The sequence below is a fragment of the Oreochromis niloticus genome, linkage group LG12 (genome assembly GCF_001858045.2).
Source record: "Oreochromis niloticus isolate F11D_XX linkage group LG12, O_niloticus_UMD_NMBU, whole genome shotgun sequence".
In the NCBI taxonomy this organism is placed as follows: Eukaryota; Metazoa; Chordata; class Actinopteri; order Cichliformes; family Cichlidae; genus Oreochromis; species Oreochromis niloticus.
Genome location: NC_031977.2, coordinates 1151036 through 1259355, shown reverse-complemented (window position 1 = coordinate 1259355; position 108320 = coordinate 1151036). Strand labels below are relative to the sequence as shown.

The 108320-nt window shown below is 39.7% G+C and overlaps 3 protein-coding genes and 1 long non-coding RNA gene across 6 annotated transcripts; 3 read left to right on the top strand and 1 right to left on the bottom strand.

The window, feature by feature from the left end:
- The first annotated feature begins 37592 nt into the window (after positions 1 to 37592).
- LOC100694634 (ectonucleoside triphosphate diphosphohydrolase 2) lies at positions 37593 to 60851 on the top strand. Of its 3 annotated transcripts, none has more exons than XM_019365991.2 (9): positions 37593 to 37703; positions 43062 to 43179; positions 44846 to 44996; positions 45108 to 45267; positions 58429 to 58656; positions 59154 to 59426; positions 59809 to 59928; positions 60201 to 60335; positions 60432 to 60851. In XM_019365991.2, the coding sequence occupies exons 2-9, from the start codon at positions 43101 to 43103 to the stop codon at positions 60636 to 60638; spliced, it is 1353 nt and encodes a 450-aa protein (XP_019221536.1). In that variant the 5' UTR covers positions 37593 to 37703; positions 43062 to 43100; the 3' UTR covers positions 60639 to 60851. The 3 variants fall into 3 exon arrangements, with proteins under 3 accessions (XP_019221536.1, XP_005472942.1, XP_003455096.1); XM_005472885.4 differs by lacking the exon at positions 37593 to 37703 and adding an exon at positions 38860 to 39115 and having other exon boundaries at positions 60270 to 60335; XM_003455048.5 differs by lacking the exon at positions 37593 to 37703 and adding an exon at positions 38866 to 39115.
- Positions 60178 to 62592, bottom strand: LOC112841831 (uncharacterized). The gene is made up of 3 exons (XR_003213222.1): positions 62103 to 62592; positions 60412 to 60601; positions 60178 to 60321 (listed from the first exon to the last, which is right to left on the bottom strand). It is a non-coding gene; the product is annotated as an uncharacterized LOC112841831 (long non-coding RNA).
- On the top strand, positions 62141 to 88626 carry nelfb (negative elongation factor complex member B). The gene is made up of 13 exons (XM_003455032.5): positions 62141 to 62280; positions 65943 to 66103; positions 66217 to 66316; positions 67262 to 67492; positions 74299 to 74484; positions 74593 to 74705; positions 74792 to 74894; positions 76437 to 76532; positions 81588 to 81730; positions 83086 to 83192; positions 84822 to 84963; positions 85866 to 85974; positions 88196 to 88626. Exons 1-13 carry the CDS (start codon positions 62179 to 62181, stop codon positions 88352 to 88354), a joined length of 1752 nt encoding a protein of 583 aa, XP_003455080.1. The 5' UTR covers positions 62141 to 62178; the 3' UTR covers positions 88355 to 88626.
- Positions 88627 to 93846: 5220 nt separating this feature from the next.
- On the top strand, positions 93847 to 97977 carry LOC100694895 (P2Y purinoceptor 2). The gene is made up of 2 exons (XM_003455049.4): positions 93847 to 93956; positions 96944 to 97977. Exon 2 carries the CDS (start codon positions 96961 to 96963, stop codon positions 97954 to 97956), a length of 996 nt encoding a protein of 331 aa, XP_003455097.1. The 5' UTR covers positions 93847 to 93956; positions 96944 to 96960; the 3' UTR covers positions 97957 to 97977.
- Positions 97978 to 108320: the final 10343 nt, after the last annotated feature.

Here is a 108320-nt window from a genome sequence, read left to right as displayed (position 1 = left end):
GACATGTTCTCTGGAGTGATTAATCACGTTTCTCCATCTGGCAATCTGACGGATGTGTCTGATGTGGGGTTGTTTTTCAGGAGTTGGGGTCAGCACCTTAACTCCAGTGAAAGAAACTGTTAATGCTTCAGCATACCAAGAAAATCTGGACCATTTCATATTCCCAACTTTGTGGGAACAGTTTTGGCATGGACTTTCCTGCTCCACTAGTGCACCAGTGCACAAAGCAAGGGCCATAAAGACATGGATGAGCGAGTTTGGTGTAAAAGAACTAGACTGGCCTACACAGAGTCCTGAGCTCAATCAGATGGAATACTTTTGGGGTGAATTAGTATCATCACTATCTGTCTTTAGCTGACCTGGAAATTTCTGTCCAGGTACCCTCTCCTCCAACAAAATGGGAAACCCTGAGCAAACCTTAATTCTACGTTGCCTGATTTAGAGCAGTAAAATGTTACCTGCACGCAAAATGTTCAAAAACAATAAACAACAAGAAGAAAACTGAATAGAAAACAGAAATGAAAAAAGAAGAGATGAGAAAAAAGGAAAGGGAAAATAAAGGAAGGTAAAAAAAAAAAAGAGAAGCCAGAAAAGAGAAGGAAAAGAAATATGTTGGGGAGAATTAGAATAGGGGAAATATGAAAAGTGAATGAAGAGAAAGAAGAGAAAAGGCAAGTGGAGTCAACAGAAAAACTGAAGAGGGGAATAGGAATGAGAGAAAAAGGTAGAGAAGAAAACATGATCAAAGAAGATCTGAGAAGACAGCAGAGGCGGTTGATGGGCGTGTATTTTGTTAGCTGCTGGGTCCAGATGAAGTGTATTTTGTGAACAACAGTGTAACATGACGCTTCAAGTGCCTTCACGTCTTGGCCTTCTCATGTTCTCTTGACCTCACTACTATAGTCATCCCCACTGAGGGCAGTAAACCAGTAAAATGCAGCAGTTAGGCATCTCTGACATGTTGATCTGCTTTTAACTGCTTGATGGGAGTCACTGTTACTGACTGCTGATGTCACCTCTTACTGTAAGCCCATCAACTCATCCATCAGTTCTCCTCTAGTGGAACAACAATTAGTATTGTCTTAGTAAGAAAACACACACTTAGTAATGTGAGTGATGATTTAACAGCATGATGCAGGCTGCAGTGTGTTTTTGTTTGCCTGGGGAAATAACTTGGCTCGTGCTAGCATATAACGCTGGAGTGACAGGCTCCACATCATCCATGTGATGAGAACACTCTGTCCGATTCATTGTAAACTGTCTGAAAGAAAAAATAAACTGACAACAAAATTCTTACAAACAGCATAAATTCAGTGACTGAGTGAATGATTTGTTCATGTGATAAATGAAATGATAAAACCTTCATTTCAGACAGTAAGAAAACTAAGACTAGGAAAATTATATTAGAAATTATATGATTAGAAATAATTAAAAATAACTAAACTTAAAAAATAAATACAAATATATGTTTATTATTAACTGTGAAAGACATACTTTGATCAAACTGGAAACACCACTGCTTGCTGTGGAACTGCTGAACATTGGAGCAAATTTGTCAGAAGAAAATTCATTAGTGTGTATCTGTGTAGCATTCTCTGTTTCTCAGGGGCATCTGTGGTGAAATGAGTTTGAAATGATTATTTTTTTCAAAATAATTTCTATTTTAAAAAAGAACTGAAAAGAACTTGGGGGGAATAGAAGAACGTGGATCGGAACACCATCCCTACAGTTTACTTTGGAAACTGTGCATGCCAAGGGCACTGGTCTACACTATAACTTAAATAAGTGCTCCAAGCTTTGTGCTCCAAATCAATGTGTTGAAATTGTGCCTTAGCACCCTGAGAATACTGTAGCAATCATGGTTGTTAGGTTGAGGATGTAAGATAAATGCCTGACCCCTAATCTTTTCCTTAAGCTGAATCTATCATAGAATTGCATCTTATCTAAAATCTATATACGGAGTTCTGGTAGTGAATGGTGCACTTTCATTTTACTTTAGTTTTTGGGTTTTTTTTTATAATTTGGTTGAGTTTAGTGATAAAAAAATGTGGTTAGATTTCTTCAATAAAACTTCTTAAACAGGTTTAGATGTCAAAATTTCATGGCTGGGTTTGGATTAAAAAAAAACCTAGTTCTAGTCTTGTTCTAGCCCTGATGAACAATCAATATGTAACATGAGAACAGGTTGGGCATTACCATTGTGTTGACCATTGCATACTTGCATTACTGGATTCTTACTCATCCCAAATACTTTGTATTTCCCAGAAATATAACACTATTCCCAAATATTACACATTCATAAAGATATTCTGTCAGTAGTTCTGCAGATTGCATTACTACTGGTTAAGCTGCTTTATTCCTCCTCAGGATATGTTATGGAACTGATTTTAAGACTTTTGCTCCCAGTTAAATTAATGATCTATTGGTACCACACAAAGCAGTAATAGTGCTTTAGATCCTCAGACAGATGTCATACAATTGATTTTTCCAAAAATCACAACAGAATTAGGGAAAAAGGCTTTTAAATGCACTGCCTCTGCTTCCTGGAATAATCTGCAGAAAGAACTGAAATTATCAGAATTGGTTACCTTGGGGGAGTTTAAGTCCATCTTAAAGGAACGAGAGAATAACTCTTTTACTCAGTGTGATTGTTTTTAATGTCACTCTTAATTTGATCTGTTATTGTAAAATTTTTACATGTTCGTACGGGATATTATATTTGTTTTAAATGGTATATACTTATGTGGTACATGTATTTTGACTTTTGTTGTCATGATGCCAGGTCCCTCTTGGAAAGGAGATTTTTAATCTCAATGAGATTTTTTACCTGGATAAAAAAAAAGATGTCTTTTCTGAGGCCCATGAGTATTTTGATTAACATACCTTTTTCTAGGCATTTTTGCCTTTCTTCCTCACGTAAATGAATTTATGTAATTGAAAATGTAGCTTTTAAAAAATAAATCCAGAGTGAAGATTTTCAAAAACTCAGTTTTCATGTTTATGTGTGGACAAGTCTTTATCTCCTTTTCTGACATCAGACTGTGTGCCAGCTGTTCCTTTGATTTGCCTTGATTGTGCCTGACATTGTTTTTTACATTGGGAATGGAGATCATTTTTCAAAACAGTTCTAGTGTGGATGACATTTTCTTTTGACAAGTGTATTGGAAAATCAAATTTTAAAACTATATACATGTATGTGTGGACGAAGCCTGATTCAAGATAGGGTATAGAGTGTTGGCAGTCAGGGCCACTAAAGAATTTACCAGGAGAAAACCAGGCAGTCCAAGTCAATGATATATTTCACTCCCATCGTTTAAGACTGTCTCTTCATTCATAGTATTTCAAAGACTCTTAAGCACTGTGCTGCACTTTGCAAAGCACTTTTTGTTTCAATGTCAGTATTTCTTTTGCTCCTGACATAAGCTGACACAAATTGAACTTACTTTATAAGTCACATTAACAATTCACCTCTTAGGTAGCATTTTGCAAGCTTAAGAAACATGACCTGCAGTTGCACAAGCTAGCAGGAATTATTCTTTACTTGATGTATGATTGGCTATTGCAGGACGTGCTGTCATCACTTTGGAACTCACTGTTCTCTCTGTTGTCTTGCTCTGTTGTCAGCAAGATGTTTATGTAATGGGATACAGAATGAAGATTCAGAGGACATGAGACCTCATGAACTGGAGCTTGCCCTGCTCCTCTACATCGTCAACTTCCTATACATATATCAAACGCATTACTGCAGGTGCAGAAGATACAGAAAATATTTAATGCCACATGCAAAAACTCTGTATAATACACCTGCAAGGCCCATTATAATTCTGCTTAAATTCTGTTTGTTTTATCTGAGAGTTATATCTTATTATTAGTAGTAGCAGACAAGTACTGTGACAAAGGAATATTCCAAATCTGGGGTAAATAAAATATTTAATATCTTTATCTTTACCCCCAAACAGTTGATTCTGTTCATCTGGACGTTTTCAGTTGGAGAAATGTTTGGTCACTCATCCAAGTGACTTTGGTGTCACCTGGACCTGGTGCACCTAAATGTACAATGAGGGTATGCTGTGAATCCCTAGTAAAGGCTGTGGTCCACAAGATCTTCAACTCTCACCTCCGGAAGAGCTTCAACAGCATTCCGAAGGAGAAGGATCATTTTCAGCACTTCCACTGCTGAGGCTGCTGCACTGAGCGGTGGCTGCAAGGTGGTTGGTGCCTGTCATGGTTATAACCCTGGAACCAGCTGGTGGACACCAGAGGCTGAAGCAAAAACTTGGATCTGGGGGGAGTTAAGTGAGGCTGTGGAAAAAGAATTTCAGACTGCCTTGAAGTGATTCTGGTAAACCCTCAGGGAACACACGAGGGGAAAGCAGTGTTTTACTGACACAGTGTACAGTGTGGATAGAGTGCTGCTGATTTCAATCAAGGACTGAGGCCGGTGGAAGGAATACTTCAAGGACCACCTTAATCCATAGAGGAGGCGACTCAGGCATCACCAGGGCTGAGGTTCTCACCTTCAAGAAGGGAGACTGGTGAAAGTGCTCCAACTACAGGGAAATGACACTCCTCGGCCTCCCCATGAAAGTCCATGCCAGGGTGCTGGAAAGGAGAGTCCATTGGTTTTTCGAACCTCAGATACAGTAGGAGCAATGCGTGTTTCGCTCTGGTCGCAGGACACTGGACCAGCTCTTTATCCTCTCGAGGATATTTGAGGTTGCATGTGAGTTCATTCAACCAGTCTACATGTATTTTGTAGACTTGGAGAAGGCATTTGAATGTGTCCCTTGGAGTATTATGTGGGAGGTGCATCAAGGGAGTGATGGATTGCCAAGGTTACAATTTTTCACAGCTTCCTGGGCACCTCTTGGGTGAGGTGTTTCAGCCAAATCCTATCGGGAGGAGGCCCTGGGGCAAACCCTGGAGAGATTATATATCTCGACTGGTCTGGGAATGCCTTAGTGTTCCCCTGGACAAGCTGGAGGAGATGGCTGGAGAGAGGGAGTTCTGGGCTTTTTTGCTTATATAGAAAAGAAATAAAGAGAAAATTGATGAATAGATGGATGGATGGATGGATGCATCTTCATCTTTAAATCCAGCACCATATTGTACACTTTACTGTCTGTACTATCCATTTGGTAGCTGTTTAACTGAAAGTTAGTTTGACTTTACCTATAAGTTACAGAAAATTTTAAAAAGTTTGGAAATTTCTGTGAATTCAATAATGTATGATTTGTACTCACCCTCACTTTAACCCCCATTTGTACTGTTTTGCTGGACACACTGCTTAGAGGCGTTTCCCCCTTGAAACTCCCCCCAAAACGGTGTTGTCGTGTCAGTGAAACCATGGGGGGACAAATGTCTCCAGGTCCTATTTTTATGAAAAAAACAAGAGATCATGGACCAGGGGTCCTCTTGTGTCGACCTGTTTGTCCTCCTTGGTTTTCCCTCTCTCTCTCCTATCAGTGTGCATGTGGGCTCTTTATTTGTTTCATAGGCAGGGTTCCTCGAGGGTTTTTTACTATGAAGCTTGTTTAACATATCCAGGTATCTTTCTGTTATCTGAATTCACTTATACTAACAATGGCGATCAGGATAAACGTCACACGAAACTGGCTATCAGCTCATTAAGTTAACCCAGAGTTTCCTCTGCACATTCACATTAAAGGGAGAATCTGCTCTCTACATGGATCATATGACTTTTCTTGGTGCCTGCTCCAGAGATGTTATCAAATGGTGATTACAAATCTGCAAAGGACATAAAAATACAACAGTTAACTAGAACACAAGAGGACACGCAATTAATGCTGCAGAAAATGATTAATATGGTGATTTAGTGCACAGAGCAGTAAAGTAAACATTTTAACTCACGTTAATTATTTTATCATGATGGCTACACATTAGAGTTCTGAAACAATTGGCTGCAATTACACATTAAAGCTTACCAACCTACAGCCTAATAAAGCAGAAAATAGTTCAGTTTATCACAAAACAAAGTGAAATTAATTTCACTAATTGAACAGTTCTTTTAGTATGTGCTCTGTTATCTATTAGCTGGCATGCCAAGTTAATTTGTTAATTTAAAAAATGTACATTATTTGGGCACCAGTCTTTTCAACTGAACCATATTTGTATAAAAATCAATATTTGTTTAGGAAATTTAATGACATATGAATACAAATAACAGCCTGCAAGTTTTGGTTTTATCAGACTTTTTTCTTTTGCAAACTTCAAAACAGTGAAGCTAATTTCCCACACAACTTAGGCCTTTCTCAGGGCTACTGTAGCTCCAGTGACAAACCAAAGGGGAACTGGTGGTCTCCAAACAGCTCTGACCACATCGTAAAAATCTCAGCCATAAAGAGCAACTGGCAACTCTTTCTGACCCTGCAAAAATAGAGGCAAAGGTTCAGAAAGTGGGTGGTCCCCTTATGAATGATCAAAAGAAGAGAAAAATTTAAAAAGAAAAGAATGGAGGATTCACTTGGGCGAGCAGTGGGGGTCTTCTTGTCCTTCACAATCAGATCAATCTTCACTGCTCCCAGTCAACTGATTCTGCATCCTAGGAATGTTCTATTCAGAATGTGTGTCATTAGTTTTTATTTTGATGAAGGCTCGGAGGCAGAGAGAGATGAAAATGTACAACTTTGTGCTTATTACAAAGGCTGCTGACCCTTAGGTATTGCCCTGCCATTTGGAAGCTGACCATTTGAGCTTGCCAAATTTGACACAGCTGACGCAGGCAATAAATTTGAACTAGTTTCCCCACCCCCTATATCTATAATGAGTATTCCCCTTCAAGGCCTTTGTACACACATGTATTCAAGCAAACATAATGGAAATCCTAATGTGATAATCATGGGATAAAAGTTGCCTTCATAAAGAACAATGTCAGCACTGCAGAGTTATGAACCTGCACATGTGAAAACAATGTTTAAAATTTAGCATCTGCAAGGCAGAACAAGGTGTGTGAATAACTAAAGTGGATATGTAAGAGGTAATGGGTGACAGACAACATTGTCAGAGTGACCAGACTGTGCAAATCCCTCCGAGTCCTGGAGCGCTGCAATGTCTGACAGGTGAAACCCAAGTTGCTGATCCGTGATTAACACTTGCCAGTTGCAGACAGGCTCTGCCTGCAGATGAAGCAGTCAAAGAACTTAGGAACATGTCAGACTTCAAAACTAATAAAGTGACTCACACAACTGCAATTCTCAGGGCAACAGACACTGAGAGTATGGGAGGGTGAGGGGTTACAAGGGGTGGTGCTAATGAAAATAGCTGGACGCTGCCCAGCTACGCAGAGTCCACAGTGTCAAACAGGGCCCAGCATCTGTGTTATTTTTAAGGAGCAAAACGTCACTGAGCAATGAACATGCTCAAGGCGCATATCTAACAGGGTTAGATGCAAGGTCATACCCAAGCCAGATCGCTTTCTGAAGACAGACGCTGTCGCAAATAGTAGTGACACACGTACTGTTGTTTTGAAGCCCTAACCAAAGAGAGGGCTCCAGAGAAATTCATTGTTGCCTTTTAATTGATGGTATTGGCATATAGCTGCAGTTTCTTTAGTGTAGTTTAAGTATTAACGGATATATACCCACAGACCAGAGCACAGATTTACAGGTGGGACTCTTATAGCTGCTTCTAAAATCTTGACTAAGACTAAATGGATAAAAAAAAAGCCTGTGCCTTTCAATTCTAGAGAATCTCTTCATACTACTCAAATCTCTTTTAAAGCCTTATAATAATAATAATAATAATAATAATGGATTGGATTTATATAGCGCTTTTCAAGGCACCCAAAGCACTTTACAATGCCATTATTCATTCACGCTCACATTTATACAAAAATCATTACCCTTTTGTTCTCACTTTTGTTTTATATTTTTTTAAGTATAATTTTGATCCTATTTATCTGTATTTTATAATGCTTACAAGGAATTTTTTTGACCTTTTATTATCAAAATGTACCTATACAAAGCACTCAGCTGGTCAAGGTATCCTGACTCATACCATTACCATCATTAATTTAAATCTCATATTTTAAAAAAAAACTCTGCAGATGTCTTTTTATGAAATTAAAAAAAAATCCTGTCACTTGTGTGCTGTTATTTAAAAACAAATCCAAGTCAATTTCATTTTCACATGTACAAACAGGATTTATAATTGGTTTGCATACATCTGCTGGCCACCATACTACTGCATCTGACAAAACACTGAACACTTGGGGATTTCTGGGCTGACTGAATTGCAGGTTATCAGCTTACTCCATAATCAGGGTGGTGACCATCGGTTCATGTTCACGGCGGATGGTTTATTGCCTAGCGGAAGAGCCTCTAGTGTTTCAATGTTTCAAATCGTTCACATTTGTTAAAGTGCTTTTCATTCACTGTCAAAATCACTTTAGACTTTTGGCACAACTACTTATGGTTTCAGTCACCACTGATAATGAGAAGTATTTGTGAACTCATTTAATGACTCAATGAAAGAAATACATGTTGGCTTCTCATTTGGAATTGTCTTCATCCACAAGCAATTTCCCACTCATTTTTATTCCTCCTATTACAATCATACTGTAGCCTTATTTTTTACAGTTCATCCATCCAGAATGCATTGCACACACTATGTAATGGTGGCATAAGTTATGGGTAAAAATATATATTAAACATACTGACGGTCAAAACAAATTAATCATTTATTTAGTTTGTAATGGTGTGCTTTAGCAGGAAAGGGCATCATACTATATAGTGCATTATGGTCAACAAACTGAAAATACAGCAGTTCCTTTTACTGACTGTGTTTACAGCCAGTAAATACTTTTATTTACAACTTTTATATGGACTTTTTTTGGAAAAGAAAAAGTCAGAGCTACATGAACTGAAGACCAAAAAACTACATCTAGTCACATGGTTAAATCATCACAGTGTTTGTGGTGAAATAACTGGTTCTCTTTAAAGAAATGATATTGTCAATATTTAAAAGGTTTAGGTGAGTTTCTTTTAATTCATCATGGAACAATTCAAGTCAAAGTCGAGTCAAATTTTATTTATATAGCATGTTTTTAAACAACCTCCATTGACCAAAGTGCTGTACAGGTTATACAAAAACAATCACTAAATTAACAATGTAAAAGCAATAAGATGCTGAAGCAACTGTATAAAGAGCTGTCATTTCAGCATGTAGCTAATTTTAATTTTAAAATTTGATAACCTCACAAAACTACTGAGTAGAATCTGTCCAGAGAGGAAAAAAAGCATGCAAACAATGTGACCTCTGAACACCAGCAATGGGAAACTGGACATGTATTAGAAATTAGTTATGGATGGAGAAACATGTGACCTCTTGCTCCCGGAGGACACATCAGGCCATTCTATTTGGCTGGTTTGGGATTTCAAGGACTAATTGATGGCCATTTTCAAGATTTATTCTGTCATCAGTTGACGGCAAGGCTACAGACGTATGCCGCGGATGTCACTGGGCCTCGCAGTCAAAATACAACCCCCCCCCAAACACACACACGCACACACACATACACACACACACACCAGCTCCAAGGAATTCTTCAGAGTAATCCTTTGGAGCCAAAGACTTAGGTGTTCCTCATTGTAATCAAAGACAGAGGATCAACTTCAAAACATGAAGGTGATTCTCAATGCTTTACCTCAGTCATATATATATATGTATACATATATATATATATATATATATATATATATATCGCTCTTGCATATATATATAAATATATATATATATATATTTATATATATATATACACATATATATATATTAGGGGTGCAACAATACTCGTATCGATATTGAACCGTTGGATACAGTGCTTTCGGTTCGGTACGCATATGTATCGAACAATATAAAATTTTATATTTATTTTATCAACTTTTCTTCTGACGATGCTGTCTGTGTTGAGCGCTCAGTGGATCTGCGTTCGACTACCCCGCCTAGGCTGCACTGTCGAGTGCAGATCCACTGAGCGCAGCACAAGCTAGCAAGACAGAAGCTAAGCTCGTTGCAACATGGCAATTGAACCTCCCCCACCCTCATTCAGATCTGGCATTTGGAACTATCTTGGTTTTCATGTGAAGCATGACCCCGATGGTAAGTGCGTCATGGACAAAAGTAAAACAGTATGTCGGATGTGCCACGCAATGCTCAATTGGTGGGAACTAGTGTGTTAGTGCAGTTAGCTTGTTAACTGCACTAACCAGCCCCACGCACGGGGCGATCCGCGGTAACTCGTTAATGGAGATTTGCCGTGTTGTGGCGTTAATGTCATTTTAACGAGATTAATGCTGACAGCACTAGTGGGAACACAACGAATATGACTGCACATTTACGCCGACATCATCCTAGTGCAAAGACAAGTGGAAGCAGACAAAAACAACAAGCACGCATGCTACAAACTTTACCCGAGTCATTTAGACAGCCGTCAGCACATGATTCTCCTTATGGGGACCTGATATGTTTAATATGCTGCTGAGAATATAGCCCAGAAGAAGTGTATAGTATAGCTTTTATTTTGGAAAGAGCCATTTCTCTGTAATAAACTCTTTTTTTTTTTTATTTTGTTGTTTCATCAACATTAAATTTAACAACTGTACTTTTGAGTTAAAATATATACTTATAATTTTAATAAATGACAAATTAAAAAGGCATGAACATTTTTTTTTGTATCGAAAAAATATCGAACCGTGACACCAAAGTATCGAGCCGAACCAAACCGTGAATTTTGTGTATCGTTGCACCCCTAATATATATATATATATATATATATATATATATATACATATATGTATATAAATTCAATATTTATATATAAAACTCATCTTCTAGGAGCATACTCTCTCCACATAAGGCTGGCCATTGTCGTGCACCAGGAGGAACCCATAACCTACCTACTGCACCAGTGCAGAATGTGACAATGGGTCCAAGAATTTCATTCTTATACCTAATGTCAGTGAGGATGGTGTTGACTAGTCTGTAGAAGTCTGTGAGTTCCTCCATGGATATGCCTCACCAGACCATCACTTACCCACCACCAAAGTGGTAAGGCTGAACAATGCTACAGGCAGCATAATAATCGCCATGTACTCCAGATCCTTTCACATCTGTCACATGTGCTCAGGGTGAGCCCTCGAAAAGCACAGGGAAATCTGGCAATTCTGATATTCTATGGGGAATGCAAGTGAAGTACACTGCTTAAAGTTTATGCTTTGATGTTAATCAATTTAACAAAAGGAGCAACAACAAAAAACGTCCAAAACAGGAAAGATGGAGGCCACTGGCATTTTTCCCCCCTCATGTTTTCTGGGGTTTTTTTCACTACTTTTGCATTTATCCTAAGTCAGTTCACTACTGGTACCATGAGATCATACCTGGACCCCACAGAGGCTGCATAGTCACTCCTCTAGGATGGCACATCAATATGTGCCAATGGCAGAAAATTTGCTCTGTCTTCCAGCACAGTCTCAAGAGCATAGAAGAGATTCCAGAAGACAAACAATTATTCTTGGAGAGCTGGACAGGGCCGTAGAAGTTCCTTAGCGTATCAGCAGGACCCATATCTGCCCCTTTGTATTAGGAGAAACTGGTCAAGCACTGCCCTACCCTACAAAATGACCTCCAGCAGGCTACCGGTGTAAATGTCTCTGACCAAACGATGAGAAATTGACTTGATGAGGGTGAGGCCTGACGTCCTCTAGTGGGCCCTGTGCTCACTGCCTGGCACTTTGCAGCATGACTGCCATCTGCCATAGAATACAAAATTTTGAGGTCCACCACTGGCACCCTGTGCTGAGATCTTCACTCTTTGCAAGGTTGTTTTCACCCTTGTGCTGGTAATCAGGCTTTCTAACTTGGGACTTATTTTGTAGGTTCTTTCCTTTACCTGCCCTTGTTCTGTTGTGTCCCCTCCTAGTTTTTTCTGGTGTACATGCTTTGGTTGTATTCAAGCGTTGCTATGACAACAACCACGCACATTGGGTAGTACTGGATTGTAATGGAAAACCAGTCAATCCTAGTTGGTCCATGACGAGTCGATCTGAGTAGGTACTAATGGAAAAGATGTTTATACTGCTTGGACCCCTGTGCTGTAAATACCTCTGTTATACTTACTTGTATCCAGACAGTATTATTTTCTTATCTCAATAAAAGAGTTAAACTTGCATTGACCTCCTGGGTCTTGCCTTTGAGTCCACTTGTTCTTGTGATTATGACGTCACAAGGCTAAAACCCAGGGGACATGATACTGGCTCAAATCAGACACAAGTGGATCATATATGGGCCAGATGTCAGTTGAGTCATGACATTCTGGGTCACATCAGAAAAGATCACTGGTCCAAGTATGCTGCAAGTACTAAAAAATGGCCCACATTAAAACTAAATCTGCTACTTGTATTAAAATATCATTTTAATGATAGAGCCTTTTTAATCACACACAATTTAATAAAATCATTTCTATAATGTAAAAAAAATATCATTTATTAGACTAGCTGTTCAATTATTCATCTGTTTTGGAGTTTAATCGAGGCCAAAGATATATGATTGCATGAATGTTCCCAGGATACAAACTGTATGAAATATGTTCAAGTGGAGGAAAAACATGTAGTTCCCATCTGTGCACAGTTCTCCTCCTACCAGCAGCTTGGTCATTCTACTAGTGTGGTGAGAATGTGAGACCCTGGGCCCCAGTGCCAGTTGGTATGCTGCCGTGGAAGAGCTTTATGTAGAGCTGCAGCAGCTGTCTGCTCTCTCCCTCCTTCTCTGATCTCTGCTGTGCAATTCACACCTGATCAACGACTGCACTTCACACAGGAATTTTCCATTTTCTATTTTCTGTCACCCTATGAAGCCCACCCCCTCCCCCAACCCCATCAAACAACAGCCACAAGACCAATGGCAAGACAAGTACTCTTCCAAATTGGCGGCTGGTGACAGCAACACCCATACTAGCCACTGACACAATAGCACGCCTGGTATTTCCAGCCAGCTTCCATGACTCTGTTGCTGCCTGTCACTGATGAAAGAAAAGCAGCTAAAGGATACTGTTAAAGGTAATATGTTTAGCCATTTGTCATAACTGCATTATTGTCAAATTAATTCTGGAGATAAGGATACTTACCTTAAACAAATAGGCACATCTTAAAGTATATTGTTGTTTGCTTTGGGCCTACACCCCACAAAGAAGTGTCAAGTTAATTAAAATGGACATTATGATTTTTATCTGTTGGCATGAACTGTGATTAGCCTTGCAGTTAAAAAAAAAAAACACAGGACATCACAGACTTCAGAGTCTGTGGTTTACCCAGTTTGTGAGGCAAAGTAAACAAACCCTTATGAAGGAGACATCTAACCATAAAACTGCAATCTTCACAACAATGAAACCACAAAACACAACGCTAGAGTAAATCACAGTTTTTTTTTGTTTTTTTGTTTTTTTGTTTGTTTTTTTCCCCCTTTTTATTTATGCAAGTTTCAAAAAAACGTTTACACAGTCACAAACAGCGGGACAGAGGAACACAGACAATAAAGACAACAAAAAGAAAATCAAAACAAAAAACAGGACCAAAAAACAAAACAAAACAAAAAAAACCAGACCCAACAACAGGATACACGGCCAGCACTTATTAAGAACAGCAGAGAAGAAAAAAGCAAATGGTATAAATGTCAGACAACTCATAATCCAGTGAGTCCAATCCACATTGAAGATTGAACAACAGTTATGGGCAACAGCTCAGAATGATAATAGTTAAAACAACGTAGTCAGGACCCAGGGCGTGGACTGTCCTTCTTAATGTGATTTATAAAGGGACCCCATATCTTCCTGAACTTCTCCATGGAGTCAGATGTAGAAAATCGAATTTCTTCCAGGTATAAACAGGAGACCATCTCCTCGAGCCACCTCTTGAAGCAGGGAGGGGAGGCCGATTTCCACTCCTTTAGAATTAGACGTTTGGCAATAACCATACCAAACATGAGGGCCTGTTGCACAGCAAAGGGAAGTGCCAAGGAGTTGCTGGAGCAGCCCAGAATCACCATAAGACAGTCAGGATACAGTTGCCTATTGTAATCAATGCTATAGAAACTAAAAATACTAGTCCAAAAGGCTGTAAGCGTAGAACAGGACCAAAAAAAGGTGGCCAAGAGTACCGTCCACAAGTTTGCATTTATCACATTTGGGGGAAACGTTAGGAAAAATCTTGTTCAATTTGGTTTTGGAATAGTGCAGCCTATGGACTACCTTAAATTGAATTAACTGAAGCCGGGCGTTAACAGAGCATAGTTTTATCCGGCTTAACACTTTTGCCCATAAATCGTCAGAGATAACCAAACCAGTGTCCCTTGTCCAAACCTCTTTAATATGGAAAGAGGGGGCTGCTGAAGAAAAAAGATTAACAAGCCAAGAGATCAAGTGCTTTGAGGTGGGAGGTTCATTCATTATATTGTAAAAGACATGCTGTATGGGGATATTATCTAAATTAGAAATGCTTGCTTGACATAATTCCTAATTTGTAAGTACCAAAAAAAAAGACTTGTAGGGAGGTTGTACTTTGTCTGAAGTTGAGCAAAAGAGGCAAAATGATTGTCAATATAAAGATCCTTGATAGCAGTTAACCCTTTAACAGGCCATTGTTTGAAAGCAGCATCCATTGTACTTGGCTTAAAACTAGGATTGTGGCAGATCGGGACAAAAGTTGACATTTCCGGGAAGTTCAGAATTCTCTTGATTTGATTCAATATTTTTATAGAGTTGCAAAGAATAAAGTTATCACATAATGGTGTACTTTTAATAGCCGGTTTTGAAAATAAGATGGCTGGTAAGGATGCTCCAGTGTGCTCAATAGTGGTGCTAAGCTCCATTTCGAGCCATTTAGGGCTGGGCCCGCATTCCACAGCATCACCAACAATAGGCTGATTCCAGAAGACCCAGGCTCTGGCATTACAGGCCCAGTAATAGTGATTAAAAACTGGAAGGCCCAGACCATCCTCGTCCGTGGGCTTTTGCAAGTGAGACTTCGGGATGCCGGGGGGGGGGCTTGTAGGCCCAAACAAAAGGCATGATAATGGCATCCAGCCCTTTGAAAAAGGAAGACCTGAGAAAAACGGGAACGTTCTGGAATAGGTACGTGAATTTAGGGAGCACAACCATTTTGATTATATTGATACGGCCAATCATTGAAAGTGGGAGAAGTTTCCATTTATCTATCACACACTTGAGCTCATCAATTAGAACCGAATAATTAAGCCTGAAGAGGAGTTTTGAATTCCTAGGGATGTTAATTCCCAGGTATGAAAAATAATCATGGGAGACCTTAAAGGGCAAACTAGAGAGGAAATCGGGGCCCAGACCGGACGACAGCGGCATAAGAACAGACTTCTTCCAATTTATGGTGAACCCTGATAGGTGGCCAAAGCTGTCAATCAGTTTAAGAAGTGGTGGAAGGGAGATCTTTAAGTCTGAAAGAGCCAATATGATATCATCTGCATAAAGACCGATGGTGTACTCTGATGTGCCACAGTTTATACCAGAGATATGGGAATTGGCTCTGATGGCAATGGCCAACGGCTCAAGAGCTAAAGCAAAAAGCGTTGGAGAGAGGCAACAACCCTGCCTGGTCCCACGGTGTAAGAGGAACGGGAGCGACCTCTCATGGTTGGTAAGGACCGAGGAACGAGGGCAAGCGTAAAGCAATTTAACCATATTCAAAAATTTCGACCCAAATCCAAATTTGTCAAGAGTAGCAAACAAATAAGTCCATTCCACCTGGTCAAAAGCCTGCTGGGCATCAAGTGAAATCACCGCAGAATTGGGCAGTGTTGTTGAGTACATTGGATTTAAGAGACATCTAGTATTTGAGAAAGAAAATCTATTGGGGATAAAACCCGATTGATCAGGATGAATTAAAGAGCCTATATGCTTATTTAACTGGTTGGTTAGGACTTCAGCAATTATTTTTTGGTCTGAATTGAGAAGACTTAGGGGACAATAAGATGAAACATTAGTTTCGTCTCTGTCTTTTTTAAGGAGGACACATATATGGGCATCGTAAAAAGAGTGAGGGAATGTGCCATTTAACACTGCGCAATTTACCATCTGAAGTAGAAGGGGAGCGATAACGTCAATATGTGTCTTATAAAGCTCTATCCCAAAACCGTCCGGACCACAAGCTTTACCGTTAGGAAAGGAGCAGATTGCATTTCTAATTTCCTCCAGCGTAAAGTCTGCATCGAGTGAGCCCCGTGCAGCCTCAGAAAGAGTTGGGATGTCTAAAGCATTAAGAAAATTTGTGATATCGGTAACTGTGGCCGTGGTACTAGATGTGTATAACTGACTGTAAAAACTACGAAATCTGTCATTTATCTGTTTGTGATCAGACAGCAACTGGCCAGTCGAAGAGAAAATTCTGTGTATCGCCCTATCAGATTGAATGCCTTTCAGCTGTCTGGAAAGTGCCTTGTCAGCCTTTTCACCAAGCTCAAAATGCTTCTGTTTTAATCTACGAATACAATTCATGACCTGCTCCCCCAACATATGGTTGTAGTCATATTTCAGTTTCAGAATGGTATTAAGTGTGTCAACAGCCCCGGTATCGCGATACTTCTCCAACACAGCCAGTTCTGCCTCAATATTAGTACGCAGCCTGAGTTTGTCCCTTTTATGAGAAGCTTGATAAGCAATGATATGGCCTCTAATAATGACTTTAAAGGACTCCCACAAAGCCGAGTCTGAGACTGCACTGTTATCATTGAATTGTAAAAATTCTGCAATTTTAGTAGATAAGTAATCCGTAAAAGAGTCATTTAGATATAAAGAGGGGTTGAATTTCCAATTGTATTGGGGGGTGTATAGATTAAAGTCAATTACCGTTGAGAGAGGTGCGTGGTCCGAAACTAAAATACTGTGATAAGTGGAACTAATCACTTTCGAAATAAGCCTGGAATCAATAAGAAAATAGTCAATTCTACTGAAACTGCCATGGACAGGGGAGAAAAAAGAGAATTGCTTTTCTAACGGATGCTGGTGCCTCCAAATGTCAACCAAGTCCAAAGATTTAGTTAGAGTATTGAGTACAGAAACAGCTTTCAAAGTTGGGGCCAGGGACGCAGAGGACCTGTCCAACAATGGATCGAAATAACAATTAAAATCACCACCGATAATGATATTATGGTCATTGTATTGTGAGACGAGATTGAATATTTTACTAAAGAAGTCAGGATTGTCAAAATTAGGGGCATAGATGTTCAAGAGGACTACAGGGATGGAGTTGACCGTACCTGTAACAAGTATGAACCTCCCACCTGGATCACATGTCTGAGTTTTGAATATAAAAGGAATAGTCCTGCGAACAAGAATGGCAACCCCTCTCGACCTGGAAGAGAAGGTGGACTGGTACACCTGTGACACCCATACCGATCTTAATCGCCTCGGCTCTGAAGGATGAATATGGGTCTCCTGTAAAAAAATTATATCAGAAGACAGAGATTTTAAATGAGAAAATACTTTACCACCAGAGCTTTGCCCATACCCCGACAATTCCAGGTCGTAAAAGTGATGTGGCTCATCCCCAGTTTAAGTGAGTGGATGGCGTAAGACTATGTGGAAGGACAAAATGAAGGCTTTGACATTTGACAAATAAAGAACTGGCACTTACATTAAAAAACAAAAACGACACATAAATAGAAACATGTAGACCCCCCCCACAAACCGCAGAAAGAAGAAAGCGGAACACCCCCAATATCCAACAGGGAGGCAGCCAGGAACCAGGGCCAGCCTGACTGAACGCTAATACTCCAAAATACCGTAGAGCCCCGTGCGCCCCACATATAATCTATTTAACAAACATAAAAACAAAATTGTGCACAAAATACGAAAGATCCAACCCAGATATCTAGATGGACATAAAACTTTTGACCGGTGCAACAAAACTACAAATATGCAGAAATGAAACGGAGCATACAGAAACATGTGCATATTCCCAATATCACAACGTAACATAAATACTGTTGAAGCGAAACCCAATAGGCAAAATAAGCACTGTACACTGTTTCAGTGCGGGAAAGCCATGTACTCTACAGTATATAAATCACAGTATGCGCACCACCAAACCTTTATATTGCCCATTAATCAACTGAGGACAAAGATGTTGGATCAAAACATTCAACATAGCTGGGTAGAGAACATTACAACAGAAAATGCGCAAATATGTCATGAAATTAGTAAGTCACTTATGAATTATTATTCATTTGTAGAGCCCAAGGAGTCAGCAAACTGTGCCCCTTCCTCCGGCAACATAAAGGTCTTTGATGTGTTGTTATATTCGACTTGGAGCTTTGCGGGAAAGCGAAGAGAGCACTTAGCACCGGCGTCGGTCAGCCGCTTTCTCACACCAGCAAAGGCCTGTCGCTGCGCCAAGACCTCCGCAGTGTAGTCAGGGAAAATGGAAACTCTGTCTCCACGGTACAGCAAAGGAGACTTTTGCCTGCTGAGTCGTAATATGTCAAACACATCCCAGTCGTTGTGGACTTTAGCGATGATGACACGTGGCCGTTCATTGGGCTGTGGCTTCGGTCTCAGGCTACGGTGGGCTCGGTCTATTTTTATCGGCCTGCTGAAGTTCTCATGACCCAAAAGCTCTGGAAGTAGCTTAGCAACGACGTCGGTGGGGCTGCCTTTCTCATCCCCTTCTTTAACTCCCGCAATCCTCACGTTGAGTCTGCGAGAGTGCCCCTCCAGATCGTTGACTTTAGCTTTGAGGAGAGTGTTAGCCACCTGTAGCTCTTCGCACGATGCTTCAAGCGCTGCTAATTGACTATCGTTAGCAGACATAGCTTCATCAACGTCTTCAAACCGGCACTCAGATTCATGATATTTCTTCTGGAGTGAAGTTAGCATTGCATCAATTACATCTAGACGGCCCTCAACCGACTTCTTTAACCCGTCCACGAGCGAGGTTATTTTGGAAAGCTCAGCTCCATGGTTAGCAATAGCCGCTAATATGGCATCATTACCGGCCGCCGACTGGCTCGCCTTGGACGTATCCCTCTGGCTCTCATCTTTCTTCGGCATGATGACAAAAGATCGCCTCCGGCAGTCCGTGAAACAGTTTTTAAAACTACCCAGTTTGAAATAAACTTAAAGTGCAACTTTATGAGTGAGATGGCACGGAGAGCACAGAAAACACGTCTACTCCATAGCTGCACATGAGCGCCCCCCCAGAGTAAATCGCAGTTAACCATCATCATTGCCTAAGAAGAACAGCAAGCTGCCCATACCTGACGCCTTAGAAACTGGCATGCAAAGACTCATAGCCTTGGCCAGCCACTTGCAGAGGTATACCAAAGACCTAGAAAAGCAGGAAAATAAACTAGCTGATCTCCACTGAACCATCTGAGGTGTACTCTCAGTGGCAGGGGAACAGTCCCTCCAAGGCTGAAGATGAAGCAATATTAGAAGAGCACATGGGAAAAGGACGCAACAACAATTCTCAGTGTCTAGTGGAGTTACGTGCAGACCATAGCAACCTCCCTGAGCAGGATCCAGTAAGCATCACAGTGGCAGATAGAAAGAGCAAGAAAGAGTCTCCAATATGAAGAGTTGGACAGCACCAGGCCCTGATATGATTCACACCTACTGGCTAAAGAAGCTGACTGCACTCCATGAACTTCTGGCAGCATAAATGAACCAGCCGCCAATGCATGAGACATACCTGGAAAGGCTAACTTTAGGTCGAACAGTCCAGATCCCCAAGGATCCCCAGAATAGAGCAGTTTCATCTGACTCAGCCAATAACGTGCTTCAGCACCACATAGAAGCTCCTGTCAGGCATTATAATGGCTAAGATAACCAGGCAGATGGCTCCATACATTAGTGGGGCATAGAAAGGAATTGGCGGAAACACCAAAGGAGCAAAAAATCAGCTTTTTGTAGAGAGAGCAGTCGCTTGAGGCTGCAGCACCAGACTGACTAATTTGTGCACTGCCTGGACTGACTACAAGAAAGCCTATGACTCAGTGCCTTGGACATCGATCCTGGAATGACTAGAACTGTACAAGATCAACAGAACCCTAAGAGCCTTCATCAGGAATTAAATGCAGATGTGGCAGACAACACTAGAGACCAACCTCAAGCCAATAGCACAAGTTACCATCATGTGCAGGCTCTACCAAGGAGATGCTCAGTCCCTACAGCTGTTCTGCAGCTCATCTAGTGTTTTGGGAGGTTGGTGGTTCGATCCCTGGCTCCCCTAGTCTGCATCATAAAATTATCCTTGGGCAAGATACTAACACCAGGTTACTCATCCATCGGAGTATCAATGTGTGTGAATGTTAGCTAGAAAGCACTTTAAAAGCGTAGGAGGAAGTGCTTGTGTGAATGGCTGAATGTGGCATGTTGTATAAAGTGCTTTGAGTCCTCTGGGAGAGAATAAAAGCACTACATAAGAATCAGTCCATTTATCATTTGCACCTCAGCCATATAATTAACATGACTGGCTCCAGAATGTAAGATCAGTACCAAGGAGTTGACTACTTCTCTAGCTGAGGAGCTGAACACCTTCTATGCCCGCTTTGAGCACAGCAAGCCAGAGTTTCTGTCAGCGGCTTCAGTGTTTTTACTTTAAGAAAGTAAACTCACAGAAAGCTCCCAGACCAGATAACATCTCAGGTCATGCTCTCAAAGCATGCGCTAAAAAACTGGCAGATGTCTTTTTATCTGTAGTCCCCTGATGCTTTAAGAGGACTGCCATCATCCCTGTCCTGAAGAAACCTAATTGAGCTGCCTCAATGACTACCACCCACAAGTTAGCTCTGCACACTGTCCACTGTCCCCACCTGAACCACAAGAACGTGTATGTGCGGATGCTGTTTATTGACTATAGCTCCCCTTTCAACACCGTAATTCCATTCAGGCGTATCACTAAGCTTTGAAATCTGCTAATCAGTGTCTTCTTGTGCAACTGGATCCTGGACTTTCTGACGGACAGACAACAGGTGTCTGTGTCACGTCATCTACACTGACGCGCCACACTGGTGTCCCTCTGGGATGTGTGCTCAGCCCCCCTGTTGTACACCCTGTTCAGCTACAATTGTAAATGGCCTGTATTTGTATAGCGCTTTACTAGTCCCTAAGGACCCCAAAGCACTTTACACAACCAGTCATCCACCCATTCACACACACATTCACACACTGTGAGGCCACACACAGCTCCAAGACCACTGTTAAATTTGCAGACCCAGCATCATTAATTGTATTTCGGATGGAGAGGAGTCTGCTTACAGAGCAGAGGTGAGAGCCCTGGTGTTGGGACAACCTGCTGATCAAAATCAGCAAGCCCAAGGAGCTCATTGTGGACTACAGGAGACTGCAGGGTGGAGGGCACACCCCCGCTGACATTGAGGGGACAGAGGTTGAGATAGTCAGATGCTTCAGGTTTCTAGTAATTAACATCAGTGAGGATCTCAGCTGGTCACATCACATGGACTCACAAAAGGAGTAAAACAGTGGGTCTTTTCTCTGCGACAGTTGAGGATGTTTGGCATGGACTCGAGAATACTCACCAACTTCTATCGATGCATCATTGAGATTATTCTGTCTAGCTGCATCATGAACTGGCATGGCAGTTGTAACGTTCTGGTGCTCAGCTCTATAGAGGAAGGTCAAATCAGCAAAATATATAACCAGGTCTACACTGCCAGCCATCCAGAGCCTCAACAGACAGCACTGTATGAGATTGGCCCTCCGGATCCTCTCTGATCCCAGCCACCCCAGCAATACACTCTTCATGCTCCTGCCTGATGGCAGCAGGTATGATGGCATCCACACCCACAACAGCAGATTCAGGGACAGTTTCTACCCACAAGCCATCAGGGTACTGAACTGCTGAAATATCTGACAGTTTATTTTACTGTATCACTGTACATGTATATACAATTACCTCTGCACAACAGTCACTACAGTATTTTTTTGTAATCTGTATTTATTTATTCCACTCTTTTCTTTATTAATTTGTATTTTCTTTCTTTCTTTTTTTATCTCTTACTTTACGTGCAAATTTTGCTTTCTTGGTGAAATATTGAGTGGGCCCTGAGCCTGAGAATTACATTGCCGGTAGTCATGTGTCACTATCACCTGTATATTACAAATAAAACTTGAACTTGAACTACTTCAATTCTTCGTTCAGCTTCTGGTATGTCTCTGGTTCCTTTCTGATGTTGCTGTCTGGGACTGCCACATCTATCACAAGTATGGTCTTCTGTTTCTTGCTAACCTTGCTAAGTAGAAGTACAGGTATTTGTGTTAAAATACTCTGGTGAAAGTTGAAGTACTGATTCAATTTCCTTACTCTAATAAAAGTGAAAAAGTACAGGCTCTGAAGTGTGCTCAAAGTAAGAAAATAAAGAGTAAAAAAAAAAGGAGATTTTTTTGGACGTTTTACCAGCAATTTTTGTGCCAACCTAAATAAACCTTTTCTGCTTACATTTAAAGGGCAATTTTGCTTTTGGTTAGCACTGTTGCCTTACAGCAAGAAGGTCCTGAGTTCGACTCCACCATCTGTGTTGAGTTTGCATGTTTTACCCACGTTTGCATGGGTTCTCTTCACGTGGATTGTGGAATCCATCAGTCTCCAGCTACAGCTAATGTAGCAAGTCCTGAATGTAGACAGTCTCACTACTGCTTGGGCTCGTTCCTTGCTTTCTTTTACCTCTGGCTTGGTTGCTGGTCTCCTGTCAGTGGCTGTTTCCCCCAGAAGAAAACAAAGGACTTAAATACACGGGGAATGACGACGAAACAGGAAACACATGGGGAACACAGCAGGGGCTAACAACACACAATGAGACAGAGAATGCAGACACAGGTGCAAACATAACATATCGAAATCTCAAAAGTAACTGAAGCAAAACGACAACCAAAGTAAAACAGGAAGCAACAGGAACACACAGACCAAACCCAGACAGACACGACACAGACGACACCGGAAAATAACAGACATCAAATCATAACTGAGACAACGAGACACAAGCGAACAGGAAAGGCAACGTAACAAAACCAAAACTGAGTCAAAAGAACTCAGGTTGCCAGTCATGAGTCCAGAAAAATCAAAAGCCCAGCAGCAGGAGTCCAGAACAAAACAGAGGAGCTGGGTCAACCATGAGACAAAAGAGAAAGTATAAAGCAGTTCTGGGGGTCGAGCCGAGGATCGACAGCACCATAGTCCAAAAATGGAGCTGGTCCAGAAGCTGACTGTGTGGAAGATGGCGATGGCTGGAAAAAACTCCACAATGATAACATGAAAGCTAAACCAGAAACATGAAAACAAGCTATAACATCCATACTAGGAGCATGGAGGAAACACAAAGCACGGAGAGGGTACGACAGTGACAGTTTTAACCCTTGTGTGGTGTTCGTATTTTTGTTACTCAGCCAGTGTTCATGGGTCTGGTGGACCCGCTAGAGTTTTGGCTTTCCAATTAACACTATCAAACAATTTTATGTTAAATTACTCAACAGATGTTTACTGTTTCCCAATTACGAGCCATGTGAACAGCAAACATGGTTAATTTTTTCCTTTTACCTTTGTTCAATCACATTTATGAATTAATGTGCTTCTCGTTTTTTGTCAATAAAATGTTATAAAAAAAAAATAAAATCAGTTCTAATCAAGTGTACATATCCTTATACCATATTTTGCAGGTTTTGATGGTATATACTGCCTAAAGGGGCAACGGCCTCTAAATGGCATGGGTCTCACAGACCCGAACACCATACAAGGGTTAAAAATGTAAAGGGTAGAAAGTATGGATATTTGAGTGAAACTGTAGAGTAAAAGTAAAAAGCTTTCAGGAAAATAAATACTCAAGTAAAAAACAGATACCTGAAAACTTTACTTCAGTACAGTACTAAAGTATTGGTACTTTGTTACTTCCAGCCTCATTTAACAAATGTCTAGGACTGTCTTTGTCTACATATTTGTTATCTTTCTGTCTATATTGTCAATAAATATCTATGCATTCCTCCTGAGCTGCGCTACTGTAATCTGTAATTGTTTATCACTTGATTGTCCTAAAACCTCCTAAAAAAGCTCAGTCCCAACAGCCTTTGTCAAGATTCACTGTGTGGCGGGCTGAGAGAGGAGCCAAATGCAGGACTCCGGAGACTGACATGAACTTAGCAAAAACAGCTTTATTGCTGAACTTGACAGACTTGGAGTAAGCTAGAAAAAAAAGGCAAAGCTAGAACTAGGAATGAGGGATGAGGGAAAAAAAGAGCACACAGCATGAAGGAAAAGACAATGAGACGTAACAAAGAACAAAAGAAACGGAGGACTTAAATACACACATGAGGTAATTAGGGAGATGGTGCATAGCTGGGGGAAACAAGGCACAGGTGAACTAGGTCAGACTAACAACAGAGGAAGCAAAACTAAACATAACACACAACACAAGGGGCTGTCAAAGTAAAACAGGAAGTAACACGCATGCTGGGCCAGTGACAGCGGTCCAGAGCCTACAGCTATCAGCCTTCTCTCCTGTTTAGAATCAGTATTAATCAGTAATTAATACTGATTTAAACTGCAATTAATTGTGCCACATACTATGATTGAAAATGGCCTTTTTCAATTAATATAAAACAATTAGCATTATACATTTTTTAAATTTTACATTAACTGTTTAGGAATTGGAGCAGCTTTTATACATGATCGCCCAATTTCCAGAAGTTAATCAGTTAACTGGCAAACAGTTTCATGCTATAGCTGAACAACATGTGTGAATGATGATAAAACTGTTTCCACAGTTAAGAAAAGCAACTTCACCAAATTGGGTTAGGTTAGGCACCTACCATAACAGGAACACTAGTGTTTATTGATGATGTAATTGCTGACTGAGGTAGCAGAGTTAATACTAAAGTGTAAAGGCTTATACTCTCTGAAAACTGATCGAGCAAGGCTTTACAGTGCAAATGACCAAATGAGTGCAAAACAAAAGGTCCAGCACGCATACGGCACAGTTCTGCAGCACTATAAAGAATTAAACTGTCCAACAAATTATGGACACATTTGTTTATAGCTTGTACATTAAAACATATTTACGCTTGAGAAAATGGGAAAGTCTTAAGTTGTTTTCTATATCTTTTTCACACATTTAGGAATTACATTTCTTTTGCAGAAGAACTTGTAGGTCTGACAGAATTAAAAAGGAGAGATATCATAATATTTAACATCAGGGTAAACCAATCTAAACTATGCTCAGTGAAATGCCTGAAATGCTACTCAGTAAACCAGCTTAGTAACACCAGTAAGTATCAATAAGTATGCCATTATGCAGGAGGGGATACGGTCAGGTGGTCTTGGAGGGAGCTTTCTAAGAGAACAGCACTTAAACACTTCAAAAAACCTACACAAGTATGTCTTTTTTTCTTCTCCCCTGTGATGCGCTGGATCAAGCCCTGAGCAAGTCCCTACAGGATCTACCAGTGTGGCTGCAATTGTGAGCATTAACCTCCCATATCAGCTATTAATTGTCTCCATTAAGCCCTAACTGAGTGGCATTACTGCAATCAGAAGCTGGATCTCACTTGCTGATGGCCAAGTAGTCTTATTCAAAGGGTGCTCTGATAACAACGTTTGATCTTGTTTGGTTGAGTGGAAGGTAAACGACTGTGGGGGTCAAAGACGTTTGCAGTAATGCCATTAGCACATTCAGTTGGGTCAGGGGTGCATGACCTAATAGGATGATGGTAGTGAACCCTCAAATGGGAATTAGCATAGGATTATGAAAAAAATAACTGCTTTTTAATCACTTAATCACTAATAGAGCTCTGTTTTTTTAAGGTAATCATTAAATATTTCCACTTAAACAATTTAAACAATTTTTAAAATTTTCAGGAAGAAATATTACATTATCCAGATTTTTTAAATACTGAAAGCCCATTAACAGAAACTAAATCTACTTTTTTTTTCCAATCGAATTCTTTTTTTTCTTTTTTCTTTTTGTACTTAGGAACAGTGGTGCTCTCTAATGCCCAATTTGCCTCAGTGGGAAATCTATGTTGTAACCTGCAAGGTAATTGCAAACCCCTCTGAACACTACTTCATAGCATACAATGTAAGCTGATGTGTACCCCCTGAGGAATGTATTTCACATCAGGTCAATATAGCCCACAATTATTGCGGGCGGGCTATTCAGCCTCTCAGTTCTTCTTGTGTATTTTCAGCTACTTTTTTTTTGTTGGAGTTTTAAAAATTTAACAGTAACATAATATTAATCATCACCCCAGCATAGAGAATAATAATTAACATAAGACTCACGAATAGCAGGAGATTCCTGGAGGGACATTGCTGAAATTTTTGAAATGAACATAAGGGAATGTACAAAGTAGTGGAAAAACCTGAGGGACAAATACGTTTGCCTCTGAAAAATAAAAGAAAATGAAAAACAACTACCCACAACAAAAGCAGGGAAAAAAGGCCCCACCATTTTATTTATTTCTATCACTGGCACTGCATATGACACATCTGTCCACAACCACACAGTAATTCACACCTAAGCATAAAGCTACTTCTCCATAGTCAATGTACAGAACATGGACCTAAGAATATGTGACTTCATTGTTTAAAAGGGTTGGTTTGCACCCAAACAGAAATGTTAAACAGCAAAATTGTGAAATGGTAAACCAGCAATTTTTGTGTTCTACAATGCCAAAAGTTAAAGTTTTGATTTTTAAGTCAGTGGAGTCTGATGGCTTGGAAGAGAAAGAGTAATAGTTCCTTTGGCAAAAATCTGCCTGATTGAAAAGTTGCCTGCCTGACTGAAAGTTACAGGACTGAAAATGCTTCAAATACTGCATATCCTTTCTCCCATTTTAAGCAGACCATTTTGATTGTGCTGTTTTTATTTTATTTTATTTTGTTTAATAGAATTTTTATTACTAACTTCACTTGAAGCAATACATTGCTTACTTTCCAGTTACTCCTGTAGTTACGACTTGTTTCTCCAAAATGCAGACATACCAAATATCTACTGTAGGTAACGCACATTGGTAATATGTGGATAAAGAAACTATCAAGCAAGAATCTTTAACACCTTTATCATCTTAGTTACCATGCTAACATGTTCTAATTAGCTAATTAGCACTCAGCACTGCCACTTGGTCATAAATCAAACAAAAACAAATGTAAATGTTAACCTGATGGTAGTGGCAGATAAAATCCCAGATCATGATGATTAGAACATGAATGTCCTTAGCTAATTTCAACAGGTGTCAGGATTTTTGAGCTTGGATTGTCGAGTCAAACCACAAGGTAACTATGCTGCTCACAGTGACAAAAATGTTCAGTTGATTAAGTTACTCGAATAATTTTTCCTTTTCTTCTCCATTTCACCCTATCCTCAGCATCCTTTACCAGTCAGTCTGCCTGTCTGTTTCAGTCTGTTTCAATTCAATTCAATTCAATTCAATTTTATTTATACAACGCCAAATCAAAACAACAGTTACCTCAGGGTCACCTGATCCAGTCCTAACTATATGCTTTAACAAAAAGGAAAGTTTGAAGCCTAATCTTAAAAGTAGAGATGGGGTCTGTCTCCCAAATCCAAATTGGAAGCTGGTTCCACAGAAGAGTGGTGTGAAAGCTGAAGGCTCTGCCTCTCATTCTACTATGGGAGGCAGGAACCTCAATACTCTAGGAACCTCAAGTCCACAGAGCAGAGAGCTCTAATGGGGTGATATGGTACTATAAAGTCATTAAGATAAGATAAGAAGACAGTTTAACTAATTGGTGTGTGTTATCTTATATATGAGTGAACCTGTATGCTATGCCTTCTAATGATACAGAAAGCATGACAGCAGAATTGGTCCTAGCATGTTTCAGCCAACAGTAGCACAGTTTCCACCAGCATCCTGTTGCCTAAAAGCACCAGAGGTGGTTGGCAAACAGGTTAATATGGTTGTTAACCTGCGCCCCAACCAAAGCGGTACGGAAACACCATTCTTTATGACCTGGATGTTTTTTGGGCCAAGTTTTTATGCCTGATACTCTTCCTGATGCAAACCTCCCCATTTATCTTAGCTTGGGACCAGCACTAAGAGTACACTGGTTTACTCCTAGTGTGCTCCAACTGCACTAACCCCTCGTGGCTGGGTTAGGTATTTCTTCTTTTATATTATGGGAAAATTGTCTTTGGGTTTTGTATTGCAAGCATTCTTTGTTTTTGTCATTTATTAAATATATTTTAACAAGTCTAAATCCCACTTTAATGAGACTTCCAGTAAATACCCTTGACATACCTCTAAATATCTCCAGAGACAAAATAATGAAAACACAGGGATACTTACAAGTATTTATTCATCTAGTCCTGATCAAAACGTTCCTGGAGAGATGTAAGGAGGAAGGTCAGCTCCCATGCAAGGCTCTCAGGTTCACACAGGATACATCAGCATACTGAAGGAGCAGTCAACAGCAGAGCAAAGATAAAGTCTGAGATCTGACAGGGGATACGGTTACATGTCACTTCTGATAGCTCCCAGCATTCCTGAGAAAATGTCTGCCTATACCTTACTTCAGCACTCCAGTCCCCTCTCCCTCCTTCCCGTCTCTCAGGTTGACAGGCTGGGCAGCAGACACAGGGGTCCACAGCAGGGAGTGTGTGTCTGTGTGTGTATGTGTGGGGGGTATTGACGGACAAGCATCACCCTCCTACAGCTTCCCTCCCCCATAGCTCCCTGTATATTTCCAGTCACACTCCAATTAAAACAGAAGCAGCTCCCTGCTCTCAGGGCTGGTTAGGTGCAGACAGAAGGTCAGTCAAAGACAAAAAGAGTTAGACACCCACTCCTGACAATGTTTTTCTTTTACACCAAAGAAGAAGATGTGCAAGCACAACTTCTAATCTCTCATGGCTGTTGGGAAAGAGATGTTTCAAAATAGAGTGTAAGCTTTCTTTCTACTTGAAAGCATAGCAGTAAAATGTTCAAGAGATTTATTGCCTTTTATTGTTTGGATAAAGATGAGAAGCAGTACACGGGCCACACTTATTAAGTATAAGCCACTTACTTGAACGGAATATCTGCCTGTTTCCGTAAATCTATTGTTTCGTTTGGTATATTTTTTGTATTGGAAGCTGTGGCTCATCACTCCTACTTTGTGAAATATTTGCGTGATTATCAACTGATAAGATCAAAAAGATCTTTCTCTTGTGGTGCTTCTTTAAAAGTGAAAACATTGTGCAAATGCTTTAAATCTTCATGAGGTCTAATAGCCAGACGATTCTCTGGTAAAAAGAAGTTTCGTTGTGCAATTTCATTTAGTTTAATTTCATTTTTGTAGCACATTTTCACGTCTATGTGAGTGAATACACGCATGCAATAGTAACATTTAAACACATAGGGGAAATAAAAAGAAGGGAGTGAAGGAGAAGTTCCTGGTGCATCATGGGAAGTCGCCCGGTAACCTGAAGGCCTGAGCATCATTCTCCATTTGCAGTGTGAGGACAGACCATCGGGAACTACAGACAGTCCGTCTACCTGCAGAGAGTCTTCTGCTGTCAGATGGAGGCATTCTCCAAAGTACACATGGACTATGGCCTAATCTTGCTTGTTGTGTTGTTGGTCTTCTCAGCCAACTGTCGAGAACAGCAACGTTATAACATGCAAAGAGTTGAAATAAAAATGAGTGTTAAAAACAATGAAGCTACTATCTGCACTATTCATCTTTATTTCTTTATCTTTGATGTTTCTTTTATGCTTCTCCTCTTCCTTCTGAACTCCACTGTCCCTCCATTCTCTGTGCTAGCCCACTTGTCAACCATTCATCCATGTCGAGCGCTGCTTGCTACCAGGTAAAGCATACAGCTGCTTAGGGCCACAATGGGGGGCTGGGAGGTTCGACAAACTTTGAACTACAGCAGTGGCAGTGTGCTCTGTATAATCTGTGAATCTCTGATCTGAATAAAAACCAACATGATTGTACATTCCTGTCTTTAACCCAGCTTTGTAGACAACAGAGATGGAAGTAATGCGTTACTGTAATCCGATTAGTTTTTAATGAGTAAAGTAAGGGATTACGACTGCAAAAAAAGTAATTAGATTACTGTTAGTTTCTCGTAAGCATGCTGCGTTACTGTGTTACTAAACCATGATTTTGTTTGTGAGAGTGTCTCATGACAATGATTTATGAGCGTGCGACGTCCATGGCAGTAACACACGTGTGTAGATCAACAATGGATAATATGGAGTGCGGGAGAGAGTACGACCATGCAGCGTTTAAAGCTTGGAATATTGACACTACTTTGAGTTTGATTCTGTAAAAAGTGACAAAAACATTAGTGTCCACTGCACTCTGCAGAATCTCTACTGCCTCTGATGATACAGTAAAATAAAAGCAGCAACCCCCTTTTTAAATGCAGGGGGCTAAGGAGGGCTAATGTCTCCATAAGTGTCCAGCACGCATACAATAGACATACCATGTCTTTATAGGTAGCAAAAACTATGATTGTAACCACTGTGAGTGGATTTGAAAAATGTATTGTACAAAGTTTTTTGTAACTTTGCCTCTGTACACCATCACAGTATATTTTCAATCAATGATTAAAGTCAAGTCTTTCATCATAAATTTAAGTTATTTCACAAAAGTTAACGGTCTGCAGTTAAGTCAGATTTTGAGTGTTTGGTTTAAAGTCCTCTGCTTTTGTTCAATGCACACAGTAATACTTTGTATGTGGGTACAAGTTGGAGTTCAGTATCTTGCCCAAGACTAAAATCACTGGGGAGTGGAAGATGGACTGGTTCTTACATTGCACTTTACGACTCTGAGCACTCAACGCACTTTAAACTTGCCCCGTTCAAACAAGCACCTTTTTATTATACTGTTTCACACGCATTCATTGCAGACTGGGATCAAACTACCAACCTTCCAGTTAGTAGGTGACCTGCTCTTACCACTTGAGCTACCTATTGGTCATCTCAGGTGTAACTGGTAGATGTCCAGCTCTACCTCCTGGATCACTGTGTTGGCTTCATTTTTCAGCCTGCTGATTGCTGCTAGACACTAGCAGACAAATATTTGCAAGCATTTTTATCCTAACACAAAGCGACAGCATTATATGCGTGTGTTGGCTGCTGCCCCCAAGTGACTAAAATTCTCATTAGAAATCTGAATGTATTTCCAGTTCCAATAAATACCTTTTATGGTGTTTAACATTACATGCCATAGCAGCGGCTTTTGAGTGTAGCCTTAAAGCAGAAAACCCCAACACCTGTAAGAACAAAGCCAAAGTGAATGAAGCTGCTCTACGATTAGATCTAACAGCCACACTTTCAAAAGTAATGCATTTTGTGTCCTGATAGTCGTTTTAGCCCTCACTCTCAAAAAAATTGCAGAATAGAAGAAAAATGCGGGACGGCAATAAAATACCCTCATACATGCTCTCTTTTAAAGACATTCCGGAAGCCACCAATAATTGATATCCTGCAGGGTACTGTATCCATCAGACTAACCCACCCACTGCAAATTCTGACCATCTCAATGCTCAAGTGCACGTGAACCGTGAAAGGAGGGTAAAAATTAAGTCTATTTTGGGGCATTTAAAAAAGCCTGCGGCTTATGTCCCGGCTGGAGCATTGCCCTCCCCTATCTGACACACAAGGAGGCAGGGAAGCTGTCTTGAATGGGAAACAACATGACACTTTACAAAGGCATGTTAGAAACAATTAGCCCTGAGTGCCAGGGTTTTGATTTGACCGTCTAATTGCCGGTTCAGTATGTGAGGTGAGGCTGGGAAGGATGGGGAGCTGTGAGAGCCCTGGGGGAGAGCCAGTGTCACACAATAGCTGCCTTTATTTCACATCCAGCTTCTGCAAAGTGGGTATGCTCAAAAGATTTAATCCTACATTCAGTCCTGACAAGAGAAGTCATTCATATTGAAAAGGTGGGTACAACACTGTTTCAGGTGCCTCCAGTCTACCTCTTATCCCTACCTACCCTCAAAAGTCTAAGAACATGAAAAAATCAGTATTATAGTATGTTTTTTTCATCTTTGACTTTTTTTATCTTCAGGTGAACAAGGTAGGGAACCTGATCCTCAACAGACTCGCCTCTGAATCCTTCACTGGAGCTCTTCTCAATGCACTCGCTTTTTCACAGAGGCCAGATTGTCCAGGATACTATTCCTGACTGTAGTATTTGTGAGTGATGACTGACTAACACAAATAACAGTAGGCCATGCATGTGAAAGGATGGAGCTAAGCTATAGAATTACAGTGGTTTGAGCCTCATACTTTCACCTCCTAACATGGCTGAGATTTCACCCCTCCACCCCTCTTTTCCCTCTGTTTCAAGAAGTCCGTCCTCACATACCACATCCCCTCCCAAACCCCCACTCTTAAATATCACCTGCTTTCTGCTCTTTAATCACCTCAATAGGCATTCCTTCATGCAGTTTACAGCAGTCTGTCATGCACAGGTAAAAAGCGAAAAAATTTCTCAAAGCAAGAGTGAAGCAATCCATGCAAGCTATAACTACAACAAAGTCCTAGGAACGCTGCACAAGAAGAAAACACATGAGGAACATGCCTGTAAAAACCACTAATGTCTAAATGTGACAAAGAATTCCTACACACGCAAACACAAATTCAGGGTTCATACAATTTGTGCCCAATGTTTAATAATAATAACCAGTTAGCTGAACTGGGATTAGAGTATTTTTTTTGTAATTTTAGCAACAGTTATTGTAGTTCCAAACAGATCCCAGTAGGAATATCTTAGAGAGCATTATTTTGCTTCTATCACAGCACACACTTTAACGGGTAGACCAAGATTTCTGTTGGGTTTGGTCATTTAATGTCCACTGTTAAGACTGTATTCATTGCTTTTTCACAAAATGTTGGGACACTGTAAAAACAAACAAATGTAAGAAAGTAATGGATTTAAAGAAACAGAAAGCAAGGGTTTGCATTGGATCATTTAAACACTATGTTTGCATTTATATCGAAAAGGGTATAACACATCTGTGTCTTCTCATCTCATCTGTGAACAACACAGATCTTCACTGTTTTCAAAAGGTGATAAGCAGCAATACTGGTGGAATATGTGCTGAAGGTAACTTGGCTTTATCTTGGTGAAATGTTTTTTTTCCATAGTAGAGTCCATACTGTGTGCCTCGAGGTCTTGAAAATCACAACCATTTGTCATATTATTATAAAAATTTGATATGAGCTGATTTTTTTTTTAAATTTTTATCAGTTAAATGCAGACAATTGTATCCTATTTTTATTTTCATTTTTACTTCTGACATTTTGTCAATCAAGGTTATGCATGTACAAGAATGTTTTGTGTGGTGCACAACATTTTGAACTCATGATAGACTGGCTTGTCTCGAAGGACAGTCTCACTAATCCTAGTTTGTAGAGTGTTTTCCAACAAGCCATATAAACCCAAAGGTGTGTTCACACTGATTAGAGAAGACCCTAAATTTCTCCATCACCTAGGTTGACATAGAAGGTCACTTCAAGCAGACACCAAGTCATAGGGGCAATAGATCCTGGGACCAACAAATGCACAAGTTGTAAAACTTAACAAGGTGTGAATGCCCTTTGTGTGCCCTGGCTCTCCAGTATGCAGGACAGCCTACGGTAGTTCTCAGGACCTTTGATACACTGCAAAAGATGTTGAGTCTGAAGCTATGTAGTCTTTGGAGCTCAGCTGAATTACTTTTGACAAGATGCACAGAAAACATGTTCACCTATCTAACATAGTAATACTATAGATGCAGTCCATTTTCATCTGTAGAGTCACTTCCATCAAGCAAAGCTTCTGAAATGTATTATATTTAAGCTTGGACGGTAAATGATCAGTTGTCAGGAACTGTCAGTGGCTTGCATTAAATGATCAATTCACACTAATTAAACACTAGTTAAATATATTCTGAAGTGTTTTGTTAGCTTACAGGAGGGATTTGGGAAAGCTGCTAATAAAGATAATGAAAGGAAGTTGATTAAAGCTTATTAAAAGCAACTCTTTATTAATAGATACTGTCAGTGTTGTCATAGTTACAGTGCTGTGAAAACATATTTCACAATAACAGGGGTAAATACAAAATGCAGATTTTACCAGACCTGATGAATCAAGAAAGCATTTAAAGAAAACTTGTCTGACAAAGTGAAGTAGGCTAAATGATGAAGAAGCAACACTTCATGCTACGATCTGAAGAAATTTATGAATAGATGAGAAACAAAGTCAGTAACATCTGGTCCGGAAAGGGTTATGATGCTGTTTCTAAGACTTTTGGGACTCCAGCGAACCATTATGAAAGACATTATCCACAAATGGAGAAAACTTACTTCAAACGTGCGTCAATGACTCATCCAGGAGGCCGCAAAAGAACAAAATTTAAAGAACTGCAGGCCTTACTTACCTCAGTTAAAGTCAGTGTTCAACAGTAAGAAAAAGAGTGGGCAAAAGTAGCATCCATGGGAGAGTTCCAAGGTGAAAACCGCTGCGGACCAAAAAAAAAAAAGAAAACCCACAAAGGAGGCAATTACTTTTCCACATAGGAGGATGTAGGTATAAGTATGTATGACAAATATGGAAAAAACCTTGAATCGGGAAGGGGAAAAGTACTTCTTATTGGCACTGTAGACAATAAGACTAGTCTCTGTATTGGAGAAACAAAGAAGTCAAAGGTCATCACCTGTTTGTCTAGCTTCACTTCTGTTTATTTAGTAATTTATTTAAGTTAGTGTTCACAGTGTGGATGAACCAAACTGCTCATGTGAAACTTTGCTTCCAAACTGTCAGAGTTTTTCATATGTCCTATTTGCCTCAGGACCAAAGCAACAGAATGTATACAAACTTTGATGACTGTTAATTTACACACAGATGATGCAAACTGAACATAATGTAACATCACAGTTCTAGTGGGGTGATAAATAAGAAAAACAGAAGAATTGCTATTTGTAATAAATGTTTTTAAATTACATATAGATGTTAATAATTGCTGTATGTGTCGTGACGTCTGTGCAAAGATTTGATCTGGTTGACCCACCCTGGTTGACATAGGGTACATATTTGTATATGTATGCTTAAATATACTTTTAGTTACTATAGTGAACAAAAATAGTCTTTTCATTTATGTCAGTAAATGGTTTAACACTGTTTAAATGACACCAAAGCTGTAATTAGAGTATTTAGCAAACAAATTTTCTCTGAGACAGCTAAAATGTCCCTCGTAAGAACTGGCGATTTCATTCTTGAGAAGTTTGATGGATATTTGCAATGACCACCTCTATTGTCCTGCAGCAGTAGCGCAACAGCTGCAACTGTAGTTACAAGTAAGAGCTGCAGGTGAGCACTACTGAAAAAAAACCATATGATTAGCACAGGTCAGGAAATATACAACTAAACCACCAATAACAACAAAAGATAGCAGACGAAGATGCTTGCAGCACAATTAAGGCTTGTTTTTTGTTGTTGTTGTTTTTATGTGTGTGTGTGTGTGTGGGCGGGGGGGGGGGGGGGGGGGGGGGGGGGGTGTATTCCTGAATACTAGAAGAATTTCTTCTTCCACTGCTCTTGCATGTGGCAGTAACATGTGCAGCCTTGAAGCAGTACATTTTTTACAGTGTAGCAGCTCTGTTGGGGGAGGAGTGGGTGTTTGGAAAGGAAACATCAGGTGGCTGGTTGGACACCGTGCCTGGACACTTCTGATTTATCTGTGCATTTCAGAATTATGTTGCTGACCTCTTCACCTCATGGCCATTTGTGTCACCCCTTGAAGTTCTGTTCATGTAATCATACCCACCACTACCACACACACCCCTACCAACCACAGAGACCCCCCGAACAAACTGCCGTGTCATCTACAGTTCGGTACAGACACATACACATTTGGTAGATGTGACAGTCCAGCCTTAATTTGTTTAAATCTACTTCTTGACCTGCTGAGGAAAGGCTCCTTAAAGATATCTTAAATTCATTCTGAAAAACATTTTACAATTATAAAAGATGCCAAGGTGTTGTTGGAGCTATTTTCCCGGGAATGTTGACATATTATCAATTGTATTGTATGTTGTGTGCTGGTATTTTAAATGTTTATTGTTGTTGTTACTGTCAGTGAAACTAAATGTTGTCAGGTGACTCATGAAAAGGTCACCAACTTTCAATAAATGCACTATTGCATGTCATGCAACTACAAGTCATACTTAAGTATACATGTATTGTTTTTCTCCTATTACCATGAGCCCTTGAAACTAATTAACTAACGGAAGAGTTGAAATATTCTGCAATCTGTATCTAAAGAAATTCCTGCATATAAGTCAAGTAACACTAAGAAGTCTGTAACTCATCAAAGCTGCCTTTCAGGTATTAGACTGTGCCTCCCTCTAGTGGATGTCAAGAGTTAAGGTCTCCCTATTTATCTTCCAGTGGGCCTGATCAAATCACTTATACTTTTACATTACTTTACCTGACATTTAAGCCCGTCATGATCTTGGGTCTTTGATGAAACGTTTTTGCACTGCTTTTCCACAGAATGAACCTTTTGGGATTTCCTTACCTGCATAATTGAGGATGCATCAAGACTGTTTGAGCTTAGTTTTTCCCTCAGTTTAACTTTTCTCATGCTTTTGTGTCAATTCCTCTGTTTATTTCATTCTTTCCCCATTTGGCTATTGCTTTTCTATTTCATGAAGCTGTTGCAGAAGGAGGAACCATCAACCTGACCTGTATATATGATGGTCTTATCAACAACATCCAGTGGTACCGACAATACCAGAGATCCAGACCAGAGTTCCTGCTCTACATCATGGAGGGAGGATCAGTTCATCAAACTGTGTCGAGTTTCTCAGGTCACATTGACCAAACTAAGAAAAGGGTAGATCTGGAGATCTCCTCTGCTGCAGTGACAGACTCTGCTGTGTACTGCTGTGCTGTCAAGCCCACAGTGACAGGGAACACCAGAACTCTGTATAAAAACCTTTGGAGTCAAGGAAGCCATTTACGTGAAAAGGGAAAGACCATCTCTGAATCGAGGAGGGGGCCTAAGGGTACTTCTTTCGCCATCTTACAATGCTGTGATTGCAGCCATTCCCCAACTCTCTGTGAATGGGACTCATGGCCATTGATCAGTGGTCTTTGATCAGTGGGTTTTGGTCAGTGATTGTTGATTAATGGTCATGAGAATTTGCATAATTATGATTAAGGAACTGACCTCCCAGCCCATTGTTCCTTCAGTGGGCTGGTTTCAGTCATTATGCAAATGTACTGTTTATAAGACTGGGGAAACCTGCAGTCAGCTGAGACTGAAGAAGTCACTTGGATGAGTGATGAAACGTTTCTCCCACAAAACGCTACGTCCAGATGAACAGATTCAACTTTTGGAGATTTACTTTCCTGGATGATTGAGAATGCATCAAGACCTTTGGAGCAAAGACAACAAAATACTCCACAACATCCACCAGAGGGAGCCACACACCTTTGTTAGGATACAAACTAGAGTCATAACACACAACTCTGATGAGGAGCCTTAGGAGTGAAATTAATATGACGTGAGCTTCCTCCTCCTCCTGACTGCAGAAAACTGTTTGAGTCCAGCTGTGAACATCAGACCCCTCACAGCTAAGTCCCAGCGAACATCACATTTCTCCTCTGGAAACATGGAAAAATTGGCTGTGATTTGGATCTTTTCAGTTCTCGTAGGTACGTATGTTTCTGACAGGAACATCTGAAATTCAAAGACATTTTTACAGCGTTACAGATCCAGTCTGGATTTTTTTTAAACAGCACCATACTGTTTTCTGCCTAATCCACAGACAAGGTCATTTGTCATAACAATAGCAAATGTAATGCCACCAGTTTTTAGCTGCCATCCTCCTCTCCTCCTTGCAGGTCCTCACAGCGCAGGCTTGCCGCTGCTAAAACTAAACAGAGCTCCCTGAAAGGCACAGCCAATCACATTGCCCATATTTGTCACATAAGTTAGGACTTCAACGTAATTTAAATCTTTCTGCACTGATGGGTGAATGAGACGTTGACAGATCGTTTTTCTTTCTTTCTATCGGGTTTGTTTTTCTTTACTCGAAGAGATCAAATTATTGGTGGGGACAATTCAATAATCGCTGGATATTGGTGGGGACATGTCCCTTCCGTCCATGCCAAATCTACGCCCTTGATGTAAACTGAAAACAGGCTGCTGCTGCAGGTGACATCATTTGACCTGCTGCCACCTGGATCTGGAGCTGTACTGTAAACAAACACTGAATATACTTAACAAACTAAAATAATAAAGTACATCAGTTCCATGGCTGGAAACTCTCGATATCCGAGCAGACTAGTGGATCAGTAGGTTAAAGTTAGCTAATAATCTCTAGTGATTTAAGCTACATTGTCTAATGTTTTTGACGATATTTAGAGAACAAATAAAATAAGCACACACTATAAGTCACAGCAACGTTCCCGCATTATCAGAATAATTTGAACATGTGCTGTAGTTCAGTTAAAGTGTGTTTAAAACTGCATCACTGATTCGTGTCATCTCTGCATCTGTTCTCTGCTGCAGCAATAAAGTCTTATTATTGATAAGAAACCAGCCTGTGTGTGAGAGACTTTAACCTGATGACATCAACAACACTGGACATAACAGCTGTTTTCATTCTATCCCGTCAATAGAAAAGTTATAGAAATATTACATTTGAAGACAAATTCGGAAAATGATACTAAAATGCGCTATATGTGAAATTTGGGGGTGCTCGAGCGCCCGGGGAAAAGGCTGTAAACTCCCCTATGAAGCATTTGTCTTGTGCTTCCCATGAATGAAGCTCGTATTCTATACACAGTGTTTCAACCACGTCTGAGCCGCCGTGTGGGCATAAGTTAGAGGAAGCGGGACTCCGTAACATGCGCGTAAAACGTCAGGAGCTCACATGAAAGTTGCAGTTATTTAATGCGCCTTTAAGCGGAACTGTTTGCGGCAAACATAAGCAGCAGAGTTCAGCATGGGTCTCCGGTGCTCCCAAACGGTACCGGCGGTTGTGCTAATCGTCGTGGCAGTTGTGGGGATTCTGTTGCTGGTCCTTCCAGCTAAAGAGATGGCGCTGCCTCCAGATAACATGGTAAATATTATTATAGACGCTATATTTATACTGAATCCATATGAAATCATTATCATGATTATTACAAGCTATTCGAGTTCTTATGTATTACGGAAGTTAGTATCTTTTGTTCGAAATAAAAGATTTGGTTGAGATTAAAGGCCTTTAAGTTAAAATAATATAATAATAAGATACAGTATCTCACCAGACATACACATTTGAGATACAATTTCATACAGGCGCAGAACACCGTTCCAGATCTAGATCAGGATTTTGGTAATGTGTGCATTAGAAATGCACATTAGAAGTTCATCAAAATTTAAATTTGGGTACACAGCTAAGCCAGATTAGTTTGAAAATTGTCAGATTTTCATTTTAGAAGGCTCTGCGCAAAGGTGTGACTGAAAGTACAAGAAATCTAAACATGCACAGTTCATCCCATACTACGTTTTATGCTATCATCATATACCAGTCCAAGTAAGGAAATACAGAAGATCTTTCTTTTAATACTTTATGTAAGTTATACCACAAAGTTTACACTATGTGTAGAAAAAAATAGGATCCTAAAAGCCTGTCTCTGCTTTTGATACCTTTCAAAAATTTACTTTAGCTTGTATGTGTTGTCAACTGTAGTTCTTAGAGCAACAATTTTGCATGATAGGCCAAACTAGGCCAAAAGGTATTGAAACTGACAGATGTTTGTGGGATGTGTGTTGGTATACTGACAGGGAGAGAGTCTTTGCACAGTGAAAAATGAGCTGCCTCGTTTAAAGCTGCTCAGTGGTTGTCTACATCTGAGCTAAATGCTCGTATTTTAACATCCAGCTCTGGATGCATTTCCTGACAATGGTTTGCAAGAGGAAGTGACACAGAATACCATGAACGAGTCAAGACAAAGAGTATGAGATAAAAGAAGTGATTTGTTTTATTTGATAGTTATTCTGTGCTAATTGCCCGTGGGCTTTTCATTTTGTTCATCTCTCAGACAATTTAAAATCTTTTAAAGGGCACCACAAAATAGGTATTCAGAAATAAGTCTCATGAAACAAGTCTGCTTTGATTTGGTCACTTCAAAAGAGTACACATACATGAGACAAAACCTACAATGAATCGTTAGGGATGGGTATCGAAACCCGGTTCTTGTTGAGAACCGGTTCCCACTGTTTCAATTCCTTGGAATTGTTTGCCATTTTTGCAAACGATTCCCTTATCGATTCCAGTCGCCCCGAATGACGTTGCGGAGCATCATTTACCTGGCAGGAAACATGGCGCCTAAGCGGCTCAAACGCTCAAAAGTTTGGTTATACTTTACGAGAACGGATGACAACTGGGCAACTTGCAATACTTGCAAAGTAGATATTTCATTTAAAGGAGGAAACACTACGAATATGCAAAAGCATTTGCTCACAAAACACACGATGACCTTAAATGAATGTCGTGTTTTTAATTCCACTCCGGACTTGTGAATCTCAACCCAGCAGCAGCGGTAACGTTTGCACGTCCTCTCCCGTTAATACGGCAGGTAAATAATCAACTAACAGTGCATATTATGTTAGCACGATCTGCCTTATTACAAAACCTGCCATTACTGTGCGCTGCATTTAGGTGACCATGATGAGACAGACAGGCAGAGTCTGGCTGGCTCAGATGCTGGCAGTTCTCGCTGCAGTCTACCGGTAGCGTCTCCTTTCAGGCCAGGATAGACGAATGTCACCGAGCAGTGACTAAGTTTGTGGTCAAGGGCTTGCACCCATTTGCCACAGCAGATGCCCCCGATTTTCGGTAAGTGAATGTGTTTAATTGTAGGCGGGGACATTACTGGATATTCTTGTGTAATTGCTACAGAATAATTTATGTTATACTTTGTTATTGCGACAGAAGAATATTTATTTTATTATTTTACATTTACAATTTCTTTTCCTGGGGACCCCGTGACACCCCATTGGAGAGCCGTAGGCTGTGGATCTCTTAAGATCTCACTGTTGGGTTTGTAAGGCCATGTTACTCCTAAATTTCTATCTTGTTAAAAGAGAAGATATAAAACAAAGTTCTAAGCTAATCGACCTTAGTGTTCTCCTTTTTTAAAAAGAATCGATAAGAGAATCAATAAAGAATCGAATCATTAAACAGAATCGAAAATGGAATCGGAATCGTGAAAATCTTATCAATACCCATCCCTATGAATCATTATAAAAGAAGCAGTAAATCTGCACAAAAACAGCGACTGTTGCAAACTTGTCATGTTATATGTTTTAACCCTCTCAGGCTAAAATTAAGTTTTAGTTACAGGAAAAATCTGATGTTTGGGGAAAATTATCAAAAAAAAAAAACACTCATAAAATATGTATGTGGAGTAATCAGGTTGTTAGTGTTTTAACTGTTGCAAATCTGCAACGCCTGCCTTGAGAGGGTTAACCACATCCTGTAAAAACCTCACTTAAAGTTCAGTAAGTGGAAAATAACACCACCTTCGCACATTGGAGTGGTTGCAACTATCAAAATGAGTAGGTTAGTGTACAAAAAAGTTGCAATTTGCAGCTGTATCAACTCTATATCACGCAAAGCATGTAATAGACACACCAGTCCACTGTGTAAATGAGAAATGGACTGGTCCTTACTGCGCTTTTCTACTCTGAGCACTCAAAGCACTTAACACAACTTGCCTCATTCACCCATTCACACAAGCACCTGCTCTACCACATGAGCTACCACAATTCATGCTTTGCCTCTCCAAAGTGTGAAATGGCTATGCTTGCAGACGTTGACAGTACTGACCATACACGCATTAGGCCACTAATTCTTAAGCTACTACACAACTGAAAAATGAGATAGCTCAAGGAGAATTGCTCTTCATGAGACAACAATGTATTGTTTTCAATTACAAATGACCACAATTTTAAATAACATGTAATAAGTCATATTTATGTTGTTATATATCCACAAATAATGCTAATAAAAATGTAAACAAAACAAAAAACAACAACAAAAAAATGTCTGTAAAAAAACAAAGATAGTAATAAACTGTCTTGATGCTTGCTCAATCATCCAGGTAAGTAAATGGCAAAGGTTGATTCTGTTCATCTGGGTGTAGCATTTTCAATGGGAGAAATGTTTTGTTGCTCATCCAAGTCACATTGAAAATGCTATGTGCAGATGAACAGAATCAACCTTTGGGATAGTAATAAAGGTTTTTTTTAAATAATCATTAAAAATATATTTAATTGTACTAATCAAGTGTAACATTAAAATGTTACATTGTTTTGTATTTGTACTGTAATTGTTTTGTTCCTTTTTTCCTTTTCTGTTTATATTTTTCCTTCTATTTTTGTTTTTTCCCTTAATTGATTATTTACATATTCTGAAAAAAAAATAATTCTTGATTGTGTAATCCAATCACTGCACCACGGTTATTGACCACTAACAAACTAAAGTTGGGGGATATGAGAGGAGACACTTGTCTTCAGGGAAGAGTGTCTGTAGTTAAAAATTTACAAATTTATTCTGGGTGATCATGTTTATTATTTGATCAAATATTTTATCCTAATGGGATTCGTCTATTTTAGATGCTAAATCCTCCATTCCCAGGACACAAGGGCTTACTGAGTGATTTCATGAGGATATAAATAATGTGAATTATATGCTATTACCATCACAGTCACCAGACCTCAACCTGGCTTAACACACATTAGAGAATTAGGACGTATGCATTATGCAGTTTGCTGCGTAATATGTTCTATTAATGACAAACATCATGATCTAAAACTTTAGAGCATCATATATATATATATATACTTATGATATATGTATAATTGTGATATATCTGGGATTCATGTGTATATTGGAAGAGCAGATGGATGATTGTTAAGTCATTAGAGGGTCACAGAGATAGCTTACAAATACCTGATGAAGTTAGGAGGCTTACCTCTGCCTGTGGTCACCTACTATACTGTATATCTGTCTCTTTTAGTATGGAATTGTTCTGGATGCAGGCTCATCCCACACCTCCATGTATATCTACAAATGGCCGGCTGACAAGCAAAACAATACCGGCATCGTTACCCAGCACAATGAGTGTCATGTAGAAGGTGAGTCCATTTGCATTATTCAAGACAAAGTTAATCAAATGAGAACTCAATCATTACTTTAACTCATGGTTTGAGTCGTAGATGTCGGCAACAGCTTATACTCAGAATGAAATCTAACTTTTAGTTTCTAAAAGTATAATGAGAGGCAAGGCCTTCAGCTATCAGGCCTCTCTCATACGTACGGTTACAGTGTAACCTTGGTTCTCTGAGTGAGAAACTATCTCTCCACTCCGTTACATATTCCATATGTATGGGGTAACTCTTAAAGACACTCCGCAAGGAGACAGCGCAGCCGAAAACCCAGAGTGAAAGTGTACCAAAAGAACAATTTTCAAATGTACATATATACATGACACCCTGGTCAAGGCCACGCCAGACGCAAAGGCCGAGCCAGGGGGCGGAGGCTTCAGTCTGCCAGATGCAAGACTTACCTGAGCGAGTCCTGCAAGACGCAAGGACCGCAACTGAGTAGCCACTCATGGTCAGCCCTCAAGTTGCTAGGCTGACCAAGGAACAACGGCTACTGCTGATGGGCACCCAGCACCCAAAAGATGGGCTGGCTGCCACGTTCAAGTGATAAAACTGCATAAAGGTGGTAGCTGAGGATCACGTTGCCGCCACACATGACCCAAGAGGTGGCCACCTCATGGGTCAAGTGGGCCCGCACACCTGAGGGAAGGGGAGCTTCTGCCCCCTTCCCATCCGGCAATCACCTGCAACTGCCGGAGGTTTCTTCCTGTTAAAAGGGAGTTTTTCCTTCCCACTGTCGCCAAAGTGCTTGCTCATAGGGGGTCATATGATTGTTGGGTTTTTCTCTGTATTTATTATTGTGCTATCTACTGTACAATATAAAGCGCCTTGAGGCGACTTTTGTTGTGATTTGGCGCTACATAAATAAAATTGAATTGAATTGAATTGAATTGAACACTCACTGTGGACCGATAGTGCCTGGAGTTGACTAACTCTTCTGGCAGATTTTATGGCCAGAAGGAGGGAGGTTTTTAAGTGATAGCCACTTTAACTCAGCGTTCTCCAGAGGCTCAAAGGGAGGGTACTCAAAACTCAATCACCAGTTTCACATCTGCACACCTGTTTTATACTTAAGCTGCGGGGCGTGGCCGGGTTAGCCAGAGTGTCACCACAACATAGGGGGGGTCATAACCTTACATATGGAATATGTAACGGAGTGGAGATATGATAGAGAACCGTGCTTTAGGTGCTCAGAGTAGAAAGAAGCAGTACATTTACCAATGTTCAATTACAGATCACAAATATTTCTCAAATTATTGCTAAGTGATACCAAAACTATTTTTAGAAATGTTGCTGGTGTTAAGTGGAAAATGTTTGCAAGCCTCTTGAACTGACCATTTAACCCCAGAAGGTTCCACTGGTGAGGACACTCTCACTTTCACTTCCACAATTTCACCCTATAGAAAAATATCCAGTGCCGTTAAGAATATTCAAATTGTATGTGTTGTGTAAGACTTAAGTGGTCCACTTCCTCACCAGACATTCTTTGCTAACTTAGTAAGTACCAGCTGTTTCCCTTTTATTGACCTTGTTATCAGTGTTTCCTTAGAAACACCGGTGGATGACTTCAAGACAAGAAAGTGCAGCCTTAGATCAGGTTCTTAAATAATTAGAGTTACTTTTTCTTCTTGTCCAGGTGGTGGGATATCCAGCTATGCAGACAACCCTAGTGGTGCAGCAAAGAGTCTCGAGAAGTGCTTGGAACAAGCTTTGACATATATCCCCAAATTCAGACACCATCAAACTCCACTCTGTTTGGGAGCGACTGCAGGCATGAGGCTCCTGAGGTTAGTTGTAGTGGTTAATAATTCATCACAAACTTCACCAGTGATTAATATCTGTATTGAAATGAATTCCGAAAGTCTTACAATTGTTTCATTTAACCAATGTTTTGATAGCATCACCAATGCCACAAAGTCCCAGCGTGTAATGAAGGAAGTGGAAAACAAACTGCAGTCCTACCCTTTCAAATTCAAAGAGTCAATCATTCTGAGCGGGCAGGCAGAGGGGGTATTTGGCTGGGTCACTGTTAACTACTTACTGGAAAACTTTGTCAAGGTAAGTGCTGTCTCTTTGATGAATTTCTGCTTTTTCTGTTAACATGCAAGGCAGCTGAATAGCAGAGTGCACTGCCTCACAAACTCATGAAACGTATGAAAGTTTTTGGTTTTTTATACTCTGTGCAACAATTTTAGGATATGACTAGAACTGAATGGGTCAATGTCTCTAAACATAAACTTAAATAGTAGCTTCTGATTAAAAGATTAATTTATAATCACATAGATTTTTTTTTATTGTTATTGTTATTATTTGTTTTGGACATAGCCCATATTTATATATACATTGAACAAAAATATAAACGCAACACTTTTGTTTTTGCTCCCATTTTCCATGAGCTGAACTTAAAGATCTGAAACATTTTCTGCATATACAAATGACCCATTACTATCAAATATTGTTCACAAATCTGTCTAAATCTGTGTTAGTGAGAACCTTTCATTTGCCGAGATAATCCATCCCACCTCACAGGTGTGGCATGTCAAGGTGCTGATTAGACAGCATGAATATTGCACTTAGACTGCCCACAATAAAAGGCCACTCTGAAATACGTAGTTTGATCACACAGCACAATGCTACAGATGTCGCAGCTTTTGAGGGTGCGTGCAATTGGCATGCTGACTGCAGGAATGTCTACCAGAACTGTTGCCTGTGAAATGAATGTTCATTTCTCTGCCATAAGCCATCTTCAAAGGTGTTTCAGAGAATTTGGCAGTACATCCAACCGGCCTCACAACCGCAGACCACATGTAACCACACCAGCCTAGGACCTCCACGTCCTGCATGTTCACCTGCAGGATGGTCCACCAGGTGGAGACCAGCCACCCAGACAGCTGCAGCAACAATCAGTTTGCATAACCAAAGAATTTCTGCCAAAACTGTCAGAAACCATCTCAGGGAAGCTCATCTGCATGCTCCTGGTCCTCATCGGGGTCTGGACCTGACTGCAGTTTGTCACTGTAACCAACTTGGAGTGGGCAAATGCTTACATTCGATGGTGTCTGGCACGTTGGAGAGGTGTTCTGTTGACAGATGTTTTTAATGTTCAGGGCAGATGGCAGACAGCTTGTGTTGCATCATGTGGATGAACAGTTGACGTCAACATTGTGGATTGAGTGGCCCACGGTGGCGGTGGGGTTATGGACAATGAACACGAGTGCATTTTATTGTTGGCATTTTGAATGCACAGAGATAGCGTGTGAGTCTTGCTATTTATCCATGACCATAACCTCATGTTACAGCATGAAAATGCACGTCCCCATATTGCAAGGATCTGTACACAATACCTTGAAAGCTGAAAACATCCCAGTTCTTGCATGGCCAGCATACTCACCAGACATGTCACCCATTGAGCATGTTTGGGACGCTGGGCTCGGCGTATATGACAGCATGTTCCAGTTCCTGCCAAAATTCAGCAACTTTGTACAAGTATTGAAGAGGAGTGGACCAACATTCCACAGCCCACAATCAACAACCTGATCAACTCTATGCCCATTGTACACCATTTGCCTCACAAGGTGCAACATATCTCCATTAGATGTGTTGCACCGTGCGAGGCAAATGGTGGCCGCACCAGATACTGACTGGTTTTGCGACATCTGTAGCATTGTGCTGTTTGATCAAATTGCATATTTCAGAGTGGCCTTTTATTGTGGGCAGTGTAAGGCACACCTGTGCAATATTCATGCTGTCTAATCAGCATCTTGACATGCCACACCTGTGAGGTGGGATGGATTATCTCGGCAAACGAAAGGTTCTCACTAACACAGATTTAGACAGATTTGTGAACAATATTAGATAGTAATGGGTCCTTTGTGTATGTAGAAAATATTTCAGATCTTTAAGTTCAGCTCATGAAAAATGGGAGCAAAAACAAAAGTGTTGCGTTTATATTTTTGTTCAGTGTAAAACCAATGTCAGGTGTGGGGTGAGAATGTGAGGACCGAAGTGGAGGCAGGGTGCATTTAACAAAAGGCTTTCATCAAAATGACAAAAAAAAAGACAAATCACAAAAATAAATAGAAACTGAAACGTACTAAACAGAGAAGAAACATTCCAAATAGGAAATACTGTAGCAGGCTTACACAGGGAGATCAAAGAAGAGACACACTGACAGAGAACTGCAGCAAACAGACAATATATACAGACAAGGGTAATTGGGCAGGATAGAAACACCAGAGAACACAGCTGAAACTCATCGAGGAAATGACACTGGGGAAGGTAAACTGGACACTTTGCATGCAAGACAAAGATTGCCAATTGTCAAGAGATTTATTCTAAAGACACTTCTTCAGCTAAGAGTCTAAGGGTAGAAACACACACAGACGCTGTGTTTTTCACTTGTATACAAGGGCGGTCACAGAACGCTCACACCAGAGTGGGGGCCCTGTGATCAGCGCCCTGTTACCGCTCTGGTCTTTATTTATATACAAAGCAATACAACAGTGAATACGTCTATTCATAGGCAGAGGAATGTTAGTGCGTAGGGAGTGAAGATAAGAGTGGTTCAGGTGTATGTGTGTGTGTTGTGAGATTCAGAAGGAAGCAGCCCCTCTTCTTGTTAGAGAGCGCAGATAAAAGTGTCCAGCTCTCCTCTTCCTGCTTGTTCAGCTATTATCGCTGTGAGAAAGAATTTATAAAACAGTCGTGTAGTGGACAACAGTCTAAGTCATCAAAAGGTCAACATACAGTATTCTATCATATGCAAACTTATATCATTAAAAGCTTATACTGACTACTAAGTACAATTTTCCATTGACACCAATAAAACAAGAAATCACCAACACTGAAACAAGGACTCAACATGCGAACTTGACAGAGATAAAATGGTAAACCACCACAAAGACAAAACTGACTTAACATGGAAAACACTAAAGACCAAACACAGAGGTGAGACTAAGGACTGGATGGAAATGCTAAAGGAAACTAATAAACCTAAAGTCATTTATGACAACACTACAGACGTGAAATAATACAGGGGTCAGAAAACTAATAAGCACACTGAAACCAAAATATAATTCATAATTCAAAACCATATACCGTACTGTGCAAAAGTCTTAAACCACGGACAACTGCCCTTTCTTTTGAAGGCCTTTAAAGTTTTTAAGCCACTTAACACTGACCTATGAACCATTCAAGCATTAAATATATATAACTCACCAGTGTTGTGCCTACATAGACAGTTTTAAGCACTTCTTTAAGCATTTTGTTACTAGCAGCTTTTCACAAAAAACAAACTTTGTTCCTATTATTTGTTTAAAACTGGTATGGCAAATACCATAATAACACAGTTTGACATGCACAAAATGTTATTACTGCACCAGCAAAGTAATTCCCAAAGAACCTGGCATAAACCAATAAAATAATGCAATTTAATTCCGTTCCATTTATTTCTATAGCACCAAATCAAAACATTTGCCTCAATGCGTTGTAAAGTTGTAAGGTCAAGATGTGTTAGGAGTGTGTTGTTAACAATATCTGAGGATACTAAAGACTAAAGTAGTGGTATGCCTAAAAACCTATTTATATAGCAGATGAATAGTATCTGAAAGTGATGTACTTAAGAAATACAAAGAAACTGACCATAACTATAACAGAGAAGGAATGGGTTAGTATCTGTGAAATACAACACAGTACAACGAATTCGACGTTGTGGAGGGAATTTTGCTGGAAAAATTGGATGTGTTTTTTCATTACACCCAAAATTAAAAGTAAACAGATCTCAAGTCCACCGAAATGTTGGAGACTGTGTGGAGAAACAGAAGCCGATTACTCACATATATTTTGGAAGTGCATAAAAATAAAAAAGTATTGGGAAGACCTTAAAATGACCATGGATAATATTCTGGGTTATGCACTCCCAAACACCTGTCAAGTGATGTACCTTGGAAACATAAAGGAACTGGTATAAAAGGAGGACATGTGTCTAGTAAAAATAATCCTAGCTGCAACAAAGAAAGCAATCACAAAGAACTGGTTACACCCAGACCCTCCCACTCAACAAGATTGGATTAGGATTGTAGAAGGTATCTCAGAAATTACATTCAATATTAGACTGATGGGGTGTAAGTATGATAGACAATGGAGGAAGTGGAAAACATTTAAAAACACGACATAAACACGACATAAAAAGAGATTTGCATGTGATAGAAGGTGGAATAAGAAATGTAAACTCCAGACTGTTTGTTTGTTTGTAATTTTCTTTACTGTATTGTTAGGGTGGCTGTAGCTCAGGTGGCAGAGCAGGTCAGCCACTAATCAAAAGGTCGGTGGTTCGATCCCAGGCTGCATCCTGGCTGCATGCCAAATATCCTTGGGCAAGATACTAACCCCATGTTTGCCTACTGGTGGTGGTCAGAGGGCCCGGTGGCGCCTGTGTCCGGCAGCCTCGCCTCTGTCAGTGCACCCCAGGGCAGCTGTGGCTACAATGTAGCTTGCTATCGCCAGTGTGTGTGAATGACTGAATGTAGTGTAAAGCGCTTTGGGGTCCTATGGACCAGAAAAGCGCTATACAAATGCAGGCCATTTACCATTTTTAAGAAGCACCAAAAACACGACATAAAAAGAGATTTGCATGTGATAGAAGGTGGAAAAAGAAATGTAAACTCCAGACTGTTTGTTTGTTTGTAATTTTCTTTACTGTATTGTTTTCAATACTAACTAAAGCTAATAAAAATTAAAGTTGCAAAAAAGAAATACAAAGCAGTAGTAATATACCTGTAGCTTTTTTGCCCCCCACCCCACCCCTCACCCCCACCCCCACCCCACCACCCTGCGCGTCCATGTGAGTGCATGTACGCGTGTGTGTCCCCTGTAGCCTGCAGCTTTGCTCGTGCATGTGAGTTCAGGGGTCATATGAGTTTACATGTGTTTAATAGCGTTTTATTTAATGAAACCATTATGTGTTTTACTTAAACTGTTTTTAAGGATTGTATAGGTCTCAGCGCTCTGTTATTTAGACATAGATGATTTAATTTAGCTAGTTTAGAGGTATTTCACTTTTCTTTTGTGCTCTGAAACACAAACAGAGTGCCACAAATAACAGGTATCCCTTTAGAAATAAACTTTTCTTGTGATACTTCTAAAAAACACATATTCACACATAGCCACACTAGCACTGTATCACCCCCCAATGTTCCTTTAATGCAACTAGCCCTATAATTATCTACTAGTCACAAACACACTGCAACAGTAAGACTCAATGATTACACATAGATGATTTAACTGCTTTAGGAGCATTTTACTTTTCTTTAGCGCTCCGAAAAGACACAGAGGCTAATAGTTTTTTAAACAGAGTACCACAAACAACATGTATTCCGTTAGAAATAAACTTTTCTTGTGATACTTCTAAAAATACATATCCCCACACAGCATTTAATTTAACTGCTTTAGGGGTATTTCACTTTTCTTTAGCGCTCTGAAAGACACAGAGGCTAATAGTTTTTAAATAGAGCATCTGAAGCATCGTTAAAGTGTCACTTCAGTAACGTTGACTCATGTTTTTAATAGATGACTTTAAAACACCGTGCTAGCAGCGTCCAAGCGTTTTGTCGCCCCCCCCCTTTTCATACCGCGCCCCCCCTGCAATGGCTCTGCGCCCCCCCTAGGGGGCGGGCCCCACACTTTGGGAAGGTCTGGACTAAACCATTACACACAAAACTTCAAAAACCTAAAGAGTGTGTGAGACTGCTAGCTGTGTCGTTCAGCAATAAACTCATCTACAAATGTGTTAGTAAAGAGTGACTTGTACTTCTGTCCCATTAAACAATGGTTTAAGAAATTTCACTGCAAACTATAAAAGGAATCTGAATTTAAATAGAACATAGTAGTGATGGATTAAGTGCAGGAAACACTAGTATAAGGTGTCTATGGAACAAATCTCCTTCAACGTTCAAAATGACCAAAGTGAGGACTACAAGCGTTTCTCTCAGTTGGTTGTGTTTAGGGAAAAAGCAGCTAAATACACTGAGACTGCTCCACATTGTTAGCGAGTTAACTCTGGATATCTGTAGGTTTTGTCAAACTTGGTGTGAACAAAAGCAGAAAAACAGTAAAAGATGCAGACAGTGAAAGTCTGGTTTATTTCATGAACACAATGAAAGATTTTACAGTCCACAGAGCAAAGTAGCATATATGATAAATAGATGCACATAACACGACCTGTGAGAAGTAAAACTCATTGTCTTTGTCACGGCGAGTAGAGTGAGCCATGTAGAAATAGTAAGGAGGATCTAAACGCAGGCAGTCATGAAGGTGTGAAGGTGATTTATTGAATACGCGGCACAGGGAAGAAATGGCAAACGGAGACAAACTAACCTATACTGGGAACAACTAAACTTACAGAGCAGAAACCAGAACACGAACATGAAAGAGGGCGAGCAGTGGCAGACGACGGTTGATAGCAGGGATAACACACAGAAGGAGCACGGTGGATATACAGACGGACCAGCAACTACAATGACAGAAGACGCGACTTAAATACACACAGAGAAACACAGGGAGATTACACACAGGTGGGGGACACAGCTGGGAGTAATCAACAAGATGAGACACAGGTAAAACTGAACACACTCACATGAGACGCAGACCTTCACAATAAAACAGGAAACAAGAAACCACCACACAAAGACGCAGACTCGACACTGAGAGACAGACAAAAAATGACACATGGAACTAGACCTATACTAAGCAGACACGACCGAAGAACAAATCCTTAAACATGAACAAACAGAAACATGGAACTCTAATAATACTCTATCATTGATAGGTTTGTAGCTTAAACCTATTCGCTGGAACGTTGAAGACAATGTAATTACACAGCAAGCAAGACACGAGTAGGCAAGTTCTTTATGTTTCACGTGCACGGGAGAGAACTGGACAGGCGCCGTTCCTTCGCTTGACCCCAGTTGCTCTTGTCCGCTCTCCCGTAACACTGCTCTTTTATTGTGGTTACATGAATATGCATAGGTTCATTAACATATGACCTCTTTACATAGGTATACATGTGAACAAAGAATACCTTGTGTGTGTGTGTGTGTGTGTGTGTGTGTGTGTGTGTATGTGTGTGTGTGGGGTCAAACTGTGACCCCAGGAAGACTCCCCAGAGCCGTCCATCTAAACAAAAGGCTCTTAGACTCAAACAGATATACGTGTGTTTGCTATACCATATATCAGCAAGAGAAGATACGACCTCTCCTAGGAGGTGTGTGATCTATGCCAGAACACTCTGAAGAGGAGTGAACGCACTCCCCTCTTCATGCTACACAGAGTTGTTACAGACTTCCTAGGATGAGACATTCTTTCAATCTACAAATGATTATATACTTCTAAGCATATATGAGTAAATATTTCTAAGCATAAATGACAATCAACAATACAAATCTAACAATCATCATCATAATCATCACCACCACCACCAGTATACAGGAATAATCCATCATACAAAACCAAAACATAACAACTCCAAAATGCTGGGTCAAACCAACCCAAAACCGTGACAGTCTTACCACATGTTATATTCTGTAAACTTAAAATAAACCGCTGAAATTAGAGTTTAGTGTTTTAAAGTCATCTATTAAAAACATGAGTCAACGTTACTGAAGTGACACTTTAACGATGCTTCATATCACAGCGTTTATGATGATAAAACATGTTCTCTCATTAGTAGATGTCTGAGCTGTCACTTGTCATGAAAATGTCCAGAGCCAGGGTTCAAGCTTCCTCTTCAATTACCATTGATCATTAATAGGGCCCACAATAGATTTGTCACATCATCCCCATAAACAACATGCTTTTATAGAAGTCATTGTGACACAAATATTTGGATTCTTGTTTCACAATGTGCATGAACTCAAAATCTTTGGAGTTTCATACCTATAAAGTATCGCAAAGAATACATTTATACCATTGTATGAGCTACACTTCTTGTAAAAAAAAAAAAAACTGATTGGAAATGCGTTTGAGAAAAGCTCCCGCTGTGACCTTCCTTCTGTGAGGGCACCCACACACACACACACACACACACACACACACACACAGACACAGAGAGCGAGAGAGGGGGAGATCATTAATACAAAGGATTGGAGCCGTTTTTGGGGATTTTCACTTGTTGTTGGCTTTAATATGAACAGTCACATAAAATTCATTCCAATTTTTTGCCTTTGCTTGAATTAAGATGTTTCTTTAAATCTACAACACCTTCCTTTTCAAAAAGTTTACTGACATAGTAAAGAAGTAGCTAGGGAACTCAGTAAGTATGAGCAACAATAGCTTAAGGACACATTCTCCAATAAAGAGGATTTCATCATCTACAGTTCGTCAAAAAGTGCCGTATTAAAAACAATTCAGCAGACCCTCAGAGTGCGGATACAAACTGTTTTCAGCTATAGAGGTAGAGGTACGATTCATGTACTTATCAACATACAGTTCAGAGGCTTGCATTAGAGTGCATTGGTGGTTGGGTAGCTTTTATTTAGCATGGTTATACCATTGTGAAATTAGCTATATAAATGTGCTCAAGAGTCTATCATATGTTTGTCATGCAACTAAAAATTCGAAAATATATTTTTTTAAATCAGTAACTTTGCAAATTTAGAGTAATTGTTTTCGGACAACATATGTGTCACATTTTAAACAGGGTTTGAATGATCAGCAGTGACATACAGACATTTATGCGCTGGGTATAACAGACATGCTTACCGTGTGAAAGGCCCACTGATGTCTTGGAGCAGAGAAACACGCTGTATTGTTGCTTTTCTCTATTGTATAAGCAACACCCGACCGTCAGAAACGCTCTGTGCCGGTAGCAAAGTCGGCTCCAACGCACATCCAGGCATCTGTGTGAAAGAAAGGTGTCGCTGCGGCTAGGCTCTCAGGATAGTCAGGCTTTTATTTATATTTGCGGCATTCTGGTGCGTTAAAACTAGCAGCCTCTGTGTCCCGCTTGGATCATCATTCAGAAAATTCAGATATTTAAATAAAATGATGAATCGGCTAGTGATGTGAAGCCACTTAGATCCGTAAAATGAGGTTTGATTAAATTAACCTCTTATGAACAGTGATGAATTCTACCTCTCTGTTGATGTGTTCCAAACAAACAATGTTTTCTACATGTCCAAACTGTGTGCTAACTACCTCACACCGCTGTGTCTGGGAAAAATAAAAAGTTAAAACGATATACCTTGCGGCAGTTGTGAAGTGCTGAGGGAAAATACTGTGTGTCTGATGGGGTGTTTTTATATAGGTGGATTTGGTTTCAGTTGGCCTCTGAGATGCAGATATAAAGAGCAGGTTGTAAAGAAAAAAGGTGGAAAAACTATGGAGGTTCGGTTAGTTAGTAGGAGGTGTAATTATCAGATAAAGGAGCAGTTTGTAAAGAAAAAAGGTGGAAACTATGGAACTACAGTTAGGATGTATGTGCTGGGATGCTCTTGATAAGGAAGCCTCTTTTATCGTTTTATGACTTTTTTTGCTGACTGTTGGGACCCTACCTGTAACCCCCTCTGTCTAATCATCAAGTCTTACTGTTGCAGTGTGTGACTAGTAGATAATTATAGGGCTAGTTGCATTAAAGGAACATCGGGGGGTTGATACAGTGCTAGTGTGGCTAGGTGTGAATATGTGTTTTTTAGAAGTATCACAAGAAAAGTTTATTTCTAAAGGAATACATGTTGTTTGTGGTGCTCTATTTAAAAACTATTAGCCTCTGTGTCTTTTCGGAGCGCTAAAGAAATGTGAAATGCCCCTATACTAGTTAAATTAAATCATCTATGTCTAAATAACAGAGCGCTGAGACCTATACAATCCTTAAAAACAGTTTAATTAAAACACATAATGGTTTCATTAAATAAAACGCTATTAAACACATGTAAACTCATATGACCCCTGAACTCACATGCACGAGCAAAGCTGCAGGCTACAGGGGGACACGCACGCGTACATGCACTCACATGGACGCGCAGGGTGGTGGGGTGGGGGTGAGGGGTGTGGGGGCAAAAAACTACAGGTATATTACTACTCAAAGCCATTACAAGCCATTCTTAAAGAAGGGTAACGGGGAAAAAAGATGAGGTGTGTCACATTGCACAAGATCTGCAATGAAAAATAGGGGCAACAGGTCTGATGGAGTAATCAATCAAAATTTGAAATTTCTAGAAACGGACTAATAACAGCCATCACATAAAGAAGAGTTCTTATATTGTCCTTTTATTGTTTTATTCTCTATTGTCCTATTCCTGAAGACTACTTACAGAAATTACAAAAAAGCTATCCTAAGAGATTTCAGGCTGTACTGATGATTAAAGATCCTAGCAGTTAGCCTATATATGTTTCAGTAAATCGCTTCACCTATTTTCCAAGTTAGATATTTATTAGTTAAACTGACTTATTAACTAATAATTTTAGTTGTATTTAGCTGAGTAACTTGTTTGTGACTGTTAACTTACTTACAGTGAGTATTATTAACAACATAATGAAAACTGAGTTCAGGATCTAGTTAATATTTTTAATTAAGCACCATGTTAGAAATGTGATGGATTGACTGTTGTACATGAAGATGCCAAGTGCTGGAAGCGTCCCAGTTGAAAGTTACATGTAGGTATTTTATGACGCATGAGTTGCATGTTTAGGTGGGGATGTGGCCATCTTTTCCATTTACAAGTGAAGCCAAACAGCTATTTTAGATTGCAAGATGCATCCTTGTATGAGTGTTGAACTGGGATTCTCTACCTCCCTCCAACACTTAAGTTCAGTCAAGTTCAGTTAATTCAATTCATGCATTCATTATAAGAACTGCTTCTTTTGCAGTTACAAAAAAGGGGAATGCTTCCACTCACAACAGTCTGCCATTTCGGACACAAAATCAAGGAGTTTTTAATTGTTAAATTCAGCACAATTTGCAGGAAATGCATTTCATTTAAATATTCAAAAATGTTATGGTCTACAAGAGAAACTCCTACACATACATATAAAATTAGTACAGCCCCGGGTACACTATTCAGCTTGAACTGTGCCTCTTTAGTAAAAGACAGTACTTTACAGTACTTTTTCTTAATGACCAGAAGGATTATGGTCCATTAGTAAATCTACTCCCTAATGTTGGGTAAGAATAAGTGTACATCAAGTGTGAGATGAATACTGTAACTTTAACAGTTATTAAAGAACGGATACCATTACCACAAGGGTGGATACTGGAACAGTTTCTTGGTTTAGGACACAAACATTTACACACAAAATATACCCGAGGCTAATTGTAATGAGAAATTTTACACAGTGGTGACACTACATCAAATATTATGGGAATATTCTAGAAATATATTAGTGTCCATAATCTAGAAAAAATGAATTCCTATGCCACTTTAGCTCTATAGCACTATAGCTATTCCACTGGAATCCACTGGACTTACTGGTAGCTGCTGGGAGCATAGAAATACACTGGTAATTGACTAAGTGATGCTATTACTGCAACATGGTTGCATGACTAAATTTCTCTTACAGTTTTAGAGCATTCGAGTATGTTATTGGCAGTGATGGGAATAACGGCGTTACAAGTAACGGCGTTACTTTTTTCAGTAATGAGTCATCTAACTAATTACTATTCCTATCGTTACAACACCGTTACCGTTACTAACAAGAAAATGCGGTGCGGTCGCGTTACTATTTTTCAACAAACAGCCGGTTGAAGCTGTCTTCAGCTTACCGCATCTTATATCAGTTGCACGGAAGTAGCTGTCTACATAAGTAATCTGGGCGCTACAGCTTTAAGCAGCTGCGCGCGCTCCCGTGGATGGTAGTCACTTTCTGCCCGACGAACACTTTTTGGCACAACACCTGGAGCTAAGGGGACAAAACAATCGCATGAGTGCTGCTGTTTGACTGAGGAAGAATAAAGTAGTCGTGGTAAGCCAATCATATGACCACTTCAAGATGACAAAGCAACAAGGTGATATATACCAGTTTTTAAATTGTGTTGATAGGCCACGTAAAACCAGAGTCATGATAAACAATATATACGCGTGTTTTTTTTCCTGAATAGTTTCATCACGTTTACTGTCTAAGGACAGCGCTAGCAAGCACTCTCTGCTTATGAGCAAAAAACCAAAACAAAAAAACAAACAAAAAAAACCCCTGCCCTTTTGTGTTGGTGGAAAAATGTCGACCAATCAAAAAATGATATGGCAACATGACATTTGGTTGTTTAGGAAGAGTGGGAAGTTTTATGAGTGACGGCGAGAGAGAGAGAAAGAAAGACAGCAGAAAAAGAGAGAGAGCGAGTTTTGAGATGTGAGAGATTTGTGACGTTTGGCGTGTTTGGAGTGTGTAGTTAATGTGTTGTCTTGCGTAGTTAGTGTGTAGTGTTGTGGATAGTTTTGTGTTGTGTGTCAGAACAATCAGGTTACTGCTGTCTCCAGGTAGAGAACAGGAGTGATACACCTGCTGCTGTCAGACCTGCAGGAATCAGGCTGTGATGTTCTCCTTTATAGTGGACAGAAATATTTGGAGTGGCACAAATAATTTGTGTGGCCTCTTATTGAATGTAGAACAGCTGATTGTTCTGTAAATAGTTTGAAATGGTTATTTAAAAAAAGGGGTAAAAGGTAAATGGCTGCAAATAACTTTGTTGTTTGCAAAACTTGTGCATATGATTTTAAAATTGACAATTTATATTTGCATTTAAAGTTATGAAATATGATTCATTAAACATGTTTGTGGTTGTAAAAAAATATAACTTTTTTTCTACTCTGATTTTATGTTTTTTGTCTGATTTTAGATCAATTGTGTTAATACAGTATGTCAAAATGAAAACATAACTGTAAATTCAGACATGTGAGGTTGTGCTGAAAAGGATGATACCAAACAAGGCAAAGTAAATAGTTTTTAAAGGTGAAATGTAGAGGGAAAATCAAAAGTAGTGAAAAATGGCCAATTCTACCCTGGACCCCACAGGGTTAAACATTTTTTTAAAGTAACGCAATAGTTACTTTTCAAGTAATTAATTACTTTTAGAATCTTGTAACTCAGTTACTAACTCAGTTACTTTTTTGAAGAAGTAACTAGTAACTATAATTAATTACTTTTTCAAAGTAACTTGCCCAACACTGGTTATTGGTTGATTCTAAGTGATTCTAATTCCAATGTGGCGTCATGTCCTTTTTTATTACCCAGTATGGTTTTGTAGGTCACTGGATGAATCCAGGCAGAGAGACAATTGGAGCTTTGGATTTAGGAGGAGCATCTACCCAGATTACTTTTGAGACCTCTGAAAAGGTGGAGAATAAAAGTAACACAATGGAGTTGAAGCTTTTTGGAAAAACCTACAGACTATACACCCAGAGCTTCCTGTGTTACGGCCAAGACCAGTATTTAAGGAAACTGCTGGCTCATCTCATTAAGGTACTGTTCAACAAGTTAAAAGACTCTAACTGTTAATGGCAACCATTTCAATTGTAATCATCCCTGTTATAATGATTCTGTATCTTCTTAACAACTGAGAAGTTCAGATAGCAAGACCATATAAAACAGCATATGTAAACATGTTATTGTCTTGCTGCAGTCCTACTAAACAAAAAGGATGTTTGAAACACATCTCCATTAAACTTACTAAATAGATTAAGTTCACATTTGTTACATTTTGGGATCATATTGTTACATTCTTGCTAAGAGAGAGATGAAAGCTTGCCATAAAGATTGAACAGGAGAACTGCTAGCTTGTTAACCAAATTAAATTACCAGTCTTTACCAGTTTTAGGAAAATCAGAGTTGTTGCTACGAGGAACCTTAGAACAATGCAGTATCTGTGTTATGGATGGCTTTTATATGGTGAAATGATCTTTGTAAAAAAAATTATTAAAAAATGTTTTCTAATAAAATTTTAATCTTCTAACTTTAAGGATAACTATCAAAACAGCACAGTGTTCCACCCCTGCTATCCAAAGCAGTTCACCGAAAGTGTCATCCTGGGGAAGGACGTCTTTGATTCTCCGTGTACTGTGGACTCCAAACCAGACAAGATTGACCTGAAACTGAATGTAAAAGTTGTGGGCACAGGAGACTACCAAAACTGCTTAGAGAATGTAAAGAAGATGTTCTCCTTTGAGAATTGCAAATACTCCAAGTGCTCCTTTAATGGAGTCTTTCAGCCCAGCTTGAGAGGAAGATTCATGGTGAGAGGCTTTTAGATGTTGTCTAAAATATCCTATATTGAGGCAAAAAAGCATAGAAGCATAACGTAGACTCATTTGCTACGTTATGTATGCTCTTCACTGAATGAGCACTAATTTTTGCTTTCTGATATCCTTTCTTCTTTACACACACACACACACACACACACGCACCCACACACACTCCCACATACATTGATTGATTGATGATTGAAAATACTCCTAAACACTAAAAATGGAATGCATTACAGGCATTTGTATCAGGACCTAATGGATTGTACTAATGCTTCCTTCGTGGTTACAGGTCACATTTTTAATTCTGTCTTCAAAAACAGATGGGGGATACTTAACCTTCATCCATTGCACTATTCTTTCTTCTCCACAGGCATTCTCTGCTTTCTACTTCACTCACAAATACATCTCTACCCTCACCAACATGGATATGACGTCTCCTAATCAAACTGCAGAGGCTGTCCAGCGCGTCTGCAGCATGAGCATCTCTGAGGTACTGTCCATAAAGACTTTGAGACGTGTTGATCCTCACCATGTTACTCTAAGGCTCTAAAGTGACTGTTGACATATATCTACATATATTATCTATTATATATCTATCAATATCTCTGTTTCTGCACTTGTTTTTTATGAGTGCTTGATGTTTGTTGTATATTTCCGGCTTTGACAACTCAATTTCTCTCTGGGATTGATAAAATCTCTCTGATTCCGATGAGCTTTAAATAACATAATACAAAACCTCACACATTGTATTTTTACTTATAGATGACGAATAGGACAAAGCAGGATAAGAAATACATGAAGAATGTCTGTGCTGTCTCCAATTTCGTCCAGGTGCTCTTAACACAGGGCTACCATTTTGATGAGGTTTTCCTTCCTTCTATTTCTTTTGAAAAAAAGGTGAGAGGTGAAACGAAATGATTTGCTGGAATTTAGAAACTGATAGAATCCACAATATGATGTGATATCACTGCACCTCTTCTTGTGTTTCTGTAGGCCGGAGGAGCATCTGTAGGCTGGGCTTTGGGTTACATGCTAAACCTCACCAATCTAGTTCCAGCCGAAAATCCTGTAGTGATGAAGGCCCTGCCCATAGGGCCCTGGAAAGGCATCCTCTTCTTCTCCATCATCCTTATCTTCTTTGCACTGGGATACCTTCTCTTTGTCTACAGAAAAACAAAGGCTAATGAAGGAATGGTTTGAGAGCAAGGATAGCCAAGTTGAAGTAAATTTCTCTCAGGCAAAAAACCTTCAGTAAACACCTTTTTAATTTTGGCTTTTTATATTATGTAGCGAAAATCATTTTTAAAGTAAAGCTTACAAGTTTTGCTTTAGATTCACAAATTTCAGTAAATGTTCAGCTTACTCATGTCAGTGTGCACAAAATCCAAAATAAATGGGATTGTTTTTTAAATGTTCCAGACTCAATGTGCAATACAATACCACTTGTGATTAACTTGTCATTATTTAGCACTTTTCTAGTTTGAATGAGCACTGCAAGTAGCTTTTACTACAAGCTATAGTACATAACCCATTCACACACACATTCAGGCAGTCTATGAATGCATTTTCTATCACACACTCATACTATCTCTGAACAAATCAGGGACAACTTAAGGTTCAATATAGAACTGTGGCATACATACTCTAAGACACCACTAACAGCTAATGTGTCATTCAAAATAGCCATGTGCCTAACTGAAGGCTTTTGAAGACTGATGTGTTATCCATCCATCCATCCATTCGCTTCCGCTTATCCTTTTCAGGGTCGCGGGGGGCGCTGGAGCCTATCCCAGCTGTCATAGGGCGAGAGGCGGGGTACACCCTGGACAGGTCGCCAGTCTGTCCCACGGCCAACACACAGGGACAGACAATCATTCACACCTAGTGACAATTTCGATTATCCAATTAACCTATCCCCACAAGCTGCATGTCTTTGGACGGTGGGAGGAAGCCGGAGTGCCCGGAGGGAACCCACGCAAACACGGGGAGAACATGCAAACTCCACACAGAAAGACCCTGGCCTGATGGTGGAATTGAACTCAGGACCTTCTTGCTGTGCGGCAACAGTGCTAACCACCGTGCCACCGACTGATGTGTTATGTTTAAATTTAAAAAAAAAAAGTTGTTAGTTGTTTTGATGGAGTAAATCTTTTCGAATATGTTCAAACTTTTTTGTATGAGTCTGCAAACGTACTTTTTGATCTCTAGTTAAGCATTTTAAAATGGCTTTATATGAGACTTTAAATAAAACTTTAAATGTATTTTTCCGAGGTAATTATACTTCTACCACGATCTTTGCCACAATTGAATCCTCCCATGTATTTCAATTGAGAAGTTTGTGAGTACGGCGAATTTACGGTGGAGCAAAGGGAGTTTGAAATAGAGCAGACAGCGTCAGCTGAGTTCACCGCGAAAAAAAAACCACAGTATGAAAAGCAGAGACAGTAAAACACTTTTTTAACACTCGGTTTTACATCAGCTCTTTGTACGTTATGACTTCGCGCTTCTCCGCAGCTTGCAATCGAACCCCTTGATGCTCGCCCTTTTACCGCAGAGCACGCTGGAACGTTTCATCGCGGATGTTTCTGGCGGAGTGTTTACAAAGTTGCAACACAGGAAGCTCTCAAAAAGGCGAATGTGTTGTTTTCTGCAGAAGGAACTTACTTTTGTTGACTAAACTCCCGTCAGAAGACATCATTTGGACTTAGATCATTTAATTGATGCTTAAACTGAAAGCAAAATGTTCGCGGGGCTGCCTGAGCTTGGTATATCCAACGGAGAGGATCTTAAAGAAACTCTCACTAACTGCACAGAGCCACTGAAAGCCATCGATCAGTTTCAGGTAACACCCAACAGCTTAGTGCCTCGAGTGATAGAGTGTACATTTCGACTAACGGTAAATAAGCGTTCCCGGATTGATAAACAAACGATAACGTATGTTCTTAACCATCCAAAGCTAGTCACCGTTCTCCGTTGTTTCCTACTAAGCTATTTTCATCACTGTTGTAGCAATAAACAACAACAAAACAACACAGATTGCAAAAAGAGAAAGTGGGAGAAATGGTCAATGAAATTTGCTCTCCACTTCAAGTTCATATTTTTGAGCTAATATCCTGCGTTTAAAACTAATCAAAATGCAGGATATTCATCGCCTTCTCACCCTTTATTCCGATCTCTCCCGCTAGATCTGTGAAAGCAGGAGAGAGGATTGGAGATGGCAGACAATCTTTGAGCGTAATCTCACAATGCACAGAACGTGTGCCGTTCTGTTGTGGTGTTCGTTTGTGGTGTGTTTGGAGTGTTTGTTTTTTTTTTTTACCTCCAACTACCAACCTCTGTATATTTTATATATTTTATTTTATTGTTTACTCTATTTAATTTGTAAAATATGTATACACACACACACACACACGTAGAAAAACATATTTAGTATACACATCCAGTAATGCATATACTCTTATATATTGTACATATATTTATTACTTTCAGATTTAGCCATTCTTATATTTTGCTTGTTTTACGTTATTGTATTTTTGCACAACTCTGTTGCTTGTGAAGCTCGCACACAAGAATTTCATTCGCATGTACTGTACCAGTGTACCTGCACATGTGACGTGACAATAAAAGTGATTTGATTTGATTTGAGAGTAGGTGATATAAGTCGACGACAACTTAGAGCTTTAGAGAGTTTGAACTGCTATTTATTGTCTTAAATAGGTAATACAGTTTGAGGACAAAACCATAGACTGTATATGAAAAATGGGCATACTTTTGTCATGTGAAAATGTGAAAAGTGAAACCAGTAATCGTACTATTTGGCGTTTCGGTTTTATATCGGTGCTCAGGAGATAACCCAGACTGAATGGGCCCCATGGAGATGCAGCAAAAAACAGATTCCTGCCCCTGTCGTGATTTGTGCATTTTTTATTTTTGTTTTATTTATTTAGTTATTATTTTTGCATAGAAGAGGTTAAGAGGATTTAGTCCCATTTAAAAAAAAAAAAAAAAAAAAAAAAAAAAAGATATTTAAAAAGACTTGTAGTCAAGTCAATCTTCCTTAAGTATTAGGGATGTCACAGACACTCTTTATGGCAACAGTGGGAAGGAAAAACTTGTTTTTAACAGGAAGGAACATTGTATAGTGGGATTAAGAGTAATGGCTCTACCATATCTAAACCTGCATTCTTTTACATTGCCACCTTGGGGCAATACCTTTGGTTGTATAGACATGTATGGGAAAGCAACCATTAAACTTCTTTGATTTGTGGCCTCAATAGACACTTTACTGGGGGATTCATGGGCTCAGTATCTAGTTTCAGTTTTATTTAATACAGCCTGATATTCATGTTCCATTAGAGTAACTATGGAGGATAAAGCAGGATTTCTTTTACATGTGATTGACTAGTTGGTAAGATATGAGCATGCGGTGTCTCTCGATGGCACTAAACAGCGTGGTTCAGAACGTTGGATTGATAACTAACAGGTGATGTGGCTAACTCCATCTTTTGCACATTTCTGCCCCTGCTGATTTGTAAATTCCAGCTATGTCGCTTGTCCTTAAAATGGCACAGATGTAATAGTCTGGTGCAGTCAAAGAGATGAGCACTATCCATGCAGTGTCCACGAGAGTATGTAATCACTGTCTTATAAGGCCCGTTGCATGTGTAGTTTGTTTCATAGAAGAGTCTGTGTAGGTTCTCAGTCACCCAGGTCATGGTAATCTAGGAGCTTGGAAATAAAAGTTTCTTGAGGATCACCTTTCATCCAAGAAGCCTCTTCAGTTCAGGGAACTACTTCAGAAAACTGAAGAAGCTTTTTGGATGAAAGAATCATGAACAAAACATCTTCAAGAAACTTAAAGAAGTCCAGTGACTGTGAAACACACTGAACCAGTGATTGCCTGCAGTTTAAAACTGACTGGCAGGGATCCACCGAGCAGATCTCACTGATGTCCAGGTCATGAAGAGACTGGCTGTAGTAAAATAAGAAACACATTTTAATAAATGATTGTAAAAGTAGAAAAGTTAAAGTTTATCATCTTGTCCACATCTGCGGTGAATCTTTGAAATAAAATGCTCCAACATTTTTCCCTCCTGGGTCTCTTTTTTTTGTCCTCAGTTTTTTTTTTTTTTTTTTTTTTTTTTGGAGCAAACACATTTGTCCCTCAAGTTTTTCCACTTCTTTGTACATCCCCTCATGTTCCTTCCAATAGCTTCACCAGTCTTTGCTGCCTTGTAATGATGCTTTGTTTATTATTTCCTATATTGAGAAGATCATTGTTATTCTTTCACTGATAAATTAAAAGACTGCAGCCAAAAAGTAGCTAGAAATTTGGAGGAGGAATGAACAGTGCTGAAGTAAGTGTGATTTATAGGGCGGAGAATGTCAAGTTACAACATAGGTAATACCTTAGGTTTTCAGAGGTGTTACAATGTAAACTAAAATATAACATAATTAAAATAGAAATATCCTGTGTTTCTGTTTTTGTCAGTTTGACCAGATTTGCCAGTTCAACTTTCTGCATTAAACGGAGTCTATCTTATCAGAGCTTTAACAATCTTGAACATTTTCAGCTTGGGAACATGCCAAGGCAGTTTTATTATTTCCCCAGATACCAACCATTATGACAGAGCTACAGCAAATCAGTGATTTAATCAAATTCAGATTCACTTGCAACAAATTCAGTAACTGTTTATTTGAGTTTTTCAAGCACCAATCCCCAGCATTCACTGGTAATACTGAGTATTTGTGGCTTTGTCGGGTGTTTCTTTTTGTTTGTTTGTTTGTTTGTTTGGTTGGTTGGTTGGTTGTTTTTTTTTTTGGCATCATGCTAAGCTCAAAATAGTTAGGTTTTTGACTGGTCATCAGGGAAAAAAGGACATTTCCAAAGGCGATGGGAAAAACAAAACAGCCATCATCGAAATTACTTTGGTCAGTGATAACAATTTAAAAAATTTTTTAACAAAACATGACGTATTGATTGGATTTATTTTTTATAAGGGATTTCCCTAAACTTTATAATTCAGATGAATAATAAATGTATGGGGGAATATGAGAATAATTCTTCTACAGACATATATTCCTATTATGCATATAGTCTATGCCCATGTCGTGTAGCTATTTTGCACAGTTAAAGTTGATTTGTTATTCAGCTCTTAGTTCGGTTTCAAATCAAAATATTCAAAATGAAAACATGGTGTATTTCTTTTCCTGACGTGCTTAATTCTTTTTTCTGTTTACATTTTTAGGCAAAGAGTCAATAAACCTACTATGTTATAAGTTTATTCATTTATGCAATTTACATTTCATACTTAATTTAACTTACATTTAATACTTTGTGGACCATTGAAAGCCCATATTATATGAAACATATCATGGAGTATAAAATGTGGTTGGCCATGTTTTACCAGGTGTGTGCCCTTATGAGTAAGCTGACTTTGAATAGAGTAGCTGCACGGCTAGAACTAATTCTTGATGAGTCCTTGACATGTTACATTATTGCAGATGGAAAATGGAATCCTGCTGCCAACGCTTCAGTCTGCTCTTCCTTTTCTCGATCTCCATGGGACACCTCGGCTAGAGTTCCACCAGTCTGTCTTTGATGAGCTTCGAGAAAAGCTGATGGAGCGAGTCGTTGTCATAGCAGAGGGCAAGGAGGAGGACAGGTCTGTGATTGGTTGTTTTTTTTTTTTGTTTTTTTTATTTATTTGTATGCTCCCTGAGGGAACCAGTGTTTGTATGACTTTTTCTTTTTTTTGCTCTTTTCCTCTATCTATAGATACAGGAAGCTTGAAGAGCTGCTTGAAAAGAGCTTCCCACTTGTTAAAATGCCATCTATTCAGCCGGTGGTGATGCAGGTCCTGAAGCATCTACCTAAGGCAAGTATTTCAACCATTATCCGTTTTAGGAATTGATCCTTAGTTGAAAGGATTAATAATTTCATCCTTAATTAATCCTGCATTGAAAATACAAAGCATATGTGGCTAAGGGATTTATTTTAGTTTAAACTTGTAACCATCACCTGGTAGTTGGATCGGGCTCGGATCACTTTCACACCATAAACAAAGCACTCTGGAGTTCATTTGGAACCATACTCAGACCACATCCTCCAAAGAGCCTCGGTGGGAGGGAGGTGGGGGGTGAACCAGAGTTTGATTTAAAGGGATTAAATACCACAGGTGTGAGAATAACCTAAGACATCCTGCATTTGTTTCTTGGCCAACTCTCTTTAACTCCCAAAGAAAAACCACTGTGAGTGTCTACTATTGTCAGACACTAGTACAGCATAGAAATAATCAGCCATCGTGCGAACTGGTGAAGTTAACTAATTTCAGTCTCCAGCATTACCTGATGCTCGCAGTAAGGGGGGGGGGGGTGTTGTAAGCAGTACAGGGCGATCGTGGCTCAAGAGTTTGGAGTCCGCCTTGTAATCGGAAGGTTGCCGGTTCGAGCCCGGTTCGAGCCCAACGACCGAGACTGTCCGGCTCGGACAGTGTCCTTGGGCAAGACACTTCACCTACTGCCTACTGGTGTTGGCCAGAAGGGCCGATGGCGCGATATGGCAGCCTCGCTTCTGTCAGTCTGCCCCAGGGCAGCTGTAGCTACAATTGTAGCTTGCCTCCACCAGTGTGTGAATGTGTGTGTGAATGGGTGGATGACTGGGTATGTAAAGCGCTTTGGGGTCCTTAGGCGGGGCTAGTAAAAGCGCTATACAAATACAGGCCATTTACCATTTACATGAGAAAATATAGTTTTGACAAGAAGCCAAGGATCCATTTTAGGCAGACCTTTTCTTAAGCTTTATTGATTGCTTCTTCCTGCAGGTGCCAGAGAAGAAACTAAAGATGGTGATGGCTGACAAAGAGCTCTACAAGGTGTGTGCAGTAGAGGTAAAAAGGCAGATCTGGCAGGACAATCAGGCTCTGTTTGGGGATGAAGTCTCACCTCTCCTAAAACAGTACATTGTGGAGAAGGAAGCAGCTCTGTTCAGCAGCGACCTCTCCATCCTGCACAATTTCTTCAGCCCTTCTCCAAAAACACGACGCCAAGGCGAGGTGAGTTGCAGAACACAATAACACTGGCTTCAGATTTATTTTAGACTAAACAATGTAACACAATTTTTATTTCCTTAAGCTCCTTTAGCAGACATTACAATCTCGACTTTTCTTGTTTAACAAGAAGGATAGAATAGAATAGAATAGAATAGAATAGAATAGCTCTTTATTGTCATTGGACAGGTATAATAAAATTATGGCCAGCAGCACCTTCAGGTCCAGGTGGTTCTTCCTCAGGACATGGAGGAAGTGCAATTGCTGCTGGGCCTTCTTTACCAGAGCAATGGTGTTGTGGGTCCAGGTTAAATCAGCAGAGATGTGGGTCCCCAGAAACCTGAAGATGGAAACAGATTCCACCTGCTCTCCATTTATAATAAGAGGGTAGTGGACCTGTCTGTGCCTCCTGAAGTTATAAGTTCTTTTGTTTTAAGGACGTTTAACTTCAGGGTATTTTTAGAGCACTAGCAGAACAAGTTCTCTACCTCCGCCCTCTACGCTGTCTGATCTCCATCGGCATACTTGACGATGATGTTGGTTGCGTGGGTTGGTGTGCAGTCATAGGTGTACAGGGCGTACAGTAGAGGGCCGAGAATGCAGTCCTGAGAAAACAGTGGTGGTCCCAGCCAATGGTGGACTTCTTTTACACCATTCACAGACAGTAAAAGCCACTGTAGTGTTGTTTAGGTTGACAGGCTTCTATAGCTCTCGTCTCAGGCCATGTGCATTGTCTGTTTGGCCGTCCTTAGATCTGATTAGTCTCCCAGTCCCCACAGCTGTGAATCAGATTCATTTATTTAAAAGAAAAGAAGTTTGGTGCAACTTCTTTACTTGCATAGGTGTCATCCAAATAGACTTATCAATAAGCAAGCTCCAGTCAACATTCTGTTATTTTCGTTTTGCTTTGCATATAGCTTATGTTGACATACTGTGTGCAAGCTGTCATGGACCAAAATAGTTGATAGACATACAGAGGAGTTGCCTGTCCTGTTGTCCTATTATGTTGTATGTGCTTTTCATGTGTCTTGCACAACATGCAGCTAGCTGGCACCTTGCCACGGTGTTATCAATCTGTAGAAATCAAATGCTAGTTATGTTTGCATTGTGCCATTGTAACATGAGTTACAGATGACTAAAGTCAATAATGTTAGAATAAGTCAGTATTATGGATCGTGTTGTACCTGGTTGTAATTATTGGGTGCTAGCATTGTCACTGTTAACAAAATTATTTTGTTAACAGTTCTTAGAAATTCTGACAGTGGAAGTAGAAGAGAGGCATAGGCACTGAAAAGTAATGAAAGAAAAAATAATACGTCACCAAAGTTGCATAGGAAACTCTTAAATGTTCAATAGTGATGTGTCGGTCGCCAACGAAACAGATCTTATAGCCGGCTCTTTGAAGTGAACGATGCGAGCCGTGTTTTTTTTCTTTCTCTCACCCTCTCGCAGTTTTTTTCCGCTTCACTCCGCACGCGAACCTTGTGCTTGCGCTGAGCAGAGAGGGGAGGGGCGGTAGTTACACTCGCAGTAGCACAGGAACAGAGCGGGAAGGAATGAGAGAGAAAGAGAGCCAGGGAAAACAACATCACATTAGAAAGGTATAGGTGTAGATAAGGTATAGATTCAGTAAGTTTATTTATGCATTTAAATATTTAAAAGTTGAAATGTAAATAGTTGGTTTTTGTATTATATAATTTATTTATTACATTTTATGTGCAAAACAAAACACATGGAAATTCCAAAACATGTACAAACTCCGAAGCACGTACAAGCTCAAAACCATGCAAATTCCAAAACACGTACAAATTCCGAAGCTCGTACAAATTCGGAAGCACGTACAAACTCCAAAACATGTACAAACTCCGAAGCACGTACAAATTCCAAAACACGTGCAAATTCCAAAACACGTGCAAATTCCGAATAACGTACAAATTCCAAAGCACGTACAAATTCCAAAGCACGTGAAACCTCCAAAACGCGCACAAACTCCAAAACACAACGGAGGTGCTCCAGGATGCTATGGGCAGCGTTGAGCTTTTGTTACCTAGTGGCTACACAAGCCAGGAAGTACCAACGACCGGATTTGGTGTGTGGTAGTAACAGTAGGGTGACCAACCGTCCTCTTTTCCCCGGACATGTCCACTTTTCACGTTCTGTCCGGGGCGTCCGGGGGGATTTTCGAGATGGATGAAAATGTCCGGGTTTCCTATAGGCCTACAGAGGACCCATATGTGCAACGTCATCCCCGAACTGCTATGTTGTAAGTGGTTGTTCCATGCTCACAGACGGGACAGAGCGCGGAGCAGCGCGCCCAAAAGATGCCAAAAGATGCCAAAGCGCAAGTGCATCTTTTCAGACAAACTGCAAAAGAAATTTCCCTCGTACCATCCCGGTCGGAATAAATGGGAGGCGTAGCACATACGTTTGTGTGTCTAACAAAGGTGCCCGAGATCTTGTTGCTTACATGCACACGGAAAAACATAAAAAGGCTGTGCAAGGCGAAAATTCTAGTAAGTTGACTGAGTTCTTTGTTACATCTGGGAAAAACGAGGATGCTGTTGTATCTGGAGCAGAAGGTGCACTGGCATTTCATACTATGAAGCACCACAATAGCTACAGATCCATGGATTGCACTAGTGTAGGGATGGGTATCGAAAACCGGTTCTTGTTGAGAACCGGTTCCCACCGTTTCAATTCCTTGGAATCGTTTGCCATTTTTGCAAACGATTCCCTTATCGATTCCAGTCGCCCCGAATGACGTCACCACGTTGCGGAGCGTCGGAGCGTACCTGGCAGGAAACACGGCGCCTAAGCGGCTCAAACGCTTAAAAGTTTGTTTATACTTTACGAGAACGGATTGTCATCCGTTCAGGGCAACTTGCAATACTTGCAAAGTAGATATTTCATTAAGGGAGGAAACACTACGAATATGCAAAAGCATTTGCTCACAAAACACGCGATGAACTTAAATGAATGTCTTTAATTCCGCTCCGGACTCGTGAATCTCAACCCAGCAGCAGCAGCGGTAACGTTTGCACGTCATCTCCCGTTAATGCGGCAGGTAAATAATCAACTAACAGTGCATATTATGTTAGCGCGATCTGCTTTATTACAAAACCTGCCATTGTGCATTTAGGTGACCATGATGAGACAGACAGAGTCTGGCTGGCGCTCGCTGGCAGTTGTCGCTGCAGTCTACCGGTAGCGTCTCTTTTCAGGCCCGCATGTCACCGAGCAGTGACTAGTTTGTGGTCAAAACCTTGCAGCCATTTGCCACAGCAGATGGTAAGTGAATGTGTTTAATTGTAGGCAGGGACATTACTGGATATTCTTGTGTAATTGCTACAGAATAATTTATGTTATACTTTGTTATTGCTACAGAAGAATATTTATTTTATTATTTTACATTTACAATTTTCCCCGGGGACCCTGTGACACCCCATTGAAGAGCCATAGGCTGTGGATCTCTTAAGATCTCACTGTTGGGTTTGTAAGGCCATGTTACTCCTAAATTTCTGTCTTGTTGAAAGAGAAGATATAAAACAGTTCTAAGCTAATCGACCTTAGTGTTCTCCTTTTTAAAAACAAGAATCGATAAGAGAATCGATAAAGAATTGAATCGTTAAACAGAATCGAAAATGGAATCGGAATCGTTAAAATCTTATCAATACCCATCCCTACACTAGTGTGTTGCTAAAAAAAAGAAAAGAAAAAGAAAAAAAAGCATTTCCAGACTTTAACACAGCTGAAAAGTTCAGCAGTGCCCGCACCAAGACTGAAGCTATTGTCACTCTTGAAGCTAATGAAATCCAGTACTGTGGCATTTCTCAGACTTCAGTAACCATGGAACAGAGAAAATATTCCCAATCATACTTTGACTGGAAGAATGGTGGTGTGCAAACAAAATTAATTGAGGTTAGAAACGCCAAATGAAACAGCAGAAACCATTGCACAATACCTCACTGGTACCTCACTCTTATACAAATGAGGCATTTTTTCTGTAACATTATTTAATTCCAGAGGTTTTTAAGTTGTTTTTTTTTTTTTTCTTGCACTTGTTGACTTGTAAAAGCCTATATGACAGTTTTTATTTCACCATTCATTAACCGCACAGAGAAGGCATCTTTTAAATATGTTAAAAATTTCTTTAAACAAACAATATTATTAAAATTCTTCATGACTGGGCCAAGTGTCCTCTTATTTGGAAATCAAAATATGGTCCCCCTAAGTAACAGGTAAATGAATTTTTTTTTTAATTATTTGAATATATATGAGTGTTAGTGTATCAATACACAAACAATACACATATGCTTTCAATTGTGTAATTTAAGTGATCTAGGTAGCTCTGCTAGCATTAACGGAACTTCCAAAACAATGTGTTTTGCAGTTTGTACGTGCTTTGTCTCTAGGGGCCACCGTATATATTTATATATAAACATATATAAATAAAACCACGTTTTTTACATTAGTAATTCCTTTTGTACATAATTTTATATTGTTGTTGATAATAAATTAAAGCAACAAAACAACCCTAAGAGCTGGTTGGGAGCCAAAAGAGCCGGCTCTTTTTAGTGAGCCGAGCCAGTTCTCTAAAAAGAGCCAGAATTCCCATCACTAGCTCAGGGAAATATGGCCAAAAATATTTATCACGATATATATTTGAACATTTGCGATAATGATATAACTGACGATATAACTGATGCGAGACAAAATACTTTACAACTCCGCAACTTTATTAGTGCAAAAAAAAACAACAAAAAAAAAAACATCAATAGGGATGGGTATTGATAAGATTTTAACGATTCCGATTCCATTTTCGATTCTGTTTAACGATTCGATTCTTTATCGATTCTCTTATCGATTCTTGTTTTTAAAAAGGAGAACACTAAGGTCGATTAGCTTAGAACTGTTTTATATCTTCTCTTTCAACAAGACAGAAATTTTGGAGTAACATGGCCTTACAAACCCAACAGTGAGATCTTAAGAGATCCACAGCCTACAGCTCTTCAATGGGGTGTCACAGGGTCCCCGGGGAAAATTGTAAACGTAAAATAATAAAATAAATATTCTTCTGTAGCAATAACAAAGTATAACATAAATTATTCTGTAGCAATTACACAAGAATATCCAGTAATGTCCCTGCCTACAATTAAACACATTCACTTACCATCTGCTGTGGCAAATGGCTGCAAGGTTTTGACCACAAACTAGTCACTGCTCGGTGACATGCGGGCCTGAAAAGAGACGCTACCGGTAGACTGCAGCGACAACTGCCAGCGAGCGCCAGCCAGACTCTGTCTGTCTGTCTCATCATGGTCACCTAAATGCACAATGGCAGGTTTTGTAATAAAGCAGATCACGCTAACATAATATGCACTGTTAGTTGATTATTTACCTGCCGCATTAACGGGAGATGACGTGCAAACGTTACCGCTGCTGCTGCTGGGTTGAGATTCACGAGTCCGGAGCGGAATTAAAGACATTCATTTAAGTTCATCGCGTGTTTTGTGAGCAAATGCTTTTGCATATTCGTAGTGTTTCCTCCCTTAATGAAATATCTACTTTGCAAGTATTGCAAGTTGCCCTGAACGGATGACAATCCGTTCTCGTAAAGTATAAACAAACTTTTAAGCGTTTGAGCCGCTTAGGCGCCGTGTTTCCTGCCAGGTACGCTCCGACGCTCCGCAACGTGGTGACGTCATTCGGGGCGACTGGAATCGATAAGGGAATCGTTTGCAAAAATGGCAAACGATTCCAAGGAATTGAAACGGTGGGAACCGGTTCTCAACAAGAACCGGTTTTCGATACCCATCCCTAAACATCAATGTATTTTTACTTAAACAAGCAGCTGTTTTTTTTTTTTATGTGCATTAAAGCTACATAGAAATTTAACAGTGAAAATGCAAATTCCTTGCTGGCAGTTTAACCAAAAGGCATTTCCAGTGGAAATGGGCTGACATATCCTCAGCATAACCATGTATAATATCCACCAAACTTAAAAAGAGGTTATACACACACAATACGGTAATATTATGTTGAAGCACAGTGCGTATCACTCTGCGAGGTTCCCGACTACGGTAGCCGTAATGCTCCCACAATCCATCAAGCGGTACGGCTTCGTAGCTTAGCAAAGTCGTACTAAAACATTTTATTTTTTTTTTACAGATTTTTGAGCACCATGTACCACATAAAATCGGTTCGAGGTCAGTAAGCACAACCAGAATTCATACATAAGAATTATAAGGGGCGCTGTCAATTTTTTTTCAGAAAATCAAAGGATTTTAAGAGCAACTTATTTTCCGAAAAACACGGTAATAACAACGGCTCGCTTGCATGCTCTACCAAAAATTGTGCTTTGGTGTGTATCTGACGGACGAAAGCCAAACCAGTTCCACACCACTGAAGTTGCACCATTTTAACAAACCAATTCTGGTTCATCTGTTTCATTCAACGATCCGCTTTCGCCCTTCCCATTCTCTGTCGCCGCCATGCTTTTTCTGCCATGTGCGTATGAAAACAAAGGCACTGCGCATGCACGTTTTAACCCATATTCTATCGCGATATTTCATTTTTTTATCGTTAGCTAACAATATACAGGTATTACCATGAATGGTATGATATGGCCCAGCCCTACCTATCACTAATGTTCAAAACAGCAGGTCTAAATAGTTGATGAAAGTGCTGTATTTAGGGGAGAGTAAAAATAACTTGGCATTCTTAGTCAGGGGTTATCAGGAGCATGTAAATTATATACAGGTCCTGTTTTGGAATTACCTTTGTTAACCTTTCCTGTTGTCTATGTACTGTAGGTGGTTCTAAAGCTGACTCAGATGATTGGGAAGAATGTGAAACTGTATGACATGGTGCTGCAGTTTTTACGAACTCTCTTTCTGCGAACCCGGAATGTCCACTACTGCACCCTGAGAGCAGAACTGCTCATGTCTCTTCATGACCTGGACATCAGTGAGATCTGCTCAGTGGATCCCTGCCATAAGGTGAGGTCACAGATACTGGTGGTAAATAAAGCCCCTAATCACATCTCCAGTGTATTTTACTTTGTGTGTTAAATGGGTTTTTTTTGTTTGTTTTGTGCACTTTGACAGTTCACTTGGTGTTTAGATGCCTGTATCCGTGAGAAGTTTGTGGATGGTAAGCGAGCCAGAGAGTTACAGGGTTTCCTGGATGGAGTGAAGAAAGGACAAGAGCAAGTCCTTGGGTAACAGACGAGGAGCTGGTTTATGAAAATAGTTGCTGATCATTGGTAGATGCACAAAAAAATCTTTTGATCATTGTGCATTCCAGGGACCTGTCTATGATCCTGTGTGACCCATTTGCCTGCAACACCCTAGTCTTGAGTATCATGAGGAACCTGCAAGAGCTGCTGAGCCAGGATGCTTTACCACGAGTAAGTACACTGTGCATGAGAAACAGAAGAAGTGATACACAATTGTGCTGACATTTTGTGGTATTATACTGACTGACAACTTTGTGGTGATACAGCAAAAACCTTAGCACGCAATGTGGCAAAGAAAAGGAAGGGAGGCACGAGGTTTAGACGATGAAACAGTGCCACTCTAAGGCTACGTTCACATGCTCAATTCCGATTTTTTTGATCAAATCTGATTTTTTTGTCTGCTTGTTCACACTACAAATAAAATGCGACAGCAAACGTGCTCTAGTGTGAACGCTCAAAGCGGCCCGCATGCGCAAAAGAAGACGTCACACACAACTCGCTCTGTTTAAACCCAGAGCAAACAATATTGTTTGACTGATGGCCCTTAATATAAAGACTTCGGACTTTACGTTTCCCAATTTTTGCTTTAAGTTATTTTGTTATTTACATAATAATGTAGATAACCTAATAATTATCCTTATTGCTGTTTTAGAGAGGCGGTGCTTCAAAGGATAGTTGCAGATTTCTGTCAGAATCTGCAGATTATACAGTACAAATAAAATGTTCACATTGTGTTCCCAACAGTTTCACTGACATCTACGCTGGATGGCCAGGAAGCGTTCGCGATGTCTCAGGCGCTTCTCCGGCGCTGACAATTGGCGTCTGTCTTGTGTCAGTGACGTAAAAGACGGATTTAATGCGACATGACCGTTCAAACAGCAGTCGCTTTCTAAAACATCGGATATGTATCGGATTCAGTACCACATACGAAAGTGACCGAGATCGGATTTGAAAATATCGGATTTGTGCCGTTCACACTGTCATACCATGATCGGATATGGGTCGCATAGGGTCAAAAAAATCGGATTTGATGCGCTTTCGCCTGCAGTGTGAACGTAGCCTAAGTGCAAGTTTTAGTTGTGCAATGCAGAAAGTCAAAATAAACCCAAAACACAACAATTCCCTGCAGTTATTCAGCAGTGTTATATTATGTTTGAGGTTGTGAGGTTACTTCCATAAAAGAAGAAAATACAACAGTGTAAAAATGGTTGATTTTAAGCAAACAGTCAGAGTGGTGCATTTAATTCATCCATCCACTGACAGAAAAAGACAACCATTCACACTCACATTTGGATTCACCAGTTATCCTTGGGGGGCAGGAAGCTGGAATACCAGGAGAGAACATGCAAACTACACTCATAAAGGCCCAAGGCAGGATTTGAACACAGGACGTTCTTACTGTGAGGCAAATGTGCTAACCACAACAACACCATACTGCCCCAGTACATATTATATTTTTAAAATCAGTTTCAGTTAGTGAGCTAATGTTATGTTGAATGTGGGCTTGTATTAAACTAGTCAAAATAAGAAAAAAATTCATGCACTAATTTAGTTTAAACATAATATTTCAATGCTGTTCAACAGTGCATTTCTAATTTTAAATGTTGTCTTATGCTAATTACTAGTTGTCTGTACCTGCATACATGGTGGGTGATGGGGCAGCAGTGTATTTTTGATAACAGTCTCATGTCGTATCTATGTTTTTGCTCACAGGATAGTCCTGACCTGATGCTGCTGCTGAGGATGCTCTCACTGGGTCAAGGAGCATGGGACATGATTGACAGTCAGGTCTTCAAAGAGCCTCGTTTGGTGCGTAAACGCAGACAACACAGGTTTATCTGTGTCTGTGCATCAAGTTTTTGCTTTCACTGATTAGAAAACAGGGGATCTGCTGTGTACGTAAATATTCAAATTGTTACTCACAGTATTGTAGTGTCTCTGGAAAAATCTGTATTTTTATTTAAACCAGCTATAAATCAAACTGAAGCAAATTCCTTTAGTTCGATTTCTACCTGTGAATTTCTTTCGATTAATAAAAAAAAAAAAAGTAAAATTTATTGAAAGACAAGAAACCAGTCACAGTGGGCTTTACAGAGGTTTCAATAGGTAACCAGCTTGTCTAAGGACAAAATGAACATGTATGAACTTGTAAAACAACACAGAGCATAAAATACGAGCCAAACGCCTGTCTAAAACAGATGAGTTTTAAACTGTTTTTTAAACACAGAGGCTGTGGTACGAAGAGAGGGCAGTAAGCTATTCAGTAGTTTGGAAGCTAAGGTTTGGAATGCACAGTCTTCATGTCAATCAACGTGTCTTTTAGATCCCATTCCTACAAAACTGCTCAAAGAAGTCCTGCCATTAATTAATTCTTCGATCTTAAATATGATCAACCTATCTCTAATAATTGGCTATGTACCACAGGCCTTCAAGGTGGCTGTAGTTAAACCTTTACTCAAAAAGCCATCCCTAGACCCAGCAGTCTTAGCTAATTATAGGCCAATCTCCAACCTTCTTTTCATATCAAACATCCTTGAAAAAGTAGTTGTCAAACAGCTAACAGATCATCTGCAGAGGAATGGCTTATTTGAAGAGTTTCAGTCAGGTTTCAGAGCTCATCACAGCACAGAAACAGCTTTAGTGAAGGTTACAAATGATCTTCTTATGGCCTCTGACAGTGGACTCATCTCTGTGCTTGTCCTGCTAGACCTCAGTGCTGCGTTCGATACTGTTGACCATAATATCCTATTAGAGCGATTAGAACATGCTGTAGGTATTACAGGTACTGTGCTGCAGTGGTTTGTATCATATCTATCTAATAGACTCCAATTTGTACATGTAAATGGAGAGTCCTCTTCACACACTAAGGTCAATTATGGTGTTCCACAGGGTTCAGTGCTAGGACCAATTCTGTTTACATTATACATGCTTCCCTTAGGCAGCATCATTAGAAGACATAGCATAAATTTTCACTGCTATGCAGATGACACCCAGCTCTATCTATCCATGAAGCCAGATAACACACACCAATTAGTTAAACTGCAGGAATGTCTTAAAGACATAAAGACCTGGATGGCCGCTAACTTTCTGCTTCTTAATTCAGATAAAACTGAGGTTATTGTACTCGGCCCTGAAAATCTTAGAAATATGGTATCTAAGCAGATTCTTACTCTGGATGGCATTACCTTGGCCTCCAGTAACGCTGTGAGGAACCTTGGAGTCATTTTTGACCAGGACATGTCCTTCAACGCACATATTAAACAAATATGTAAGACTGCTTTCTTCCATTTGCGCAACATCTCTAAAGTTAGAAATATCCTGTCTCAGAGTGACGCTGAAAAACTAGTTCGTGCATTTATTACTTCCAGGCTGGACTACTGTAATTCATTATTATCAGGATGTCCAAAAAACTTGCTGAAAAGCCTTCAGCTAATCCAAAATGCTGCAGCAAGAGTCCTGACAGGGACAAGAAAGAGAGAGCATATTTCTCCTGTTTTGGCTTCCCTTCATTGACTCCCTGTTAAATCCAGAATTGAATTCAAAATCCTGCTCCTCACATACAAGGTCTTAAATAATCAGGCCCCATCTTATCTTAATGACCTTGTAGTACCATATCACCCCATTAGAGCACTTTGCTCTCGCACTGCAGGCCTACTTGCTGTTCCTAGAGTATTTAAAAGTAGAATGGGAGGGAGAGCCTTCAGTTTTCAGGCCCCTCTTCTGTGGAACCAGCTTCCAGTTTGGATTCGGGAGACAGACACTATCTCTACTTTCAAGATTAGGCTTAAAACTTTCCTTTTTGCTAAAGCATATAGTTAGGGCTGGACCAGGTGACCCTGAATCCTCCCTTAGTTATGCTGCAATAGACGTAGGCTGCCGGGGATTCCCATGATGCATTGAGTTTTTCCTTTCCAGTCACCTTTCTCACTCACTATGTGTTAAAAGACCTCTCTGCATTGAATCATATCTGTTATTAACCTCTGGCTCTCTTCCACAGCATGTCTTTCATCCTGTTTTCCTTCTCTCACCCCAACCGGTCGCAGCAGATGGCCGCCCCTCCCTGAGCCTGGTTCTGCCGGAGGTTTCTTCCTGTTAAAAGGGAGTTTTTCCTTCCCACTGTCGCCAAAGTGCTTGCTCATAGGGGGTCATATGATTGTTGGGTTTTTCTCTGTACCTATGAAGCGCCTTGAGGCGACTTTTGTTGTGATTTGGCGCTATATAAAAAAAAATGGAATGAATAATGAATACAGTCCCCCATAGATTTCCGACAGGTGTGTGGGATAACAAGAAGAATTTTATTTGTAGACATGAGAATAGGAGTGGAGTGAATCAAGGATGTAGGAGGGAGCCTCACCTTGTAAGGGTATACAAGTAAGAACCAAGATGTGAAACAGAAATCTCAATGCTACAGGAAGCGAGTGCAAAACCTTTGAGAACATTTTTGGACAGATTGGAGGGAATTAATACATGCTTAAGACAGGCCAAACGGATTGAACTAAAATAAAGCCAAGGTTCTGCGCATTAGCTTTTACAGTGGATGAGAAGCACCCTAAACACTGTCTTATTTGGCCAGCAGTACTCAGAAATGATCATTAGAATTATAAAACAATTTGCTATCTAACCTTTGATTGCATTATAAAAATTTATTAAATTGAGTAATGTATCCAATTCATGATATTTAATGTCAACTGTCGATAGATAATAAGAAATGGTTTTCAAAATACTGATAATCTTACTATAATGGTCGTATGTAATAGTATATATATGTGATGTCTTCATGTACCTTATTTCCTTCTTGATGGGCGGGCCAATCTGAGGTAAACTTTGCGTAAAAATTGTCACTCACATAGCGATTATTATCTATATTTTCTTTTCTTTATTTATTACAAATCCCAACTGTTTTGGTCTTCTTATACGTTAATTTCATCACCCCAGTGTGAATGCAATATTCTTTGCATTTGTTTCATGTGTCATGTTAAACATGCATAACATTAAAAAAAACTGCCCATAGTGCAGATTTTTGCTAGTAATCGGACCATATACAACAAAACCCATTACTATTTTGGACTCCTTTAGAAAAGCTAAATCTGATTTCTATATGTCCTCTCTTGAAAACATCTCTGGAAATGCATCTGAGTTCTGGAAAACCTTCATAGCCTCACATCACGTTTCTCAAAAATCAGTTTGGCTTTCAATTCTCTATCATTTTGATTGGGAAGTGGTTTCATAAGCACCTGTTGTCTAACAGACATAATCTCTTCAATTCTCTGTTTTCCCAACAAGTATTGAAAGCTATGAAAACAAATTCTCTTTTATCTCACCGTAGGGAAGTCTACAATAAACTAGCCGCCTTAATTCCATAAAAGTGTAGGGGTGAAGACAATTTAGACGCATGTCTCCATCGCAGTGCTGATGTGGTCACTACACCTGTAACTCATATTTTCAATTCCAAAATTTTAGAAGGTCATGGCCCTAGTGACTTAATAATTACTCCCCTCATGCTGTCCTTGCATTGTGTTATAGGCAAGGACAGCAAAGACACAGAACTAAATAAACTTACCACAAAAAGTAAGATCATTCGTGTTTAGTCAGTTATTTCTTTCTTGTAAGAATGCTTCTTGGCCGTAAATCTTATGCTGTTGAAAAGCCTATTTATGTCCCATTAAATTGTGCCATATTTGTAAGGGCAATCCATTAATAGGTTGAGCAGCAAAGTTGACTGTGGGTTGCACCTAAAATTTGCCAAATCTTCTCTACCAGTGCCATACAGCTAATTCTTCTATTGACTCTTGTCTTGAGCTTCTGGTACCCCAGGTGCTGATAGTCAGATGCCTGGTTTGTACCTGTGAGCATGGACCCTGCTACAGTAGGAAGATTGTGTGTGCATGCCAATCTGGTTATGCCCTGTGCCATATGGCAACTTCAAGCTGGTGTTCCCCAAAACCAATTTGCAGCATTATTTGAAGTGAACCCTAGTACCATCTCCAAATTGAAGGCCAAGATCCAGTGTAACGTGGGATGTCAGAAATAGGCTGCAAAGTGGGTGTCCCAAGAAGACAACGCCGTGCAACGACTGTATCCTTACCCTCTCAGCACTTAGGAACCGTAGACAGTCTTCTACAGATTTGCTGAGATTAGCCCTCTGGGAAACTCCAATCGCCATTCACTGCCTTTCACTGTCAGGTCCATTTGTACTGGTGATGGTAATATGTGCTGGAAACTTGTGGAGGAACATTATGTTCAGCAGTGAGTCCAGATTCTGCCTATGGCACTTGTGATGGCACAGGGCAGCATCTCTGTCACTGGAAATTTAGGCTTGTCATCACTGGAGGCAATCTCAAAGACTACATCCACTATTTGGGAGTGGAAAGAATGAAGTGGCCTGCATGCAGGTTCAACCCCATTGAATATTTTTGGGATCAGCTTGGGTGTGCTGTTCTTGTCAGAGTGACCAATGCAGCCACTTTGGCTGACTTAGGTGTCTCAATTCATCAGAGATGGGAGCCCTACCCCTGTAATAAAAACATTTTAGAAGCACCAATAGCATTCTAATTCAACCTGAGTTTATATTTGGCATTTTCTACACCCTGTTTGTACTGTAAGAGCAACAGGGAAAAGCTCCTTCTCCACCTCCTCTTTACCTCTGCACGTGCCTCGTTCCTTCCTTATTTTGCTTTTTAAAAATGATTATGCATATTGTTGAAGTCTTTTATATTGTCCGGTTACAGTAATCCAAATCAACAAATGATAAATCTCCATTGTAATAATTTCAAACATTACTTTGAAAGATATCACTGCAAGTATCACAAAAGCAGTCCAGCACGAGTCACTGTGACATTATTGGTATTTTTATGTCACCCTCAGGATTTGGAAGTGGTTACTCGCTTTTTGCCTGCAATGATGTCAGTGGTTGTGGATGATCACACCTTTACTGTGGAACAGAAGCTCCCAAGCGAAGAAAAGAGCTCGCTGTCATACCCCACCACCCTGCCTGAATCCTTCAACAGGTAAAAACGCAGCAGCAAAAGAGGAGAGGCAGATGTTATATTGCATCAAATGTAGGTTGTCATCAGTACTTTCATCTCATAGCTTCGTTTCTTGGGAGGTAGGAAGCACTGTTACCACGATAACCCTCACTTCTAAATTCTAAATTTAACTATAAAATGTAAATTCTTCACATTTGTACAAAAAAAAAATCACCAAACACTAGTGAGAAATCATAAACCACAAGTCTTTTGGACTGCTCCTTTATTTTTCTTCTCAGAGATAGCAGTTGTAAATTATAAACTATAGAGATGTTAATGTAACATGATATGTGTAACCATGTATGAGGTATAAGAGATCAGTTGCATTGACTTCATTACTTGAAACCTTGGGCATGTTTGTCTTTATGACAATGACTTCTATGCTTCTAGCAACTTCTTCTTTGGCCAGTTTATTATCCCAGCAGGCCAATCATCAGTAGCATCTGATGATTGGCAGGGCATACATGTTGATTCCACAGATCTCGTGCTTCCTCTGCAGCTGTTTAGTAGTTGCATCTTTCCCAGTGGCCTCTTTGTAGTTAAAATTTGCCTGTTGGATTTCAAGGTATTTATAACAATCCTCACTCAGTGTCTGCAATGTTGCTTTCTATTAGAGGAGTCCCTACAGCTCCGTCTATCTTCCAGCTACACCGATTTCATTGCATCCAAGTATTGTGGTTCAATGAATTGATGTCTTACTTATTTCTGGCATAACATTAGAGTCAACCATCTGTAGAGGAGGTGGCCTATCTGTAGCCTGTCATATTTAAGGACCTGGGTGAGGAGCTATGCAGCACAGCAGTAGGGACAGAGCATCTCCTTGGCAAATCCCGCACTTGATGGTGGCTTTGGCTTGAAGTTGGCCTCTAGTGTCATTTTCCATATTTCCATATGTCCACTGAATTAATGTTGAAGGCTCTTGGGGTTCTGTTAATCTTTGCAGTTGTAGGCATTCCTGGATTTAATCATAGGCTTTCCTACACAAGTACACGGGTTGGTCATTCTGGTCTTACAATCGCAATGTCTGCTCTGTCTACCAGTAGCTGGCCTGTTCACCTTGCCCTAAGGATAGTCTGGGCATCCAGACTATCGATGACACACATAGAATAATGGTCCTGTTGAGCTTTAGAAGGGTGGAATTTGAAATGGGATGTAGTGAATTAGTGGGTGGATTCGTTTGTGGAGGCAATTCATTAAGTTGGTGCACTAAGCTGAACAAATGGTGACAGTGGTTGTCTCCAGGACCACACACAGAGCTGAAAATAACGCCAGGCATACTGTTGTAGCAGGTTAAAATGCTTTAATTGAGCATGTTATTTTTTTCCCTACCCCCTCAGATACCTGCAGGAGAACAGAGTGGCCTGTGAGATGGGTCTCTACTATGTCCTCCACATTGCCAAACTGAGGAACAAGAATGCCTTACAGCGGTTACTGCCTGCACTTGGTGAGTGTCTGAATTATAACTATAACAACAACAATTTTATCTTGTAACTTGAGTCAAAATGCAGTATCACTGCCTTTTTTTTCACGTAACTGAGTCTTATACCTATCTGATCTCTCAGTTACATTGCTTGTTTTTTGGGTTTGTTTTGTTTTGGGGTTTTTTGTTAATAAATCACAATATTAACAAGGATGTGCACGATTAGTCGACTACTCTTCAATATTTTTGGCAGTCTGCAACAGACGCACCAGTCATGTAATAGATCATTAATATTTTGATTGCTGTCCAGTGCCAGTACATAGTTGTCCTAAATGTTATGTAGCCCTCTGCCCCCAGATGGAGCTGCACCCCTCCTAATGTGGTTTGAAAGTATTTTGCTCCAGAAAATGAAAACAGAGTTGTAGCTAGGCTTCGTCAGAATAAACTCACTGTCAACACTCAACATGAGCAATACACATATTTAGCACAGGCATGGGGATGTTCATTTTCATGTAAAGAAAGCTTCTTTTTTTTTCCTTTTTTTTTTGCTAACGTTGGCCACCCTCGGCAAACCAGTATGACATTGTTTACCTGAAAATGCTACAGTCCGTAGCTCATCACAGCAATCACTGCAGAAGATATGCTTCCACTCAGTTTTGTTGAACGCAGAGGCTTTCAAAAGTTCATTAAATATAATGAGCCTGAATACACGGTGCCTGGAAGACTGTAGCACAACCATCAAAAAATGACAGAGGAAATTAAGCTTAATATACAACAGCAGGCTGTACAAATTCCATGACAAATGAGTCGTGTGTCAAAAATCTGTCACTTTATTACTGAAAGAAATTAGCAATGCTTTTGTGGATTAGAGGAAAACTTGGCAGCATATCTGCGAGGTGCTGTTAGCAAGTTGGGACTGGAAGACAAGGTCGTATCCGTGACAACAGAAGCAATATGGTAGTGGCAAACAACATCATGTTGGAGTAGGAAGCAGTTTCTTGTTTTGATGATGAAATTTGATGAAAACTGACTGTTCTGATCTAAACAGAACAGTCACAAAACTGATGGACACACATGCTGTGTGTCCCTACCTTGGAGCTGTCAGATGACAGTTAAGGGCCTGGTCCCTGTGCTGTATTCCCTCAAAAGTGCCACCACTGGTCTGTGTGGGGAAGCACACGTATCTGTGTTGAACTTTTACCATGAGTTTGCTGAACAATACCCTCCTAACATAATTAAAACACATGAGGGAAGAAATTAATAATTTTACAATTATAAAATTGTTCCCAACCCCATAGTCAGCCATGTATTAGTCGTTTCCCATGACTACATCACCTTGCAAGTCGCTGTCTATGTTCCCACTACATCTGCTGTTGTGAAAGAGTTTTTCTGCTGCTGGACTTATTGCCAATGAACTGAAATCACGTGTTTCACCCCTATGTTAATTTCGCTGAACAGAAATGTTTCTTCAGTAGAGTAAGGACACTTTCAATGTTTAGGCTTTTCTAGTTTAGTCAACTAAGAAATTAGTCACCAGGAACATTCCATATATTCAAAAGCTTCACTTCACATTCAGTGTGTTAATGACAGCCCATTCCACTTTATAGGAACATTTTGAGTCTTACAAGTGTTTCCTTTTTTGTTCCCCCATAGTGGAGACCTACAATGATATGGCTTTTGGTGATATCTTCCTTCACCTGCTGACTGGACACCTCACACTTCTCTCTGATGAGTTTGGATCAGAAGAGTTTTGTTCAGTTGTCTTTGATGGATTCCTCCTTACATCTTTCTCCAGGTAGGTTGATTCAGTGTTACAGTATAAGACTACATCACCATTCTCATCCCACACCACCAAAGTTGACTGAAAAATACGCAAAGCTCTTATTACCACCCAGCTTGTGACAATAGCCGAAAGCCTAGTGGTTCAGTAGATTCAGATCCCCAACTGGTGACCGTCCCCTTTCAACACCACCACCCTAAACTCATTGAGCAGTTAGGAAGGTGAATGGGTGATAATAATAACAATAAAGATTTAATTTCTGTAGCATCTTATAAACACGTTTTACAGAAGTTTAAAAGTGATTTTAAAGATGTAAGCAGGTGCCGAAAGGGGCCATCCCAAAACTGCCAGTCCATGTCCTTAAGCATGAAAACATGGAAAAAAAAAAAAATTTCTGTGTGTATCAGTGAACTTTTGGACACAATTTGACTGTGGAACATAATACTGCATGTAAACTTGAGTTCCTGTTAGCATAATACGGGAAGCTAACAATGCAATCACACAAGTCACCTTCAAGTGTGGAATAAACTGTGCTGCATAGGTCTCAACCCCCTAGAGTCCCTTTTACATAGGTCACAGCACAGTGAACAGCTCTCCAGTTGGGGCAGTGAGCACTCTTGGTCATTCAGTGTTAGAGAATAGAGGATTATCATTGGCTAAAGATTCATGATTGACAAGTCTTTGCCCAAAGAGCAAACACCCTTCTCTCATCACATGGTTTGTTGTTTTTGTTTTAACCAAGACGTCAAAGTATTTATCTATTTACTTCTTTGTGTATCTTTTGCATTTTTTATTAACTGTAGAGATAGAATAGCTTCCTTCTAAAAGATGAGGATAAACCACCTTTGGTGTGATCGTGTACAGTAAACATGTCTGTCGTTTGTCTCGACTGTGTCTTCTGTCTGAATTCGTTACAGTAAAGAAAATGTCCACAGACACACCCTGAGGATGTTACTACATCTACACCACAAAATGTCACCATCATATATGGAAACTTTGATGAAAACTCTGGAACCTCCAAAACAGGTAGGCTTTATCTCTACATTGAGTTTGATTTCAGGTGGAGAGCTCCATTTAAACCCTAGTGTTGAACCACTTTTTGGCACAACACCTGGAGCTAAGGGAGCAAAACAATCGCATGAGTCCTGCTGTTTGGAAGAATAAAGTAGTTGTGGCAAACCAATCACATGACCACTTCACGATGACAAAGCAACAAGGTGATATATATACCAGTTTTTAAATTGTGCTGATAGTCCACGTAAAACCAGAGTCGTGATAAACAATATATACGTAGCGTTTTTTCCTGAATAGTTTCGGTACGTTTACTGGCTAAGGACAGCGCTAGCAAGCACTCTGCTTATGACCTTATGTCAGACCTGCAGGTATCAGGCTTGTGATATTCTCCTTAAAGTGGACAGAAATTATTTTTTGGAGTGGCACAAATAATTTGTGTGGCATCTTATTTAATGTAGAACAGCTGATTGTTCTGTAAATGGGTTAAAATGGTAATTAAAAAAAGGGTAAAAGGTAAATGGCTGCAAATAACTTTATTGTTTGCGAAACTTGTGCATAGGATTTTAACATTTGCAATTTTACATTTAAAGTTATGAAATATGATTCATTAAACATGTTTGTGGTTGTTACAGTAAAAAATAACTTTTTCTACTCAGAGTTTGTTTTTTGTCTGATTTCAGATCAGTTGTGTTAATACAGTATATCAAAATGAAAACATAACTGTAAATTCAGACATGTGAGGTTGTGCTGAAAAGAATGATACCAAACAAGGCAAATAAACAGTTTTTAAAGGTGAAATGTAGAGGAAACATCAAAAGTAGTCAAAAACGGCCAATTATGCCCTGGACCCCAGAGGATTAAACTTTTTTTTTAAGTAACGCAATAGTTAACTTTCCTAGTAATTAATTTTAACTCAGTCACTAACTCAGTTACTTTTTTGAAGAAGTAATTAGTAACTATAATTAATTACCCTTTCAAAGTAACTTGCCCAACACTGGTCATTACCACCAGAGGTTTTGGGACGAACTATTGTGAGACATTATCCCACCCTATCATGCGAACTATTAAAGTCACCTGACAAAAGGTGTGAGTGGGGGTTGAAGGGCCTGGGATGGACTCGCAAGAGTACATTGCTACATTGCAGGTGGCAGGCAGTTGGTGTTGTAAGCCATTCCCTCTGTTCAATGATGGTTAATCACATCAGTAATTTTTTTACTCCTCCTTCAAAATATCTATCTTAACTGGCCCGAATACCTGTGTATATAAGGATGAACTTGAATATTTAGATGACGATTATATCTAATTCAAAAATGTGACTTCTCAATAATTACTGGTAGCTGACCATGTTGGTGAAAATAATTAAGCATTTAGAACATTGTGGTCGAGGAACTGCAAGTTCTACAGTGGCGTGTACTTCCTCCCCCTCGCTGTCATTTCTCGTAATAGTCTTTCTGTTTTTGAAATTTGCACTTCACACTGTACCGCTGCAGACAGACACACAGCTCCTCTACTCACTAAGAACAAAAGTAATTAACATTCATAACCCTAAACAACACTCGGAGGAATTTCAGAGGTCAAAAAAAGTTTCATTTTCAACAGCACTGTAGTGTTGAACATTTATTAGGTTAGGTTAACAGGTTATAAATATTAACCTGGCCGGCACACAAACTGACATTAGATGTTTAACTCTTAGCAGTTATCCAACAGCCACATTGGCATCTGTTGTCTTTAATGTAGCATCTAGCAGACTGTGGTTGGATAAAAGATAAATAATTATTCCAGGCTGAAAGGATCATGGATGGGATATTGAGCCATGACTGAGCAGATTACAGGCAAAGGAGAACTGGGCGAGTCCGTGCTGTCTGTGCAGAGCAACTAGATAAACTGAGAAGAAGGTTCAGAGTTTGGAGAACTAATCTGAATAAATAAAGATTGACATCTGGAGCAGAGCAGTCTAATCAGATGTCAGGCCTGAGCAGAAGAGCTGCAGACTGAGATGCAGCAGTACGAGCAGGAGATCAGAGAAAGGCTGACAGATGTGATTTAAGATTCTTTACTGTCATATTCATAATGAAATTTAGGGCATACAGTGTGGACAGGATGATACACTTTAACTCATTTTTAAAATGCAGGCAGTGATCAGTGTAGTCTTACACACACACACATGTGAACGCGAGTTGAAGATAAATGTCAGTATACTGTATGTGCTGACATGTGTGCTGTGTGTTCACAGTGCAGTGAGCCACTGAAGGAGCTTTACAACCAGCTGACAGAGAAGATGGAGGCGCAGAAAAAGAGCCCGCCTCCAACAGATGAAACTCCATCCCTGGACTTGGGGCTGCACCCAGTGACCGTTCCCACTACGGCCTCCACACCAACCACACCTCTCTGAAGCTCTTAACCACTGATAGACTATACATACAGGCTCCAGCTGATTCATGAAAGGCTGGAAATTTTACAGTTTTTTTTTTTTTCTTTTCATCAAGGTTTAATTTCTGTAGACATTTGTCTTCCAGCTCTGACAGTGTACTTCACAGCCAAAGTTCTTTTTTTTTTTTGCATTATTGTTCAGATACACAGTATTTTCATATGTAACTGTGCTGTGTGTGTTTATGAAGTGTGTCAGTAGTGCAGGAACCCTGTAAATAAAGAACTATTTGCAAATATAGTTTGATTTACTATGAGCCAGGCAAAATGCACCACCTCGGTACTAAGACAATCACTTGATGAGACACACTCGACTACAACAGGAAATAAGAGACTGATGTGTGTAAACCCCATTGGTTAACTTACCAACAGCCAAACATAGAGGCAGAGTTTGACATGCTGAAGACTTCTTTGACTCTGGTAAGATCTCACACAAGCATGAACATGTCAGTTAGATCTCCCTGCGCATTTGTTACACTTTGAAAAAACAAAGCTGAAAAACAGTGAGAATTACCAGGTACGGATCTGCTCCGAGGCCACTGGAAACTGCATGAGTGAGTGGGACACACACAGTGAAATGGACACAAAAATGGTCAGTGATGCCTCTGACATTATTGCACGAGTCTGTTTTCTTCAGCAGTGGGTCTTTTTTACTGAAATATGATAAAACCTTAATTATCCTCACCACATACACATGCATACACAGTGATGTGTTCTCACCGTGTATCCTCTACCTCTCAGGTATTCCTCTGCACACAGGCCAGCTGAAAAAAATGAGTTTTTTTTTTTTTTTTAATCCAAATGGTAGCTTTGTTGAAGTTTTTTTTTTTTTTTAGTTGTTGTTGTACACGCAACAAGAACGACATCTGAAGTTTGGGAATTGTTGCCTAGGCAGTAAATCTCATTAACATAGTTAAAATGTAAATGAGATGACTTTTTTCACACAAAAGATGTAAAAGTAGCTTAATGTCAGACAGAATAGACTCATTGCACTCTGATTGTCACATTTTGACATATGTATATGTTGACTCAGCAAAGGTACCATTAATGGCAAATGTTTTGCCTTATTACTTGCAAGTTTAATGAAGCCTTATTAATTTTTGTGCTTTTTTTGTGTTGTACCCAGAGGTTTCAACACAGCTGTTACATAAACTGGTTGAGGTCCTAAGTAGTGCTGAGAGCAAAATGGTGCCAAACCATATTTTAAAAAGTAACTTTATTCTAAAGAAAATAAGAGTACAAGTCCTTATTTTTTCTCATCAATCTGAACTTATTTTGTAAAATAGTTTTTGCTGTTTCTTTAGAAGTAATGTTATTTCTGACTCATCATAATTTAAGATCGTTCAAATACTTTAGTAGGCATTGTAATCCTACTGCAGTGTATTTAAAAAATAAATACTTCACTGACTTTTGTAGGGTATTTGTTTTGTACTTTGACTGTACAATGATGATTGGTCTCTCCCAGTGCCCCTGAACTGCAGTACTGTAATCTCACAGTGCCTAGTGCCACTGACAGCATGGGTAGCAATGTAACTTGGTACATATACTTTGATATTTGAATGTACTCTGCACTTCCAGTATACTTTATTTGGCTATTTCATTTCAAAACTGCATTTTCATTTATGTGGGTTATCTTTCTGTAATATTACTTTTTTTCATTATCTACAATATTTAAGTGTGAAAAGTATACAAAAAACTGAAAATTTGCAAGGCGACGAATCCTTTTCTCACTGCACTGTATAACACAAATAACACAGAATAATATGAAGCAGTCCAAACAAATCTCAGACGTTTGAAAGCTGCAAATAAATGTGTCAGTTTAAGAAAAGACTGCAGAACACATTCTGTATAAAGCAGTGTTTAAGTCTGCAAATTAGAACTTACTGTCTGCCCTCAGACAGAGCATACAGTGTTATTCTGTCTGTACTATCGAGGATTCTACATTATACCACGATGTTGACAATATTTCCCCAGCTGGAAATATGCACTGTTTTTGTTCCCCTCATTGTTTTTCCATTAGGTTACCTGGCAATTCCCTACTGACTCTCACATCCTCTACACACTATCATGTGTCCCTGGCATGTGTTACTAATAAAAGCAGGTCCGTTGTCAATAGAAGATGCAGAGCATACTTTTTCACACTAAGACTATAAATTGGAACAGGTATCCCATGTGTTTACGGCTGACACAGTTCAATAGTTGACTACTTCTATTCAACATTATTTTAATATAAATGAATCCATCGGACAGATGAAAGATGATTTTGGTCTGCCCCTCATGGCATTTTAAAATGTTACCAGCTATGCTGGATTATGTCTTGAGTACTGGACTTCTTCACAAACCAAATAGAGGCATAACAGGACAAACCAGGAACTCTTTGAATTAATATCTGCTAATACACACACATTTCCTCTCCTTCTTTGTGTAGTTTGTCACCTACAAAAGGACACGTCTCTTCTTTCATAGTGAAAGAGCAAATGTTTTTCAGGCCACACGGGACATTTTCATTAAAGAACTGCAAGTGACCATTGAAGCACCTGCACACTAAACATAGCATGTATATAAAAAAAATCTAGCTTTCAGGTCTGAAACGTGACACCAGACATGGTGGCTTCTTTGGTTACAGTGTTGCCTGAGACCTTAGTACACTTTCCTGATAAGTTTAAGGTCGTTTCATGTGTCACTGGAGACACCATGAAATTAATTTAGTAAATTTTGGTCTTTTTAGAATCAGAAAGAGGGCTAAGATGGAATACTGTCGGGTGGCCCTGTGTTATGGCTGAAAAATTTAGCACCATATGTGTCTGCAGTATTTCTTGGTTTCTTAGAGTCACCCTTCATTCTCTGCATAAAACAAATAAAAAAATATCTAAATATCAGTGTGGTGGCAGTAAAAATGTTCAGCTCCATGCTCAATGCAACTTTCCAGCATTCATCCATTACACAGGTCAGCAGGTATGTAATCATCAGAGGTACTTTTCTGTTAGTTATTTTCACAGTGATTTCAAACCTGTACTTAGTTTTTCTCTAGGACATCTAGTTCTTCTGATGAACTTTATTATACATTTTGTGTTTGTTGACCACTACTTTTGGACCAGAAGTCAAAGCATATAGCACAAAAGGAAATGAAGACTTATTGGTAAAAGCGGCCCGCTGTTTGCATGGGTATGTAAGGATGATGGTTTTTGACTATGTCTGTAAGCAACCAAGCTTTAAGCTTGAAAAGCATTCAAGTGGCTCTGTGAAAACGTAATCACCTGCATACCGGGAAGTAGTTTAAAAAAAACCCCAAACAAAACAAAAACAGAAAATGGGCTGCTGCATGTCACTGAAAATCCTGAAATTTCCTGAAAAGTCTGTGCATGGTGAGTAACAAAGGAGAACGTTTCCAACATGATATTCAGCTAACAGAGGGCGGGGTTTCTGGAATGAAACTATTGCTGAATGCTTTACTGTGACAATCAAGATCTAATATTGTACAAAATAAAATCATACTCCATGCATTTCTTGACATGACTGGAAAATACTAAAGGCATATTTAAAAACTGCACCCCAAAAAATGTAGGAAAGTGTGTTTAGGTCACTTGCAAAAACTTTTTTCTGTTGCTTTGTGTTATGTGCTGTGCTTTGAAAAGCACCAAGGCACTGCATTGTTGCTTTTCAGAGCTTATAAGACATATGCCTGTATTTTATTTAGCAGTCTTCAGTCACTTGGCAACAGCGTCAAATGTACATGGAACAAGCAAGTAGTAAGGCTAAAAAATGAAGCCATCAGGAGAGTGCTACAAATTGCAGTTCCTCTAACGAACACTTGAAGCTAATTCAAATTTTTTTAACATTCATCCACACATCCACGTCCACATCTGGCTGCTTGACTGACAGAATCCCAACAGGCAGCCGTAGCAAATCAATGTGTACTAGGCTTCACTTTCTCTACCAGAAGAGAAAAAAAAAGTCAAAACTTTGATGTTAAAGTTGAAAATCTCTTTTGAGAAAAAAAAGTGTGTGAAAAATGAAAAATGTGTAAAGGGAGATTACAGTTGTAGATTCAAGACAAACTGCTACGTTTGCTACACTTTCTGAGTTGTTGAAATCATTCTTCAGAATTGGTTTTAGCAACAAGAAAGCATGTAAACATATTGTGGTGATGAGTATAGGAGTATATCAATGGTTACATCCTCGTACAGTAAACTGGATTTATGTTGTAGACAGATCCAAGACGACAATCTACACCAGGCTTTTGTAGAGAACAGTGGAGACAGTTTGTCTTGGTTAAATTCTCAAAATCCTTTTTTTAAAGAGTCACACAACAGACAGAAACACAAGACAATAAATATACTTTGTATATGAAGTAACCCTCATAAAATCAGCAATAAGAAATTCATTCTCTTAAAGAGTCTGATTTTTTTCTCTGTGGGTGGCAACGGAGGTCTCGGGCTCATGTGGTCTGATGAAACTGCAGATTGCAAAAAAAGTAAAAGAGTTCACAATTCACACTAGTTTCTGTTGCAACTGCTTTTTCATTTCTTGTGAAAAGCTGCATACTGCAGCGGCACAAACATTAGTGTGCACTCCTGACACTTTTTCTTTGGTCGAGTTTTTAAATGTGTTTTAATAAAGAACTCTGTTATAACGTAAACAGAAGGAAGATTTGGTTCATTATTTATCAGTTATATAGCAGTAGTATTATCTCTGTATAGATCCATTCACTGAAAAATCTAAAGAGAACTGAAACAGAAAAAAAGACTGCTTTGACTGATGGGCATCCCAACAGGCAGCTGTAGCCAATCAGTCTTTCTCTAAGAGAAGTCACAGAAGGAAACTCTTAACAGTGCTGGTGCAATGTTAAAAAGAATGTTTACCTTTAACCACAGTGAAGTATGAGGGCCATATTGAGAGAAAAAAAAGTTATTATTGGTCATTTTGAGAATAAACTGAAACTGTATTACAAAAAAAGTGTGAAAAACAAAAAAAACTGTGGAGATTAGAGTTGTTGTTTCAAGACACTTCACGGCTGCTACACCCTCTGAGTACTTCATAATCACTTTGCCTAACAAGGAAGGAAATGATGTCTCTTTTAGCACTCAAACATATTGTGGTGATCAGTATAAGGATGGTGAGAAGATGGTGCAGAAAGCTGCATCTGGTCAGACGGAAAAACACACAAACTTAGAAGAGTTAGGCAGATTTGTAGAAAATGAAATGGCTGCTCATTAAAAGATGCGAGGATATTAAGATAAGATGGCCTTTATTAGTCCCACAGGTGGGAAATTTGTTAATAGTTACGCCCTCGTGCAGTAACAAGAATCTGTGTTGTAATATGAAACAGCTGATCACTTTGTTTCATGTTTCACGTCATCTACACAAGGCACATTTAAGGAAATTGCTACTTTGATTGGCAGGAGTCCTGACATAGCTGGTAGCTTTCTGAAACAGAAAAAAAAAAGCTGCTGTCAGTGGTTGTCACTGTAGAGCTCCGCCCCTAACAACTCTACATGTTGACACTCCTCAAGAGAAGCAGTCATTGTGTTGCTGGATACAAATTACTGAGGATAACTTCAGCTCTGGTAAGATCTTTAAAAAAATTGCAATTACAAGAAAGTACAAGACTTACATATTTTATATGTTTTGCTTTTGCTTTAAAGCTTGTGGTTCATTCATAAATATGCGTCACATACGTATGATTGTAGCCAAGGAAATCTTTCACGTTTTCATGTAAGCTTAGAAATAATAAGAAACTGTGAGAAATTACACAAGTACAGTTCTAACTTTAGAATAAAAGAACATGAATGTTTCAGGCTGTGGACTAATGAGCAAGAAAACCGATGTACTTTAGTGCCCCTGACAATGTGAACCTCCGAACCAAAGGTCAAATTTCCTTGAGTTAAGGAGATGAAACTGAATTTATCAACTCATTGCTCCAAAAAACACTCTTAAATGTAAACAGTTATAGCGGACAGCTGGGCATCAGAAAGTGTCAGAAGAGCTGTTAATATGATCTTAGACACAAGGTTGGTAAGAGTTAAGCATGTGAAGCTGTAAAACTCTTTGTGGAAACTGAATCAGTTGCATCAGATGCAGGAACAGGCAGACCAAAGGTGAGCTCACTATTGGAAGATCAGTTCAGTGAGAGATAGAAAAGTAAACCATTCACAGATACAGGATTTGATTCCACAAAAAAGCACAGGTCCTGTCAACAGGTAGCTTTTGTTGTTCTTAGAGGATGAGGAAAATCTTCAAAACACTGTTTAGAAAGATAAAGCAGGACAAATGGCTCATGCAGACAAAGACATCCAAACATTTTACAAGAAGAAGCAGCACCTCAAGATTCAAAACTGCATATAGATCCATAGCTCCAGAAGTATATCTGAATCTAAAATAGTTTAATAGAATTCTTCCAGAAATTCTTGGATCCAGATCTCTAAAATCTCTGAAATCACAGGCATCATGAATTCTACTAACAGACATCATTTTTACATTACCTCTACCAGGGAGGTTATTGTCTGAAGACAGAAGAAGACCAACAGGCAAATGAACTGCCATGTCACCTGACCTTAGCTCCACTGAACACTGACACTGTTTGGAAAACTGCCACATCATGCTGGGATGATGTCTGAGTCACCAAAATCTGGAATCCATGCAGCTCTTCACTCATTATTACAGCATATAGGGTAGTGCAAATCAAAATGTTTAGACAGGATCATAGAAAGGCTGACAGTAAGAAAGTACAAAGCAGTTAATAAGCCTATTTAAGCCTGATGCATACAGGAGATATTTATTTATTTGTGAATAACAAATAAGAAAAAACACAGACTGTCATACTCTGACACGCAGTTCCAAAGCTGAGCCTGAAGTCATATCAGCATGGGCAACAAAGGAAACTACTTCAATCTCAAACTGTACTGTGGTTCAAAAGGTCTAAAAATCTACAAGAACAATGTGGCCAGATTTCTTAAAAGTTGTTCATTATTCATTCAGAATTATGAATAAATAATGGAAAAAAATTGCAAAAAGAGTGCAAGTGCAATAATATAGAAAAGATTCAGTAAGAATAAACGGATCAAAGGAAAAAAGAATGAATGAAGTGAGATTAACATGAGGCACTGAAACTGAATCTGTTGAGTACTTTACTCTTACTTTACTGAAGTGAATTGTTTGAATGGTTTCAAGGTGAACCATGTTGCTGTGCAGTTTTACCACAGTAAAATGTCAGGAAGCCTTGTTTTGGGGAAGCAGTATGATGGACACGGATGTGTATGTGTGTTTATAAAGGAAAGACAAACACACACTTCTCAGTTGCAGAACAGCATCAACAAAATGAAGGGATTTTTCTCCACGAGCTTTCTCTTTTTGGGAGGAATTGGCTAAATATACTGCCAATTCAGAGGCTTTGGGAGCCTGAAGTGACTGTAACTTATAGTCCTCAATAAACAGAAGCGAATGGCATTAAATGGTTAAATGGTTAAAATAATAATCCAGAAGTAGGACAATAATACTAATACTTTTGCATGCTGATTGGTCAGTTAAGGATTCATAACAGCACACAACACTTTAATGGCATTTGATTACCCAGTTTATCTCAACCCATTCTATTAAACAGATGGTAAAAATTGCCAGTAAAATGTTACCCCATATAATTTAAGGCCTCATTCATTCTCAGCAATCTCTTGATCAATCCCAAGGAAGGTTAGGGTTGCTTGCATGAAAGGGTGAATGAGGCAAGTTGTGCTTTGAGTGCTGGGTTAGAGTAGAAAAGAGCTATATAAGCACCGATTCATTTACATGCAAATCAAAACAGCCATATCCTCAACAAAATCTCAACTAATACGCTTTTTAAAAAACAAGCAAACAAAAATCACCTAGAGAACTGTGGTGGTTATGTAAGTGGGAAACAGTGCATAAACCCCAAGCAAACACACAAGGTTACAAAAACTGAGATGTGCACAACTGGCCAAAACCATACCAAAATGTGACTTGCACCAGTATGTGTGTCACTTTTGGGCAAGAACAGCGAGTACAAAGGGCCCATTTATATTCACTGCTGCAACCTTGTCTCACAGTCACTTGTATTTAAAACCACCACTGAGGTACAAGAGCCGCTGCAGTATTATCCTGAACAACAGGTGTCGACACTCAGACAATATTGTCACACAAACGCTGATATAAAAGAGGAAGAAGTCAAAACCAGAAGCCAAGAATTTGTCATGTGTTTGTTTTTCACACGGTCCAGAGTTTTCAAACTATTCCAACAGCTCCCTCTGTATATCTGTATGTCTTTGCGCCTCTGTACGGGAACATCATTAAACCAGCACAACCATACACTTGCGTCTTCAGCTGTGACGACCAAGGCACAACTGAACAGGTTACAAAAAGATACACATGGTGTGACACCCACGACACAGGCAACGCAGTGAGCATAATTACCCATTACTCTCTTTGGAGCCAGCCTCAAGCAGTCAAACTACAGCTTTTGCCACTTCCCGCTGGCTTCATTTTTCAGCCACAGAGGCTGCCACATGACTGTGTTGTGATGATTGTTTTGTTTTTCTCACAGGTGTAAGGAACTAAAAGATGCCTGGTGAAGTTCTCTCTCAGCTTGGGAATAACAGCAATGCTTCTGGCCTTTGCCTGGCAGAGAGTCAGCATGTGTCTATCACCATCCTGCTCTGCCTGGTCTTCTTCATTGGCTTCCTCCTGAACACCTTCAGCCTGTGGGTGTTCTGCTGCCAGTTGCCCTGCTGGACTTCTGGAACCACACTGCAGTTCCACCTGGCCCTCAGCGATGCTATCGCTACACCAGTCACTCCCATGATGGCAGTTTACTTTGCTATGGGTAACAACTGGCCATTTGGTAGGTTCCTGTGTCAAGTCAAGATTGCCCTGCTGAGTTCACATTTCTATGGCAGTACCATTTTCCTCACTCTCATCAGCATTCATCGGTATGTGGCTGTTGTTCACTTCAACAGGAGATCTTGTATAAAACGAAAGGAGTTTGTCAGGAAGCTCTGTGCTGGAGTTTGGTTTCTGCTACTGATCCAGGCTCTGATCTTTGCTTTTACTCTTCCTACCACCACAGAAGGGAAAAACAAACAATGTCTCTCCATTCATCAGACCAAACTGACAGAATCCTACTTTGTCATTAACTTTATCCTGTTTATCTTTGGGTTTTTACTCCCTTTCTTTGTGTCTGCTGCATGCTATAGCCGTCTAGCAAACACCTTAACTCGCCTAAACATTAGCACAGCTAAAGGTCTGAAAGTGAAGGTGAAATCTCAGAGGATGATAGGTGTGTGTTTGGTTATATTTGCTTTGTGCTTCCTGCCTCTGAATGTGGTACGGACTGTAGGAGTCATATTAAAAAAATACTACCCGCAACAATGCCATCTTCTCCTTCAGTTTGAGACAGCATATTACGCAACCTGGATTTTTGCGGGAGTAAACAGCTGCCTGGATCCACTGTTGTACTACTTTGGTTCGCAAAACTTTCGAGATACCTTCCAGTCTTTCAGGATGGGGCAGGTAGACATTCAGAACAGAAGTGATTCAGAAATGACTGGAAATTTCTAACATGTGGATATGACATGGATATGACTGGTATCTGAGTCTCAAGATCCAGTTGTGGCGGAAGACGATGTTTGAAATTCCCATTTAGAAACAATACAGATGTTATATTGTTGGTTGGTTTACGATGAAGATCTCTCTACATACTCTAAAAACCCTAAATATTAACAAATATTATACAGTACCTATTACCCAACTTTTATCTATTAGTTCTATCATATACACAAAACTATTTTATCTCATTTGTGAATAATAAATCAATAACGTATTTTCTGCTATTTTCTGTATTTTTTTCTTTTCTATATCTATTGCTAAATGGTGGTGGTAGTAATCACCATATTTATGAACTGCACTGGGGACCAGCAGGTGGGTGGGATTGTTAATAAACTTACAAACCATACAGCAGACATTCATGATTGCATCCCACCAAACCATGACAGTTTGTATTATAAGGGATTCTGGAATTACTTCATGTATTTTAATATTTTCAATATCACCTGTGCGTTTCCTGTTGTCACATACCAAACTGCCAGCAAGAAAACCATGTCATGTGTTGCCACACCACACTCCAAGTTTCACATCCAGCCTGTGGTTAGACAATAAAAGCACCTAGGTTAAGGTAAAGCAAAGACCATGGTGTGAAATTAAATGTTGACTCTGAAGTCACTGTATTCTCTGTGTATTAAAATAACTGTCTAATAATAAAAGACAGCTCCATATCTTGGTTGTGCAAGTTTTATATTATAGAGGACACAGAAATAATGTCTTCAAAATGGGTTTTCTTTATTTTAACCCTCAAAAAAGTTAAAAAAAAAAAAAAAAAAAAAGACAGAATTCAAAAATATAATTAGTGGGCCGATAAAAGAAGTCAACTAAATATAACTCTAATCAAAACACAACTTCCAGAAACTTAAACAAACAAAGTTGACACAACTTAACTCACAAACAGACCTAATCACAAAGACACAGGGGGGTAGCTTTTATAGTGGTTTGGCCAAACCATTTACACACAATAGGGGGGGAGACAAAAAACACTAATACTAACTAAGCACAAAATAACGTAAGTAAACCTAAAACACCCAGGTGTTTCTGATAAGCACTTGGTTGTTCCTGCTGAGCAGGCATTCAAAGTCCTCAGCCCTTGGCCACGCCTTTTGCCCAGACAGGAAACAGCCACTGCCCCAAACCAGGTAACTCAAAGAAAGAAAAACATAATTAATATAACAAAAAACATCTTTAGAAAAACCACACAATGCTATTATGTCCACGCTTTATTAAATTAGTGTCAGGTAAGTAAAAACATTAATGAATTATATTAGTGAAGCAACTGCAAACCAAACTATTAAAGTGAATGAATGGACTTGTTTTATCTATGTGTGGCTGACGCCATCACACAATCACTCGTGTCTTCATTTTGACTAAAAATGATGAATGGTCGTATTCATGCCAACCAACACTGTAATCCATACAGCAATGCTTTTATTGTGCTAAGAATTTGATATAATAATTCCCAGCGCACCACTTATTTCCCATGCCCATTGATTCTTTGACTAAAATGCTACAAAAACTAACAGACTTTGCCATTGCAGATCTTAAGATCTCTGCAAATTTAAATTTGTCTCCAATTTAGAAAAAGGTCAGTTTCCTCTCCTTCCATAGCACAGATGTGATACACAGAAGCAGTTTCAGTGTTAGTAATGCAGTAACAGTGGGTTGTGAAATATTGCCTTAGCTCAAGTCCCAAAAGTCCAAGACTCTGTAACACTGTTCAAGTGACATTAACAAGCACTGCTGCACAGACCACTATTGTGTCAGGTGGCCACTTTCGTAACTCAACAAAAAAAGATATTGAGTGTGCCAGCAGAAGTCAAATAACCACAAACTAAATGCTGGTGTGTTTCGAACTGACAAAAATATGGAAAATTGGAAAATGCAATGGCCATTTAATGACCCAGCACTCCAAACCATAAACTCCACATTATAGTATTACTTGGGGTGGGGTGGCTGTGGCTCAGGTTGTAGCGCAGATCAGCTACTGACTGGAAGGTTGGTGGTTTGATCCTTGGCTTCCCCAGTCTGCATGTTAAACATCCTTGGGCAAGATACTAACCCCAAGTTGCTCTCCTCCAATGCATTCATTGGAGTGTGAATGCTGATTAGTTTGCACTTGTGTTTAGAAGTGCTTGGGTGAATGAGAGATGTTGTATACAGTGCTTTGAGTACTCTGGGAGAGTAGAAAAGTGCTGTATAAGAATCAGTCCATTTACCATAACTTACTTCGATTATCCTCTTAACACATTCTTGTAGTGATGCAATAATCAGTGCCCAACACATGCACTTTCTTGAATAATAATGTTACAACTTGAAAGAAAACTATTTTTCAATGTTACAAACACAGAACGCATTACAGAGGAACAGACTGCCAAAAATGCCAAAAATTAAAAAAAGTAAGGCAGAATGTGCCTATTGTTATGTGAAAGTTAGTGACTCATTTAGCTTCTTAGTGGTCGAAAGTGAGAGGCTGGCAGAACCTCTTCCTGTTCAGTGTTACTTTACACAGCTAATCAACACTTGCACTTCAATAACAAATTAAATGGATGCATCAATACTAATAAGTAATTTAAAGGCTGCAACTAGCATTTACAGAAAGGTATTCCTAGAACAATCATTGTGTTCCATTAAGAATGACCTCTATCACCTAAAGCCTGTTTACTAGCTGAGTCCAGGAACCTGTGACTTAGAGGAGCCACAAATATAATGGGTCATTAGTGCAAACTACTTTTTGCAATCTGATTGGATCACTGAATCCAATCAGATTAAGTAACGTAGACCCTGTGGTGTCTACGTTACACACACTAGCTTTGTCTTGAAGTGGTACCATGTTAAAAAAAAAAACAAGACTTTTACTTTTTATAAATTATTTGTCAAGCATGTCAAAGTAACAGAGGCTAAGACCAATATTATTTCTGCATAGCTGATCTAGTTGCAAGTCAATTCAGACATGGGCTGTGTGACATTGCTGGCTTCAGCAAGGCTATCCTAGCTGCTATATGGTGAAAGGCAGGTTCCAAATTAACCATAGAACACTATCACTGGGTGATTTACACCCGAGCAAATACATTTACATGATTTCTCTCTCCTGCAGCTGTTTGCGTGTCGAGGAGCCTGTGCCTTCACCAGGGAAGTCTCAAATGTCCCAGGAATGGGTGGACCAAAGACCAGCTTTCCAGAGTCATTATTTTGTTTTAGGAGTTTTTTTTTTTTTCAATTTGTTAGACATGGCACAGTTGAAAGTAAAAGAAGACCACTCTAATTTGTTATGTGTTGTCATATTTTGATATATTTGATTACTTTTTATTGGTTATATTATATCGGGTAAAAATCACCCGGCATTAGTGATTGTGTTACTATTTATAGCGATAGTGTTCTAGGGTTAAGTTAGGCGTTCAAATTTCCAGTCAGAATGGCCCCAAACTAGGATTTTTATTTTTGCTTCACCAACCCCAAGTTAATGATCAAAGATGGCAGAAGTGCAGATGTATCCTTGGGGATCAGGACAAGTCTTCATGCTGGAGATGTTTTCCTGGATATCTGCCACTGTGATGGTTACTGGATCCTGTTCAGGGAGGTTACTGCGGTCTGCTCTTAGCTCCACTAGCCCCTAATCTTGAATCTTTTTCACATAATCAGCACACACACAAATATATACGGTTTCTGTTCTTATTGTGTTGAAGTGTATACACACACTTGTGCTGCGGGGACATTTATTTTTTAAAAACAGAATTCCCACCATGTACCCCACACTACAAATACACTTATAGTGAAGTTAAAGCACATGAACAAAGTCATTTGAGGCAGCAGAAGTATGAAGATGCGCAGGAAAATCTGATGTACATGGTAAACTGCACCAACGATACTGAGGGAGAAATAAACACACATCAGCCTTCTGCCATTTTGGATGAACACTCACGCCCCCGAGAGAGCACCAACTTTATTAACAGCCACACACATGTAAATCACACATCATCAAACATAAATAAACCCTCTGGCTGTTTCCATAATTGAGAGCATTTTTTTCTTCATGTCAACACCCCCACTTGCTCTCATATTATGACTCTCTTAAGTAACAAAAACACATATAGGGTTTCTCACCTGGTACTCTATAGATGTCTGTATACCTGGTTAATGTCCAAACATAAACTTTTCAAACTTGAACAACTTAACTTTTGTTGCAGGTTTTTTTCATTACATCTGCTACCATCTCTTCTGTTGAACAATAATCCAGAGTTACTTTTCATTCACTCACAGTTGACCTTACAAAGTGGTACTATATGTTAACATTTTTACATCTCTGTCTCGTTACAGGATTCTTAGCCAAAGCAATTGCACCCTGGTTATCTTCATAAACCTTTGGCAGTGCATATTTTTGTCCATTGCTACCTTGTAACAGTTACATTAGGTACAAACACCCCTTTAGGGTTGCAGCTAAAGCCATGTACTCAGCTTCACAGGTAGATAATGCAACAGTAGGTTGACTTTTGGTTTTCCATGAAATCAAAGGACCATTTAGAGCCAGACTTATACAATAACCAGTTGTACTACATCTGTCTGTTACATCAGCTGCCCAATCAGGATCACTGTATACCCACAACCTCAGTTCTTCATTGTCACATTTTCTGTAACACAACTCTTTCTCGGATGTTCCCTTCAAATATCTCAGTACATGTTTTACTGTTGTCCATTGGTCTTCATTTGGCTCAGTAAAATACTGTGACAGTTTACTGACTATAAAACTCAAGTCTGGTTTTGTGCATGTAGCCAAATAGATCAGACTACCGACTGCCTCTCTGTACCTTTAGATTAGATGAAACTTTAATAATCCCTTGGGTGGGTTCCTCCGGGAAATTCCTCACTCATCTTTTCTGCACCATCAGTGTAGTTCAGCTTTTGCTCACAAGGTGTCAGTCTTTCTTTACAATCCTGCATGTTGAACCTTTCAAGTATTTATTCCACATATTGTTTCTGTGACATTTTTACACAGTTATCACTCTGGTCAAAATCTATTCCAATGAAATGTCTCAGTTTACCCAAATCCTTCGTTTTGAATTTTGCTGCAAGCATTTCCTTCACAACAGTTAGTTCACTTTCGTCACTAGTAGCAATGATCAGGTAATCTACCCATATCATCAAAATCACCTTCTTATTTCCTGTCATCTTTGTGTAAACACAATGGTCAGTGGGATTTAGCACAAAGTTGTTCTCACTCAGATATTCATGCAACACCTTGTTTTAGCCCATAGCTCTGTAACCATATGGCGACTTTTTCAACTTATACAACCATTTTTCATTTGTGTCAGGTTTCACCTCATAACCCTCAGGTTGTTCCATGAATACCTCACAATCTATTGGTGCGTGTAGATAGGCAGCTTTAACATCCATCTGATGTAAAAGCATGTTTTCTTGTGCTGCCTTTTGCATCAACACTCTGATAGTAGTCAGGTTAGCAGTAGGGGAAAATCTTTCTTCATAATCCACACCCATCTTCTGACTGTATCCTTTAGCAACATAACGTGCCTTGTACTTCTCAGAACCATCAACATTGTTTTTGACTGCGTACACCCATCTACCCCCCACTAGCTCCTTACCCTCAGGCAAAGGTGTCATTTTCTCATAGTGATTGCACCTCCTCATTCGTTGCACTGACCCATTTCTCTGAGTTAGATGAAGTCATTGCTTCCTTGAAGGTTTGGGGTATGTTACACATTGCTCTGTAACAATAATCCATTTTTGTGAATACTTGATCACAATCCTATTTTACAGTAACATATTCACTTAAATACCCAGGCTTTTTTCTCACTCTGGAAGGGTACCTTGCAGCCTCCTAGTCAATTTCACTCTCCTGTGACTGGCTACTCATCTCAGACATGGTTACTGGGATCTGTTCCTGAGTATTTGTGTGTTCTGTACTCACATCAGTCTTTTCTCTGGTCTTGCTGGACCTGTTTTGTGTCTTAAAGTCACTGTCATCATCTGGCATCATGTCAGTTTGTGTTTGTCTCTCTACTCTTGTTTTGGTCTCAGACTTCACCAGTCTATGCTTCTGTACTTTTCCACTGTCTAGGTAGTAGCCCATATAAGCTGGACTGTTCCTGTTATTTTGTGGCACTGCCCCCTGCTGTCCATTAAGCAAAACTCTGCCTCCCCTCTTTGCTCTGCAACTCCGGTGCACTTAGTGCCGTCAGCCAACTCTACGTAGTGTCTTGGCCTGGAAACTGTCGTCAAATTTTCCAACTTCTGTAATAATATCCGAAGTTGCCCACGTGTCCACCATCAGACGCTTTTTGTTGATGCCACACTCAGACTGGAACTTTGTATCCTTGCTGCTTGTCTGGAATGCATAGTCTTTGCTGCCCGACTCCTCAGAAACATGTTGTGCGTTGTTCTGTCGTTGTCTCCATCTGCAGGTTGAGTGCCAATGGGTGGTGCTTTTACACTTGCTACACCACTGCTTGCACTGATACATCTTGGCTTTGTGTCCCTTTAGTCCATATCTGAAACACACTATGTCTGTGTTGCCAGCTCCCCGGTCATTCGAATTTTCAAACGTGGGTTTGTCACTCGGTCGTGCATGTCCTTTCATGACGTTGTCATCTGATGCTGCAGCACGCATTTTCTCTGTGTCTTCATAGCTTCGCAGTTTAGTTTTGAATTCAGCAAAAGTCAATTCAACTTCACTTTGTGTGACATGGATAGCAAACGGTTTGAATGATTCTGGCAGTCCCTTCAAAACCATTGCTACCAATAACCCATCACTCAATGTTTCTCCAGCATTTCTCAGGGCTGTGATAGCTGTCTCTGCTCATATTGCATACTCAGTCACAATCTCACTACTGGACTTTTGGAGTGAAGTCAGTTCTCTATACAAGCTAATTATACGAGGCTTCCCTTTACCTGCATAATAGTTTTTTAGAATCCCCAGCCCCTTCCATCATCCATCCATCATCCGCAGCTTCTCGCATAACAAGAGACAAACTTTTATCATCCAGAAACTGGATCAGCTCCGTGTAGGCCTCTGCATTCTTTGCTCTGTCTTTTCCTCCCTCCGCGTCGGTAGACTGCTTCTTAAATAATGTCTTTTAGTCCTTGCAAACGAAGGTGGCCCAAAAATTTTGTCTACCATAGTTCGTAATTCTTTTCGTCTCCATCAAAAACTAGCTGAGACCAACAGCTATTTGACTCAGCGGCTCGTCGGCACATGGCGCTAGCATGGTTTGCTGATCCTCACCAAGCATGCTGTACATTGCGACATTTCTCTCGGTGGCAAAAACACATGAACTCTTTTAGAAAAGTTCTTAGCTCTCTGGGCCCATAACCTGTTGGCAGAAGTATGAAGATGCGCAGGAAAATCTGATGTACATGGTAAACTGCACTGACGATACTTAGGGAGGAATAAACACACATCAGCCTTCTGCCATTTTGGATGAATGCTCACGCCCCCGAGAGAGCGCCAACTTTTTTAACAGCCACACACATGTAAATCACACATCAAACATAAATAAACCCTCTGGCTGTTTCCATAATTGAAAACATTTTCTTTCTTCATGTCAAAAATACCTAAGAAATGTCTGCAGTGCTCACCACAGCAGTACATGCAAAAAGCAGTGAGAGAAAAAAAAAACACACTAGTTTGCATGCACCGCCTGCATGCTGCCATGTAGGATCATAACTGCAGCTTAGTGCAGTCATTTGAATGGAATTTACTTGCATTCTGCATTCACTGTTTCAATGTCAACAAAACAGGAAGAGACTTCAAACTTGTTGGCTTTTCATTTTCTGCTAGAATAAATTAAGTGTGTTTTCGGGCGCTCAAAAACAAAAGAAAGTTAGCCTTTGCTTATAAAACAAAGCTCAATATATTTAGTAAAAGTAAATCTATCACTAGTCTGTGTTGCAACTACTAGTCAAACGAGTATTGCTTTTGGTGAGTGGAATAAAATTCCATCATATTTTTACCCATTTTCATTCATTCATATGCAAAACACAATTTTCCCCATATAGTGTACTTAACACAAAAATGTAAACTGAAAAATGAAAATATAGAAGTGCCAAAAACTGAGTTTCCTCTAATGGACACTTAAGTCTCATTAAAAATTTTGCTTGTTTTAGATAGTTCTCAACAGTTGCATTAGGGTGAATTTCATCTGTCAAGGCTTAGGGGCATTGCTACTTTGATCTACAGCTATCCTTACTCTGGCAACTGCACTTTCACTTCAAGTAACTGAACTGGAACTCTCCACTGTGTTTGTGGTGTCATTTTAATATAAAACTAGCTGACAAACAATTTGTCAGGGTTTTCACAGATGTAATTATCACTGTACAATTGATATATTTGTTGCGCTGTCTGCTGTCCTCTTGGCCAGATTACTCTTAAAAAATAAATTTCTAATGTCAATAAGATTTTTTTTTTTAACTGGATAAATAAAGGATATATAAAAGTCACTGCCAAAAACTGATTACAGCTTCTACCTTGTTACAGGAATGTTGCTGGTGGCTCAAAGTGACTTGATATCACTAATGAGGGACACATTTGACATGTTTCACGTATTATAGACCAACAAGTTATTCATAGCAGGTTAAATACAAGCAATCAGTTTAGGGCAAAAACCGGAAATCATCTTTTGGCAGACGATCATTTTTTGCCACAACATCGGTCATTCTCACACATGTACTGTATCATATAAAATATATAAACTAAATATCTTTGAAACATATAGAATCTAATCTTTTGTTTGTTTGTTTTTTTACATAGCACTTTATCAAACTGTTGTCTGCTCCAGAGTTACAAGTATTATACTAATAATATAGCATCCACCATCTCCTGCTTGCATATCTCTGTAAACATCTTAGTGGTGTGGCAGCCATGAGTGAGTCAGCCCTGCAAACCCTGTGGATGGACGATGCAGTGGACAGTGGGAGGAAGCATCCTAAAGCTCTTTGCAGACCACCCTGAGTGATTCTCCACTTGCCCACCAGAAAAGACAAACCGCAGGTCTCAGTTGCAGCAGCCCATCCATGTCTGATCTTGCTCGGGCAGATTCAGCAACACTGCCAGAGACTTCCTGTAATCTATTACAGTTGTTATGGAAACGGTCCAGGAACAGGTCACTCAGGTTAATCCTGTGTGAACAACTGTAAATGTTGTTTTTTCATCTTTACATACTGTGTATTTGAAATATTCTTGTTCAATTGTTATTGTTATTTACTTTATTGCTATCAAATAAATATCCAAGTAATATTGTTCAAAGTTAGCGTTATGTTCATACGTGTTACAAATGCCTGTAAATCAAATTGAGTCCAGTGACAATTACTGTTTGTTTGAATCAATTTATTAATAACATAAAACCTTTAAACTAATGCAACACATATAACAATGTAACAAATATATTCAAATAAATAAATTTCTCAATACATAACTCATATGGGAACTAATCTTTCTAGAAGTGAAAACAGTCTGTCCGTCCTCTCCCTGCTCTCCTCTCCTCAGCCTCTCTTTGCTGCCTCGTGTCCTCTCTGATGAGGTCTAGCAGCTCATCATCTCTTTTCCTCTTTCTCCCTGTCGTAGGTGGCTGAGCCGCTTCGTCATCGCTGTCGTTTTGGTCACCCACTGCTGTGCTTGGCCCTGGAGTGTCCTCAGGGAGAGAGGAAATTAGGACAGGAGGCTTAATGGAAGGCATCTGTCCTATCACCTCATCCATGAGGGCAAACCAGGGCCAAGTAGCAGCAGTGGGCTTCCCACTGACCCCCTCTCCTGAGCCTGGATACTTGCAATCCTAAAGGCAGAGGAAATCAAAAATGACAGCAGGCAAATAAAAACACCACAACAACTCTTAGTAATTGCACATTTATTAACTTGTGTTCTTAAGAATTATCTTCTTGATAACACACATACGTACTTTGTATTCTTTAAAGTTATCTCATGTCTTCTGGCCTGCAAGCGGGTGACTTTCCCCTGCAGGCCCATCTTCTCCAGAATTGTCCTGATCACACACAACAAATAAGAGAAGAAAGGAAACCATGGCAACTATGTTAATCCCTAAACCCAAAGGTTTTCACAGCAGAACACCAGAGGAACACCGTCTGGACATCACAGGTTCTGTACAGCAGCGGTCCGTGAGTCGTTTGGTACCGGGCCACGAGAGTGAAATTTATGGTTTTCTCTGGCTCTGTGGGGCTGGGCAGCGCTGCCGCACTGGGCCCCGGTCCGGATGGGCCTGGGCCCCCCTTTCCCTGGCGGGTTGCGGAGTATGGGGTGCCTACTGGGGTCAGCGGGGAGCTGGCCCCAGGGAGGGGTTACTTGCCCCTCCCTTCCT

What these genes read in the sequence shown, in the direction of transcription:
- LOC100694634 (XM_003455048.5), top strand. Translation starts at nt 38,999, where the DNA reads ATGGGTCTCCGGTGCTCCCAAACGGTACCGGCGGTTGTGCTAATCGTC. An exon ending in GCAGGCATGAGGCTCCTGAG is followed by an intron (nt 44,997 to 45,107) that starts GTTAGTTGTAGT and finishes ATGTTTTGATAG; the next exon opens with CATCACCAATGCCACAAAGT. An exon ending in CTATTTCTTTTGAAAAAAAG is followed by an intron (nt 60,336 to 60,431) that starts GTGAGAGGTGAA and finishes GTGTTTCTGTAG; the next exon opens with GCCGGAGGAGCATCTGTAGG.
- nelfb (XM_003455032.5), top strand. Translation starts at nt 62,179, where the DNA reads ATGTTCGCGGGGCTGCCTGAGCTTGGTATATCCAACGGAGAGGATCTT. An exon ending in CTGCCTGAATCCTTCAACAG is followed by an intron (nt 81,731 to 83,085) that starts GTAAAAACGCAG and finishes CTACCCCCTCAG; the next exon opens with ATACCTGCAGGAGAACAGAG. An exon ending in CTCTGGAACCTCCAAAACAG is followed by an intron (nt 85,975 to 88,195) that starts GTAGGCTTTATC and finishes GTGTGTTCACAG; the next exon opens with TGCAGTGAGCCACTGAAGGA.
- LOC100694895 (XM_003455049.4), top strand. Translation starts at nt 96,961, where the DNA reads ATGCCTGGTGAAGTTCTCTCTCAGCTTGGGAATAACAGCAATGCTTCT.